Source organism: Scomber japonicus, chromosome 20, assembly GCF_027409825.1.
Source record: "Scomber japonicus isolate fScoJap1 chromosome 20, fScoJap1.pri, whole genome shotgun sequence".
NCBI lineage: Eukaryota > Metazoa > Chordata > Actinopteri > Scombriformes > Scombridae > Scomber > Scomber japonicus.
In genome coordinates, this window is record NC_070597.1 from 8,496,075 (window position 1) to 8,640,253 (window position 144,179).

The window sequence follows — 144,179 nt, forward strand, 5'->3', positions numbered from 1 at the left end:
AAGAGTGTTTACTTTATAAATAGTATTAATACCACAGTGTAAACATCCTGCTTTCAAAATCTTAAATAAAATACAACAGTACTGTGAGCAAAATATAAGTGATATATTTTTATATAATTTTATATATTGGATCATTGTTATAAAAACATGAATTTAAAAACTAAAAATATTTATGAACTTTTTTTAAACACAAAGAAAAAGAACAAAAATACGAACAAGCAGACTACCAGGTCACAAAATGCATTTTAATCCAATGTAATAATTTATGTAAAAATCTTCTTAATTTTAATTACCTTATAAACTTACAGGGTAGTTCCATCTATAACAAATCATATTTTATAAGATGGTGATATATTTTTCTTTAAAAATCTAAACATGCTAACTAATTAAAGTTGTGAAATTAATTTAGTGAAGTAAAAAGTATATTTCCTAATACTGCAATGTAGTGAAATAGAAGTTTAAAGTCAAAGTTGTGCTTATGTACAACATTTTCGATAATTCACAGAGTCTCTTTACAGCTCTGGTTTTCAAGCTTCTAAAAAGTATTCATATCAAAGTCATTTTTATGTTTAACTTATCACAAGTTCACAAACAGGGCTCTAAGGGGTCACACACAGCCACACTTTACTTCATTTTAAGAGAACATAGGCCAAGAAAGGCGGGAACACTGATGTCGACCATTGATTAGTCTGATAACGCTGTTGTCCTCAGTGGCGTCTGAGTGTGGACTCTAAGTCTGGGTGTGCCCTGTGCACTGTGCCCATTTTGAAGAGAGCTTCATGTTTGTGCAGTGACACATATTTCCTTTAAAGAAAAAAACAAAACAAAACAAAAAAGGGAAAAAAGCAGCATTTAGTGTGTAATTACACACCCAGACATGGGCACTTTTAGAAAATGTGCAAGCAGTCTAGAAGGCATGTAAAATCGTAATTCGGCTTTCATCTTCACCGTTTATCCAAATTGCAGCACTATGGCTACACTGACGCAGCCTTTTTGGAATCTTGGATGCAGAGTTGGGTTTTAAGTTTAAAGGAGTACAAATACAAAATGTTTATTGTCCTTTGAATATAATCTTGCATTTTACTTTGCATATTGAATAAATGCCATGGGAAAGCAAATGTGTGCCAAGGAGATGCCAAATAAAGAATGGCTGAATTATTTGTGTCTGATTGTTTGTTTCATAGAAATGTATAAACCATACCTGGAGTGGTGCATTAGCTCTCTCAAATGCACCATCAACAGTGAGAATATAGTCGTGAGGAAACAGTTTCCATCGCTTAGCTGGCCAAGTAGTTAGACTGTGTGTCTCAGCCATGCACATAATCTCCAGACAGGTTTATGAACTGAGGTTTGGGGAGCTGTCAGTTAGGAGGAGGCATCTTTACTGCCAATATTATGGCTTTACATTTCTCGACCGGAAATGTGTGGCAATAAAATCCTACATTTTTTTATTTATTTTCAAGATAATATTCATATTTAGCTTTGGACAACTATTCTATTAATATAAGCATATGCATTTAAATATGTTGCTAAAACTTCATGCAGGATATTGAAATATTGTCAGGTAAGTACAACACTCCACAGGGAAAATGTATTTAGAAACAGATGCAGCTAGTTAAGAAAAAGAAAAAAAGAAAAATTTACACATGGAAATTGTATATATATAATTTATGAGTACTTCCATCCCTGAACTGTGATCAGCGTCACAAATTTCTACACAAGCTGTGTAGCACCTTGGCTCCAGAAGTTCATATCCTAAAACTCACATATTGAATAAAGTTAAAGTAGCGTTGCCCACTAAAGAGCTCAATTAGATATGTTAGTCAAGGAAACTAAAATTATACAATACATACCATCCAGAGAGCAATTATTATACATCCAATCAGATATTTTAATACATATACATTAAAGAATATATAGAAAAAGTGAAATCTTGCACTCAATCTGCACTATGTTTAAGAACATCGTGCAGATTTCAAACACTGTATGTGCACATATGTGTGAAGTGTGTGAGCAGTGACTCAATGTTTTACTGAAACGGGGTGGGTTTTTTTCACTGCGAGAGGAAATGTACTCGTTCTATATACACAGCTGTTGGCCATTCATCGAGGTTGAGTTCTTCTGCCTCATTGGCAGGCCGCGCACTCAACAGGAAGGGTTTCTATTGAGCACGGAAACTCAAATAAATTGTGCTCTTAATCAGATTAATGCTCATCTGAAGTGGGTTGTTTCTCTAAATAGACTCAAAATGTCAACATACAACCAATTTGAATAAAGCAAACAGGCAATTACTTTCTATTCATCAATGCTTTATCTTCAGATTTATGTTTGCTGATGTTTGCTACAGGCAGAGGAGGAGATTGAATGTAATTAATACACCACACATGTAAACCGATAAACATTTAATTAAAAATCTGTTAAGTTGTGTGATGTTTGCATGTTGGAATATTTTTAAACGCAAAAGCAATTAAACAATTATTGTGCAATGCTAAAGCTTGTGCTGTTGTATGTGAAATGAGTCTCACACCATCTTGTATGTGGTGCGTTACATTTTGTGTCGCATTCCTTCCTCCGAGAGGCAGCAGGATGCAGCTGATTATGAGAGAAGCTGGAGGGGAGGGGTAGGGAGGCACTGTTAGTGTTCGAAGGTTGTGTGGCTGTATGTCCATCTCTGTAGGCTAGTAATCGGGTTTAAAGACAAGCTGGTGTGGGCACAAAAAAGGTTAATGGCACATATGGCTGGCTCTGTTGTATTGTAAACAGGAGGACAATCATCTAAAGTCATCTCCAAATGCACTCGGCACCTTGAATATAATGCCATGGTGACTTTGAGTCAACAACTTTTAAACACCCCCACATGGGAAATTTTGACCAGGTGTCTGACATTATGGATTGTTTTAAAATGAGATAAATATTCACAGATTAACACCACTGAGAATTTGGTTTCAGATCTAAGGCATTTATTTGTAGCATAAAACATTCATTAAATAACTAACAATCAAAGTTGACAATGCTATCATGTTTAGCAGGTGAGCTATTTACCATTTTAGTTGAGTGTGTTAGCATGCTAACATGTGACAGCACAAAACACAACAGCTGGGACTGATGGGAATGTCATTGCTTTTGTGAGTATTTTATCATAGACCAAATTATTAGACAATCAGAAACCAAATATGTAAGAGTTATTACTATTCAGAAGGGGACATGACTGAATTTCATGGCAATCTTTACAGTATTTGTCACTCAAAACCACAAATGTGAACTTGGTGGCACTAGAGGAAAATTCAAAGAATCATCAAAGTCATCATCTGGGGACGATGAATATCAGCACCACATTTCATGTCAATGCATCCAATAGTTGTTGAGATATTTCAAACTAGACCAAAGTGGCGGACCCACCAACTGACAGACTGACATTGTGTTTTTGAGTTATGCATGGCTCAACACAGATAATCAGCTTCATAGTGACTGCGTGGTTTGATCAGATTTATTTGACAGTGGCCTGGCAACATAAGCAAACAGCCCCACAGCTGTCACTAGAGTCAGATCCAAATATTGTTAATGTCTGACTAGTGCACAGCAGTATGTCACATTGACTTTTTTAAAACTGAGCCCTGCCCTGTTCAAACCAGTGAGAAAAACACACCCAAAGTAGTAACCCAAATATTTAATGTAAAAATAACGTATATCTGGTAGAAGGTTGCATTTTCACATAGGATTCTATTATTCAGCGTAGGAAGCTGATTGGGAAAATTGTGTTTTAAAGGCATTTTAACACTTTCAATTCAACATTTTCGTACTGTAGGCATCAATAAATGTCTTTCTGTCTTGTTTGCAGTGTGTCCTTGGTGCCTATAGCTGGGCTGCAGGAAGAGATGATAGTATCATTACACAGAGGGACAAAAAGTCCAGGAACAAATGCACATCACTGACCTTTTGACCTCAGTGTATGCCTGGGACAAGGCCAAAACGTGGAGATGGTGGAGGGTGATATGGGATTGATATTGGCGTCCAAATGACCAGCGCAGATGATGCGTCACATGTGAGCCCATTAGAGCGGCATTGGACAGCAGCGTGCTGTGTTCATTAAAAAGCAATATGTGGAAGTCTGATCTGCCATTTCCTGCAGATAAGTATCTGCTCATACATCCAAAGAAGACAGCCAGGATGTGGGTTGTTTTACCCACCACAGGGCAGCATAATCACAAAGCATAGATCCTCCAACTGTGAGCTTGAATTCTCCATGTTGCTAACTGAGCCTGAAATTGTGTGGGATTGAGGGTAAGGGCCTGCAATCTGGCCAGGATATCTTCACGCTGTTTTCTGTCGTAAATGTGATGATGGAGCCCAAGCAGAATTGATTAGAGCAATCATTTGTTGAATCAGGTGTTTTTCTGCCTGGCTGCAATAACGCTATGACGTTTCTGTGGTGCTTGTGTTCCACTGAATAGCCTTTGCCTGATGTAGTACAGCATATCCAGCGTAGCAACACTTTATTTTGGCAAATGACCACGTTTCATGTCAAATAACTGACAAAATACAGTATCACAGACCATATGGAAATTATATTAACTATAGCACTGAATATGTGATGTTGTGGTTTTGAGGCACGTTGCACAACCACAACTGGGACTTAAATCACTTCTCTGATGATATCATAGCAATCAGACCCATTTAAAGCAACTTCTGTGAGTGTGACGTTGCACGGTTAGCAAACATCACACACCGGCAATATCATGTTATGCCTACTCTCGCTGCCTCTCACCTGTTTTCTTTGAAAGTGATATCAGTCCGGGGCATGACACCTCAAACCTCCCACATAGAGTTGCAAGTCAGCCCCGGCTTCTACACTGATGGACATGTGAGAGTAAGAGCATCGTCCAAGATAAACAAGACCCTCAGTTTGTGTGATTATTGTGCATAGTTAGAATAATTCTTAGTGAAAGCAAAGCTGAGGGTGACAGGGGTAGCTGCTGTCAGAGTTGGGAAACCTGATGGTGTGCAGTATGATGTATGAAAAGTGTCTGTTTTTGGAGATCCTAGCCCACCCTCCTTCCCCATAATGAACTCCCTAAGGGGTATATGAGCAGAGATGCAAAGATAGACAAGTCTGTGGTGCTGGATATGGCGGATATTGCTGTACCTCTGGAGAGGGATCCATTGCAAATGACAAATGGATGGTTGAAGTGACTGGAAAGAGATTGATCTATTTAAATTTTACCCCAAAGACATTCCTTCTTTCCTGGACCATGTATGAGATGCGCTATAACATTAACTCAACGATTTTATGGCACATTAGAGACATTTTTTTTGTTCTCAGGTGCAGCCAGAGTAGAAACCACACACTCCGAAAACACCTGAGTTTAGTTCCTTCTGTCAAAGAGGTCATGAGAACTGGGTTGACTGGCAGAATGAGCGTGTCTATGAGTATGTTTGGGGTGACGTCTGAAGGGGTCGTGTTACATCTGATGTTGCCACCAGACGTCCTGAGGGGCAAGGAACTAATACATGAAGCAGTTTGTCAGCAGTGCTAATAACTGCAAGCAACAAAGCAATTCCCTGGGTCTAAAAAGTATTAAAAAGTTTCATGATTACAGATGTAATGTGATTCAAACAATAACACTAAGGCAACCGTTGGATCACTATGTCACTTTAAATCTGAGGTAAATATGTCTAAGTATGTCATATAACCACAAATTCCCATTTTAAACTACATTACTGAGCAGGTCTCATGAAAAGGAAATTATGTTCTGAGGTGATTTTTCTTTGTCAATTGGACAATAAACTCACCATCTCTCACTGCCAATAAGGCTGCCTCTTTCATCTCTCATGCGTAGGTGAGGAGCTAACCTCTCGCCATTCACTTGCAAAATTTACGTCAGAGAAGATCTCGCCTGGTCAAATGGAAAATATGTAATGAAGACTATTTGTTAATGTCAGCGTCTGGCCTGGTGGTGCCTCTTGAAATATTCTAAGCCCTTGGTCATTTACGAACTTCTTCTCACTTTTTCAGACACCTCAGAAGTCTAATTAAATTCCTGCCTTGGATGACTCGTTAATGAGAGTCGAAGCATGAATGTTAGCTGCGGCACATAATCAAAAGGCAGTGAAAATGGTGGTGTTTGTTGTGACTGCCACCGAGTGTATCTTTTTCTAACCTCTTTGCCGTCACTTCTTCAAAAATTATTGTTTTAGATTTTAAAATATAGCAATCGTTGGCTGTCAGAGCACTATTAAAGTATTGCGGCTTAAAGAAGCTTCTAACATACCAGACCTTTAGTTATGCTGGGTATGAAAACTCTATAATTGTTCACTTTAAAGCAGGGGTAATTTCATATTGCATCAGGACTACTGATTCACCTAAAAACAGGTTTGAGGTAAAGGTTGGATACAATATTTTCAGTGCGCGGTGCCAATTAGCTACCTTAGACTCTACTTGCAAGTTTGAACAAGAGACTCAGGAAGCCACTTAACTTGACGCAGCATTGTCATTTACATTCCTGGTTTTCAACATTCACAAGAAATTATACATCTGCATACCTACACATAGAGTGGCAGCACCCCAAAGGATCTTCACATAGAGTTGCTAAAGGTAGGATATTTGATCCACTGTTATTACTGTCCAAATCTGGGAACGCACAAAACCCACCATGATGTTCAATGTGACCTGTGAAAAACACATAATTGAAATAAGAGTTAGTAAGTGCTACAATGTCGCTAGGAGTTTTTGATCTTTGTCATTATGGTACTCTAGAGATTCAGTATTTCCGAATTAAAGTTTGTGCTGCCCACTCAGTATGCAATGTAGTATCCGGCCCCGTCCACAACTTACTATACTACTCTGCCCATAGACTTTTCAATGGGATGATGTCACAAACTTTTTTGCTTCAGTACTGTACCTGGCCACTGAGAAAAATGGGCAGCAAGGCTATGTGGCGGCAGCATATCCAGTTCTCTTTAGACCTTTTCTGCCTGAATATTGAAATCCAAACTTAAATAGCCTTGCTGACATCATTAGGATCGCCTTTAAAATCTGAAACCTTTTGAAGAGAGGCATAATCTTGTAGCAGGTTTTGAAATACAACAAACATTTAAGGGTAAGGTCAGTGGTCAGTTGCTGCCATATTCATGCAATATAGGTTACTTGTACATACATGTAGCTGTAGCATTTTACTGTTATTCCCCCTGTAATTGTATGCTAGTATATAAACAGATAATTAATGGCAACATAGAAAACAAAGTAGTAACAATATAACATATGTGCTAAAAGGACAAGTTACTCAAAACTACTACAAATTAAAATGTCCTTATATATGCTTACAAATACATAGTCGTGTGTTATAAAGCATTTAATAAATGTTTAAATACTATGTATAAAGATTAAATAGGGAACTTAAAATAAAGTGTTACCCAGTCAAAATTGTAATTCCACTCTTTCGTTGAACCTCTTCTTTCCACTTTTGGGCTGGGCCGGCACAGCCTTCAACTGCGGAACTGATGAGTCTTAAATGTCTATCTTTACCACAAAAGTCTCTTAAAGTTAATCACTGAAGAGTAAGTAAAGCCATCAAAGCAATAAATGTTGCCTAACTGTTAGAACTGTGACTACCACGGGCCTCGCTTAAGTCAGGTGGACTCTTCACCGGGTGAAACTGCTAAAGCTATTAAGGGATGAGAGTCCCTATGCTGCAGAACATTAACTGAGATCCATCAGCACCAGTGAGGATGCAGACAAATAGTATATACACAGACGGAGGCATATACACAGCCACATATGCTGGGAAACTGACACACATAGACATATTTATACACAGTTATACACAAGGAGACACCCACATACACTGATGGCAGGGCCCTGACAGATGTGACTGCTCTGACAATCGAAACAGAGCCACATCTGGCCTAACAGTTATATATATGTAGATATATCCCAGGAGTGGTCCCCGGTAATACCCTAACTGTATTACTCTTTCCACCCACACAAACTAAAGACACAGCACCAATGTGTTGTATGTGTGTAAATGTGTTAGTTGGTACCATGCTTTTCTCAATTTTCCTCCAGTTCTCGACCTGGTCAAAGTGTTACATTCCTCACTGCGAAGCTCAGGGTCTGACCTAAAAGAAGAGATCCTTTCTCACTCTTATTAGCTGCCAAAAGAGAAGGGAAATGAGAATAAAATATGGTGTCGTAACACAACCTTTCATATCACTTTTTACTGCTTGTAGGATGACAGAGAGTGATAAAATGAAAGTCTGGCCAAGGTTGCGTCAACTCTCCTTCATATGTAATGAGGATGAGGAATGCAGATGGATGAAAGAAATCTCTCATTGCTTCACTAATTATTGAGATGATTTAGGCCCTCGTAGCACCTAGAAAGAAGGAGTGAAACAGATATCAAGGATGCATTACGGTAGATATTTCTCTTTTGAAATAAACTTTTTCAGCTTTTATTAGCCTTAATACATCTCTCTTTTTAATTGATATCCTAGAACTGTGAGGAATGAAAAGCTATTATGTTGCATAGAGAATGAAAAAGGCTATCATTTAATGGGAAAGAAATCCAAGGTTGCTGAGCTTCCTGCTGCTGAAACGGCGCTGAACATCGCCTCTGCTCCCCCTCCGCAATGTCAGCGCAACCTCATTTCGATGTACAGATAGGAAAGATAGGGCCAACACCTCTACTGCCACAATTTGACACAACTAATTTAGAACTGGTCTTTTATGGAAGCCTGGAATACATTACCTTGCCAGAACATAATAATAATGGAGAAGCATCAATCAAATAGGCCCTATGCATACATTGTGTAATAAAGCTTATCTCTGGGTGACACAGTCTGTCTGACTCAGCCTGCCAGCATGAGCGAAACTATATGCGAGCTCTGCCATCAGGCACTGGTTAACACTGCATAAATATGCAGTTTAAGAGTCAATGACATTTTAATAAGGTAAAGCTGACAGCTTACGGCTCGCACACAAACACCCAGTTGTTTCCAGCGTCCCAGAATCAAAAAATAGACAAGCTAGTAGCCCATGTCTACACAGAGTCATGCTGTGAGAAAGAATGTTTTTTCTTTGAATATTTATACCCCCCTCAGCTGTCATCACACACCCCCCTCCAAATTGTCAGACATCGATGTGTCCCCTCCACTCCCTACCGCCCCCACCTCAAATGTTTCTATAATTTTTTCCAGGCGTTAACTGGATTCCACTGCATGTGAACTGTTTTGGCTCTCATCTCCACTTTCCATATTATTTAGATGGGGCCTTTTTGTTGATGTATGGTTTGGAGCTTGTTTTGCTGACTGTTCTAGGCAGCACCTCTCAAAGTCCTCATTGTGTTCAGTCAGAGGCAATGTGATGTCATGCCTCCCAAACACCTGGGAAATCCTAGAGTTTATGTCAGAGTGTGTTTGGATTAAGCTTTTCTTGGGCGTCTTGCATGCCCGGTGCATTTGGGACAGCTTAGTGTTTGTTAGCCATGATTAATGTCGGCGATGGGTGGGCATACGAATTTTAGAGGGACACGGTTGTCCGATTCATCAGCTGTGTACATTAATAACACTGAAGGTTACACCAATGCAATTTTTGAATATTCATAAACTGACAAAAAATGACATTAGTCTGAAAATGCCTGTGAAATCTCCATAGTCAGAATTGTTTGACTCCTCTGTGAAATATCCAACTAATTACTGAACTATTTATGTTTTTAGATCCAGATAGTGTTATCCAAAGTCTAGGACTTTGTTATTTCATGCCATGGCATCCACTCCACCTTGTCAATCACAAGTAATGTCTGCTGTCATTGCATCACAGTTGAAGACAGCCACCCGTTTCACGACAGAGGTCAGCAGACAGGACTATGACGGCTCCAGATGGGCTGGAAAAACATCAGCTTCACAAACACACACACACACATTTTTCCATTCTTTAAGCATCACTGATTAGGTCCCTTCACTCTTTAGGGCCTTTTGTATCAACTGGGATCTCAATGCAGTTGGCGGTATCCCTCCCTTAGTCCTCTAGTCTTTGGAAAGAATGCCCTTGAATGTCATGTCATGATCCAACGACTGTAACACACATGCTGTAGCCTTTATTCTTTATTTGGATCTCCATTAGATCCTATTGTAGAGGTCACTAATAACATTTTTGGTAGCCTGTAGTCTCTGTTTACCCACTGGCACCTAATGCATCACATTTAGCAAAGCCGATCACCCTTTGACACCGAGCCAACAGAGGAATGTGGAGATGGATACAGGCAGAGTGAGGGCTAATGGGGATGATCCTGTGAATGTGGACTGTCGCTCATTGTCACTGTGGTTCGGGCATTCTTGGCATTAGAAAGATCAGTGTGAGGACATGGCTCATTGGACTCCAAACGTTTGTAGCCCTCCTTCCTCCCTTTGTAATGATTGAACTCAGACTCATGTCATCATGATAGATCTCAGCCAGTTCTTGATGCACAAGGAGGTGACAATACGCAATGCTAAATCGGAAACAAATAAGACAGTGGCGCACAGAATAACAATGCAAACAAGCCCATTTATCTGGATATAGTCCATTTAGTGCAGCTTCTGAGGCTACAAATCAACAAGGAAACAACGTGAGACAACCAGAACTAAAATATTGTTATGGGGAGATTTTGAAATTGTCTAGACAAATCATTAGTTCATCAACAGCCATTCTGCTGTGTTTGCAACTGTGTTCTCTGTCCTTCCGATTTTAATTGCAGGGTTGCCGGTATCCCATTAGGTGACAGCCAGTCCGGTGATAAGCTGCAGTCAGACAGGATGAATCCCTGTCTAGTCTGCAGGCCTTAGACACCACGCCTAGTCCTGAGCCTGGGATACACACACAGACACATGACCAGACACACACACAAGTAAATATAAACCTTTACACATGGGCATATGTGTACAGTGCATACATGTACTAACTATCCTCAGCTGTCACAGTCTTCACAGCTGATTTACCATCTTGCCTTTGAAAATGTAGGCAGCCATATACTTACTGAGCTGGGCTAAGGAAGGGTAAGGGGTTTATTTTAGGACGGTCATGTATCATCTCTGATTGTAAAAATAATCTTAAACTGTGCTGGTGATGAACTATAACATCGAATTACTTCCTGCCATATTCCACTCTAAGGATGCTGCTATTGAAGACAGTGAAGCACATATTATTTTGACATATGAAGCCATTCTGACCATATTTTGCCGTTTGATTATTCACCACTTAATACTTTTAGTTTTGATTCTAATTCATTTTGACAAGTCAAATATCAACACAGGCAGCAAATTACAATATTCTGCCACACATTCAGTAATTTGGGGATTATTGCTTAGCTCTGTAAAATGTTGAAAGCTGGCCATATTTGAGTTGGGGTTTTTTTTGTTTGTTTTGTTTTTATTGGGAGGAGGTAAATTAGCATTTTTTACCACACTAATGTTGTGGCTAAGTGGATTGTCCCAATGTGGGTCTGTCAGTCAGTTGGTCGACCACTTCAGTCCAGACCAAAATATCTCAACAACTAAAGGATGATTTTCCAAGAACATTTTGTACAGACATTCACCACCACCCCTAAGGATTTTGGTAATGCTTTAACTTTTCATTTGGTGCCACCAGCAGGTCATCCAGTAATCTCAATATCTATTTAAAGCATTGCCACTAAATTTTTGACAGACATTCATGGTTCCAAGATGAGGTATCCGAATGACTTTGATGGTCCTCTGACCTTCCCCTCTAGTGCCACTATAAGGTTCATGTTTGAGGTTTAGAGTGATTTCCATGACATTTGTTACAAACATGTGTCTCTTGGGATGAATTGTAATACATTTCATAAACCCTGCACTCTATTGCCATTGTCAGGTTAAATTATACATTTTTACTAAATACATGCAAACTCATTTGTATTTGGTCTTTAGTGCTAATTAGTAAAAATTTGTACGAACATCTAACAAAGATGATATAGTATAAATTTTAGCTGCTACACATCAGCGTGTTAGCATTACTATTGTGAGTATCTTAGCATTCATTTAAGTCTAAGTTCTGCTGTGCCTATGTACAGCCTCAGAGAGCCACCAGGGTGACTGTAGACTCTTTGCTTTGTTAAGTGGTGGTACAAAAGATTTGATATGTGGAGTGTGGAACAAGGTAATTCATGATTTGAATTTAAATAACTACTTGGTAAAGGGTAGGGAAACATTGTGGTTTTAGTTATTATTGCTTTGTTAAGGAGCCTTAATCGTCATGGTTATAATAATAATGACTGAGATACAGTTAATGGTTAATGGTTAATGGAAAACTAACAGCACGTTTTGTTGTTCCATTCATCCACCCCAGCCTCCTCCTCCTGCTGACCTTTTGGCTCTATAACAAAGTTACACTATGTTTTCCTCTCTTCCTAACAGACAAGAGTCATAATTCCTATTGTCAATAGAACTTGAAATTAAACCTGTGTTGTTTTGAGGCAGCTTTAATGTCTACTGTACTCAAAGTCTGTAAGGTCAAGAAAAACTGAGTTAATTTGCTGTGCAAACTGTAATTTTGTTGTTGTGAGTTTGGGGAACAATATTACTGCTTGCTCATTTAAGTTTGGCTAACCTGGAGGTTTGTTTAAAACCTCTGATCTCTTAACTGCTCGTGTTTCTTGACCCAGTCTGATTTCTTTTTAGCAATGACGCCATGTTCCCAAATCTCAGCAATTAACTTGATGAAAAGAATGTTATTATTACCCCAAAAGATGGCTAAAACTATGAAAATAAGACCCAGAATGTAATAGACTGCAATCACCCTTTAACTAACATGACCAACATTTTCTTACACAGTGTATTTGCTTAAAATGAATATAATAAATCATAGAATAGTGTCACAACAAGTTATTATGATGATGTAAAAAACAAGCTGTTAACATTTAGATGATTTAATAGTTATATAGAGTTAGAGGGGCCCCTCTTACACCATGTTTCCTCAAAAATGGTAGAAGAAGCAAGGTGGGGGAGGGTCTTTTTTTAAAGCAAAGGACATGTTTTAGTGCACTTTAGTGTGTTGTGATTGAGAAACACTGTGTACACTATAGATATATTTTCTTTTTAGCTTAGGTTTACATTGTGCCCTCGCCATGCAATAGTTTATATTACACTTAAATCAGTCTTTATTACTTGCATGAGTGTGCAGTGGCGCAGACAGATGGAACATCTCCAAATGCTGCAATATGGCAACTTCTATAGATGTCAGCTCTCCCTAAACAAACCTGAAGGCTTTCCACTGGGGCTGCCTTGTGTCATGCACAGCTCTAACTCATCAATGTCAAGCTGAAATGCTTCTTTTCTCCCCTCGTCTCTTCTCCTCTCCTCTCCTCATAATTACAGGTCACATATTAGGACATTACTTTGATCCAGACACATATTCCATGCCAGACCAGCGTATTGAGCCAACTAATCCCTGACATGCTAAATGAGTACCTGCTTTGCTAACCTTTGATCTGTGGGGGTTAGGACATGCACTGGTCCAATTACATTCAAGCTTTTATGAGAGGGCAACAACGTGCGCTTTCAAAACCGTCGGGATTTAAGCTTTTTTTTATTACAATGTGAGGCTTGTTTCTCAGACAGCACCCTAAAGTATTAAGGATTAGACATAAGGGGGGAAAATTGAGTTGGCCAGTTTTTATTAATGTACAGCCACATTTTGGCTTGTTACATGGTTTAATTCTAACCCCTGGCCCCTGAGGACTCTAAAAACTCACCACAGCCACTGCTAGAATTTCAGTCACGCTGTTTGAGGTTAATGACGTCTTGGCATAAAGAACAGTTTTGACTGTGAAATTAAGTTGTTCGAAACAGCCTGCATAATGGCATTATGCATTGTTTTGTAGTCTAACTGCAATTATCCGTGGGTCAGCTCAAAAATCATTTTGAGGTTTGAGGTTCAGCATTTTTTTGAGATGTGAGCCATTTTGCATCTCAAAGAATATTATTAGCAAAATACACATAGAACCTAGAATATGAAATGTTATCTATACCACATATGCTAATATTTGTATGATTGGATTGTTTCAGCATCCTCTACCATGCACACCTCCATGTCTTTGTGTTTTTCTGCAGAAGCAAGCAGCAACAGTTTTAGACCTCTGGTTAGGACCCCCATGGGACCACTGTGCTGTAATTGACAAAAAACTGATGAAACCTTCATTCCCTGACAGCCCGGTGTTTAGGCCTATGTTGGGTAAAGAGGGTGGGTGTATGTACAGCAATGCGTATGGTAAACTGCTCACAAGGGCCTTAGTAAGACTCGGAAGAACTGATTCTAATAAGAAACCTCTCCATCCCTCTGTTCGCCATTCCAAGGCACCCCTACTTAACTGGTCACATTGGCAGAGATTTTAAAAAAGCTGAGAAGATCCAAAGGACCAATTTCATTTCAAAACTCAATCCGCCAGTGCATGGGATTTGCATAGCTAATTAGCGGCTGTCTTACTCTTTTTTTCCTCCTCCTCTTCCTCCTCCTCAGAGCTTGGCTTTGTACTGACAGCAAAGGGAGGCTGAGCCCCCTCGCAAAGACCTCTGAACCGAGCTTATCTGACTAAATGAAACACCATGTTTCTAATGTAAACCATTTTGTTGCACATCACCAAGCCTCAGTGTCAGCTCAGGCTTCCTCTGGAGGTTTGTTCGTTATAAGTGTGGAGACATTAGCACTTAGGCTGGCCTACTTTTACAGCAAAGGGAGGTTGTTGTCCTTTTTGGCTTTATTTGGTGTGTGTACTGCTATTCTCCTATGGTCCAAGGATTAGTGGTGTACAGTAGATTCAGCTATTTTACTTTCCATCTAGCTGCAAAGGGTGATTAGAGACATCATAGATGGGTGTAACATTGACTTGCAGTTGTATTTAATACAGCAGAGTCTTTCTAAACCCTCAGAGAGAAATGTTTGCTCTTTGTCAAACTTGTAGTGCTCATTTTGCTTTGCTTTCTCTCGACATTTCTTATTTTCCTGTCTTTGTTTTTCTGTCTTAATCACTCATGCTGCCTCCTGCCTCACCTCCTCATATCTTAGTTAGCCTGTATACATTGGAGAAGGGTATTAAAACACGCAGAGTCACTAGAGGCAGGTTAAATCAGTGTGCGCGATGAAATGCATTGTTCTTTCTCAGTGACTGAGGAATAACGAGGGAGGGGTGAGACGCGACAGAGAAATGGAGACGGACAATAGAAAGTGGGGAGGGTGGAGAGAAAACCACAGTAATATGCAAGCGTGTGTAATACTGTGAAGTCAAATGAATATCACTCCATATAAGGCTTTTTTTTCCTGCAAAGCTTTACACCTAATTACCCCTAAGTGCTCTTCGGATTGGATGTGAGGCAAGGGTCTCATAATCATAATAGAAATAATTCAGTCTGGTGCATATGTAAATGATCAGAGGGAAGAATGATATTTTGGACAGAGTAGAAATGGATAATGAGGGATCAGGAGTTCAGTGGGGGCATTAGAAAATAAGAATGTCTGAAATGCTTATGCAGCAACTACCTTTCCAGATGAACGATGGCTTCTCTATTGATTTTCAATATTGTGTTCTTGTCTAATGATATTTTAATGATTGTAGGATTAGCCAAAGACAAATATTTACCTTAATCTATTTCTCCATGTTAACAGAAATCAGGAGAATTGCAGGGCCTCTGTGAGTGTCTCCATCATGGCAATCACCCATAATGAATGTAAGTAATAGCAGCATTGAGGCACTCCTCTTTAATTCTTTTAAGCACAAGTTTCTTGTCTCTGTGTTCACTTTCTTCCATTCATTTTCACTGTCAACCTCTTCAATTCCTGGACTCCCCTCTGAATCTCTTGTGTTGCTGAGAGACTTTACACTGTGTGTTTTCTTAATCATGTGCAAATTAGCCCCTCGTCGCCGATAAAATCCTCAAATCCCTTCGGCTTCCACCGCCTCGTCCAGCGGGGAATGGGGCTCGAGCAAGCCCCACTGGAAAACTCATCGTCATTTATTTTCACTACGCGAGAGGAAAATATGAACTGTTTGTGTTTGTGGATGTGTTAAAGGCCCACAAAATTTGGGTTGTAAACCCTCTTCTCTTGGTTGTTAATTCCAAGTTCAACACTGGTTCTTGTAGCTGCTCCTCCTCAGTGGCTGCGCGTCTGTTTTGTTACATGTGTCGGCCTATGTATCCTGCAGCTGAGTTTGTACAGTGGCTGCCACGCTATTGTCTGTGTGGGCCTCTACTTTCTCTCACTCGCACATCAGAACCGTTGGCTGTTTCATGGTAAGGCAGATCAGTTGACATAAATCACAGGCGGTTTTAATCAGCGAGAAACAGTGCAGACCAGGCCTATAAATGATGGGCCAAACTTAGTTCAACTTCCTCCTTTCCTCTCCCTTCTTCTCCATCTGTCTCCATTCTTTTCCCTGCTCGCTTTCTTTTAACAAGCGCTTTATCTTCCCCGCTTTCCCACTATCACTTTGCCTCCTCCTCCCTCACTCTCTATCTCTCCGTGTCCTTGACTGCTGAGCTCCTCCTGTAAACAAGCCGGAGGAATCACATTTTGGCATTCCTGAAACAACTCTGGATTTGATTTTACAACCCAATTAAAGTCGAGTAGTAAATCAGCAGGGCCGAGGAACACTTCTTTATTCTTTTTTTCCCCCCCTTTTTCTCAGTGGGCAACTCTGACAAAATTTAGGACTCCCTTGAGCCACACACAAATATGTGAACAGGTCCACTTTAAAAGAAATGAGGCTGAGAGCAGGAGACGTTGATGAGCCTGTTTACTGAGCAGAGACGCCACTGTGGGTGTCCTATCTATGTGTGGAATGCCGACATACACAAAAACACTCACTCACAAAGTCAGTCATGTTCATATCATCATTCATTCACACTGTACCTACTCTCCCTCTCTCTCTCTTTACACACATCTCTCTCCCCCCACACACAAAAACTGGCAGACCTGAATAGATATATGGTAAATCTGTCACTAAAAGGAAGGCATTTGATTCATCAGAAAAAAGAATCAATAGAGGAATATTCTCCACTCTACCAGTGTCCCATTAATCTACTGGTAGATTAAAATGTCACACAGAGTAGCCGACGGGAGCTGCAGCAGGGCTGTTTTTCATGCAGTTCTATGGCCCAGACAGTAATTGTGTGCGCTAATCAATCAAGTGATGTTCGCAATTGTCATTTTTTATTATAAAGACAACAGGTTATGACAGCCTGTCAAATTTGCAGGAGAAATGTGTGTTAATGACTTATCAATAACTGGCTGCCGTCACTGTGATGTGCAGTGATTTCAGTGAGGGATTAGTTGGATGAAAGAAGGACTCCATGAATTACAATTCCTAGAATAAGAAGAGTCAATTTTCCTTTTTAAAACTAAAGTCGTCCTCCATACAAAAATGTGCTCCTGTCAGTTGGATGTTTGAGCTTTATTGTTCAGAGTGATGTATGTGTGGAGTGTGACAGTGGAAGGCTGTTGCAGGAAAGTTTCACCGTGCACACCTTAAATCTGAGTTAAAGTACCTGGTATGATTTGTGGCATCGCAACCAGTTTGAAAGCCAGTCGTAGTCCAGTATGCAATTTATGGAAGTGTGATGTGGAAACTTGAAGCCTCCAGTGCACATACACTAAGAACTGACTTCACATTAAAAAGGGAAACATCTTGTTAAGCTTTAACATAAATGTTTGCATATTCATAGTTGGGGTTTTTCAATCAGGGAGTAGGAGTAGATGATTTTAAGGATTTTAATGCTTTTTTTGTTGTTGTAGAAAACCCATATCACAAATTAGTATTCCAAGCATTATTTTTATACATCTTTAAACATGTCCAGAGGGGAAATTTAAATACTAAAATGTATTCAAAAGTACAACAGATGCATCGACGGAGCTGGAAATCAGACTCTTTCCACTTCTTCTGACTCATTGTTTAACATCTGGCAAAGTGTGATATTTGCTTAACGCATTTGTAAACTGTTTGCTGTGAGGTCTGATTGGAAAGCTTAGCAGACAGGGAAAACCATCAGGGGAATTCTCATTGTGGTTTTAGAAGAGCTGAATAAACTAATGTGATTCTGTTCATTACATCAGTAGCTCTCTGCCTAAAGAAAGAAAAGAGTCAGACACACACACACAATCAAAGCCATATTAATATGCTCATACTCTAACACACATACACAAACAGTAATTTTTTGGCGCTTGATACCGCTAAGTGATAAATGTAGCGAGCACCTTACAAAGACTGGATGTCAAAGTGAATTTGGCCAACAGCGGACAAGTCAAACCAATGAAGTTCCATATTACTGCTCCTGCCTCACAATGGCACCATTATACTGTGTTGAGATGTCGGTCATCCACGGAGCTGCATTACATGAAGGCTCCCTGCTCCTTTATTAACTCTGTGGAACTCCTGCTGCAAAAGTTGGAGGTGTTACATAGAGAGGTATGAGACTAATCAGACTCCAACTTAACTCCTGTTGCCAAACAACTGCTACAGCGCTTTGACAAATATAGGACGCAGCCTTTGTGCTGTATCTATGCTATGTTTGGGTCGAGCAGCAGAAGGAAAAATTACAAATGGCAATTAACCAAATAGAATGAGCACATATGGTCTGCCATGCATCGTGGTTTTCCTGCTGAGAATTATCCCAAATACTAAATGATGTGTCTCAATGCATAGTGTAGGTGTTGCGTGTTAAGAAAGTAATCAGATGCCAAGGTCAGCTTTACATGGTCATTACTGTATGTCACATGCTTCTGCCGGAGCCTGACAGTCCTTCTCAGGCCACACTTCAGATAAGACAGAGAGAGAGAGTGGCGATTAACCACTGTCAAAAGGCAAGAGGCACCAGAGTCTCTCATGATTACACAGGTATCTAAACAATGTGCTTCTTTGTCTCCAGTGAAAGAGATTGATATGAATTTGAAGTCAAAATAAGGTCACTTTTTTTGGCACGAGTTAAATGATGGATGTCCGTCAAAGGGGAACGATTCTAAAAGTGTCAGAAGCCAAATCTACAGGGCTGAATACTTATGATAACCCAGTCAAAGGATATTTTGTAGACTTAGCAAATCCAGTGCTGTCAAACACTCTATTTATCATGTGTTTGATGTGTTTTTTCAGCTGTGGCCTCCAGAATATTCCCACAAAGTAAACTTTAGGTGGAGAGGAATCCCACCTGTGAGAGTGAAAGTGTGACTATTAACAATGAATGGTTGACTTTTTAAAGTTTTACACCATGTGATTAACTCATTGCAGCTGCATAGAGACGTGAGCACCAACACTGATCTTTCAATAAGAGATGACCAGAAACTCCAGATTTCTAAAGGTTGTACCATGATTGCATGTTATAGAAACAACCATTACTGTTATGAATATTAAATTGAGCTACTTTTTTTTATCAGAAAATGTCCTTTTCCTGCTGCCTTTGACAAATCTACTGGAAGACATTTGTCAGATCTGACATTTCTGGAAGTGGATAAAATGAGCAGATAATTAAGGTGTTAGCAAAACCAAAGCAGCGTATTAATTTAAATGCAGTGCTAGTGACATGATTCACAAGTACAAATCAAACATGTACCAGAACTTGTCATTGATATATAAGCACATATAAATTATTTCAAGTGTCGTAAATAGTTCATCCGCCCATATTGCTCCAGGGTTCAGGCCGCTTTCTACAGTCAAACATTTTGAATTTATTATACCATTATACTTATAAGCAATGCTAAGTGGCAGTTAATCTCTGCACTAAGAACTCAAGGTCTGACTGTATAACCTCAATGTAAAATCAGCACTTTTGTATGGCTCACAGTGCTGGCAAGTGCACTGTATATATGACATAATAAAAGATGGATGTGTCAGGAAAATCTGACACATCTTCTGGCCTGAGAAGGTCTGAAATGAACAGATATGCAAGATGACTTGTGCAACAGTGTGGTGCTATAGATCAAACGCCGCCAAATTTAATGGCTAGGGCATGTCTTCAGAATGGCTCAGGACTGAATCCCTAAGGTTGTGCTAAGATTGGCTCCACTGGCCCAAAACAACTTGGCAACGAGCTGTGACAGCTGAGTTAAAGAAGATGAACCTAACATGGCCTGAGGCACAGCATGCAGCGCACGGCAGGTCCAGATGCATACAAATCGTTGAAACCTTCTGTCGAGGAGAAGAGGGTTAAGTCAATCATCTTAAAACTTGGACTTTCTATCGCAAATTTATGAGTGAAATTAATTATTAGCTTTCATTTGTTAATTAATGCTAAATTTATATTGATCACTTTTTTTTCAAAACAGTTGATTGAGCAGAACATGTGACAGTTACACTGGAACAACTTGCACGAATTGATGATATAACATACTGGGTGCATGATTTATTTAAATAGTGTGGGGCATTACAATAAAGTGTATGTTTGTGTGTTTGTGTGTGAATATATGAATATAATCAAAATAGAATATTGAAGCATATTGATAAGCATTTTCATTTGACATTTTTATCAGTTATAACTATTTAAAAATGTATTGAAAGCTATTATTTGCATTAAACACAAGTATTCTGTATTACATTTAAATGATTGGTATGTTGTATGTACCATACTGCCACAAAACAATACTTAAACACTTAACAACAGGAACTAATGGAGTCTTTTACAATAAAAAATCATAATAGCCTTGCTGAAACACAAAAAACAAAGGCTGTCTTTTCAATCTTTGACCGAGCATTAGTGACAGCAGGCACATACATTTCTTGCGAACTGAGGTAAAGAAAATGTATAAAATGAGTTTCTGTGAATGGCTTCATTAATATAATTATCTACTTACAAAGCTGTTGGATGGAAAGAGGCCAAACAACCCTAGAATCCAGAGGAAAAACGATGACTTAGTGGTTTTAATTTAGTAACAAACCTCAAAACCTGAATGATACGTGAAAGAGGGAATGAATAGTAATAAATAAGTCAAAGAGCGCTCTCATTATGAAAACATATGGCGACTATACAACATTCTCCTAGCATCCCTCCTAATGCCCTCTCCAGCTGTACCTGCCCAGTGGTGGTGGGACCTCCATGCAGTAAGTAATGTAATGGAGGTGGTGACTCATCAATGGGTGGCCCCTCACTCTGCCGTCATTATTATGGGTAGTAACTCTGTGGTTTTGAGCTACTTCCATTGGCATTGTGGAGTGAACTCTGATGAGAGCAGCTTTTAGCGATGTGGTCGTGGGTCCACAGAGGCTGTAAAAAAAAAAAGAAGAACTTACTGTATGGGGTCTGTGAGGGGCTTGATGTGGTGAAGGAGGGGACGTAAAGAGGCTTCCCAGGGCTCATCACACACATGCTGCTCTTACTACATGTTCTTTTAAAACCACTCACAGATGCACACTTTCTCCTATACGCTCCCTCCCCGTCGTTTATTATGTGTGTGTGTGTGTGTGCAGAGCGAGACAGAGAAAAGTGCTAAAAAGTCTGTTTTAAGAAGAGATTTAAAAGGAGATACCTATCTGGCTAACCTAATTGCCTTTGGGCCATATGCTTATGCTCAATGGTTCTCAGAAATGGAATTTAGTGTTTAAGTGTGTTTTGTAAAAAGGAAATAAAGAGGTCCCACAGGCAATGGGTCTGAGTGTGAAAAGAGCAAACTGAATGATGGATGCCAACTGTGATGAAGGTCGTTTCAGTAGCAGAACGTCAATGAAGTAGTTTTGAAATTGACCATGCTATTAGGTAGTTAGTGCAAATGGGATGTTAGCTCTACACAACTTTTTAAAAAAAGCCTAAACCCTGTTTAACAGTGTTTAAATCCTTCTCTTTCTCTGCACTAATCCATGCTTAGTTTGTGCCTGTGGAGGTTTAGGAGAACAAGTTCTTTGTTAGTACAACATGGGATTAACGTAACTGTGAAGCTGTTAAACCCTTGGGATTACAAAGTTTACTTATGCCTTAAATCGTAGTGATAAACAACACTGGACAGTGATTTTCTAAAACATTGAGTGGAGCCTATCCACAGATCCATTGTTCAATACATTCTAATGAACACATTCCAAAGAGTATAAAGTATTTGTCTTTTTTATGTTTTTCTTGAAATATGTTTTATTGTTTTGGACATGGCTGTTTTTTTTTTCCAAAGATGAAGCTGTTTTTGATCTTCACCATTTTATTCTCAAGAGCTCTGTCCCTGTGATATCAGTTGTTTTTGGCCGTCATGGAGGAGAACAATCAGGGATTTTTTCAAAAAATACAGAAAGCACAAAATACTGTAATTGTCTGTGTTCTCCGCTGGGAATTCTCTTTGTTCTTCAACAGCATAGTCTCTCCAACATTCGCAACAAAAATGGAAGGAATGTGAAGGAATAGTAAAAAAAAAAGAAAAAAATACAGGCCAAAATAAAAATGTGCTGCAAAATGTCAACTTGAATACTACTTACTGCAGTGGAATATGTGAAACCACAGCCTAAATATTGTGCTAAAGCATCTGCTGGCAATGCTGCATTGGCATCCGATCAGGAGTACCAGAAAAAACGGTGTTATCAAAACAGTGGTCCCATGGGATTATGCCCAGTCATTACTAATCCTCAACAGACAGGAGGGGGGGGGGGGGGGGGGGGAGAGATTTGAGTGTTGTACTGCAACATGCAAACGTGAAAAAATAATTACTTTCTTTATCATCATGTCTGAATGCTTCAAGGTTTAATGGTTTCCTTCCAACCTGTGGTTAACATTGCTATTCTGTTAGTTATTTATCAAATGTGCTTTCTGTGTAAGTGATGGGGGCCAAAATCCACAGTGTTCACACAGTCGTTTGGTGCAAAGATGCATTTAAAAGTTTATATGCCTTATATGCTACAGTTAAGAAGCTTATCTGAGGTTTCAGCAGTCAGAGTTAGTCATATCAGATATCTGCCACATTTAGTCTTTTTAGTATAAAATTCCCTCTTGTGTTTCCTTGGACAGTTTTTCCCTTTTGAGCTACGGTTGAAGTATAGTAACAAAAGAGGGACTTTGGAGCTAAAAAGACTGTAACGTTGCAAGATATCTACTTGATATGACTAATTTAGACGGCTGACACTTCATATTAGCTTCAGCTAAATTTTTACAGACAATACATTTTTGCACAGAGTGAGAACTGTGGATTTTGGCCCCCATCACTTACATTAAAAGTGCATCATGATGGGATCTTCTAATGGTAAGTAACAGAAGGAATGACTGTGGTAAGAAAAAAACAACTTCAATGTTTATTTGGGGATCTGAATGTTATTTTAAGAAAGCCTTGAAAAAAAATTGTGAACCCATTATTTGAGTCATCTCACACATGCAAACCTTTAGGAAAGTAGTATAATAGCACTCCTTCTCAATACAGGCATACACTCACAGAAGAAATGGGCAACAAGCCAACTTCCGTGGGCGTGATGTCCCTCGACCCCAAAACCCTCACTTAACATCTCACCCAAGTAATCACACCCTCAACACATCCCCAACAAAGACAAAGAACAACCGACTTGCCCTTTCTCCGCCATTTTGCTTGTATCTGTCTGTCATCTGCCTCTGCCAACCTCTCCTTCTCATGTCTGCTCTTGAAAAAAGAACAAAATGATGATTAATGTCTTTACTCTAATTAATATACAGCTGTAGATTGTAAAGAACAGACTTGTTTCTCCGTAGGGAAATGGAGGGAAGGTAGTATGTAGATATTTGTGTGTGTGTGTGTGTGTGTGTGTGTGTGTGTGTGGATGCGGAAGGTTTTTTGTTTTTTTTTGTGGGTGAAGCTGTGTGAGGCAGACAGGTGGTGCTGATGGGGATACGTGATTCACTTTGCTCCGTATTTGCATACATATGACAACCATCTGTGCTAATAGGCCTCTGCGATGTCTCTATTAGGCTCCATGCCACACTGTTTTGCCTGAGGACTGCGGCGTTGTACCAACATTGTGCTCATGTCCGTCGGCTTTATGCAACACACCAGCTGATGCCATCTAGTGAATGGAGACAGGCAGCGATGTGCCGATTTGGTGGAATACAAGTGCAGCAGGAAGCCATATGGACTCCACACATGAACTGTATTCTTAGAATTTGTTTAGAACAGCTTGTAGCACCGGATAAGTGTCGCAATGGAAAGAACGACAAACAAAAAGTTTCGAAAGTCAACCATTCTCTGGCTTCTCTCATCATTAAATAACCTCCATAATGATTCACACAGAAACTGTTCCTTGATATTCATGCAGACATATACAGTAGTCAACATACTGCAGAGAGCTTTTTCAAGCATTTTATATATCACTGTGTGTGCTGTGACAGCTGTTGAGTGACAAACAGCATTGCCTTGCATCGGTGCTTCACAAATACTTTAATTTACCAGGGACAAGAAAGAAAAAAAAAGAAATCCACAGTGAAAGTGAAAATAAACTGAGTGCAGTGAAGGATGCTCCACACAACCCCATGCAATAACGCATTACTCTCAGGAAATTGACGTGGAATTGTCCGCGGTGGTGTTTTAGCAACTCCAAGGTGCTCGAGTGCATGACAATTCAGTTAAATGTGTCAGAATAGTTTTGCTATTTCAAGGCTTTCCAAGTGCTGTATTATTCTGCCTCTGTCACATTGTCTGTGAACATGATGGAGATGGTGACTGGAGAATACACACAATAAGTCCATTGGACATAAGGCAGTACAGTGTTTTCAGTGATGATTAGTTTGATTTTCTCATTGTGTTGTGCATTCACTGTATTTGTCTATTATTATCTTGTTTATCAAGGTCATTTACATGAAATCTTGTGTTTTGAGTTTTGAGGTCTGAAAACGTACCATTATGGGTACATTTTAAGACATTGATGGTCCCTGGTTTGTTTGCATCCCATGCTCTACTATAGCAGCACATAGATGCCCATATATGCTCACAAGGGCACCGGTTACATGATACTCAATCCTGAAGTATGTAGTGCTGCACATAAGCCATGAAACAGACAGAAGTAGATGGTGAACAGGTGAGACAAGTGGCAGAGATGAATAAACTTATTTTTTTATGACATTTTACTTTGGCTGGAAACATTTCATAGGTTACTAACGAGGCTTGAGCAACATATGGTGTAGCTATTTGCATATAAGACCATTACAGTGCATAATAGCTATTACCCAAAGCTAAATACAGTTTCAGATCATTTATAATATAAAACTGGGTTCGGCCTAAAAATGCATAACTTATAACCATATAATATATTCATAATTAATTATAAAAATATTTCTCTTTTATGCTTGTTGTAATTCTGTAATTCTGACTAATCCAAAACCACCAACCACCCAAAACATTTTAGACAGATGTTGATATTTTAATATGATGTTGATGTTCAGTAGCTTTAGCAAATTTATTTATTTTTCTCAATGAATGGTTCGTTTTCATCTGTTTATATTAACAAAAAAAAAGAAAAGTTGATTACTGTGTAAGTGGCTTCTGAGAAAACATTATATTCCCAAATCCAGAACAACAGTTGATGTAGAACATTTCTATGTATCCTTTAAAAAAACTCCAAAAGTGCAGCTGCAAATGGAAAACTTTGTGAAGCATGCTGGATGTTTTTTTTAACTATCACTCATTTAATTGAATCTATTCATGAGACTCTCCCTGCTGTATGTTATGATTCTAAAACTACAACAAGTGTGTGCAGAATTATGTCTCATTTATCCTTTAGTCTGCTTATTTCAATAAAACTGTTTGAACAATGACAACAGAAATCAAGTCATTTACCACAAAGATGTGCCACATTAATCACCATGAGGAGGACTATGACCTCTCAGCGTCAGTCTGCCAGTGATTGATAGTTATGTGCCAAGAAACCAGCAACATGCAGAGAAGAAGAAGACTGCTTGCAAGCTCTCCTGCACAATACAGGTTTAACAATATTCAGAAACCTGGCTTTGCAGATGTTTGATGAGGAAAGGAAACACATTTAAACCACCAGGATATACACAGTGCATATTTGTAAGAAACACTTCATGTAAAAATAACTGTTTACAAGAACACTCAGCGGGGTGCTTGTACATAAAGAAATTGCACTAAAAGCAACATAAATGTATATCACCACAAGGAATATGGTCTTAATAAAAGCCACCAAGGTGAGAAGTGAATGGTGCTTCTCTCCTCTGACTCAGTACTTAGACCAGAGGAACAATGGGCCAAGTGATCCGCTTACAGTGAAACCTCGTCTGAAAGACAGTGAACATATTAGGCACTGAACAAGATTGGTTGAGAGAGGAAAACAGCAGACAGAGAGGGCGAAAACGAGAGACAGAGTACCCCATAAGGGAAGACTGCCAACATCAGCACTCTATTTTATTGTAGGATCCAAGCTATTTTTCTTAAGACTTTCCTCCAGCTTGTATAGAGGAAACAACTCAGAACTGTATGTCTTGGAGATACATAAAAGTCACTGAACTTGTTGAGTTGCTGTGGCGCCTGCATAGTTCCAGGCGCTGCACTTTGAACAACTGTGTCTGTTCCATAAATTTACTAATAAGAGAAGAGAAAACAGAAGGGGATAATGAAATCACGCTTGTTTTCTGCCATGACTCTTCAATCTTACTGCCAAGTGGAGAGAACTGATACCAGAAGATTCATAAATCTGTGATATGAGTGTTCCTTCCAATACAGTACATATTATGTCTCTTAACATGTTACATAGATTCTATTCCTTTGAGAGAACAATTTCCAAAGACTTTACTGTCAAACTTTTGTTCTTTGAGGGCTGAACTTAATCAAAATGTCATCTTTTTTGCACCCTAAAGGATATGGCTTCTACATGTTTCTTATTTTTAACAAATCTGATGTGTAGAGCCAAACCAACAATGGATTGATCCCACTTACAAGTATTCTGTGTGTATCTAAAGCCTGATATATCCTATTCCTCTGTGCTGTAGACCTCAATTGTTGTCCAAAAACTATTTAAACCACGTCAATGAGCCACAGTGTAACATGTTCCTTCACCACAAAGATTACGGTCATAGTAGTTCGTTTATAAATTGCTTCAACAGTGATCACGTTTTTAGTCTCCAGAGAGTAGTTCCCTGTATGGTAGACACCACAGTCACATTTGCAGCCGTAATTTGTAGCATATAATTTATGTATCCTGCCCATACACAGTGGTGTCTGCCATACATAGGACTACTCTCTAGAGACTGAAAACATGATCACAATTACAATTCTTTGAAGCCATTTCTAACCAAATAGCATGACCATAACCTTTGTGGCAATGGAACATGTTAAACTTGATAAAAACATAGAAAATTGTAAGCCATATCTTTTAATCACTTCTTTTAGTACTTGCCTCTCAGTCCAACCCAAAATCTTTATGTCCTCTTCAAATTTTTGGCTAGCCTCATGAAGACAAATGCTGTGGACCATTTTATGATACTTTGCCAGCCTACTGCAGTTCAGAGAGAAGTTTTGGGTCACAAAAATGGGAAAAGTTTGATCACATTGCTTCAGTTTGATTTGTATTTTACAAGAGTTTTGGTTTCTTTCATCTGGAGCCTGATTGTGCATTCATGGTGTCATCAGCAGATAGGACTCATTGTGATCAAGTGTCTGCAGTAGCCACGAATACTGATCGAAACACAAAAACACTCTTATTATTATTCAAACTTGACAATTTCTCCTCCCCGGCCTTCTTTCTCCTCGTTTCATTTTATCTTCTCTCCTCCTCCACTTCAACCAATTAGCACTTCCTCTAGTTGATTACTAAAAGCCTGCGTAGGTGTGATGAGTACAAACACAAAGGAATGATCCTCTAATGTAATTTTCCTCCTCGTGGTTCCTCCTTCTCATTCTCACCTCCCTTCCTATTTTCTCTCATTCCTTGCTGCTCTGTTTTGACTCTTTAATTTTACCTTCCTCCCTCTTGTCCTCCTCCTCTCGACAGTGCTGACAGCTTATGAAGGTGTGATTAGTTCAAATCCATTGAACCTGTTTTCTCAGTATCTCTTCTGCACCTTTTCTCTTCTTTTCCTCACATTCTCTCCTCACTCCTTTTTCCTTCTGCCCCTCTTCCTCCTCCTGTTGAAAAGTGGCAGCTTGCAGAGGTGGGATGAGCTCTGTCCGCAGCTGTTCCATTGGCCCCCTCCATCAGCGGTTTGGTCCAGACAGCAGACTCCCAAGGCGGTAATGACCACTGAACAGATGATGATAATAACAGCCAGACTAAAGACATCTCATAGCTCATCCTCTTCTCAATTTCACTTTCCTCCCCTCTTCCTTATTTCCTTTGCCCTTCATTCTCCCTCCATCCTAATTCCTAACATGTTCATGGCTATAAAACAGAAAGGACAAACACCACTTGGCCTGGCAGGTCTCCCTCTTGCAAAAAGAAGCAGCTCAGTGGTTGAACAAGCTTACACAAGGATGCATATGAAAACTGAAAAAAAAGACATAATATTATTAACTCCACTGGCCAAACTCCACTCTGCTGAAAAGAGATTTAATTGGAGGTCTCCCCACCTACAACCACAAACACCCCCGGGTGTCACGGTGGCCTGTTGCGTAATGTTTTCTTGACATTGTGCCTGGCTGAAAATCAATTAGCAAATGCTGCAATCGAAGAGTGCAGGAAGACTTTTGGACGCCATCCAAGGGACTTAATTTGTTCCCTAACTAACAAGAATTATACTGCGCTTGTGGTCCAGGGTGTTGGGGTTTTTCTTCTTTTTTTTCCAGGTTTCAGGGTATACCAAAAATGTTTTCCTGACACTCCAACCCCAATGATCTAATCAGTACTCCTCTTCAGCATCTACCACATCTCACTTGACACATTCAATCCCCCAAATGACTCATACTGTATGTCTTCTATCATCTCTCCTGTCCAATCCGCTCCTCCTTTTTGTTATTCTTTGCCAAGGAGAACAGATGCAGAACTGAGAAGGACACTGGAGGAAAAAGGCAGCTAAAAAGAATATTATGTATCTGTCATTTACTGTAGAGTGAAGGACAGACAAGAAATAAATCATATCACTCAACAGATTAATATGGGTACATCTAGATGAGAACAACAGACAAGGACATGAACATTCCCTTTGATTTCATCGTGGTGGTTCTGTTGGGAAAAGCTCACGTTTCCTTGTTTTAATGGAAATATGACAAATGAGTTTGTGTTGTATGCAAATTAGGGATTAAATAAGCAAAGCGGAGCAGTGTGTAATGCTTTGCAATACAGAGCATCATAACACTTAGAAGAGAGAAAGACAAACAGACTCTCGCACACACACTCACAGATCCACACGCAGTCTCTGATGAGCTGTATGACCCCGCTGCCATGGGGGATGCTTATCTTGGATGTGTCACTTTTATGAGCGAAGGGATGCAGCCATTAATAAAGGCAAGTGCCAGTGTCTCATTAGACCCGGAGTCCGGCTGCCAGCGCAGCAGCGAGGGCAGCCATGCACAAGAACTAACAGGGTCATCAAACTGCAAGAGGAGTCAGCCCTTACACACCAGGCTAACACCCGCAATAACGTCTGCACTCAGGCAGAGACGCAGCTGCTTAGCTTTCGCAGCTGTTCCTAAATGCAATCTCCTCGGCGACAACATTTGTATCTGATGACAGTTTGAATGAATAAACACGAAACTTCAAGTGCAGCACTACTGAGTTTCGGTTTCAACATATTTTTCTCCCTGAAGACATTTTGTATTAGTTAGAACCAGAAAAAGAGAGAAGAGTTTGTTCCTCTCCTACATTTGTGAGGACGGTGTGCATTTCAATAGAGAGAGGAGAGAAAAAGATGAGCCCACAGATGTCTTGTGATACTGTGGGAGACTGTTTTGGTTAGTTTGTGGGTAAAAGATACAAAGATGTCTTTTGAAGGGTCCGATTCATTCAATGTCTCCAGACATGTCTCTGTACCAGAGATTAGAAATACAGCAGGTCTTGTACTGGCATTAATTCTGTTTTGTTGCAACTTGTGTCACATGTTAGTAGTTTTGCTAAGATCTAGGAAGTCTAATGGGTCTAAGAGTTGTCAGACGATCAGAGAAGTTGTAAAGAATTCAGTCTATTGTCCGAACCACTATATTTTGAAACTGAGTGCACCCAAACAGTAAGTAATGATCCCTCATCGCACATAAATATTGTGTGTGTGTGTGTGTGTGTGTGTGTGTGTGTGTACAATTTCAATAAGAACAGCAGGTTGAAGTTGAACCAAGTGTGAACTCTAATAAATTGTAATAATTTTATAGTTTGCCCAGTCTGACTTATTTTTAGCAATTTTGCCACATTCTCAGCAACAGGAGACAAAGTTTTCCAAAGTTCAAAAACATCTTATTTTTTTCTAATTAACACACAGAAGAAGAAAAAAGTCAAACCAACATGCTGTGAGCTAATTCTTGGCAAGCTATGTCCGGGGTGCAGTGACCTTCTTGAGCCTCTGCTGGTTGTTTGGCAACCTCTTGGTGACGACAAGAGTTCTACTTGTTGTTATTACATTCTTGAATTGGTACAGCTTAAACAAACAAGAATCCACATGCATATTTTTTAACTTTCCTGAATACTATGCTCAAAACACAGACATTGAAAAAGTCAAACTATTCCTTTAGTAATTATGGTGTACATGATCAATCATTTCCCTTTAACATAGTGTCAATTTAAATTCATTTTAAGTTTCTTTCTGCTGCCTTGAAGTCATTATTATGAAAGTATAGTACTAATGTGTTGTATTCTGTGTGAGAGTCTATAGAGCTGTAGGTCTGTGTGACAGTGAAAGAGAGTCTGGTGCATGTGGAAAGCCCCTGCTTGCCTAATGTTTGGATTAATTAGGGAATCTCATCCCCTGACGTCCTCTAGGAGGACACACTTTATCACTCCAGCCTGCGTCTGTTTACCAAAGGAGACTAAGCAATCCAAGCTGACAAAATGTCCTCTCCTTTTCTCCTTCCTTAGCTTTTCACTAGAGTAATTGAGCAATTAAGCGTGATTGATTGATTGGGGAAAGTGAGAAGAGGGAAATCTGCCCAGGGACATTGAAAGAATCTATACAGTAGCTTTAAATTAACGAGAGAAATGGCAGGAGCAACTGAGGCAGCCAGACATCTGACTGCAGAGAGGCTGGGGAGGCTTCGAAGACAGATAAGGAAAATAAGACAGTGTGTTTAACACTGTTTGAATGTGTGCTTGTGTGTATGTGAACTTGTGCATATAATTGCACATGAGAGAGTAGATGGATGTGTGGGCTGGAAAAGAGAAAGCTATGAGGAAGAGGAGGAGGAGGAGGAGGAGGAGGAGGGGTGGACGTTGAATCGAAAGTGTAATTAGTCTCTGAGTTATAGCACAGTGGTGTCCAGACCTCATCATGTTTTCCCAGGAATATTGCAAACTCAGTGTGCATTTCAGGAAGGTATACATGCTGTTAAATTCATGTGACAGGAGACTGTTTCCTTTCTGACTCCAGCGGACTTTTTGAGGTCATTACTGATGAATCGCTAAGAAAGATTTACAGTACCATTACTTTTTTTTTTCTTCACGTTTTCATTTTTTTCATATGTGTAACTGAATCATGGGCATACATGTCAGATAACACAGTGTTTCATCACCGTAAACACAGAAGAGAAATAGAAAAGTACCACATCCATTTACTTTAAGGGTCTCCTCTTTCATATAATTCTCATTGTTTCCCGTCATTGCTATTGTCCTGTTAGGTAAAAGGTCAAACAGCAATAAACCATCTCATTGACCTCATGAGAGGCACTGTGGCTCCTTGCGGTGTAGACTAATGTTCGCTATTTTATTGTTGCCCCAAAGAGGGTCTTCCAACTAAATGGTAAATGGGCTTTTAAATCCATACACGATTATCTTTAGGGATCTGTCTGAGCCTTTCCTGCACATATGGCTCCTTCCTTTTCTTTTCCAGCCAATTATTGATATATGAGGGTATTAAATATGACACCTGTGTCACTGACAAATCCCCCACACTAGGGTTCAAACATCGCTTAACCGGCACTAGTTTATCCGCCGCTGGTGGCAGCTGCGTGACAGAGATTACCTCCAGGTCCTAAGCCCACCCAAGCAGAACAATATCTATACATTAGCTCCATCTCCATGACTGCAGCTACACACACACACACTCATGCACACATGAGGAAAAGTGCTAACACTATCACTTTATCTTTAAATGCTTCTTTTTAAAATTGAACCTGGAGAACTGTTTTTTCGTTTTTTTGTCTTTTGCAACATTTCACTCAACTTTTCATTCTTCACAGGACAGCAGTGGATAGGAATAGAGGAGGGGAGGTCATTTTACAGGAATGTGTCATGTGCATTCATGGAAGCACACACAAGCACAATTACATAAACCAATTAGATCACACACCTTGGAAGAGCAAGGTTTAAAATGACTTTATCTCCCCTCTATTTTTGAGGAGTGTACTTAAAGAATTAAATCCTATATATATATATATAGCAAGATTCAATAAGCCAGTAGAAATTGCAGGTGGGAATACTGATACTGCTGACAAAGTTGTTTTTTAATGATCACACTTTGAACATGCAGCAACACTTCCGTTTCTCTCAAAGTGGTGATAAAAGTATAATAAAAGCAATGGGCAGTTGGTATAAAGCATGTGTCAACAGCTTCTGTGAAACTGAATTAAACATGAGCAAAGTGTCTGAGTTATTCATGAGCTGGATGGAATAACTGAGAGTTTAAGACTCACTGGCATGAGGATGTGCTGAGTGTTGATGCATGCGATGGCTCCAGAGCATAATCGATATCTGACACAGTCAGCCTAAAACCAGCCGTGCGAGTCCTGATTATGTGGAGGGAAATCATGCGATATCTCAAATACTATTTTTTTTGTTTTTTTTTCCTGTGTGAGGATTTATTTTCATGCATGGTGGATGATTCTACTTGTTACTGTGGGTGTTGTGGCACTATAATAAAAAAGCCACAGAGCTTGTTTTTTGGCCACTTGAGGTTTCCAGAAAAAGCTGAAAACAGAACATTGACATTATTAACTTATAAAATGTTTAGTTTTTATAGTGAGCCACTTACCAAACATTTGCTTTTTTAAACATTCAGAGAAATATTTTAATTCATTTTTGAGTCTTACTTCTGGCCACTAGATGAATGATCCAACGTTCACTCTCCAGAGGGAAATATCTGGCTCTTTAGCAGCTAAATGATCCACTATGTTCACCAACTAGTTGCTAACTCTGTCTATCTGCCATTTGGTACTGTGCAGCTTCTTTGCTGAAAACAGCTGGCTGTTGTAAGTAAAAACCGGTTGAAGCAAAACACAGAACTTAATAATTATCTGTTCACATTACACACAGTTATTTATCCATTGATAATACAGCATATTAATTGATAGAATAGTCATAGATCTGAAAATAACAGACATTTTAAAGGCTGTGGGACATATCTGCAAATAAAAATAAAAAAAAACATTGCCACTAATTTTTGACTTCCTCTAAAGATATTGGGAAATGACCCCAACTAAACTGGTTATGTGCAGACACCAGCAGGAACGATGTACTGTAAATGAGAGGGGACATCTAATTGGCACAGACTACAAAAGGCCATTCTGCTCTCATCCGTATTATGCTCTAAAGAAGATTTCCTCCCTAAAGGCAATAACACTTTGTGCAAGGTACTAGCGTGGGAGGGAGGTTATCTGATGACCAACTCCTCAACACACTCTCATTCCTGACTTAAACATAACTGTCTCCTAAAACCCCTATTTCCTTCTTTTAAACCCCTTAAGTCCACCATTTGAATGCGATCCAAACCACTGGCAGAGACTCCTCCAACACCTAATGATGGGAGTGTATCCGGAACTGGCTGGAATTCCTGCTGCAGTCAAAGAGTGCATTGCCCAATTAAAAAAAGACTGAGGTGTTCCAAATGTACCCATTCATGGAGAAGTTTGCCCTCAGTTGAACCTTGTCTGTCCATTTCATCCATCCATTGCTGGTTAGTCTGTACAAAATGTCAAAAAAAAAAAAAAATGGACGTTGCGATCCTGTTACATATGATTATGTAAGGCTGTTTTGTTTCACTGTCTTTCTGTCAGATACCACATGTAATCTCTTCCTGCTTTGTTGTCAAGGTTAAGAGAGGTGACATTTTTTTCCCCTCTTAAGCTTGACAAACTGCCAGTAAACAGTTTATGAAAAACCTCATGGGAGAATCCAGCAACAGGAACCACTTGTCAGGAAATGTTGCAAAAACTTACAAACTCGGACTTGGACTCTTTGTACAGTCTATACACAATATTATCGCAAGACTTTCAAGTTTATGCAATCTGTTATTTTGACAAGTAACAAGAAAAGATGTTAATCATAACCAAATATTGCAGTGATAGTAAAAAGATAATAGTAGCATCACTTTGAGTTTCCAAACAAAACCTTTGGGGAAAAATAAATCAATGTGTTCTCATACATCTGCAGCTGAACTTCATAAAAGTGATGCTCTGGGTGTAATTAGAAACACTTGTCACGAGAGGGAAGAAAACCCATTCAAATTCAAACTGACTGTCATTCATCACATTTAACAGCAGAGGTCAAAACACATCCTAACAAAATATGAGTGATTGTCTGAAGTTTTTTCTCTGTCATGCCAACACATAATGAAAATAATAAGAATGAAATGATCAATAGGTCGATTGTACCTGCACTCCAGAATGACTCATAGACCCATAGGAGATGTTTCTAATAAGCTGCCTCCATTGCCAGTAATCATAAAAAATAATATGTTTTATGCTGTGAAAACACTGTTGTTAAGGTCTTTTTAGGTTTAGGAACAAAAACCATTTGGTTATGGTTAGGAAAAGATCATGGTTTAGGTTCAAATTATCACTTCAAACGTGGTGTGGGCTAAAGCTACTTCCTTAAAGTTATGGGACCTTCGTAGCCATGGCAATGGTGAACACCACGACAATTGAAGTGGTTTTTTTGAACTGTACTGACTGGCATGACACTTGCACTTGGAAACCAGAAGCGAACAGTGTACTCCTGCAGCTAAGGGTGAATGTAAACACAGGAAGAAGCTCCTGAAGGAGGTTCACTGGCCAAACACAACATATTGCAGTAGTACGGGTCTAACCTTACTTCATTCTCTGGCTAGCTGTTAGCAACTGTTCAATTCCCACATCCCACTATGCAAAGCTCACATGGCTATGGGGGCCTTTTAGCTCAAACTTGCAGAGTAAACCTATGAGTCGGACCGAGATCAGTCCGCCTTCTGAAGGGTGTTACTGCGGTTGTTTTGGTCTGCACCTGAATGTGATTACTGTTTTCATACTTGCCCAAATGAATGGCACCAAGGGGGAACATGAACCAGAGTTCAATTTAACCAGATTAAAAAGTGCAGGTGTGAAATAGTCAGCTTATACAGACGTCATCTGAACTGCGTCACTTCCACAGGTCATAATAGAGGAAGTGATAATTATAGGTTGTTTTTGCCAAATACATTTTTTTTACTTATTGCGTTTCTTTTGTGAGGACAGGGTGGTCATTCCCAGAGGGGCTACAAGCCAGTAAAGATCCTGAGGACAACATTTCCCAATTGACATATTATTGGTGTGTCCCCGGAGAGAGTACATACACACTGTACCTTCACATTAATGATCTGGAAATGGCCAAATCTAATTTATTTAGTTAAACAGCCATGGCAGATTCTGAATTTTATCAGCAAATTAAATTGTGCAGAGGGAAATCTAGGTTTTAGATTAGGATTAAGTGACCAAACCCAGGTGCTACCGGCCAAAGAGGAAATTTAATTTGTCTTATTTAAATGGAACAGTGGAAATTTACAATTATTTTCAATTTATTAGGATGTTACACTGCTTCGGAAAAGAATTAGTTGTCACAGTGTGTTCTGTACATGTCCACATTTTAGACATTAATTCTCTCTGAATAGAAACAGTCATCTTTTTTTGTGGAATTATTCTTTCTCAAATCTAAATGATACAGAATGAGAAACTGAACAATATTATATGAAAAAAATGGAAGGCAAAAGAAGAATCCATCATAAATCACAGCCCCAATTTTGGTTATTAAAAATGGATTCAGCCAACCAGGTATGCACAGGTGTTCTCAACCAATATAAATCTTCAAAGGTGGGGTTTGTGCTAAAGTAACAAAAACCTCAAACTATCAAAAGCGTCTCTATTGTGCTAACAAGTATCCAGCTGGATACAATGTGCCACTGAGGGAATAAACACACACACACACACACGCACACATACACGCACGCATACACACACACACACACACACACACACACATATTGGAAAGATGGATCCCACAAAACCTGGCTACCACATCTAGCACACAGCTGTTTTTCATTCAGGGGTCAAAACATGTTTTCCATTTTAGTTTAAATCAAATTAGTCCGACAGTATTTATAGGCCCTTCAAAGTATGCACGCACCTGAATCCGGACAACAGACATTTTTAACTACAACGCATACAGCTGCACTCACACAGATTTCTCACATGGAGTGTGCACAGGCTCCTCACTGAAGGTACATATGTATTTCAGTGTTGTTTACAGTCTCCTTCCTGTAACTTGTTGACATATTTTTTTTCTTTGGAGAACTTCCCACCCTAGCTTGGATTCTTGCCTCCTAACCTCAAAACAGCACAAATGTCTGAGACAAACAGAGCTAGTGTGTTGTTTATGTGGGATTTTCTCATGATTAAACTTATACTTGCCACACAGGCGTCCGTCACAACAGTTCTCAAGTCCCATAAAGTATCCTGGGATTCCTGAGTACGGAATGTCCATCTATTTCCCTTGTCTTCCTTCTGCTCGAGTAACTGTCCTGTGAGCGCCAGATAATGACTATTCCACCTGGCACAAATGTTGTATAAAAGAAAGAAAATAAAGTTAAGAAAGAAAAAAATCTGTACATTTCGTTATGCCGAGGCTGATTTAACACATAGACATATTAAGCGATTTCATATGGATTTCATCTTGAATTTTGTCATCTAAGCCTGGCTATTTTCTGACTGATACCGTAACCCATACATGCTACACATCGACTGTTTACGTCCCTTCACAGAAAGACCTGTTTAATATTCTTAAGTACCCAAGTAAACATTTGGCATAAGGAAGCACTTGATTCAAGAAGGACGATTTAAGTCAGACACCGGATGGGAAAGGGGACATGAAAGAGGCCCTTCATGAATCCAACTGGCCCCTGGGTCAAGTTTCAAACAACCAAGCCCGTCATCCTTCACACTCACACACACACACACTCTTCTAGTCTATGTGCACACATTACGCCTCAGATGCACAAACATGCACATTCATGAAAAACACACACCGCTGAAAACCATGTGTAAAATGCCTGTAATGTGGAGACATGTACCCAATAACGACAGGCAATTGGCAGTTTATTGTAAAACTCAGGAATTCAGACTCATGAAAGCTTTAAGGCTCTGTAAATGAGGTGAAATTAACCCGGAGGTCTTTTGAAAGACAAAGACCTTCAGGGAGATGGACCACTGAACAGCTTCTGTATTACCATCTTACATATAATAGCAGATAAAGGGTTACATATGGTAGTAGATGTGGGGATGTGGAAACTCTCTTCTCTTTTTGCTCTAATTAAGTCAAAACATTTCAAAAAGCTTCTGTTGGTGTGTGCATACTGTAAGATTAATCTTTTTTTTTTGACAGTGTGTCTCTTCTTAGTACCCAAGGGGTTGTTCACTAAAATCCTCTACCATTTTAAAAATGCCTATTTGCATTCAACTAAACTCTTCCAGACTGAACATTTTGCAGTCCTAAATTTGTTTAATTCAGAGGGGATAAAGAGGCAGTCAGTAGGTAAAAAATCACTCAGAGTGTGGAATGATGTTTTGCTGCCCCTTACGATTGCTGGAGGAAGAAAACACTCACTACAACTGCAGTGGGTGTTCTCCTTCTTCAGACCTCTATGTACATTAATGAACCCCCATCCTGGCAAGAAAGAAACAAAAGGTGCTGCACTCCTTTACCTTTAATCTTACTTGGACAAGAAGTGCTTGAAATGTATGCTGTGGTAGAAATGTTTTCAACCTCCACGTGTCAGTTTTACAAGAGAGGAGCCCTTAAGGAGGAGGGATAAGTGGTTGGTTTAGCAAATACATATCTGATTAAATTTGCCACTTCTGATAACAAGCAGCATGTAGCCGCCTTCCTTTGCTTGGACAGTCTCCAATGCAGTGGAAACAAGGCTATGCCACAAACATTCTTATACTGAAATTCTTACCAACAGTCAGTGCTGTTTTTTTATAACTTTGACCACAATCTCTTTCCTTAACTTAACCAAACCTTAAAAGAGTACTTTTGACTCCAGTAATATTGTCCGATTGACAACTGACAGGAGAAAAAGGATCAAAATTGATGCAGCAGAACCAGAGATGTCTCATTTTTATTCTGTGCATTCTGAAGCCCTCACCAACCCAAAGTGCATGTAAAGCTGGCTGATGTCTTATGGGTATTGCTGGTATTAGCTGTATGGGATAGTTGAACAGACATGGCTCAATGAGAGTAAATGGAATCACTGATGCTGGTAAACCAGAGAAGATAAGCATATTCTAAAAATACTGTATATCTCAAGCTTATGTGAGCTGGTTTACTTGAAGTGGGAGTGGGAGCCGTTGAGCTTAAAGCTGCAAAGAGTTGGACATACAAAAACCCATCACTGGGTATTTAAGTAAAATCAACACATAGTCAAATTTTGTAACTGACTGATTCCATCAATTTGTTGCTGATTGTCATATTTTTCAATTCATCAGTATTACATCATGATTTCATTCTTATGAAATGGACTGTGATTACCCCCTAGGGGCTGTTGTAAATGCATCTAGTGTAAACGGTACTCTGCAGTCTTGACCGTGCTGCTGCTCCGCCATTTATTACAGCAGGAAGAGAAAAAATTAGGGGGGGGGGGAGCACAGCATGAAAGCTGATTTCAACCACCTGTATTCCAGACACCATGTAAGTTCTCTTTCAGAGGTGCATAGTGCATGGATAATTCCTGCAATGCAAATGTTTTTAGTTGAAAAGAAATTATTGATCATAGATCAGAGAAATGTGGCACCATGCAGGAAATACAGAGGAGTGGTGAGGAGGCTAGGGCAGGTTTAAATGAGAAAAGTGAAATGAATTATGCAATTCTCTCACACATCCACCTTTTCCTCATTATGTGGAGCCATCTGAGTGGTAATTAAATTCATGCACTGATAGGATTCCCTCGTTTTCTGCCACCGTGCTTTTCTTGTGCACTTTGTCATCCTGGCACTTTCCAAAAAGGGAGGGGAGTCAGTGTCAGAGGGCTCCTATGAGGATGAAGGCAGTTGTGGAGGAAGCATTATATCTTTACTTTCTTTTCTCTTTACTTTAATTTTTTTTAACTAATACAGTCCCTGCTTCAAATTGTATTCCAATGAAATTAACTGTTGGAGTTGTTTGCTTGTAATTTGATTATAAATCGTTATAATTTAAATTTCTAATATTCAATCTCATGTCACTGTTACTATGTATGGGTAGGTGTGTTGTGGTTGGGGGTTGGGTAAATGATGTAGTGGAGAGCAGACCACCAGTACAGGCGGCCCAGACTGTCACGGTAATGTGTGGAACAGCTTTGTCCCCACAGATAAGAGCGGCATCCAGGAATGTTCCATATTTTTTCCGCCTTACAAGACCCTTTAGACCACAGCTGCCAAGACTCTGTCATATAACCAACCATGCACACGGACCTGCAGTCAGTAAGGTCCTCCTCTGGCCTTGAGACTACCGCACGTTGTGTAAAACTAACTGATTTCCACTAAGAATAGAAGTATATTCTCAGAGAATAAAGGAAAAGTTCACTGTCATTACAGAATGTGTGTAACACAGAGATATCAAAGGTTAAATGTAGTGTAGGTTCAAGCCAATTTATATGGTTAAGATTCTAATAAAGTCACTCTATATACTGTAGATCTTTGAAGAGAAAGGGCAAAAAGATTCTAACAAAGACATGACTCAAGTGTACAACTGACTGACTGAAAATTGTCTTACAAAGAACATTTCAGGAAATCTACTGTAAATATGAACAACACTGAATGACAATGTTTAAAATATGAAAACTATGTTCTGAAATTACATTTAGTCTTACTTTCTTTAACAAGTATGTCTACAAATCAATTATTTTGTCATTAGAGGAAACCTACATGCAACTGCAGTTACAATGAATGTAATGCCATAGGGCAGAGTTAGTTTATGGTTTATGATGAGGTCAATTGGAAATTATTTCCCACTTGAATCAATAAATGTCAGACAAACTGGGGGCATCTCAGTAGAAATGGCATTTTATGGTATTGCCTGTTTTTGTATAAACTGATTCACAATGTCTGCACATTTTCAGCAGCAAGCATGTATTTATCTTTTCGGTGTATACTTTAAATGTATGAGAAAAGACATCATTCATGCCTACAATTTAAACCGTTTCCTTAAAAAAACCTTTTAAAAAAAAAGCTTCAATTGACCTTGGATGTACATGTTGCTCCCACTGATTCATAGATTGTGATTCCAGCTTCACAGACCAAGCTGCAAATCTGCATTTGATGGTAAAAAAATTGCCTCTCACCCCAACATTATTTCAGCAGGGAGGAAGAGACAGTCCATTTTGCAAATTGACTCCTTCAGGAGACTGCGGTCTTGCAATATCCTCGCCTCCCCCATGTACTCCTCTGTTGGGAGATACACACAAAGCAGGAAACCGATCCTGTGAAGACGGCCATGGATTTATGATGCGGGGGCAAGTGCGACTGAACAAGGCCTATTCCCATCTGGGCTGGGAGCCACCGCCGTACTTGGAGATTTATGACGAGGATGACACAGCTGATTACTCTCGGTTACTGAAGAGAATTGGACATGGACCGGCTTCAGCTCTGTTTAGTGTGTGTGTTTGTATTTCTGCTAAGATAGGGCAAATGGAAGCACAGTAACCCTACTTTGTTTGTGGTTGTGTCCTCGTCAGGCTTGATCTTCTCCAAACCCCAATGATATCCATCGCCCAAGTTTCCCATGGATATGCATAGGCAGCCTGACTTGTTGTGGTAATGAAAGAATGAATAAATAAATAAATAAGAAACACATCCAGACTGATGGGAAAAACACATTGAGTGTTGCATATGCCGTGTCTGGATGTGAAGAAATGTGGAGACTTCGCTGTGACCCCATAAACCGCATGTGCTGTGGACTTTTCCTTATTCCTCTTTACAAATTTGTGGGCTCGACGTTACAATGTGGCCAAATCCTGGACTTTGAGAGTTCAGCCAAACCAAATAACAGCTATACAATGCCTGAGAAGTTGTTATGACCCCTCTGACCCTGTCTGGAGCATGCTTCAAGATTATGGTCGAGGACACGCCAAACCAGCAGACCACGGAGTGTCACCTTGTCCGATGCCACATGAAATGGCTCTCCGCCCACTTGCGAGAAGCTGCCACCAAACCCAGATAATAAAGTTAAATGAAAGAAATGCTCTCCTTCTCACCCGCTCAATAAATCACAGTGAGGTCAAGTTCAAGTGAAAACAGCAAATAAGAGACAGAGTGAAGCCAGATGGCAATTCGTTTTCCTTGAACTAACATTTAACGGATGATATGAGATTCAACATACATGCAAAATCAGCATCTGGTTAAGACAACATGCTCGTCTGAGCATCTTGAACATTTGTATAAAAAAAACTAAAAAAAAAAACCCCATCATGTTCCTCAGTTTTACCATAAACTGGGGTGACATAATTATATAATGTTTGTTTGTTTAATGTTAGGGATAAGTAATCTATATATGTCAAAAAAGACAAAGGACAGGCACATATATTGCTTGACATCAACTTGGAATAAGTGTGGTTTTCTCACAAACCACTTGCCCCTCCCAAAGCCTACTTTGAGGCCTTTGGGAAGCATAGAGTCCATTCCATGGGTCTCATTCCTCTTAGCTGTTTGGATGAGACTTTGGGTGAAAGGGGTTGCTCTTTGTGATTGATGAGCCATGGCCAATTAGAGGCTTAGCCTTGGAGGCCCACAAAGACACCCGTGATCTCAGACATAAACATTGGCGACCATAGGGCCTGAGAATACCTGTTGTCCATGGATAGAGGGTAGGCTTCAGACCAGCAGCTGTGGAGGACAACAGCTCCCCTCTGGAGGTTTGGGATGCTTCACTGACTCAAAATACCTTTAAAAAGATGTCGGCAAACATTTAAAAAGGGAACAAGAGTCCACGGGTGATGTCAGTAGTCCAGTATGATGCCATCCCAGTTGGGGGTAGGGTGGTGGATTCATCTGACACCCTGTGGTTGATGAGCAACAAGGCGCCAGCCAAGGGTTGTTAGACAAACTATGACAACAAGATGTTGCCCTTGAAAATCAATTATAAACAGGAGAGTGTCTCTGCATCTGTTTCTGCTTGGAGTTATGCAGCACTGTCTGCCTCTTTCTGTTTTTTTAGAAGGTCTGACTCCACTGCCATTCAGATGGTCATCCCTGTGGGATTAGTGATGGCACTAAAGCCTCTGGGACAGTGCTTGTAAATCAGTGCAGATGAACTGGGGCAATGACAGGTCTGGGAGGCCTCCGTTGTTGGACTTGGCCATTTATTGGGGCTTTCTTGGAGGGGGGTATCTCATTATAGGTGCTTAGTGCTTTCCCCAGTGTGAGACGTGTAAAACTAGAATAAAAAATGATTTGTCCATTTAGTGAGGGCCATATGTGGGCAGCAGACTGTTTGCATGGAGTAACAGTGCCTTTCTTATTAATGTCAATTAATGACCCTTCAGTGCTTTGCTTACATAACCTGTGGCCCATGTTACATTCAATTGATTCAACATGTCACCTTTTCACCACAAAGCACCAAGGAGCCAAGTTAAAAATAGAAAAGTGGGTGAATTCCTGGAACCTTGAAATTGCTAAAGAGACTTAATTTCCCCTTTGCCACACTGACTTCACAGTAAACCAGACAGCCAGAGATCCTAACACTGTCTTGGCCCATCCATCTCTCCCTGACATCTTCTTTTCACTTTAGAACAAATGGGCTTTGCTCTCTTTTAATGTAAATTATACTATTTTGAAAAGATAAAGATAGAGATAAAGGCTTTTAAGCAATCATTCATTATTTTGTAATGCAAAAGAGCCCAGAGCCAGATCCAGTGTGTCGACTGTATTAACACTGTCTTCACTCCTTTTTTAAGGATTCGTCATATATGATACAATGTTATTCAGTAAATGTTACTTCTTAAAATTTCAAGCTAATTTCCAGAGCTATTCCCAGCTTGGATATATTAAAAACTACCATTATTTTCCTGTAAATAATATTTTTACTCTAATCCACAAACATTTCAAACTCATTCTCCAATCAGAAACTACTTTGTTGATGCATTATTGCAATATGCGTACTGTATACTCCCTACTGTTCTGTATCTGACGTCAGCCTGCTCACGGTGATAAACTATGTCCTCACCCGGACACAATATAAGCTCTGCCTCCTTTTGTGTCTTTGTCTCTCTCTGGAGAGGATGTTTACAGCCACTTATTTTTTTTCAAGATGCAGTGAAAGCAGCGTGATAAAAGGGCCTCATACTGAGACCACCACCAGAGGCAGAATAAATGTTGAAGGCCCTATGAAAGACCCCTCTGGGTTGAACAGACCTCACAAACTCCTCCTATTGTTATAGAGCCATTCCACTCCATTTTGTCCATCTGTTCTTCAGGTCTTGTCTTTTGGTTCACCTTATGGTCAGAAAGCATTAAAGTCACTTTTGGTTTTGTCTTTACTCAATGGAGTGAATCATGCAAAAAGGGGCTTCCTGACTATAGGAAAACAACTCACAAAATTCTAGGGGAAAAGGTGTCAGTATGTCTTGCATATTTTACCACAAATCCTCAATAACAAATTGTGTTTCTCATCTTTAAATTAAATATATACTCGTAATACATGCTTGGAAAAAACAGCAAATTATATTGTCAAAATTCATTAGCTCAAGCTGCCAGGGTAATGGTCAGGCAGAGGGATAAGGAGCGCTTTTCCTTAAAATTCATTCCCCTGAGCCAGTCCAACTCGCATTCATTGGCAGGGAATAAACTATTCCTTGATGCAATAAACAAATATTATTCCATTCCAGTCCAGATGAGGAAGGGCGGCAGCATACTCATGAATGAGCCCGTTTGTTAATTTGAGGCCCTGACATTCTTTTAAGGATGTCAGTCATCTGTGGTGGTAGCCTACAGATTGCTATACAAAAGATTATGGTTTGAAGCGGTGCCATACACAGCCATAAACTTGGCAGGTCTGATCCAACCCTCAGTAACTGTATTCCTGCAGCCCAGGAGAAGCACTATGAAACAAACAAGGAGCACTGAAATTGTATAATAGTCCTTCAGAAATAAATAAGATAGTGTAAAACCAAGCAATAAAACTCCTTTTCAGCACTCGCATGAAAACCAAACCTAAAGAGGTTGACCGGGTCAGTGCAGAATGAAATCTTGTAGAACAGCACATAATGGTTATCTGCTGCAGTAAAGGTGCTCTTGTACTGGGTCTAGGATGGCCTTGTGTGTATTGTTGGCATTCATCAGCCGCTGCATCTTGATGGTGCATGAAGATTACACCATGTAATCTTAGCAGGGAAGGAGGGGCTGGCGGTAGAGTGGAATGAACGAGATGAATCAGGAGAATGGGACGCTCGTCTTGTATTGCAGCGGGATTTGAGTTCATAGAAAGCACCTGTGATTGTAAAGGTTATTTGCATTGTGGCCATGCATAAAACAAATCACATGCATCATATGACTTTGTACATACTATTACTGAATAATAAATTGTGCTTGTGCAGTAAACAATGATTGGATTCAGTTGAAATGTAATTAGCAACCACCACAAAGAATGTGTTTTGTTTCTTTATATTGATGTGTGATCACACCAATCATCCTCTGGGTGCAGTAATATGTTATTGTTTGAGGAAATTAAAAACACAGTAATATTATTTTATTATATTTGTTTTGAATAGAGCAACAGTGAAAAGTAAAAGCAGTGGAGAGCATATTAATCAAAAGGTTTCCATCTTGTTGGCCATGGCAGCCAGGGCCAACAAGATGATCATACACATAAATAATAGGCCAAATGTCGGGGCTAGTCAGAGGACATACAAGGGCAGGAGGCAAAAGGCCAGACATTGAATTAGATGGCAATTCAAAGTAAATGAATCCCATCTTCAACTTAGATTTATTGGTCAGTGACAGTGGTTTTCTGGTATCCGGGTGTCTGAACACATAAAACTCCAACTGGTGTTTGTTACAGATTTTATTTCTCTGTCCCTGTGTTACAATCTCTTTATCTGTAATGTGTAGGCCTGCTACCTTTTGTAAGGTTTACTGAGATGTCTGTGATTCTACACTTTAAATAAAGTTACTTAATTAAACATCTTGACATTTAATTCAGCTGACCTAAATTAATTGAATTCCTTTTCAATACATTTTTAATTAACTTACCAATGAAAAACCAACTGAAAATATTTAGTAATTAAATGCTAAGAAGTATCAAATTATTTTAGTACCAAACAGACACAGTTGTTTTGAATGGGGGCAAAAATCAGGATTTCTCTTGTGTTTTATAGTGGAGGTACCTTACCAGAAGTATGGACTTGTATAACATCAAATCTTACCTCAGTAAAAAAAAAAAAAAAAAAAAAAAAGTCATATATTTAATTAGTGCACCCTACTGTTAATCTAGTCTAGTATAAGAAAGTAGGTGAGTTACATCAGGATCTGGATGGTTTACCACCTCTGCTTAACAATTTCCTATAACACCAGGAATAAAAGCACAGGAATAAAAGATAATGTAGTGCAATAAGGTAACAAGTGTATTAAAAGAAAATTAGATGCACCATAGTCCTTCTTCACAGACCAAATCACAAAGCAAGGTTTTATTCTTATTCATACAAATATAGTAATCTATAAATGTAATTTAATTTTTAAAAATAGTATGAAAGTACCAAGGAAGTATTAACTAATAATAATAATCAATTACTCATATATAATACATCATCATCATCATTATTGTTGTTATTTCTAAACAGTTTGTGAATTATTATTATTATTTTATAAATATTCCCATACTGAATAGTTATTTTGTTATGTTAGGCTATTTCATGATAATATCATAATACAATTCTTATCCTAAATTTACTTTATACATAGAAGTAGATTAGAGGTATTATTATATTAAATAAGTATGCTATAGCATTATGATAATAGCCTAATACTAATAATTATGCTTATTCTATTCAAGTAACAGTATTATTCTATCGTTGGTTGGCATAAAGCTTTGCTACTTGTGAGTGTGCCTGCAATACACACACACACACACACACACACACACACACACACACACACACACACACACACACACACACACACACACACACACACGCTGTCTGACGTTTTGTGCCCCGGAAGTATTTCTCCCTACCTCATGAGGTCAAAATGGCGGCTCGCTGAAGGTGTAAGGGTCGAGACGGAGCCGGCTTTATGAGTCAAGAACATGTATAAAACGCCATGTAGCAGACTGTCAGGTAAAACCAGCGATAATGTGTTCATGTCGTTTAACCTGTCGTTACATTTCGGTGTTATTTTGTAATGTGCGCCCTCTGAAAACAGCCTTTGAAGCGGAGGCGGAAGCTAGTCTGCTAGCCGGCATGCTATCATGCTAACATGCTATAGTGGGATATTTGGTAACAGCAGTGACCTTAGAAAGAAGTCATCCACATCTGCAGATTCCAAAAATAGCTGATTATTGGCTGGTTTTCATATCGCACCTGTTAAGCTGTTTTCTGTGTGACTGTGTTTTATAAATCAGTATGAAAAGCTGTCTTAAATGTATTGTTTATATAGGTTTTTATAACGGAATTGGCAGGTTATGTGACAGCTCTTGGTAACTCGTATTATGTTTTTCCACGTAACCTAATGCGAGACTCCACTTAATCAACACTGGCCTACAGTTTGCAACAGACCTGCAGTCATAACATTCAGATTTTATTAAAGCTGATTGTAGTTTTAGGTTCAATGTTTTTGTCATTTTCAAGGCTGTAGTTTGTTGTGCAGATGAGCTGTAATCCGCAATGCAGCAGCGTTTCTATTTTTGGGTCTACCTACATGGATATAAACGTAGTGGACCAAGTATGAGATATCTATTTGTATAATACACTTTAATGCAGGGTAGCACTGCATCCCTTTCATGGCAGTGTACATAACATTTAAGAAGCTGGAACCAGCGTATTGAAAAAATAAGACTTGCTTATCTTCAATTAGTTTTCTGTCAATTAATGAGTTGATGAAAAGGTGCAGCTGAAATCATTACTGATAACACATGAGGCACAAACTGGAGCTCAGGCACAGAAGTCATCCATATTACCATATTTTTTAGGAGGCCTCGCACCATTTGGAAATAAGATAGGATATCATTTAATTAGGATGTCTTAACCAATCTCTCCATAGTCCATGCAGTATTGAATCTGTTTGGGTTTTCAGTGTTGCTCAAGTTTGCTTTTATGACAGATGGAATAAAACCAAGCCAGTTGTAAATATTTTAAGGTCTAAACATTTTGTCTTGTGTTTCTTGTAGGTTTGGTTGGTGTCACCGTGAAACAGAAGTTGGCACAAAATATTCCCCGATGTAACCAAACTGCTCGCAGCCTTATTCAGCTGCACAGAAGAGATCCATCAAACTGGCTGACGTACCAGCACCTCAACTTCCTGAAACGTCAGGTAGCTTTCACTGGGCCCAATTCTCACTGTTTTCATTTCACCCACTTATGCAGTTTGATTTTTTTGCAGTTCATTTTTCCATTAGGTTTTATTGTCGTAACAGTACATGATCCCATTAACCACCTTGTCTACCTTTTTTTCTCTCAGTATGTTGCAAAGAGCAACAGTGAGCTTCACCAACGAGCCATCCCCAAACAGGCTCCAGTGCTCACAATTGTGGACGAGAGAGACGACAGCGTTGAAAGGCAGGTCCAGAGAGTACCAACTATCGATCCTGTGCATGCTGATCCACAGCCAGAGGATGTCACCAGTAAGGCTCAGCCTGAAATATCCACCTTGAAGGCCGCCACAGAAGATGCAGCGTTAACAAAAACGTCCATGTCCAGTACGGTTGGGACTGTAGACGAGACTCCACATGTCCACGTGGAGACGGAGAAGGCGAGGGAGGCACGTTTGGACAGACAGTGGAAGCAACTGAAGCTTAATGTGGCCGACCTTCCTGATATTTACGCCAGACTTGCCAAAATCAAACTCACAGGTAGAATACAAGATACACCTTTTATCATGTCATATGATACATGCAAATAATTAAGAGAAAGGCCTATGTGGTGCAGAATCATGTACACCTCTGAAACTATGTCAGAACTTGGTGAAGAAGAAAGATAAATGAAGCAAAAGCAGACATAAATTCCTCACCACAGCTACAAAGCACCTGCTTATTTCCATAAACAGATTAGAGCTGTGCAAGCAGTAAGATTACATCATAGTACAGATCATAATATTAGAGAAAGCAGTCAATAATGTAATTTATTCATTAAGTCTGTGAGTTCATGCGTGTTGCTGTGCATCAGTGTGCTCCTTGTCACACAAGAAAAGACCTGCAGCGTAATCCACTGCTGTTGATGGGTATGCTTAGTGTGTTTCAAACAACCTGTGTTTTTCAGAATAAATCTCTAAATATGCTATTCTGGTGGAGTTTTGGAGCTGTGGTAAGTGTGTAGCCTGATGCATTAAGAGTGTTTAGCTATTTTTGAGGACAAACTATTAGTGTTTGGAACATACTGAACATATGGATTAACAGCGTTCGGTTTTAAACACATTTTTAAAAGGCAGTTTTATGCCTTTATTGGATAGCGACAGTTGGGATATGACAGGAAACAAAGGGAGAGTGAAGGTGAATGACTTGTAACAAAGGTGTGCTGCTCAAATTGATTTGCTGACGTTGTGTTTATGTGGCCTGTGTTTTAACTTAGTTGACTATTGGGACACACTGTGTTCTTTACCTGTTGATTTAAGCACTAATGCATAAAGAAAGGCTTCTTAAATTCCTGTTTTGATTTGTTCTATTATTTTTGTCTGCTGTTTTCAGCACTGGTGGTTACGACTGCAGCAGCTGGCTATGCAATGGCTCCAGTGCCCTTTGACCCTGTCACCTTCTTCGTGGCTTGTCTGGGAACGGGCCTTGCCTCGTGTACTGCCAACTCAATCAACCAGGTCAGCTATCTTCATGCTATGCATGTCTATTTCAATATGTATGAGTGTGTTTTGTATTTGGCTCTGTACATTGTCATACTACATAATGAGTAAAACATGATGAAGAATGGTGAAAGCCATTCATCAGGAAAAAAAGATTTTTCTGGGGGGGGGGGTGATTGGGGAGATTAGATATTGTTTGTTTACACGTGGATAGCAGCGTATATTTTAATAATAATGACAGCAACGATACTACATGAGCATTGGGAACTATGTTAAGTTAGAGAAGCTGTCAAGCATCCATCTATGAGCATACTGCATGCTACCTGCATGCTGCGGCTAAGTGGAGTGCTGCCAAAAAGTTCCTGGTAGAACTCAAGCGTTACAGTTATTTCGCATGTCGGAGTAAGTGGATTATCAAACTGTGCTGACAGTAATTGTTTGGGTTAGGGTCATACCAAACCGAGGAAAGTCTGATGGAATGAACCACTAGTACTCAAATATTTTTCATGGTAGTAGTTCTTTAATGGCCCAAACTCACTGAAAGCATGTAAAGCTTGTGTTTTTAAAGTACGCCCCTACTCTGACCTTGTATTCATTTCGGAGCATCAAATGAGGACCCGATGACGCTGTTATTTCTATAGGTGAAAAAGAGAGAGCATGTGGTGGAGCAAGCAGAGGGAGCAGCAGTAAAGTGAATGAGAGAAATAAAACGTTATTTTCTGATTGTTTCATGGCGGTTACCTTCTAAAGCACAAATAAATAACCATCAAACACTCAACAGATGAGTTGCTGTGGAAACAGATGCTCTTAGTTTTATTCTCTGTGCATTTTCTCATTTTTCATTCAATCATTGTTTCCAACCCATGCAGCAGTAAATACAATGATGCCTGCAGTGCACCACAGGAGCATCAAATGACCCGAGTCAATTATCACTTTCAGTTTGTTTGGGCCTTAAAAATTAATTTCAGCTGAAGGCAACTTGATATGTCAGTCTGTGTGTGTTAAAATTGTAACTGTAGAATTTGACCATGACTGTTTGAAGATGTCAACAAAAACCGAACATTATAAACTTCAAAAAGATAGAAGTTGCTGCAGGATAAGATTAAACAGGTGTATCTAATAAACTGTTAATATGGTGTAAAATGAATAATTAACCACTGCTGATGCACTCAAACTACAAAGATCCCATAAACCAAAAAACACATGCAGTGGGTAATTGTTTCAAGTACTGCAGAAAACAGTACAGATGTTTTTGGTCTTTAGTCGGTTTATTTTTTTAAATACGAATTTCCGTTTGGAAAGAAAATGAAGAGTCATCTCACAGCTGGAAAGATATCTATTGATCTTATAATGCATAATACATTTTTATTGACATGTTACACAAACAGGAACTTGTTTGTTGACATCCACAGAGGTCTCCCACTCAATGTTGCCTGTGTTCTAAAAAACGCTGAAAGAGGCAGCACATGCCTTTTTTTACCCACTTTACATTCCTCTTTTGTTAAACATCACCAAAATGCATCGAGCTGACTGTAATGCTATTATTATTCCCCTGCTGAAAGCTTTCTTGTAGCTATAAACAAAGAGGAGCTGGTGTGCTTAGACACTTAGGATGCCTAGAATAAGTAGAGCCTCCCTCTGTTTCCTAGTGTTGACGTTTTTACGTTGGAATGTGCTCCGTGACTCAAGAATATTAGTATAATGGGTGACCTCTCCCTCAGCCCTCGATTAAACTCTGCGTAGTAGTGTCTCTGGCCTGTAATTTGGCAAGGGCCTTGATTACACCGCAGGTTTCTGCCCTGAGGGCTGACCTCCACCCCCCTCCTCCCACCCAAGCCTGCCATCAACCACCACGTTCCACAGGTTGTCTTCATTGTTTTACAACAATAATGAAGTTAGTCATCTTTGACCTGAGCCTGCATCCTGTACTATAGGTACAGTCCGACCCCCCCCCCCCCCCCCCCCCCCCCGTGCCTCATCTCAGGTGGTTACGTCTGTGGATATAAATGTGCAAATATTTACAGAGTTATGTTTTTGTGGTCGTCCTGAATCGTGTCAATCAATCCAGCACTCAGTGTAAGATCGTGTTGTCTCTTCAGTGGTTTGAAACAGAACCGCGCTCCAACTCCTCTGTGTACCTCTACCTCACACTGAGCAGGTGTGTAAATATCCTTCAGGTATTTGAAAAATGTCTCCCTCTCCTCGTACCGAAGAGAATAGCCTCAGAGTCAAGCTGCAAGACGTTCACAGCGTTGAGTGATGTAAGAGGCGGCTGCCACTGTTTGTACCCTGGGTGTCCCTTTATCTGCGGGCCCACCCTCACATCAGTACTGTCAGTCTTCATTTTCTCCACTAACTCAGCTTGAGGTCAGGATATGACATGGTTTCATATTTCATTTAAACAATGTTATTTGCCTCGCAGTCCCCTCTCTTTCGACCTCCTACAGTCAGGTCTAGTTTCAAACCTACAGTGAAGGGGAAGCGTGGGTGAAGATGAAGCTCACAGCAGATGAAGCCTAAAATGTAGTTGCAAATTAGATAAGTGTGTTTAAACTTGCAGGGAACATTAGATGTCTTCCGCTACCCTGACATATATATGTATGTGTGTGTGTGTGTGTGCGCGGGTATATATCTATATGTATAGTTAAGTGTCCGGTACGCCTTTCACTGGTATGTGGTTTCAAAATGTGCTCTTTTTTTGTGGTTAATTAAATTTTGGCTCCATGACCATTGCAGCGTTGCTCCTGTGAGAATTGGCATCTTGTGTGTTATCTTCACTGTAACTGGGTCACTGGCTCCAAAGCTTTAACCCTCCAGCTTTTGTTCCCACAAAAGATTTCTAGAAATCTTACCAAATCCTAAGTTGGGTTATAAATGAAGCATAAAAATGTATAAAATGAATAAATCAGTTTTTTTGCAGTCATAGAATTTGCTGATTTTGCATGTTTTGAACCAGAGTAGACCAGCCATAAATCATTAGTGTGAAACGGTTGATATGTTGAATGTTTGGATGGAGTCTCCAGATAGAAATAAAGTGATTACATGACAAAATGAGGGATGTCTTAAAAAGAGTTAATTTTGCATTATAAATGTGGATAAGAAGTATTTGAATTGATGGTATTGTTGAAATGCTTCACATAGTTTCTGCAAGTAAATATACAGTGAAGTGTAAAAAGATCCTCGTGGAAATATGACTGTAACGTTTCTCTCTCTGTTTTCACAAATGGCCTTGTGCTTCTCAGCCTGAGATTCATCAGTGCTCACTGCGTTCAAGGCCAAGTCACTTGCTTTTTTGTGGCTATAGTTGCTAGTATGTGAGCCTGAGCCTTAACCCAAATGAGATTCATTCTGCTCCCATATCCCTTGTTTCTCCGTCTTACTCTGCAGGTATAATGTGCATGCCTTGTCAACATAGTCTTAATCAGCAAAAGTTTAGTTTCAGATAAATTAGCCACCTGTCCTGAAGGGAAAATGACTTTGAAGTAGGATATGAGATACAGTCCTTCTTTTATTTAAAATGTTTCTAAAAGGATAAACATCATTAGAAGAGTAAACTTAGATGCCTTGCCTCTCTAAACTTGTCTGGTATGATAAGTATGTGCCCTTCTACATGCGATGTAACAGGAGTTGTCAGTGTTGCTTTGTTTGGAGAAGAATGTCATTTTCTTCAGTGTAATTATACACACAGAAGCACAAGAGATGTCATGTGTAACACATAATTGCCTGTTGCACTTCCACTGTGGCGGCACACTCTGCACCTCTTTGCAAAGGACTAGTATACTCAAGATTGCCCTTCAGCTCTTTGTCAAACATGCAGCCTCACAACTGCGATTGATCTTTACAGTTGGGGCGTCCATTTGATTTTCATAATCTTTAAAAAAAAAAAAAAAAAAAGGCAAAGTGAATTGAGAAGAAAAAAGATCCGTCCCTCAGATGTGTTGCCAGGGTTTTTCTGTTTTACTCCCTTTCATCTTGAAAAAAATGGTGCCTCACTATTAGTGTTTTTAGTTGTGATCAAAGCGAGACATCTTTCATATGAAAAATCAAACAAAAGATTGACAAACAAATCAAAGCCCAGACACGAGATCACTTCTTATGGATTCTTCTGCTCCACCCTAATCCCTTAATTCTCTGCATCTGAAGAAGCATAGGAGTGTGCAAGTATGTGACCACACAACTGTTAAATTACCTTGAGGAAAGGAGGAAAAATGCCTTGAGGGAGAGAGGAAAATGCTTTGCTTCTTGGAAGTGGCAGCCAGACCGTCAGTGGAGCTGTCAGAAACCAAGGCTGCTCTTTGTCCCATCGGGAAGTGCCTGCAGGGCAAACAGAAATGTTGTGGTTTCTTTTTAAAATCTTACTCTATTTAGGCAACTAGCGGAAGGGTGTAAGCACCCGGAGTCACGTAACAATGGCATGTCACGGTCTGCAGTTTGTCACCACAGTCAAAAGGCTTAATGTTGTCATGTCTGTCTTAGTCAGAGAGGACAGTTGCTCCTGCAGCAGAAGGATGTCATTATTTTAGTTTCCAGGTGATGTAGTTATCATAGGTTGGCAATTAACAACTGCTGAGCATGTTATGTTTTGCTCACATCTTTTGTGTTGCTCAGACTGCCTTTAAAGCCTGCGTCAATGGGTTTAAGTGAAAAGGAATAACCCTGCTCTGACAGAAATACCTCAGCCTGCTCAAAGTCTCACCAAAAGTCTCACTGCACAGCTCTCAGATTCTGAAGGAGAGAATCCTGGTTAACGTTGGTAAGAAAAGTACTGGTTGGTCTGGCGTCCAGGACCCCCGGGGCCCCACACCAGGCACGGACCTCTGCAGGTGTTCCAGCTGTCATCACCTTCCAGTCTGGCCACTACATCAGCTAATTGGATAATTGGGTCAGACGAGAGTTTCAGGCTGGAGCCTCAAAGACCCCGGGGATGTCTGAGGTCCCCAGCAGTGTAAACAAGCTCTGATATGGCCTTTTACTGTCAAATAAGTGTGGCTCGACTATTTTGACAGCGGCTATAGTGTAAGTCACACCATGTCAGCTCGCCTGTTTGTTTTGATGAAAATTCAAGCCGGCTTGTTTTGTGGCTGCCTAGTGTCATTCCTGTTTTCGTGACAGTGAGTTTTCTTTTGTGTCTGTGTCTCTCCTGCGGTGAGCTGTCTCAGGCTGGCACGCATAAGCGAGCCCCCACAAGCCCCCCCAGCCCATCCACTCCTACCACTCCAAGCTACCGCCCTTCTGTCCTGTCCTGTGCAGGCATGCATTATTTACCCTCTTGCATGCCTTCTTCTGCGTGCATCTTGGTTAGCTCCTTAGAGCGTATGAGCACCTGAGTGAGCATGGCAATGGCTTAAGGTAGAGTTCTGTCTTATCAGCAATTTATATTAACATGTTTCATTTAGTTTAAACAAAAAAAAAAAACCTTTTAAAAGACGCAATATCCATGTTTATTAAGATACACCTCATTTGATAAGGATCATTAAAATCTGTGTAATGAACCTTTCTTTTTTTTTTTTTATACAGTGATTCAAATTATTCCTAAAGCGATGTTGAACTGTAGATGAACTGACTGATTCAAAATGACAGCACATTATTTTACTCTCCACACACAATGCATTAACATCATAATATGTAGCCAGTATTTTTCTTGAAGGCTCATGCTTTCATCTTTAAAAGCCTTGTCAAGATCCTCAGAATCTAATAACACCTCAGTACACCAAATATTTCAAGCACATGCGGATACAATGCAGGCCTGTTCTCATAGTTGAGATCCTTATCTCTGACTGCCATCTTTTTATTGTTTGCAGTGACAGTCTTCTCTATCTGTCCAAACATTTTGAAGGTCAACTCGCTGCCACCTGAAATGCGATCCGAACTGGAGCCTGGAAATTCCCTCACATTACAATATTGAATCCTCGTGAGAGGCCTGTCACCTATAATGCATGAATGTGCAAGAGTCTTTGTGAGTCTTTGTGACTGTACAGTAGCTCTAGGGCTGGGCGATATGGCCTTTTACTAATATCCCGATATTTTTGAGCCATGTCACGATACACGATATATATCTCGATATTTTGCCTTAGCCTTGAATTAACACTTTCATGCATACAATCATACCAGTGTGATGATTCTACATTAAAACATTGTTCATACTACATTAATATATGCTGATTTTAAACATTCATGCCAAAAGCGTAAATAACAACTAAACAAATTCATCAAAACTGTATTTATTAAAGAGTTATTAAGCAGTGGCACAAACATGTCATTTCAAAACAAATAAAGTGTCTTTTATGCATGATGTAACTAATATGACATATCAAAATAACACTAAATTAAAGTGCACATTTTGTGCATAATGCCACTAGGATATAAAGGTAGAGCTGTCTCTGCTAGGTAGATTATATCAAGTGTGTCGATGATCTTTCTGAATCCGGGCTTTTAACCACACTCACTGGGGCCATGTCTTTCTCTGTGTGGTGTGTTACTGCGGACGTTATCTCCTTCTGTTTTTGACTGTTTTAGTCGTATTGCTGTTCTGGAAAAAGAAGACGCTAGACTCAATTGCGTCAGTGCTGGTTGCTTCGGCACTTTCTTCAATATGTCACTGGCCGGAGATGTGCTCTGCAGAGTTTCAAGCACACATGGTGATATAACTTTGTTGTAGCTTTTGTGGTGACGCTTTTATGACATACTTTACATATTACGGTTTGTTGTTCAACGTCCTCCCTCTTGTACCCAAACCACCGCCAGATGATGGATCCTGAATTGTTTTTTTGGGAATTAAATCTCCCTCCTCCACCTGCTGCTCCCGCTACCTGAGATCGCTGCTACTGCTGCTACATGCTGCCGGGCATATGACGTTGCACGCACAGAATGTGATGTACGTACCTAGGTGCGCTTGTTTTATCTCTCTGTGCGGAGAGATGAGAGAGTGAGAGAAACCTGTAGTTCAACGGGCCGCGACTAAAAACAAACTGCGTGTAAATTGAATGTATACTCGAATATTCACGATATAGTCATTTTCTACATCCCACAGAGAACAAGCCGCGATACATCGAGTATACTCGATATATCGCCCAGCCCTAAGTAGCTCAGTGGATTTTAAGTAAAATATTTGAAATCAAGTGTAAACGCTCGACTGTCAGATTTTGTTTGAGGCCGTTTACATCCACAAACAGTCACATGACATCATGACTAGTGTTTTTTTTATACATATAGTGCTTAATTTAGGGGACAGAAAGTAATCAGACATGCCGCCATAAATTTACCTTGTTTTGAGTTGCTATGTTTTAAATTATGTGATTATAGCTAACTTCAAATGAATCTGATAGCATAATTTTAACTGAAAAGAAATGAGACAAAAGGCAATAATAGGATCACATTAAGTCACCAATAATAGTTTTAATAAAGTCTTCTTTCCTTTACTCCATTTTTAAAGATGCAATTTGAATGCATCGGGAGTACTTCACAGGTAATGTACCAAGACATAAAGTGAGCATGGCGGGAAGATGTACAAGGTCACATTGATTTTGCTCTATTTCTATATTGTAAAAAAAACATCTCTACATGACTGATCCATTCACTAAAGGACACCATTATGGTTGTGTTATATACAACAATCAACCATTTCTTTTATAACACAGTGTTATACATTAAATAGACTTCATTCAGGTCTAGGGCTGTGACTATAGTGATGCTTGCCCATTTGACTCCACACATATTTCTTATTACTCTTGTAGACAGCTTGAAAGTGTAGCCATCCATTAGCAGCACTGTAGGAGGTAGTAGTCTACCTTAGGCAAGTCTGGCAGCCGGGCCCCTACAGTCAAGGTTGCCACTACAATTTTCCAGAATAGGGGGCTCCTCTCGTTGTAGTTCGGGGAACCTCACATGGTACCTCTTGAGAGGATCATTAGTTGTAATAAGACCTCGTAGCTGCTAAAACACCACCAAGCGTTGCGCTCTTCAAAGATGATGAAACTCTTCCAGTGTAGATTTGTGTCTGTTTCCTGCTGAGAAGAAGCGACAGAAGATACAGCTTCAAACAGGCGCTATAGGATATCTTCAGTATGATGACATTGCTATCATCTCTGTGCAATTTATTGTCATTCCTTTTGAAAACTACCCCACCTTCTCATACCACGGTCCATATGATGAATTGCAGTGGATGCCTTTTATAATAACCCTTATGTTTAGGACTCACTGTACTTCTTGTGTGGAAAGCTTCAGAGATAGATGGAGATGTAACAGTGTCAGTGCTTGTCGTATTAGTTCACTTGACTATATACTGTAGTTGTTGTTGTCAAAGTGTTTTAGGCATTTTTGTGAGGTGCACCTTTAAAGGTTGAACACATCAAAAGCTTAACCAAATGGCCAATGTAACTCAACTGTGATCCCTTCCCTTCGTGCAGATGCTGTTTTCCGGCAGCTTAGTTAAAACAAAAAGAGCAAGCTGATCTTTGACACTGATAGTTCAGAGTTTTTGTTTTGATCGTCTCCAGCAAGCTGTTAATTCGGCCCGAGAGAAGAGACTGAAATTCCCTTTTAATTGCCTTGCGAGATGTCACGAAGAGGACTCGATGGGTATCTCATTCACTTCTGGATTAAAATGAATATTTAACCAGACAGCCCTGTTTAATAGTTAATTTCTTTAAAGCCTTTTGTCTTTGTCAACCGCGGGGTGCCAATCCATTTCAAACTGTACAAATGGAGCTCTTTGCAGCCTCAGATGTGAGACAGATGCTTTCCTCTGATAAAGTCATGAAGGGTAAATCCAGCTAATATATATGCCCCTAAGATAAATGCCCGAGGGGAAGCAAGAGCAAATACTGTTGCCAGGCAAACATGTCAGGCTTAGATACAATGATGTTGATTATATTCTGCTGTCCAATAATGTCTTTATTTATTTATTTATTTATTTATTTATGTCTGTATCCGTGTGTGTTTCATTAAAATCACAATTCTTTTATAAGACTTTGGCATCAGTGAGGCAGTTGAAGTGAGAACTGATCATCTTAATGTGTTCGGTGTGGCCAAGAAAGTGTCTGTGCTATTTACACAAACGCAGTGCATTGAGATGCTGTGCCAAAGCTGCACTGATAAAGTCCTGCTTGTGATATTGGTGTTAAATTCAGTGTAAAGTTCAAGAAGCAGCTGTAGTGCAGTGATGTAGCTATTGACCATACCCGTATACAATCATAGGAGAGGGTTTAAAACATTTAATTGTGAAGACCAAACTGACTGAAGTCAACGGACAGAGCTACAGGCCATTCATTTCATTAGTGTTGGCAGTCAACAGCAGCAGTCTAATGAATTACTTGTAGAGTGTTAATTTAACTTATGCTGATTACTCAGCTTGAACACAATCCAGGGTCCAGCTCCTCGTCATCAAAATTATTTAAAAGAGTGTTTGGTTGCAGTTTTCACCTCTTCGTCCCTCTAATGGAGAAGGCAGACTCTGAGGTGTTCTGACAGCCAATCAGCAGCTCTGCCTTGTGTGCAGCTCTCAGTAATTTTGCAATGATCGCCATAACTGACTCCAGCGTGCCGTTTGTTTTATGATCATTGCACACCGGTCCGATATATCCGGACTTGATGAGGAAAAACTGTTGTGTAAATGAAAATAAGTCTCAGTGAAGAGACATAATGCTGCTTGGTCTTTTCTAAATGGCTGCTCTGCTGGCCGTAAACACACCGTGAGTCAGTCAGTGTTTTTTGACGAGATGCACATGGTTGTTCATGCTTGTCGTGGCATCTCAATCACCTCTTCCTTTTCCATGGACGAATTAGGCAACACTAGTATACTGAAGAGAACAAACGATCTCAGAAAACAAATTCAGTGATCCAGCATTCATTTTTGTTTCTGTGCTGCAGAGCTTATGTTTAACTAACTAGATGAATATACTAGAAGTGATGCAATTAATCTTTTAGTCGATGGACAGTAGTCAAGAATACTAGTAGTAACCAATTAATAGTTAGTCATATTTCCAGAAAACAGAAATCCAAACATCCATTAGTTTCAGTTTCTCACTGTTTTATATGATCGTAAATTGAATACCTTCAGGTTTTATACAGCTTGTCAGACAAAGGATCTTCAGAGGAATTCAAAGATGTCACCTTAAGTCTTTGTAAAATGTGGCCAACAATTTCTTTTTTTGCCTTTTTATAGAGCAGTTGATTTAATAGAGAAAATAACTGGCTGACTAATCGATGATGTAAATAATAGTGTTCATCTTTTACAAATGATACTTACAATTATATAGCACGTATTGTATCAATATTCTGAACTTGGCTTTGTTTATTTAGCACTTTACACACAACACAGACGATACGTAATATATATATTCATACTCAATGTACTTTATGTGAATGGGCTCTTTACCTCTTCTCAAAGAACAGGGTGTCTTTACTTCAAAGGAAGAGGAAAATGAGGTTTCTCATTAGTGTTGTCCGCAACATGTCATCATCTTTTGTCGAGATCACACTCAGAGACACACCTCTATACTCGCATGCATACAGTCTCTCTGAGCTTCCATTGCCACTGCTTGTTCGGGCAAACACACCTCACCACAATAGAGTTGCCTCCGCCTGTGAGGAGATGAACATGAATGACTGATGGGCAGGTGGTGCCCCCTCCTTTCCACCTCCATAATCAGCCTTTAGCTTTTGACAAAACACTGTGATTATGGGCTTCAGTGACCAACATGACAAGATGCAGACACCACTGAGACTTGACTCAGAGGGGGAAACTACCCACCTCGACACTGTCTGGCACCACTGAACCTTTCTACACCTCACACTGAATTTGGCAATGGGTGACCTCATGCAAGCTGAGTAAATGTTGTTATACCGACCAGCACACTTCATCTGATGTGTTTGTTTTCTCTCTTGGTTATTACTGTTTGCAGTAGTCTTCTCAGCAGCTTAAAAATAGAGTTTGAATATTTAGGTTCAACAGGTTATGAGCATTTTTCACTCAGAAATATTCACAGGAGAAATGTCTCAATTACACACTAGTTTTAGTGCTCTTTGTCTCAACTTCAATTTCCTTTTGGCTTTTTGTTATTAACATCCACTGTGGAGGTATTAGTGAATAGAAGCAGTCAGTGTAGAACCCCCCCCCTCCCCACCCCCCCACCACACTTTCCCTGTATGTCTAACAGAGAAACTATTCCTCTGGCACTTTTGTCACTGGAGCAGATTGCGGTCAGTGATAACGGGTAGCCGAAGATGCACTCGTTTTTTTGTTTTTTTTTAGAAGGGATCATTTGCACTGGTGAACTTTAGCAGATTGGGGCCAGAGGTTTGCATGCCTACCCACCAGATGTAAAATCACTGAGTGTTGCCAAGCATGAATCTGAATGTTTTTTGTTTAGTCGAACAGCTCAAAATGAGCCTTTTTGACAAGTAAGAGTATTATGATTTAATGTCTTTTGCAATGCTAACGTTAGCCAGATGAATGTACACAGTGTTTTGATTTGTGGTTCTATTTTGCTTTAAAATCAATGCCAGAAAAGTGGATAACAAATTTCATGAAATGACCTGTTGTTTTCTCTTGCACTGAAACTTAATAGTTATGCTGTTTTTTTTTGTTTTTTTTTTCCTCACTGAGTTGACTTCGTTGTAATACATCACAAACTTAAAGCAGAAAGATCAGATAAACAGAAAAACCACCTCAAACGTGTCAAGTTTATTTATGGATGTTTCCGCTTTTACAGTAGCTAAACAATGAACAAAAACTATGTTCCTTTCAAAGCTGATGAGAATACTGATGTAAAAATATGTTGGTTTAGAGCATCACGTTCATATATCTGTGTACAGTTTTTTCTTTTTTCCATGAATCTCAAGTTTGCCCTCTCTATTTGAAGGTAACTTAGCCTAAGGCAAGTAGGAACACTCTTTGTAATACTGAGATCCGTGGATAATTAACAAAAGCAGCTCTGTTTATGGCGTGCCCGTGAGCCAACACTGCATGCTAATTTGATTCAGCTTTTGGGGGCGAGGGCATCATTGCTGGAAAACAAAATAGTTACCAACATGTACCGAGGCTTTTTCTCCAAGCCTAGGGTTCATCTCACACTCTCAAAATCTTAAGTCAAGTTTATTTATTTCGGTAAATAGACCAGCAGCAGTTATTTTGGATGTTTTAAAGATGCTTACAAGCCCTGATTGGGGGTTCTTTTCAAATGGCACACAGAGGGTTAAATTCATTAGTCTATCCATCTTGCCACTTGGTGAAAGATGCATGTGTTATCTTAAAGCTTGCTAGTGGCAGTATTAATTAAGCCTGAATTAGTATTCATGTGGTCAGATGGTCATTGGCAAATTATTACAACTCCATACAGCCTTCTGTTGGGTAATTAACACATTTTACAAACTGACAATTGGTTTGGAGGTAAAATCTAAATCTGAAAAGTTACTTACAAGTGTTAGATAAATGTAGTTGAGTAAAATGGGTTTCGTGGCTTCAACTTCAATGATTAATATAAGTTTTCTCCATCATTATGATTTGTAAGCCCCTCCAGCATTAAAATAAAGAGATGTTCTGGATTTGCATGCAGCACATTGCACCTCATCTACTGAAGAAAGATCATCAGAGATCCCTTTGCCACACTATTGTATTGTTCTCTTTATGGGCTGAGCATTATGAAGACATCACATTATTGCCTGGCACCCTAGATTTACACCTGCTGTCATTTCTTACTACTCTGTAGTTTGAGCAATTACTTCCGTGCTTTCAGCTTCTGCTCGTATTATTTGAAATTTGAAAAGGGCTCTCGCCTGGTCTCCAATGACTATTATTCAGAGTATATTTCCTGAATCCTAAATGCTACCCAGGTCCTCATTCATTATATGATCACACAGCACCCTGAACATTTGAAGAAGCTACAGGTGATATTTAGCATACAAAAAAGGTTGTGCTTTGTATGAACCACACTTTTTTTTTTTTTTTTTTTTTGCTCACAGTCGTCACATTTAAAAGCAGAAAGAAGCAGACTTTATTGTCATGGTGACTGTAACCATGCTAAGATCGTTCAGTGTCAGAGGTAGGCGAGGAATCTTAAATATTTCACATTTTGGAACGCTTTTCCAAGATATGGTCTAACTTAGCAATTTCTACACCATATAAATCTATGTCTCGTGCCATTAAATTCAATAGGATACAAGTTAATGAGAAAGTTCTCTTCTCTCAAAATGTTCTCTTAATATTTAGCACAAATCTGCAGCTGCTGTTTTAAGGTGAACCACAGCAAATCTAGAATAAACTTAGCTACACTGTATCTCCTCCTGTTAATTGTGTTAGGTCCCCTTAAATGCATATGCATGAAGAAGAGGAGCACGTTTCACTGTTCAGACATGTTAAATTGCCGTCAGATTAACATAAAGGAGTTTCAGTAAGTCTGACTCTTTGTGTCTGTGCCTCAGTATAGCATTAATTGTACTCTGTATGCTGCGTTTTGGTCCACCTGCTTTCCTCTCTCACCTGAGGAAGCTCACCTGCTGGGCCGGGTGTGGTCTCCTGTCTGTCTCTGCTTCAGAGACGCTGCACATTGTTAAAAGGATCTTCAGTTATATGATGACACGGCAGCGGGTTAGACTCTGTCATGTAGCAACCGCTGATTACCGCTCACAAGTCAGACCAAAGTGTGTCTGTGGGTGTGTGCAACATGAACATACAGTTATTCTGATGCTTTGTTCTACTATATGAGGCAATTCTTTTTACTCTCTAGCTAACCCTACTTTGGGATCACAAAGGGATTGTAAAACCACACTTTTTCTTTCTTTTGTTTATGTCTACGACAAACTTGACATAACTCTGACATTACACTGCACATATTAACAGTTTTCTCTCATTTCCAAGCCTCCATTGCAAGCCAGCTTTTAAAAACATGGCAGCATTGTCAGCCCACAACAATAAAGGATGTAAGTGTGGCTGCTTTGACTTAACTATGCTTTGAAGGGGCTTCAGTCGTTAAGCCTGTGTTGTTTTTATAAGTTCCCCAAACTCATGGCTGAAGGTAATCTGCATTTTATTTCCCCTGCCCATGGACAGTTTGGGGCTTGTGATAAAGGAGACCTTGTATAATCATTCATGATCCACTTCAGCCGGGAATCATGCTGCACTCATCGTCAGTGGCATTATCAGACCTCCTACACGCCTCCAACACAACGGCCATGAACACAAAAAAAAGGCCTTGAAAGCTAACACAGGCGTTTTACTCCGACCACCATTAATGTCATCGTACAGTCATTCATTTAAATAGAAGGAAGTAACCACTGCTGTGCTGCCATTCATTTTACACCCACACAACTGTAATCAGTTTTAGATGATACACATCAGGACCATAAGAGGTTATACTTGTGTGTGTGTGTGTGTGTGTGTGTGTGTGTTACTCTGAGCGTCTTTGTCTACCTTACCCATATCCTGGGGATTAAACATTTCCGCTGTCTGTGCTCTGGTAGTGCTGCTATTTGGGGGGTATCATATGCCTTTGCTCTTTCTCCTGTCTGTAGACCTTTTATCTGTATCCTTCTCTTATAATAATTGCTTATGAAGAGACACGGTGAGGAGGGGAAGAGTGGCTCCAATTTCAGCAGCCCACAATTTTAATGGCACTTTACCACTCTGAAATAGTGTTCTTTATTTAAGAGGTGCACCCTTTATACAGTTTACTATGAAATAGAGGGAGAAATGTATCTTTTAAGCTTTAAGAAGTCGGATAAAACAACTTCTCTGTAGAAGCAAATGCTAAGATTATGGTCAACTTCCGTTTTCTTTAACTTTCAGACTACATAGCTACATAGCTTTCTACATTCTTTCTTATATGAATTTGATGAAACCAATTAAATAAACATCTGAACTGACATTTTCGGTTATTTATCTGAGAGATTTCACCATTTAGCTTGTCAATAATCAAGGTTTAATCAGTGTTATTCTTTGGTTTGTGACCATTGCTGCGATATCTCTCTGAGGAACTGTGCCAGCACTTACTCTTCCCATTCAGACGTGTGGGAAGCTGTGACACGCCACATCCTGACAGGAAGAATTTCTGTTACATTCATGGGAGAGACAGTTGACAGCTCAATTCTCGAACCCGTCAAGAAGCTAACTGGTTGCCTTTCCACTTGAGGGGATAGCGAGAGCACAGGGATACGGAGAATATGGCAGAGAACAGGATGGGTCTCGGGGGCAGAGCTCTGGCTGTGGGGGAGGACAGACTCTGACAGGAACTTTGTTACCGTGCTCACACAGTCTCCTCCCATTTGCTCCAGCTACTGAGATTGAAACTCACAGATCAATTATTTACTGCTGTTGTTGCTTTTTTGCCACTGTTGACTGTCTGCTCGCTTACTTTCAGAGCATCAGCAAATGTTCCACCTCTGTAACATAGTTTTAAACTTTTACCCATTCTGTTTCCTGTCAGTCAAAAACATTACACTGAAAAGACCGGGGTTAGCACACCAGGAGATGTCTTGAACTGGGTTTATAGGCTGAAAACCGCAGCTTTATAATCAGAGATCTAACACTCTGAGGGCTTTTTTTTATTTAACACCAGCCTCATGTAATGGTTGAGGGGCACTCCCTCCTACCGCTCGAAGCCAGTTGAGAGCAGACCATTGATATTAACCATGTGCTGTCATCGTCTTTTTCGTATTCGAATCCAAAAAGTGGTGGTTATGAAGCTTTGTAGGATATGATTTACTATGTACGCAGTTTCACTCCACTGCACAAACTGAAAAGACAGAGCCTGCAAATCTACATTAAAAGTCTATTTTGCACACATATTAGGTTATTAGTAGAAGTTTATGATCTTTTATATTATTCTCCTGCCTTTCCCCCTGAAGCAAACCGTTCTGCATTTGACCAACTTCTGCTACGTGCTTGTTATCAGGAGTCTAGTTTGCAGAACATGCTGGCGAGGGAGAAAAGGTAGGAGAACAAAGATGCTGATTAAACAATGTCACTTCATGTTCAGTTTGTTGGATTTTACAAGGTATGTCCAGAGAAACTACTTTACGCTGGAGAAAAGGCTGGCAGTGTTAGACCTGTGACGCATATCTCAGCATGCCAGAGTACTAAACTACAAAGCCAGAGGAAAAATAAGACAGCTACAGGACTTGGAAAAATTAACCATTTTTTTGTGATTTAGTTAGTTCACCTGTAGAAGCAAAGGAGAGGTTTCTTCAACTTCACTTATTTCCGAGGTGCACAGAGAAGGGGAAATAGTCAAAGCTACAGCAATGCTTGGAGTGTAGAACAACTTTATTATTAGACCAATGCATTTTGGCTTGGGCCTTCATCAGGGTCATCATAAAATACATAACAAGCAGTATTCAGATAGCATAGTTACTACCCTATTTAAATACTGCTTGTAATGTGCTATAACTGTTGCTGGAGCTTTGACTTAGTTTTTAGCTCACCTGCAATATGTAAAAACTAACACACCATGTGGAATCAGCTGTGTTATCTGTTTGTTCATCTATTTATCTTTACTAAAAGTCTTGTTGGGTCGTCTCAGGTTGTGAGTAACCGCAACGAAATGACTGAATTTCCTGTTAAAGCCGGCGGACGTAAACAAAACGCAGTGAAAATCACAGCAGCTTTTTGTTAAGTTGACTCATTTCATTAAAAGGTAGTCGGGCCTTCATCCCAAATTTTTAAACGTAATATCCTTATAAGGTAATGTTAACACCGGCTGCACGCTGAACCAGAGCTCACTATGTGTCGTTGTCTTCGTCTTCGTCCCTCATCATTTTTGATTTGAAAGGCTCGTTGAATGAGCCCGTCTAGATGAAGGAGTGGATTTTTGGTACGGGTCACGGCCGCAAATACAAATCTGCCAGAGGTGCTGACGGGTGCTGTCACATTTGAGAGAACAGTGAGGGCCTTCATACACTTTCACTCCTTATCAGTTGTAATTCCTAAAGAGCTGCCTTTCTACGGGATCTCTACAATGAGCCATATCAGGGCAGTATTAAAGCTGACACACACACACACACACACACACACACACACACACATTCGCATTCACACCCATTCCAGTCTCCTTGTGGTCAGACACAGCTGCGGACGAAAAATCTAAACACTCTGATTCTCTCAAACATACACACGGTCATGCACATGCCGCCTTTTCAACTGCACCCAAACTGTTGAGAGGTTTTGCATGTCATGTCAGTCTCACCCGCACAGTTATTTGCAAATGCCTACTGATGGCGGAAAGGACTGTTTATTTCTTTTTAAACAAATGACCACACACACACACACACATACACACACACAGACGCGCACACACACTGCCTCGCTCTATGTATTCAGATTTCACTTGATATGTTTTCCCACAGTATGTAAGACTGAATAGAACAAAGTCAAGTGTGTGCCCAGTTAATGGTAATCAGGGAACTGGAGTGAAATACCCTCATTAGTAAGAACGTTAACTTATCAGGCTGAGACGAGAGATATGGCCAGCCAGCACTCCAAGAAAGGAATTTGTCTTGTTTGCACAGTTGATATGTTTACAGTGGAGTGAAAATGAATGTCTGCCAGCACGGCCCTATGTCTGGATCTATGACAAATAATACCAAAACCACTTTCTGCAAATAAAGACTAATATTCCAAACTCGAGCCAACTCACCAAAAGATTACATTTATAAGTAGCACGTTTATTAATCAAAATCTGGCGTCGTAAGTGGTACGTGCTATTTCTGTGGTATTAAACAAACATGACCTGTGATTAAATATCTTTTCATTTTTAAGCTCGCTGTCATCTCCATTGCAATCCACCCAAGAGTTTGGCTTGTAATCCGAGTCCTCCCTCACACTAGGAGGCACTGCAGCATGGTCACAGTGCAGCTTTAAATGATGAAAATAGTGATAGGATGGGACATATAAGACATGCATGATGAAGTATGGCGTCACTTTTAAACACTAGGTACATATTCCCTCAGGCCTCCTGCTGTAACGACTTCAGACTCTCCTTTACAGAACAAACACTCATTTGTCTTTTGTGGCTCACTTAAAAAACTTTTCTTAAGTTGTTTGTGGATGTAAAACGGCTTCTGTCAAAGCTTCCTTTTGATCATGATGAGTTAGGGAAAAAAAGCAGCATCTAAGAATAATCATCTATACTTTTAGCTTTTTTTTCAGTTTTTCTCCATTTCACTCTTCATCCTCTTTTTTTTTGTTCAACCATTCCATCCTTCTCTTCATCGCCCAAGCAGTCAAAGTACAGCATGCCTCTGTCCCCCGCAGTAAGCTTTCCCAGATCCTGCCCATATCTTCACAGGCAAACGGACTGATTATCGGCAGGGCAGAGGTAATGCGGGTCTGCTCGGCATTAATTGGCTGATTAACATGAGGACAGTTTAGCACTTCACTGTCCCACACTCAGGCCATTAATCAAAGAGGGTCCATGCCAGCTGAACTGCTGCCAGAAGCTCTGCACAGCTACCACTATAAAGAGAGGGAGAAGGGTTGTGGGTTCAGCCCAGCACACATCACTGAAAAGGAGATGTGATCCACTCTTTGGCCAGACAGAGTACTGCAGTCTTCCAACAGTGGTGCTTAGAAAGACCCAAAGGAGACTTGAGGGTGCAGCAGCAGCAGGATTATTCAATTTTTTTTTAAGTTCTGGGATTTAGAATACACATATATAAAGAGGTTGTTACCACATGGTTAATTATGTGTGTTGTGAAGGTTTGAAGTCAACATGTCTGAGGATATTTAGTGCATGTATGTGTTACTGTGCGGACCTGTAAACATGGACTCATTTTTTTGGTTTTTAAGTGATTTTCTAGTTACTTCTTTTTTTTTTTTTTTTTTTTAATCTTGTGCATTAAACAGTAAAAACAATTAGAGCTTTTCATGTCTAATCACACCAGCCGATTCCCTATCATTTCGTCACATCAAAGGATCGCAGAGGGCGAGGACCCCGAAGAACATCTGCCGGCTGTCCATAAGCAGCATTCCAGACACAGACACATGTCCGGTTTTTTATCTTTCACCTCAACCGCAGATAGTGTGAAATAAATATTACTGTTTTAAAGTGACGGGAGATGTCCACCACACTTTTTTTTTTTTCCAACAACTTCATTTTTTTTCCTTGAACCACAGCCCAGTTTCTACTTGGGTGTTGTGAATTCAAATCAAAATGTCTATCATGGAGCATTTTGAATACTTTGATTGTAGATACTGCCTGATGTTAAAAGGATCATTCATTATCTGTACGCTGGGTAGCTGCTTGAGGTTTTAAACAAACTCTGGTAACTGTCTCTATTTCTTTATCCACATTTTATTATCTTACTTTTTTTTTGTAGACATAAAAGGGAAGCATAGGATACACACATCAGTGTTAAGACGGTGAGTAATACCGAGGCTCACAGTGCATTTCATGTGATGTGAAAATGAAAGCCTTACTCTGGCAAAGATGTGCGCCATGATATGGATATGGCTATATTGTGCAGTCCACTGTGCCGTTCATTCATCTTGTAAACCACCACCCACAGTCTCTAATTACAATGCACACTGTCTGCCCAATGTCCGTGGTCAGCCTCCCTTCTCTCTCTAAACTTTTATCGTGTTTCCTCCTTTTTTAAGATCATCTTCCTATTTTCTAATTCCTTCTCTAGCTCTCTTTCTCAGTTCTGCCTCTTATGTTTCTGACTTATTCCCCTTTTCTTTTTTTAGCACCTCCGCTCACACTCACAGACACACACAAGTTCGTGCTAATTTTAATAAGTAGTTTGGAAGTGTTAAACAGGTTCTTGCTGTGGTAAGAACCTGCTCACATGGCTACAAGACAAAACATCAATGGCATTTCTGTGACAGAACAGAGGTCCCATTACCACCACAGAAACACCTTGAAATAACCTTGATCTGCCGTACCGCATTTTTTTTGTGTTTTGTGTAACGAGTCAGGTCGCATGCTTTGCTCTGTTTTGTTCGACGACTTTTCTTTCATTAGACTTCAAAAACAAAAGTGTACGTCTGCCAGAACCATTGAATCGACTTCTGAGGAAAGCTTAATCTATGTAAATCTTTGACGGCTTGTTTGTCAAGTGGCTGATCAGAGACGGTTCACAGTTGGTGTTGAAGAGGGCTTTGAGAGCTCTCACGCTCTTAAGTAGACTTGGCTCGCATGCATTCGGAGCAACACCCTGCCCTGTAGATGTTTGAGTATGCCATTCAACTCCAATGTGCAAACAGGTGACATTCTGACAAGTGATGACTTTGGTCTTTTGTTGTTGGGTTTAGCCCGCGCACCTGGGCTTCCTTCGACAGAGCGAGAGAGACACGCTGTTTAGGCCAGCTGATGTTCCCGTGAGCCAAAGCTATACAGCTGCTCGGCCTTGTGTGTGTGTTCTTGCGTGCGTGTGTTTAGGCACACTCTTGCCTCTCGAGTAAACACAGTAAATGCACAGCGTGTTGTTACCCTATCACACCTCTCCGCCCTTCGCTACACTTCCGATCAGAGGTGTGTTTGTCATGTACAGTCGGTAAAGACAAACCCTTTCCCCTTGAGAAGCACAATTAAAGTATAAGAATGTCAATTTCTCTGTCTAGTTTATTGTCTTTAAATAAGAGGTTATACTTCCAACTTCACATCTACTGAATCTAATGTAACGTTTTATTCACTTTGTCAGAATTACATAGCCCTTTAAACTCCTTTTTTAGTGTTTAATTTAGACTCATCAAACCAACACATTTTGTGGTTTAGAATCACCATAAATTATAACGTAATACAATGCCAAGTCGTCGTCCTCAGCTTCGGCACAAGAATAGGAAGTGCCTCCCCGCAGCCTGTTATCAATTGAGGCCTGGTGGTTGGCCGTGGATCACGTTCAGTCTTTGATAGCTCGGAGGTTGTGGCAGCTGTACCCCCCCCCCCCCTCCCCCCCCCTTCTCCTTCACTTCTCACATCAGTCGCGCCTGTTTTCCGTCATAATCTGGCAGATAATTGTCTTTACAGTTATGAGTTTTATGTGTGTGTGTGTGTGTGTGTGTTTGTGTGCATAATTGAAACCAGCAGCCAGACTCTCCGTGATTTCCGGTTTAGTCTCCCAGCCACCTCTTGATGGATGTCCCCAGCCGATCCATAGAGTCTGATATTGAGCGAAGCAATTTTTAAAATTCATACAACTATCTGGTATTTAAAGCCTGATGCCTGCAGAGCTCATGAAATAAATAGTGGCTACTGTTTCAGAGGCATTGTACACATGCGTCACAATAAAAGCCTAATATGAATATTGTATATGGTTCACGCAACCTCAACTGACACTCTTTATTTACAGATACCATACTAAATACTGTAGGATGCTAAAGAAAGTAAAGGAAAGCTATGATGCACATTCTTTTTCATTTGATTATTCTATTGGAGGCAAATACTGACTGTTTATTAAGACAAAGGTGCTTGCTATTAAGCACCTTTGGGACATTATCCTATGAAATTGAATTGCAGAAATGTTTAATCATCTCCAATTTTTATTTATTTTCTTATGTGTTGCAGTGGAAAGATTAGAAATAATACTTTTATTTGCCTTTTAATTAATAACAGAAACATGTTAATTCACAATAATTAAATTATGAATAGTATTATTGTCTCTTTAATGTAGAGTATGTTGGAGGTAGGTCTAAATTTTACCAACAGCTTCATAGTGTTTTCTAATAGTGGGATCATTAATATACACTACACTGGTCTGAAGTACCCTACTGGAGACTGAGCTTGTTGCTATAGATACCATTAAATGGGTGAAAATATTGTCTAAATACCCGTGACACTCCCATCACATTTAAACATTACTACTTTTGAGACCTACCTGTAGCAGCACACGTGCACGCACACAAAATACAAATGGCCCAATTATTTTATTGCCTCCACTGTAACACATGGCAATGTTGGGCGGAAATAATGACATGGGCTGAGGGGGCCACTGATGCGAACCAGATGAGGCAGTCCAACTTAAAAGGCAGAGAGGGAGGAACGAGAGCAGAACTGGACAAACTGTGAAACGACAACACAGCACGCAGTGGGGTGGACTGAGTGACTTTGACATTCGCATCATATCATCCGTATACACACAGGAGAGGTTCATCCAAACACTGTCAGCGCTGTAGATCTCCTGGTTTCATGTACTTTTCTCACTCTGCAATATTCCTCTTTGCTTCTGTTATTGTCTGTACTGGTGTCTCATACGCCTGTGGGGGCACAGTGCACAGAGCGCTTTTGTCCTCTGTGTCCTGGTCGTCTTCTTTTTTTTTTTTTTACATGTGCAATGATGTTATTGGAAACTAAGTGGATCCTTTTTTATGTGAGCAGTGTTGCAATGAGCTTGGCCCCAAGCCTGCCTGAGGCCTGGTTCAGCACTGCTCAGCTTTGGCCACAAAGTGTATTTCTCTCTCATGTGGCCCCTGACCCCCTGACGCATTTCCTGACCCAGGAAATAGAATTAACACCTCAGCCTGGACCTTTAGGTCCCACAGCCGCATACGCAGCTGTGCGTTAGCTTAGCCCGATCTAGTCAAACCCAGCTAGCTGCTAGTGCTCCATGACAACTGAGGCCAAGATGGAAAAGGAAAGCAGGAGATTTTCATTTGAGCATATGTGAAGAGCTTATTATTTTTAATTTCTTTGGGTGTGTGAAGAGTTTTTGGTGCCATTGCAATTTCAGCAATAACAAAACAAGAACATATATTTACCCACTTTTCTAAATGTTGGCATGACCGTCAAAAGCTGTTTCTAATATTATTCATGGTAGATTTCACTTCAGAATAGTAGAATATGGATTTCTTGAAAGCTTTATGTTTCCTCAAATGAGCACAAGTTAACTTTTCACTATTTCACAACTACACTTTGACTAAAGGGTTTCTAACCAGAAAACTCATTAATGGCTCATTCACTGTAAACTATAATACCAAGTCAGACAGCCCAACGGCCCAGATGGAAATTCAGGGCTGGCATGTCAGCAGAGTCGTTTTGTTGAGTGTGGCTGACCTCCTGCTCCGAGAGGTTTGGTGTGCCTCCCAAATGCCAAACCTCGTCCAAGACGACCAAATCGTTATCAAACATGTTTGATCTTTTCATAGGTGGTTTGCATTTGGAGCTCGACTTAAGTTACAGTGCATTAGATCTTAATGGTCCAGTCTACTTCCTAATGTTCTTCAAAATAAAAAAGTATGTGAAATATAATGTCCTCCACCAGGGTTTTTTAATAACATGGTGGCTTTCCGATGTCATGAGTGTAGTAAATCTGGGGACTGGGGTTTAAGAAGAGAAAAGTGGATTATCTGTTTATTAGATATTTTATGTGAACTATATATCAGAATGGATGTATCTTGATATTCAGCACTCAAAGTGCTTTATCTGTTTTCTTCATTAGTCAAAGGCTCTTGTGCAGGCAAGCAAATACACACATTTATGTGCACTTGATCACACATACACACACACACACATACACACACAGATTAGCCAGTTCCTGCGTTTAAGCACCCCATGTGTTTGCATTTTAGTCACACATTGCCAATCTCATGGGAGCACTTTGAAGCAATACTCCTCCAGAGCAGATCATAAAACAGGAGTATAAGTAGTTTTTCACATAGTTGTATCCCAGAACACCCCACCACCACCACCACCACCACCACCTCCCACCCTATAGCTCACTGCCTCCACCTTCCACCTCTAGTCCATTTACTCTGGAAGTACAGGGTGAGCATTTGGTGCAGAGATTTGCTGCGACCATGCAATAAGCCTGCTCCCCTCACATTGTTTCTGTCCAGATCTTGCATAGAAAGACTCACAGAGGCAGCCGCGGTAGAAGGGTCCCATCTCTCCTCCTGTCATTTAGTGCTGCTCTAGTCATTATGAATGTAACAAAGTGGTCTGTGCTTATTTGGGCTACTGGGCTGCATTTATATTCATGTGAAGACAAAACCAACGTCTGAGACCATACAGGCAGGAGAAATACACACTCACTCACACTTTGCTTGTTTGAATCTGCAGAATTATTACTGTCTTCTAGCTGGAGGCCAGTTTAAACTTTCACATTGCTCAATACAGAAAACTGAATTTTTTGACTCCATCTTCACCTGAGTTGCAGTAAGGGAGGGAAAAATAAGACCTAAACTACAGCCATAGAGTTAAATACTAAATATAATTAAATTTTTGAGCAGTCTACAATATGCGGAGATCCTACATGATAAAGTGTGTGTGTGTGTGTGTGTGTGTGTGTTTGTGTGCATTGATGGTGACAGTGTTTCCTCCCTTGTTTTTGTCTGTTTGTGTTCCCAGCATTAACCCACTTGTTCTTCTGCCTCCACAGTACTTTGAGGTGCCTTTTGACTCCAACATGAACCGCACAAAGAACCGTCCACTGGTCCTTGGACAGATCAGGTACAGTGTTTTTGTTTTTCTTATTTAACTGCATCTGCCTTTTTCTTCTCTTCATGATCCTCTGCATGAACTACCTGGCAGTGCACCACCCCCCCACCCCCCTTCTTCACTCTTTATTTACTTTAAAAAGACAATGAAGAATGACTACAGGAGGAGGGAGATGCAACAGCTCAGCGTGAGTCAGGGTATAATTCGGTGCAGAAGCTGCCCAGCACGCTGCATGACAGCTACCGAGCCACACAAGCTGAATTATGTACAATTGATACTACACAAATAACAAAGTCTGCTGTTTTCTCGCTCGCTGACCTTATCAAGAATTTTTTTTTTTCCCAGCAACATAACATGATCCGTGATGTAATAAAAGCCTATGTGTATTTGTGGGTAGCATTATTATGAAGAGTACACCTTAAATAAAACAAAAGCCCTGAGCACACATCCTGTATTCATTTACAACCTTCTGTCTCACTATCAGTTATTATGAGCTGCTGTTGTATGTAGACGAGCAGCAGCCAGAGATCATAGCTGCAAATAACAGAAATGCATGCCAGCAGTAACAATCCTCTGCTTTACACCTGTCAGCTGTAATGTGAGCTTGTTAGCAGGAAAGGAGGGAGGAGCGGGAGGATGGAGGTGAGGGTGTAGTTTACCTGGTCGCCCCCCTACTTTGCTAATTCCACTGTTAAGATGTCAGATAACCTCTTTATTGTGGCTCACTGAACTGCGTGCATAGCCACGCTTCTACAAATCTGACTCAGTGACTGGATATGCTCGTCTCTACCTGCTCCTTTGGGAGACACACAGATATTCACTGATGCATTCAGGAAAGAAGAAAAAAACACACAAAAAAAAACAACACACAAATCCACCACTTGTCCTCTTCATTGTCAGAGCCAGGAAACTGTCTGCTTCGCATTTCAGTCTTACAGGAAAGGCTCTTATCTCTCCTTTCGTTTTTATTCAAGGAGAACAAAAGCAAACAACTTGTTGGCATAAGAGGAGGAAACACCTTAGACTATCAATTAAATCCACATACAGCTAATAAGTAATAAGACAAAGCTAGATACCTCTTTGTCCGACTAACATATGCTAGGAACATAGACACTTTATGACTTTATAACAGCTTGAATTGTACCACCTACACGATTCTGAAACTTCACAGCTATCTCATCCCAGGCTCAGGAATTCCGCATTGACACACTGTTTAAAAGTGGACTCTTGTGCTGTTGAGCTGGTGATTGAAGATGTCCTGTCAGTGTCTAAACATTGCCTCTTCTCTCTGGCTTTTAGCCTGTTCCTGACATAAGGAGGCGTGTCTGCCTGTCCATAAGACACACAGAAACACTATATCTCTCGCTCTTTGTACTCCCCCCTCTCCCTCTTTTCTCTCTCTCACACTTACAACCCTGCGCAGAGACAGACAGCAGATGGGAGGCTGGACTGTCCTGTCAAACAAGCCATCAGAGGGCCACATTTTACACATTCTCCATGTTGTCCTCACAGCGAGGCCTCGAAGAAGCCGAACGATGCTCATCAGCTGCGTCTGTCCTTTTGTGTGAGACTCTGTGTGTCCCATATGCTGGCGACACCGGAAAGAGTTTGTCATCTTACACGCATCATCTTTACCACCTTTTTATTCTTCCTGTGTGAAATGTGCATGACCGCCCCCCCCCCCCCCCCCCCCCCCATCCTTTGTAGTGGTTTTGCAGAGTTTGAGCCGTCCATATGTGATGATGCTGAATAACTCTCAGCCTGGAACAAAAAGAGAAGGAACAAAGAAGAGCAGTTTCATCAACAGGGGAAACTTTTTTTTTTTTTTTTTTTTTTGGCTGAAGATAGTTATGATTAGCAACACAGTGTGTGGTATGAAGGGATTCTTATCATCTGCCATCTGATCTGCTCCATTCTTGCAAAGATTGTTCAAGCTTCTTCTGTAGCTTTCAACTGCATCTCCCACATGGTATTCATTAGGGCTGCAACCAACAATCATTTTCATTATCAATTAATCTGTCAGGAAATGGTGAGAAATGTTGATCACTGTTTCCCAAAGTCAACTTTTTAAATCCAGACCATTAAAATATCAGCAGGAGATTTTGTTGTTTTTTTTTTTGTTTTTTTTTTAAGGCCAACAATGAGTAAGAATTTTGTAATCCTGTGTATTGATCTCTTGGCGGGGAGCTGAACTTCACTCACCCTCAGCTCTGTCTGCAGTTTCTTCCATCCCAGCCATAATTTTTTATTTTTCCTCAGTTTGTTTTCCTTGTTTTTTTGTTTTCTCTTCCAGCATGTGTTCCTCTGTGGCTGTCATATATGTTTGTGGAAATAGTTGCAATGTGTGGGATGTCTAGTCTTTGTGGTTTACAGTAATCTTTTAGTAGGCTTTTCCCAATTTCACACCAAATTTGGAAGCCTATGATTTTGAGACACATTTGTAAACTGTTTATTTCTCTGACCACTTGAATGCTTCCCAGGTAACTTAAGTTTAAAGTAGATTCTTCCTGTTTCTTAAACACAATGACTAAACCTCCTCATGTTTAGCATTTGGATCCCTGGCCTTCATTGTGGTTTAACCAGATTGCCACATCCTGGGCTTTCTGTATTGACCTTACCTACCTGACGTTATGACTGCGGCCGAGTCAGACTGTAAGCAAAGGACAGTAAAGCCGCCTCAGGCCATGTGACGCACTCGCTCCCTCCTCTGACCCCCCGCTGAGCAGCCCACAGCCAGACTGTCAACAGCCCATAGCCAGCCTGCACAGCCCCACCTCAGCCCACATAAAACAGACATAACACCACTAATCACATTAATGCACCAATCTCCCCGCTCGGCCACACCACCAAAATAAAAGCCCTGTTTGCTTTTTGAAGAAAAGGGCCTGCGTTTGGTCAAGATTTTAATCTACCCTCTCTTTAATTTATGGAGCATTTACTGGTGAATTTGAACCAGACCTTGCCGGCACTGCTTTCAATAAAAGACGAGTGGAGGAGGAGGAGGAGGAGGAAGTCTTCATCCGGCTAAAAGCCTGAGCCACAGTGGTTTTCTTCAGCTAGTTTTGATCTCTGGCGTGTGCACATGCTCTTCATCTTGCCGGGCTACTTTTATCCCTGACAAACTCTTATCAGATGAGCTTCCTCTAAGCCTCCCGTTTTGAGTCTCAGCCATGCTCTGCTGACTGTCAGTGTGTGGCCCCCATGGGTGCGTGCGCGTGCGCGTGTGTGTATGTGTGTGTTGAGCTATCATTGTCTTATCTGATGTCTCTAGAAGCTCACAAAACATTATCATCTCATAGGTTCCCATGATGGTGATGAGCTTTTGTCTGCTGTGTACTGTTACTCGCTTTTTATCCAAAAAACATCTGAAACATTCCTTTTGTATATTCTTTTTCTTTTTCTTACTGATTTACCTGATTTTCACATTTGTTTGTTTTTTCTTTTCTTTCTTTTTCAGTCCCCTTCATGCCGTGTCCTTTGCTCTGGCCTGTGGAGTTCCTGGAGTGGCGCTGCTCACACTGGCCGCAAACCCCTTGACGGGCTTCCTGGGCGCCCTCAACATCTTTCTCTACACGAGTTGCTACACACCGCTCAAGAGACTCAGCATCACCAACACCTGGGTGGGAGCAGTGGTGGGTGCCATACCTCCCGTCATGGGCTGGACAGCTGCCACAGGCTGTCTGGATCCAGGTAAGACTCATCAGCTGAGATATGGACTGATTAGAAGACTGTAGTTTATGTACACGTGCTGGAACATTAGTTGAGAATAGGGCTCTGACAGTATGGATTTAAAAGCAATATATACCCTGCAGTTTGGCGTTTTAAACACCAGCCTTTGTTCATATGCAGAAACAGGCCAATGCCTCAGGTCTTACGTAATAACCAGTCCTTAGCAACCGGAGAGCAGTAAGTCTGGCTAGCTGGATAGCATAATCAGGAATACTGTGGTGCAAACATGTCTCGGTGAAGATGAGGGCAAAGCAGTTGGTCATTTCTCTCCGCGAGGTCAGAAGCAGTTTTGGGTAGTGTAGTTTATGTCAGTGGAGTGGACATTGACAGCGAAGATTGACGAGAGAGCTGGTCAACTGGAGTTAGCCTTTAGCTTAGCTTGGATGACAACTGACTTGCTGTGCTTCCATGTCCTCCGTTTTTAGGTTAGATAACATTATGTGAGCTGGTTTGTGGTTCATCAGGACCTCTCTGACCAGCCCTGATCTCATACTACATAACAAGTGCTCAGAGTGTACATTAATGCTGCAAATATTTAGTGGGCTTTTTTCAGCATGATATATAATACATGTTAGCTTTTCAGCTGTAAATCAAAGCAGCTCTATTCCATTCAATTTCCATTTAAGAGCACCACTGATTCCATGGCAACTCATGCTATTCATCAAAGCTTTAACCAACAATCTAGCCCATACTGTGGCTCAGCCTTTGAGAGGAAGTTGCCCTTTGAATGAACTGTTGGTTATCAAATTATGAACCCTAATGAATACAGTAAATAAAACTACACAGTCAGCCTTCTCTAAATGTCCCCTCAAAGCAGTTGTGCACTGGTTTCCAGAATGAGTCCCAAACCACTGTTTTCATGCTGGATTTTACGTGTTTACTAAAAAGCAGGACAAAAGAAACCTGTTGCTCTGTGTTACATGTGTGCTGACTCATTGATTAGTATTTGAAGTTCACATAACACCCTACATGTTGGTTTGTTGCCCTCACACAGGATGTGAAACACAAGCCACTGTCACTATAAGCTAAGTGCTAGTAAAAGTGTCTTTGCTTCCTGTTAGTACACCAACTTCTGGTTTGACTCATTTCAACTCATAAATGTGACACTAAACAGGACAGTGCTCCTGAGAACAGCAGTCCCTCTGCAGAAAGATATCTTTAAAGATTATCAGTGTCAGTTTGTGTTAGTTAAGGTTGAGATAATGATAATAATACATATAATTGTTTATATTGGAGGAAAACATTCACAATTTTAACTGTTCTACAAGTTGACATTGCCATGGTGATCTTTGCTGCAAGGACTGGCCATAGTCATGACTGAAAGCACTGTTTATTCTCTACCATTCACTCACTGAGGGATAATTATGAGATTGTATATGAAGACATCAGGAGCAGATGCAACACTGCTGCATTGTAGAGTATTTTATTGTGGAAAATTTGTTGAAATAGCAGCTTCTGTTTTAAAATGGATCAAACATTTTTCTAAACTTTTTTTTTTCTTTTTTTTCTCTTTTTAAATGTGTAGAGTAGTAGGAGTAGAGAATGTTTGTATTGCATGATTCAAGAATATGCATTTGGTCAAAAAGAAAAAAATCACAACATAAAAATCTATTTATTTCAGTATGTGGTCTAATATGTGGCATGTTGATTGTTAGAGACTCGCAGTCTGTATCATTAATCCTCTCCTTCCTCATTCTTTTATCTCTCCCTCCGTCTCACCCCCTAGGTGCTTTATTGCTGGGTGGTTTCCTGTACAGCTGGCAGTTCCCTCACTTCAACGCCCTGAGCTGGAACTTGAGGGAAGACTACTCCCGTGGCGGCTACCGCATGATGTCCGTCACCCACCCCGGCATGTGCAAGCGCGTGGCCTTGCGTCACAGCCTGGGTCTGATCGGCCTCTCGACCCTAGCACCCGTGTTGGACGTCACCACCTGGACCTTCCCCATCATCTCCTTACCCATCAACCTGTACATCAGCTACCTGGCCTTCCGCTTCTACCGCAAAGGAGATCGTAACAGCGCCCGCAAGCTGTTCTTCTGCAGCCTCTGGCACCTGCCCATGCTACTGCTGCTGGCGCTCACTTGTAAGAAACCTCGCAAAGATCAGAAGGACACAGCTCTGACTCCGGCGTCTGCACCCCTCACAATGCCAAGCTAACTAGATTTTATATTCCCCACTAACCACTGATCCACTGAGATCCTTACTTGAGCTGAGATACTCCTCCAGTGTCTCGGTCTGTTTGGACGGTTCCGTGTTATGGGCACATGATTTTACCAGTGTTTCATTTTACCCAGTGATGCTCGCTGAAGATCAGGTAATGAGCTGGACATAATTTGGATCAAAGTAGCTGATTTACAGAAAACACACTGAATTATTACATCTGGTTGTAAACGTTTCAATGTGTGTGTACTGTATATATTCTGTATTTATTTATATAGAGGCCCACTAGTTTTTCTCCATGTTGTACATGACTGATGTTAAATGACCTTGTACAGTGTAAATTGCTCCTGTGGATTCAGTTTATTGCATTGTACAAAAATACATAAGAGAAAAAAGACAAATGATGGACAGGAAGTCATGTAATCAAGAAACTAATCTTTTGATTTTCAGTCAGTGCATAAAAATAGGACAAATATAAACTGATTTTGAAGCAGCTACGACATTTCATATCTATTGATTGTTGTTCTGACTTATACTTGATCCCTGTTACTTGACAGTTATTAAGCCTCATTGTGTTTTGCTATTCAGCAAACTAACTGATGAGTCATTCATTTGCATAATGCTTTATTTCAACACGGTTAGCCTGCACCAAAACAGAGGGAATAGTAAACCCTTGTAAGACACACAAGGGTAATGTTGTCTGACAATAAACATGTCATGATTGTAGTCATGTCTTTTGTGTCATCTTTCACTCGTTCAATGTTTGCACTCAAAACTCAATTTTGAATTTATTAATTGCACTGTACACCTGATTTAGAGGTCTCAATGCTATGCCTCGTTAAGTACTGGTGCTGACTCAGCATGCAAATCATATACGGATTTCAGTTTCAATTATAGCCTTAGTGGATCTCCTGGCTTTAAGCACAAATCACCATCCCTCCAATAAGCTTTGTTTAACAGGCCACCTCTGCACCTGTCAGTCAACATGTGCTCCCCTTCCGCCCCTTTACCCCTATAGTTTTGGGATTTGGTTACATTTCCATCACCACGCTCGGAGGAAACTAGCGCCAACCTTCCCCTCGCTGCCATCCTCCCCTCAATAAAAGGCTAGCTATGGGATTTAGCCAAGGCCGGGAGACCTGAAACGACTTGACATCCTCGTAAAGCGTCTGACCGGATACAGAGTTTCATATCAGAGGGGTGAAAGGGGAGTGATCGAGCCAGCTGTTACAGTTGGGAAAAACACACACACACACACACACACATTCAACCTGTGTGAAGATTGAATGTCGTTGCCAACCTCCAGAGCTCAGTGTGACGGCCTGTCATGGTTTAATACCTCCGCTCCGACAGAGGTGCAGCAGTGATGGTGGTGGTGGTGGTTGTCTTGTCTTGTCCCATCAGCCAAGAAAGCAGCTCTGTTCTCTTTCCTAAATCTCTGGAGTTAGGTGTCATTTCTACTTTCTACAAGCATGTGAATGATATTAAATATGCACATACAGCATTAGACTTACAGCTGAAGCACAACCTACTGAGGCTTAATTTCTTCCGTAGATTACACAGGAAGGATGACTGAGCTGCAGAAAGGTAAATTCATCCTTTTGGAATTACCATTTTTTCATCCTTATCTATCAAAGTTGGTTTTGGGCAAGTTCACTCTTTGATTTAGATGTAACATGGTGATTTTGTTTTTTAAAAGCCACAAATATATTTTACTGTTACTTCACTTGGATGAGCTTGGCTGTGTAGAATCATGTATGTGCAGTTTGACACTAGAAAGCTTCTCTCTGCTCCATCATCTTCACTTTACACACAGGCAGGATTTTGGGAGGATTGTATGACATCACACCTACTGATAAACGGCTTTCATTTACATCTTGTGTCTAATACTTCTACTTTGGAAATTAAAAATATTTGCAGTTGTTGATTTATCAGTGATGGAGAAAGATATATGGAATTTTAAGAATTTGAAATCATGTAATTAAACTTTTATTTCTGAAAAAAAAACAATGACACAAATTATTATTATTATATAGTATATATGGCAACACTTAAAAGGGTACAAATACACTTTAAATAATGCATGAGTCATGATTTAATGCATGAATTAATTGGATTTAAGTACTTTGTTTTTGACTATAATTTGGTTTCACTAACATTTAACTGATGTTTTTTCTTCTTCTGTAGTTAAGCTAATAGGCTAATTGTGACTATCTTGCTAATTTACTCCTCTATATATACATTTTATTTTCTAAAAAAGCAACATAGTCTGTTTTTTTTTAATTATTGTCTCATCTTGAACTATAAAAAACTATTTCAGTCCTTATACTACAGTGGATTCCTGTTGTTCACCATTATCAATGATCAAGTCACTATGAATTTATATGATTAGTTTACAATTCATAGTCAGTTAATGATAATGTTAATTCACTCTTATTACATTCAATGACCATTTTCATATCCACACTTAAAGTATAATACAACCTGATCATGACCCGGACCACCGGATGTAGATCTTTGCATCTGAAAGTAAAAGAGTAGCTGAATTAAGGCTGATTTAATATATGGGTTAATTTTTGAGTTGCACCTTTATTTAAAATGTTTGCCAGTATTTTCTATGTCTCTGAACATATCTGCAGGAGATCTTTTTAGTATTTTTAGTGACTTTGTAACTTGGTAAATCCTTCAGGAAGACCACAAGATCCTTGTTGAGTACCATCTATCAACTTAAATTATTAACACCTTACATAAAATAGCAGTTGACTCCTAAATCATTAGACATTTATCACACTTTGGTCTAAAATGATGGAAAACTTCAGAAAGTTCAAGTATTATTATTTCACAAGCCAACAATATTTTATGAGTACTTCTCCCTCTCCTATTTCACTCTTTTTCATGCATTAAAAAAAAAAAGAAAAGAAACACCAAGCTTCTTTTTCCCATTGCAGATATCAGTCATTAAATCATTCATGTTATTTGCCTGTTCAGTGTGAGCCGGAGCTTTTTAGAGCCAGAATCAACAAACTGAAGAGCGAAATATGCATCTGTAAACAGGAGAGAGTCCCCAAACAGCAATCTGCAGTCAACCTTAGTGCAGCAGCTTTAATATCCACACATACTCTCACTCTCACATCAAGAGAGAAAAGAGAGAGAAAGGGGGAGAAATACTGTACAACAGCTCCGATTCCAGGACCAGGACTGGATATACACTGCTGATGAAATCTCAGGATGACGGAGACGGAGACGGATGACCTCTGGCCCTTTCTTCAAAAGGTTGGTTGTTGCAAAATAGAATCCAAAAAGAGCTGTAGTAATCCTAAAGCAATATTTAGACTGAAACTATACAACCAGTACAGTAAAACTACCCCCTATACGTTCCTGTGGGAGGATTAGAGAAAATAATACTTTAACATCATAGAGGAGGGGGGGGAATACCATCCAGTACGCATGAAAACCATGAGCACAAGCAACAAGTCTTTTTATTTTTTTTTATCTCACACAAATATATATCTTTTTTTTTATAAAATGCGCAGTTTTTCTATGAGATTTTAAAAAATATTAAGGCGTGGCTTTGAAAACTAGAAAAGTCTGTTCATGCATATAATTAAAATACATTTGAGTGGATGCTGCGTTCATTTGAATTCATTCGTTTAAAAAAAAGAGGAGAAAAAAAAAAGACAAATGTTGCTGTGGTTGGCTCTGTTTCATATATGTGAGTCCCCGCGGTTTGCTTTGAGTCAGTCTCACATGAAATATATTCCGACTCCAAGTTTTTCTTTTTATCATCTCTCTCTCTCTCTCTCTCTCTCTCTCTCTCTCTCTCTCTCTCTCTCTCTCTCTCTCTCTCTCTCTCTCTCTCTCTTCAATTAGAGATTAAGTACATATTCTCTATTCCGAGGGTTTCCTGAACTCTTCAAGTGCCCTCGGATATGTGTATGTATATATAAAATGAATCATGTATAATAATAATAATTAGAAATCATTATTAGCTTATTTAACAGCCTGCGTTTGGATGACGTATATCCAAAAATATATTAAAGTGATTTTGGATATATATTTTTTATATACAGGCTTGACATTTCATCATCATTACACTCTTGCTGTTACATGGCCTATATTTCTAAGTGAACACCCGCAGGAAGAATCAATTAATAAATAGAGGCTATTAATTAATTAGCATTTTCTACTAATTGATAAGGCTTCTCAGGTCAGAGGAAGACACGAAGAAGCAGCGATTGTGCGTAATTAAAGGAGTTTAACCTGTTGAATTAGTGATTTCAACTCTACACAAGCACATCTTTTATTTTATTTAAGGCGTGTATATTGACAGGCTGTTAATACAAAGTATAACTTTATGCGTAAAACCAAGATGGAGAAGTAAAGATAGTCATATATAAAGAAAAGTGCAATTAAGACAACACCATGGAGAAAAAGAAATAAATACATTGAAATAGTTCTTCCTTATAGTTCTTTTCATAAATGTTAATTATATAAGTATAGGCCTGATGGAAATGAACAATTATGCTATTATAGTTTTAATTATTATCAACTTTAATTTTTCAGTTTAACAATTCTGGTTAAATTGATTTTCAGGTGAATAAATAGTTAAAATGTTGTCAGTTTGTAATTAGGGATTTGTTTTAGTGTCTTTTCTGTTTTAATTTATAATGATAAGAGTTTAAGCTGACAGTGTGTGTCCTCTTCACGTTGCTTCTCAGTCAGTAAAGTTTTATTTAAATCACACAATAGGCCTACTTATGTTTTTTTTTTAATGTAGGCCTGTTTGTTATTTATTTTGCCGTTTTTTTCCTTATCTCCAAAACTCCCAATGAAACCAATTTCAAAGTTTATTTTTGACTAATAAAAAAGTTGGCACGCGCACGCTGAAATGTTATGTAATGTAATATAATGTAAAGTCAATGTGCAGGAATAAACACGTAAAGCCGTCTGAACGCATTTGAACAGTATGTCTGTGCCGGAACATGAGAAACAAGAGTTAACTGGCCTCTGTGCCCATTTCGAAAGTTTTCCAAACTCTCAGCAGAGTCCGCACACATGCTTCATCTCCATACTGAGGATCCCACGACCAGGACCGCCCACGCTTCCCTCTGATTGGTCTGCTTGTATCAACAAACGGCTGCATATTTAACTTCTGTACAACTATTGGCTGAAGCCCTTGTCACTCTCCCTCCGGTCTCTCTATAAGGTCTGGTGCTCAACCAGCAGCCTTAACAAACCTGAGATGAGCCCGAAGCTGCGCAGCGGTGCGTCTGTCGCTGCTCCACTATTCCCCACATTTCAGCCATAACTATGATTAACAAGTTCTCAATGCCTTCTCATTCCTGGATATATAATTCTCCTCGATTAGATTTAGATTAGTGCTTTATTTTTATTTGTAAGATTTATTTATTTGTAGTTTTTAGGTGAGCATGTGCGTAATTTTGCGAGGATTGCAGAGGTGCCACCGGGAGTGAGTTAGGCAATATGCGCCGCTGGGATATGATTTTCAATCGAGAGGCTTATGGAATATAGCCTGGTTTGTCACAGCCTGTATGCCTTCTGGTCTAGCCCCGTGAAGAAGAAACTAATACTGCTCAGCATCATGTTTTTAATCTGGGTATACATGCTGTACTCCTGCGTGGGCTACTGCTCCACCATGCCAAGTTTGGTGGTGGACAGTTACCGGGGCAAGGAGACTGGTTCTGCGGTGGGCAAGAGGACAGAGAGCAGCAGGACGGACCTGGTGTCCAGACTGTTGGCCAAACCGCAACCATGGGAGGATATAGAGACCGACTATGAGGAGCCGTCCATCAGGACTGCCGTGTCCAGAGACCTGCTCAATAACGAGCTGGAGACAGACAGAGCCGATGACTGGGACGAGATGGGGGGCGAGCAGAAGAGAGCCCCGGAGCCCAGCGCCATGTCCAGCTTCTCCAACGGCTCCGGGAGCAAAAAGCTGCCACAGGCGATCATCATCGGGGTGAAGAAAGGAGGGACCCGGGCTCTGCTGGAGTTTCTCCGGGTTCATCCGGACATCAGAGCCGTAGGAGCGGAGCCGCACTTCTTCGACCGCAACTATGAGAACGGACTGGAGTGGTACAGGTAAAAAAAAAAAAATTTATTTGGCGCTTGCCTGCATGATCAGAAAAGAAAACATAACTGCTTAAAACATTTTAGATCATTTTAATTCACTATAAAACAGATTTATAGGGGAGTTGGCATTGCAGTGCTGCAACACAGCCAAGCTGTTAGGCTATTGATCCGTCCGCAATTATTAGCTACAGCAGCGAAACAATTGATCAAATATACATGTTTTAATATTTTACTTCTGTGTCGAATTCGATCAATTTATAAGTCTTGACTTTACACAGTTACATACTATAATTAATTATCTCTTAATTGGTTTAACAAGGGTCTAAATTGGAGCTCATAAAAGTACTCAAATGTATGTCTTTTTTCAACAAGTTTGGAGTTTAATAGAAAATGCAAACATTTAAAGCTAAATAAAAAAAACAGGCAACACTTTGGTTGTGTGGTTGTGGCGCAGTGTTGTGCCAATTTACGCATTAAATTACACGCTTCAACGTATTGTGCTCTATCAATGTATGTAGTTAATTTAGAGAAGTGATAACAGACTTGGTTTTTCCTACATGATATATTTATTTTATTTTTTTTAAGTACTGACTTGTGTCACATTATGAAGCTGCACGGTTGGACATTACGATCAGCCTGGCCTGCTTTCTGCGATGTGCAGTGATCTCTATTGGACGCCGCGCAACACTGCAGCCTGGCGACGATGTGTCCTCAGGCTTGTTCTTCAAATTAAAAAAACGTGAATATCTTTGGTTTGAATAGTTTGTTACGACTATGAACACTTCTTTATAAATTCAATCTGATTTATTTGCAGTAGAAGGGTTAACATTAAAGCCTGGCTGTGCTCATTTCAGCTCTCTCTCTAAACCTCTGTTACATGTGAGTGATCGCTTGTGTGGCTGAATCCAACCGAGCAAACATGTTTTACACTTCACTCCAGTGCATTGTGATTCAAGGCTTAACATAGATGGCACAATTGTATAAATGTGACTTATCTCACATCAAATCAAGAAAGTGAATTTTTTAAAACTTGTTTGACGATTTTGGAGAATTGAAAAAAAGAGACTAAAGCTCTTCTGTGGTGTTGAATATTAAGCCTAACAGTGTTAATAGAGCTGAATGGGTGTTGACCATTCTTATGTCAATGGCCTCCACAGGCCTGCGTTGCAAGGAAAAGGGGATCTGCAAGACAAAGTGAGGGTCCTTAATTAGAACAAAACTCGCAACAAAACCGTTTAACGTCTTAAGAGGGAAACAAACTAACATTATCCTCCTCATTTACATCACAAAGTGTTAATATAACGAGCTGAGGGACTGTCGAGTAATGAGTAAATCTCAACACCACAGATTTATACAAATCCTCCTTTATTTAAATATAGTTTTTAGTGACGATTTAATCTGAATAATATCACTGCTGCTCGTTTCTGTCTTTATTTCTGCTCACTTAGAAGAAGAATTAGATTATGGATAATACATAGCTGATGGCAATTTATTGATTAGGTATTTGGTTTCCATTTAAAAATCGCTAATTATTGATATATATATGAAACTCTAATTTGACTAAAAAATGTATTTGTTTCCGCCCGAATTAACGGATTCACTCCAAGCTCTTATTCTACACGTTAAATATGCAGGACCCCTTAAATAGGGCCCCAGTAATGTATGAAAAAAAGGGGACAAATGGGGAACCCAAGGGTTGGCAGCATTCAAAATAAAAACTCTGCTCCTTGATTTGTACAAACTTCCATGTGCTTGCTTTGATAGGAACACAGATTGACTGCAGGTCTTTTGGCTTTGAGTTTGTAGCTGGCTGTTATCTAACCAGACTTCCACCTATTTCTTGTGTTTTCGGAAAGGGGATCGTGGAAGAAAACTTCTGTCTGCTACTTTTTAAACCATGAAATCTAATAGTTTGTAAGCCATGTAAATAATTCATGACTAGTATAGAGCTAAAAAATATAGCTTATCCATTTCTTTGCTGTGCATTCCAAGAAATAACCTCATATAGAAAGCACAGTCTCTTTTAATGTGATATATGGCATTGTATGGTGTAATAGTAGGCTATATCGTTACAGTGGTGGTTATGCTATTCAACAATCCTTTCACTTGTTTGCTTCTTCTCAGAGACATAAACTGTGTGCACTCAGATTGGGTTGTAGACAAACATTTATGGAAGAACTGCAGCGAAAAAATGTATGTCTCACTGAGACAGCTGGTGCAGGCAGGGTGTGTAGTAGAGGAAAAAAAAAACTTTTAGGGTTCTTTCACTCGAGTGAGGATGGACAGAGGAAGGAAATCATTCTTCATTCGTTGCTGATCCTCCTAACTGTCCCATTACGAGTAGATACTGGAGATGACTTTGGAGAAAACTTTGGAATGTTGTAGAAAGAGGCAGAATTGCAAGTCAGTGAAATATACTCTGTGGGAATAAGGTCTGATTTCGGTGAGGGTCATTTATGGAGGCGGTTATAGACAGTTATGTGTGTGTGCGGGAGTTGTGTAACTCACCTCTTCTTGTTTGTTCATTTTGCACAATCGCCCTGCCATACACTATAGCTTGCACCATCTTTGCCTCCCCCAATGGACGTGCATTTAGAGCTGGAATTCCAGCAAGTAAATGCAGCCATAGAGGGAGCAGAAAAGACTTGGGAAGGCAACGGAAAGAAGTTTCAAAATGAATAGAGGTGGTGATAACAAGTCTTTATTGTGTATTTCTGGTGTACTTTGACAGTTTTTATTTGTGCTGAACACAAACTCATGATTCATGCTTTTGACCGAGGGGTCCTTGTATCAGGAGGTGCACATTTTCACAGTGAGGTCATGCATGAACTGGTCCCGAGGAACAGAAGCACACACACACACACATAGAAAGAGCGAGTATAAGCGCTCAACAGGCCAGTGTGACTGAATGCTGAATGTGAGCAAGGACATTGGTTCATTATTTTTTTCATTTTCTATTCGCACCTGTTTAGTGACGTGGTGAAAGTGCCACTAATGTTATCTGATAACGATAAGTAAAAAATGTGCTTATCTTCAACACATACATTAAAGGCAAATACAATGAGTTAATTCCTAAAAGACCATGCAGGGTGTCTAATAGAGCTCAGGGTCAGCAGCAACGACCTCAGTCATGTTGTATATTTGTTGATCTGCTACTGTGTCATTTGAGGCATTAAAAGTTATGTTTTATGCACTTTTCAAAACAGGAGGTACAAAGTGATATAAAGGAGGAAGAGATACAGAAAAGAGAATACATTAAAACAAGGAAACAAAGTGTCAAAATCTTAAAATATAATGTTATAAAACCATGAAATGGCCATTTCTTTCCTTCATGAAACTTTGTAAGAGTAGTAGTAAATAGTAGGTCAAGGGGCAACAGCAGCAAAAGCACAGTCATCTTTAGCTTTAGCTTAATATGCAAGACTATTGATTTTATTATCCATTGAATTATTTATCTACAGTTTGAAATGGCCAACCTTATTTCCTCTCCACACTGCTCCAGTTTTCTGGTTATTTTATTTACTCCTAACTCTTGTTGACTGCGGCCCTCATCTAGTCCTGTCAGTCTGCGGTACATGTCGTTCTCTTCATATTCTATTTAGCCCTATTGGCTATGAAAGGGCTTTGATATATAATTACTGTACTGTGGTTTTGCTGTCGTGTCGCGGGCTCTGGTCTCAGCTCGCTGTCAAGGCCCGGCAGTGTTGACGCTGTTGCTCCTCCCTCAGAGTGGCTTTAGCATTAAACAAGAGAGTTGGAGAGAGTCTAGTTATACAACTCAAGGCCGTATGGGTGGTTTGAGTATTATGTTATGCTATTGTGGTCAAAGAAGATTATTACTCTACTGGAATGTTTTAGAAATCATCATTAATGTTTGCTTCTAGTTGTGAAGTTATTTAACTGTCATGTACCAATAATGCAATAAACGACTTGGAGCCCACACACTTAACTATATAATCTTCCATCCTTGTGTGATGTGGTGTATGATCTAAGCTTATAGGCTCCAGTCACTGAATAGGATGTCTCTCTGCTTAACCTTTGTGTCCTGTCTGTGATTAAACACTGTGGAGGTAAACAGACACACAAAGCAGAGCCTGTAAAAGCTACTCATAGTACCATACAACAAAAAAGACAAGTGGATCATTGTTGAAAAGAAGAAAGAAAAAAAAAATGACGTTCCGCTATCAGACTCAGGATGCCTACGGAAGTCTGCGCTGTTTGAAAGCTGTTATCTAAAAGCCAGTCCACCCCCACTGGTAGTTCTTGAGCTGGAGTCAGACTGCTGCCCCTGGCCATGTCAGGGACAGTTCTGGATGGGTGCACGTCCTTTTATCTGTTCACCACAGGGGTGCTCCTATTTCCATGTAGGTGACCCGTCCACTTTCTGCTGCCGATGACCTCGCCCTCCTTCCTTCCTCTCAATGGCCAAAAAAAAGAGGCCACCTGGTTCTATAGAGGGTCAGTGAAAAGCATCAGACTCTTCATTGTTACAAACACAGGATATTATGTTGAAAGGTATAGAAAAGTGTTACGAGTCCTGAGATGTATCTGCTGCGTGGTTGTGACAGGCTCAGCTGTGAAGCCGCAAATCATTTTCATCTCCGTTCACAAAAGAATGAGACACACAGACAGCGTACACAAATGTCACCATGGTCCAGCTCCTCTGGGATAACCAGTATTGATTGGTCAGGGCTGATTGGAGGTAATGTGGAGAGATGGGTTAAGAGCTTTTGACTGGGGTCAGACCCACGTCTGCTAGCTGACAGGGTCTGTGTGTTGACCATCTGCAGAGCTACAGAAAGCGGCTGGAACCTACAAGCCCCACTGGGCATTTTATAGCTGTTTCTGTTCGAAAACAATAGTATGACTGCGCAGTTATGGAAATGAGGACAATTCTTTAGTTTTGTTTGAAAACTTTACATTTGTCACAATCAAAGAGCAGTAAATCTTTGAGTGGCTGTAACAGTTCTAGAGAGGACATTGTTGAATTCAGATGATTAGATACTTTGGCGCTCCGACTGTTTCCTGATTCCTGGAACTCCATGTCTCCTCTGGGACAAAGCAACCGGCCAGCCGACCGTACAGCTGACAGCAGGTTCACATCCTCCGTTCCAATCCTCAGCCGCGGCAGCCAACAGCCTATAAAAACAAGCAGTTTCAAACTATGCCTCTGTGTTGGCTAAACTTCCACCTTGAGTTCCCAAATGAATGGATTAATGGTACCCAGTTTTCCCTCAGTACCTCCCAGTTCCTCCCCCAAACATCATCCTCAAATCCCTCCCTAATGAACCACTCTTTCTCCATTCTCCAGCTGTGCACTTGCACTGCTGGTGTGTAAGAATAGTGTCACATGTCATGCTTGGTTTGTCCAATTCGGGGCGGGGCTCACTGCAGGCCTCGCTGACCACGAGTGGCCCTCTCCCAGAGAAGCCTTTGGTCAGCGTGGAAAGACGGAGGCCCTCTCTCCCTGCTGCCTAAGCTGGCATGGGCCAACCGAGAAGAGAGAGTGACTGAGGGGTGGAGAAACAGAGAAAAGGCGGCTTTCATCCCCAAATTACGAGCGGTTAATTGTGAAAGGGGAGACCTGTGGAGAGGGGAGTGGCAGTGCTGCACTGTGGTGGCCTGCCACCCCCCCCCCCCTCCTCACCTCCAGTGAACACAACCCACACTAGCGAGGACAATATGGCCGCCACAGACAGGAACCTCCTGCTGGAGTTGAGAATAAAAGCCATGGAGCCTGACAGGAACTTTCTGTCAAACACTCCTGAATTCACACACTTCTCCTTGGGTCGATGCAAATAGGAAAGCACCCACACACACACACACACACACACACACACACACACACACACACAAATACATGTGGTTTAAAAAGTGTGGACTATTATTTGTGCTCATTCACTCCTGCAGAATAATCATGCGACTGCTGCTCTGTCTCCTCTGTTAAGGGTGAAGTAAACACAATTCGAGATCCACAACAATAAAAATCACTCATAAAGAAGTTTAATGAAGTAATTCTGGGGAAAGAAAGGAAGCGTAGGATGGAGAAAGCGGTGTACAAACCCTCCCTCTGTGCTACGTGTGAATTAGGCTCTTTTTAACAAGGTGATAATTTGGATGTTGTTACACATGTCAGAACAGAACCAGACATCCTCCCTCCAGAGTTAATGGTCATTCATTGCTGCTAAATAAACACTCTTAAGCATATTAAAAAAGGTTCCCCTGCAGGTTGGGGGGAAACAAACACTCTAATGTAGCTTTGTTAATCGTTTGCTGTTACTCTTGTTAAAGATAGGTTAGCTGGGGAGCTCCTTTCTGCTTTCCAAAGAAAAGAAAACAAATCTGTAGTGGTGGAGGAGAAGATGGAGGAAGAGGAGAAAAGTGATGACAGTAAACCTGTAAAGCTTCACTTGTTCCAGGTATTAACTCCCAGAGGTAGCCATTAGGGTGCTGGAGAGTGTGACTGCCTCTGGGAGAGAGAGGACACATACACACCACACACACACACACACACACACACACACAGAGCGAGAGAGAAAGGGAGAGAGGGGGTGGGGGGGGATTGAGGTCTCCTGAGGTTTCCATTAGCCTGGCAGTAAAAGAGCAGAGCTCATTAGAAGCCTTGAGTTGTCTCTCTGCACCGCGGCTGCTCGGCACTAGTCACTCTCTCCATTTAGATGAACTCCCAGAGCTGTTGGGCTCTCTCATAAGAGCCGTAAGAACTTCAGCTCAACTCCGAGACAACCTGGCCAAACTCGACTCAATTCCAATTATTATCCACCGTGTGTAGTTTTTTCTCCACCTTGTTCGACTCATAGGAATCACCAGGCAGTCTTGGAAACTCCACTCTGTGTCTTTGGATGCAGCAAAGCTTATTTGTGGGCCTTGGAACTAGTGGCTTTTTGTTATCATTATTTTTTTTATCATTATTGTCATGATTTGTCAACATATAAATACATACTGTATCCTATTAGAGTACTTTCTAATTTGAAATGAAAGAAAGAAGGATAAAAAGTGATGGATATCTAGTGAAAAGGAAACAAGACTATTTAGCTGCTGATGAAAACTACTACAAAAATATTCTGACAAAGGGCAAAATTGTTGTTGTTGTTGGTTGTCTTTACTCCCTTCACACAATAGCTACCTCTCTGGCACAGAGTTACAATAGATCTTGTTTCACTTTGAATCAATAGGCTTACTGATAGAAATATAGCACAGGAGTGAAAACATTTGTCAACGACCTATTATCTGCAGCTATTCGGCATTCCCTGAATAAAAGAATGAAACCTTGAACTTGGAGCTCCGGTGTCTGTATTTGGCAGTAGTTTTTTACATCAGAAATGGTTGACACGGTGCCTATTATTAATTATATTGTCTTCGGGGTGCTTGGAGATATTGTAGGAGACAACATCTAGGCTCGAATCCAAAGAAAACTGTTGGATCGCCTCAGGACTGCTGCTGCCACTCTTTCCATCTCTGAAAGGATCAGGTTAATTGTCACAACTGGTGCTATCGTTACTCTATTTAGCTAATTATATGTTCGCTCGGGAGGCAGGCTGTCTTCAGGAATTTGTAAACCATTAACCTGCAGAACAGCTGCAGTGTGTGTGAGTAATGGAAGCAAAATAACAGCTCAAACACACAGGAAGATGGTTTTCTGCTCACTGAGTGACATATAGTAGAAAGGAAATCCCCCTCTTTCTCTCTCTCGTACTTTGTAGTTCACCTGTCTTCAAAAAGGTGTGCAGCCAGTTACGGATGAAAGCTAATTCAAACAGGATGCAAAGTAGCTCGCTCGCTCCCTCTCTGTCTTTCTGTGTGCATGTGTGTGACTGCGTGTGTGCGTCTGGGGAGTGGGGGGTGGTGGCATGTATGTTCTTCTCGAGTCTGTTTCATCTTTTATTCATCTTTGCTGTAGCTAGATCAAGGAGTCATGTGCCTCTTGGTGCATGTCAAGTGTCAGGAAATCAGTCAGAATGGCTGATTCTGCCTGCACACCAACACAACAGTACCCAGAAATGCTCACACACACACACACATACACACTCACACTTTATACACAGTCTTCACCTGCAGCCTTTCATTGTTTGCCGTGTTGTTTTTTATCCTTTCATGGTTCATCGGTTTATTTCGCCCTGAGATGTCAGCCTGTCGCAGCCTGATGCTGATGGAGTGGTGGAATGTGTGGCTAGTTCTGGGCTAACACCTTCAGCAAACCACCAAAGTAAACACACTGATTAGTGAGGATTACTAGCCCTAAACAAATTCTGGGTAATATCGCCAAGTGGGCCGATTTCAAAGAGTGATGTGATTGTGTCCGCTGGCATGTTTGCGAGTGGCGTGAGGCGCACACAATGAGTGGCCCGATCGTTGCGGCAGTGTCAGGTGACTCATCTTGTAGGGCATGTCAAACAAAGTGGTCAGATGTTACCAAAATGATGGGATCTTTTTTGCCTGTTGTAAAGCCAGAAAAATGAGGCTTTTCGTGCAACATCCTTTAAAAGCTGGAATAAAGAAAGGACATCTTTCTAGGCGTGATGTTGCTCATTCTTGAGAGGAAGGGAGGAGGTATTTCTTCTTTCTACCCTCTACCATCCCTTTCACCAACTCCTCTGTTTTATTTATACCACATGGTGGGCTCCCTCGCTTCACTGCAGGGTTATTAACACTCAGTAATTCCAGACAGCCGTCGATGGCCACAGGCCGATGTGGTTTTGAGCCTTAGAACCCTTATGGCTCCACACATTCCTGTGTTGTTTTTCAAAGGTGCCAAATTGCAACAAATATACTTAAAACAGATTTTCTGAGTAAGAAAAATTATAGTTATGTATTAAATTTAATAATTTATGCTTGTCACGCCTGTGCGATGCTACCCATCGCAAGGCAACCACGATGGTTTAAGAGTAAAATGTCTCAACCTCACTTTAAGTATTTTCAGGACACAACAGAGGGGGGTATCTTAGGATGTGGCTGGGTGTAATATGCTGTTGGGGTGTCTGACATGTAGTCCATGGCATTATATGTGGTGGTTTGTTCTCTATTTATTTACTCTACTTTACTTGTGTCTGATGTTGCCTCCAAAACCAGGCTGGGTATGAGCCCAAAACCAGTCTGGATGGATGGTCTGTAACCACAAGGCCTAACTCCCCTTCTCTCCCTCTTCCCTGTCTTTCCTCCCTCTGTCATTCACTCTCCCTCTCCTACACACTCTCTCACACACACTCGAGTTGTAGGAGACGCTACGATAAAAAATGCTCCACTCATGTGGCGCATGACTCCCCGGTTCCAGTGAAAAATGATGGATGGATGAGTTGTGTCTGTCGTCTTAACTGTTTTGTTTATATGGAGGGTCAGTAGATTCCCAGGCCGCTCTGACATAGTGCAATGCCTTGATGAAGTTAAGGATCTGGGAGCTGCATTCATCAACCCGATGAGCTCTGCAGTAAAGAGTCTGGATGTCAGAATGTCGCTGAGCAAAAAACAAGACGTAAACTCCTACCAGTTCGTTGAACTTGGTATATGTTGCTCTGGGAACTCTTAAACTTGTAGCCTCTTCTTATAGCCTGACCTAAGACCCTGTTGTGAGCTTATTGGTCATTTCCCACAGCCTCCCTTGTCTCCTGTTGATGAAGATCTTGTTAGTGGAAATGAATTACTGTCAAACTAACGCCTATATGGGAGGAGTCTGATCTCCCACAGTCTGCAATAGTTCCATTTATACTGACAGGTGACTTTGACAACAGATTTCGCAGTATTCTGGAGGAGGAATTGAGCTTTTAAAGAGCACTCCTCCCTCTTTTTTTCTCATGCAGTGCCCCGCCATCCAGGTCTGGGTGTGTGATACTAGGCTAGCCTGCATTATTAATCCTTTGTGCAGACAGATCATTCGGAGGGGGCTTCCACTCAACCACCTTCCTTAGTTTCCAGTGACACCATTATTCAGTGAAGCCTGTTAATTTGAAACCACAGGCTTGGGAGGAACACTGACAGTTGACTCTGATCAGTTTGATGAAGCTGTAGCATCACTTAGAGTTCATTATGTTGCAAGTGTTGGGTGTTAACTTACATGCCGGTGTGAAAGATACAGATACAACAGTAGGGTCAAAGATATGCATGCATGTATACACCGTATACACCAAAACACATAACCAGTGACATACAATACAGATATACACTGACCCTCCTACCCCCCGTTTAGTATACACTCCTGCAATATCTCAATTTTAAGCAGGGATCTCTGGGTCTTCTCAGCCAGGAAATGAACTGTCAAAAAGCTCTAAGTGGCCACATACTAACACCTGGACTCCACTCCAAGTGCTTGAAAGAGAGACCAGATGAAACTTCTGTAACTGCAGCCGTAGCTCTTCTCCCTCCCTGCATTGGAGTGGCCCAGGCAGACTTCACCATAAACCATCTTCTTTATTCTTTGTAATTTACAGCCAAAGTCATGCTCTGTGGTTAAATATAATGTCAGACTCCAGGCACATTGGAGTATATTTCAAAACGTCTGGCTTCTGTATGTGCTTAAATGCTACTTTAAAAATATTCAGTGAGCCCGCCTCCCTCAGTACTAGCCGTAGTTTGTGTGTGTGTATGATGTGTGGTCTGTTATAGGCTACTTTTGGGGACAAATTTCAGACTTAGGACCAGTTAATTGCGGACAGCTTGTCCAATTGGGGGAAAAAAAGCTGTGTTAGGGTAAAGGTTAGGTTTAGGCAAGTAGTGGTTATGGTTAGGCTGAGGGTAAGTCTCCAGAAAATGAATGTAATATCCCCAAAAGTGACCATGGTCTGATGCGTTTGTGTATGTTTGTGTGTGTGTATGTGTTACATAAACATGTTGCTCTCTTCAGTCAGTTCCATTTCATAGCATGTAGGCTTCCTCTACTGTGACCTGAGAGCTTTACAGGAACAGTGTTTTTATTCATGAATGACTCATCCATACTGATGAATTCATGCAATAAACCTTCCACATCTGTATGTATCATCTCTGTAGAGGTTCTAAGACAGCAAAAAAGTATCAGATTGCAAACCGATGCATTTTGCTTGAATTAACTTCCCAAGCTTGAAAATATCAAATGTACAACATGTTTGACCTCGAACAAATGAGTGGTGCTCAAGATGCTTATCGTCAAATAAGAAATAAAGATGTTTCTTTGTGAGTCCTGAAAAATGCTTGTACGTCCAACACATTGGTTCATGTGAAGGGCTTGGGTAAGAGGCCCTTAGAGAAGAAAGGGGGTCTTTCAGTGCTTTCCCTCATTTCCTCCCTCTCCTTCTTCCCACTTGTGAAGTGTCACTTTGCTATCGGACCTCAAGGACTGATTGCCAGGGGTCGAGGGAACCTTGGGGATCAATGGAGAGGAGAATGTGGCGAAGAGTGGAGAGACCGAAGTGGTGGCAAAAACCTTAATCTAAATGAAACTCAGGCATGTTGGGTATATTGAGTGGTTGATTTGTTTGATGTTCTCTTATTGCTTATTATACAGGTTAATCGCAGACTTAAGATACTGAACCTCAAATTGCTCCTTAAGTGTGTGTGTGTTTGTGTGTGTGTGTGTATTTATGTGTGTGTGACTGAGCATTAGAGCATTAGAACTCCTGATGAGCAGGTTCAGACCTTGCATTGCAGCCTCTACAATCAGTGTATGAATGTGTGCTAATGGATGAATGCTGGCATGTTTTGTAAAGTGCTTTGAGTGTTCGAAAGGCTAAAAAGGCACTATATGAATGTAGCCCATTTATCCTCTACCATGTTACCTCCCACGAGGAGATAACACTCACTCCAGGGTCTTCAAGCCATAGAAACCAGACAGCTTCCGCTTTAAATGCCCATAAGAGTAAAGTTACACCCTCCCTTTGCCGGTTGACACAAAATGCACTCTGATTTGCCTATATTCAAATAAACAAACCCTAATTTGAGATGCAAATCCTTTCAACTTCCAGACATATGAGACAATTGAGAGAGCTCTGTATCAAATAGAAAATCGACGGACACACGCCAAATAGCTTTTGCCTATTGTCTATGTGCAAACTAGTCATTTTGTCAGGGATTCTGTGACACAGACAGCTCAGTGGCAGCCTGTTATCATCAAATCAAACATGACAGGAGGGAGGCAGAAGCATCAGACAGAAATAACCCTTTTCCTGCCTGCCGTTTATCTCTGGTGGGATGAGGGCTCTTTAAAACACAGGCCAAAGGGCCACTCTGCCGGCCTCTGTTTGATGCTGTCATGTGACAAGGGCTTCTGCTTTGTGTCTTATTGCTGTTTTTGGCATGTCTTTCAACTTGGAAATATTCTCAATGGACAAAGGTGCAGGGACAAATGGAGGACGAAAGATACATATGTGAAAGTACGAGTAAGGAAGGAAGTAGTTTTGATTTGTGATATTTGAGGTCAAGTTAGGGATTTATAGTTTTTACTGGCCTGTTTCCCACATTAGACAGTAGAAGTCTGTGGACTCCTCTGTATCTAAAATGGGACAGGGTGATGTTTGCAGGGCAATTTCGGCACACGTTCCACTCAAGCACCCCCTAAAAGGCTTCTCTCACTCGAGGCTGAGAAGGCCGGAGAAGTGCTCCACTCAATCTATATCCTTTACATAGCCTTTATAAAGCCCCGATAAGCACCCGCCAACCCTCCTTCTCTTGCTGCCACCCCCTCTCCACCCTGCCCCCATCCCCGCCCCTCTGCCCTGACCACTGCCCTGCTCACCCCAACGCTCAGGGACAATGGCTCACTTTCAAAGAAAAGCAAGAAAAAAGAGGAGCCCAGTGTCACAGAATTGCCTGTTTGCTGACGGAATCTTTAAAAGCAGCACCTCATAAATCAAAAAAGAGCATAATAGGCATTGTTTCTCCAAGAGCTACTTGTCCCACTAAAATTCCCCTCCTCTCCTCTCTTTTCTCTCTTCCTGCCTTGTTTTTACCTCTTTTGGCAAAGGGAGTGGGCAAAGTCAGAGGTGGGGATTTTTTATTAGGGGGCCTCTTCTTGCGGATTTGGCGCTTTTTTAGGGGTTTCCTCACCACTTTCCTTTCTTCGTCGCTGTCCAGCCATCTCCTTGTTTTATGCTCCTGCAACCCCCAACACTTGATTTTTTTTAAAGGATTCCCTGAGCTTGGATCAGCATAATCTATCACTATGCACATTGTAACTCAGGCCTCCTCCCTATCTCTATGCCGCATTGTCATGTTGAAATCGGATTAGATGGGAAGCCATTTGCCTCTTCTGTGTTGGCTCTGGACTCTTTTTGTATGTTAGCACAAGGAATGACAAAAAACCTTGCAGGCACTATCACTATTGTGCATCGGAAGAATGACGAATGACGTGCAGTTTAAGTCGAGCATGTTTTGTTTTATATTCCACTTTTCATTGAAGATATTCAAGAGTGCTGTATAAACAGTTGTAAGTTGCAGCAGATAATTTTGAACGTGCATGTGCTCGAAATGTGTTGTTTGCATTTGTATCTCCAGAAATGGTTTGCTGGCACAAAGATCTGTCATGCTCTTGCATAAAACCACATGCTGTATCTGTTTTGATTTCAATAGGCTATTAATGAGCTTTTGGAGCTGCCTTGCTTTTCCCCATATCTAAGCCATTCACCCCTCTGATGTGTCAGCAATCAAGCTGATATTATCATAATTAGATCACTGGCATGGCATTAGGATTACACAAATCTGCCAACACCATTTCCATAATGCATTTTATTGGTTACCTGAAGTTACCCTGGATTTTTTCTCTCCTCTCTCACCATTCCCTTTTTTTTTCTTGGGTTCTTGCATTAATGGAGAGCCGGTGTTACATGAATTAGCCATGAGCTAGATGGACATGAACTACATTCCAGCTTTTAGAGAATATTTCTGAAGAATAGCTGAGGCTCTGGGGAAGAATCGAGCATTACAGACCTCTGTGAGTACAGGAAACGTGTCTAACATTGTAGTTTCAACGTCTTTTACCTTTCTCGCTGTGTAAATTCTCTGTGTAGGATTACACAGTGATTGAATGGGGTCCACTACAATAGTAGTGTCTACACAATAGTGTATCAGTACCCTAGCCTTAACAACAAAGGCAAGGCTCAGAGTAACAACAGACTAACTGGAGTCTTATCTGTGAGAGTGTGTTCACCCTGATAGACCAATGCCCTCGGTTATCTCTCCCTTACATTGTTTCTTCCTCTTTTGAGTGCTTTAAACTGCATATTTTCTGTTTTGGTTGTCAGTGTGTTCCATGATTTTTTTTTCCTGCTAGAGTGACTGTATGTGCTTTTCTTTTTTTCTTTTTAAGTGAACTGATACTGTAACAAAACAGAATTAACTGTTGTAGTTTCCAGTCCATAATCCAAAACACCGCCCATCCACCCAATACCAGAAACACATTTAATCCCATGTATATCACAGGCTAGTTTTCTTACTAGTGCAGGGGCCAAAGACAGAAAGGTGATCCAAGTCCCAATGTCAGTCAAACCGCTCTTATCGCCTTCACCATAATCTAGAGTCTGCGGTCGGCCACCAATTCTGAAACCTAATGCTGAGAGAGAGGAACATGTTCACGTTTTCTTCAAAACTAGTTGTTCTCAAGTACCTCTTGATTATATGTCTGCATGTAACATATCTGTGTAAAGCCCATCAGCTAGCCCTTACCCAAAACCAAACCCACTCTTGTCAAAAACAGATTCCCTTTCTGAAACAAGCCTCATCATCTTTCAGCACCGTAGCATTTTTTTAAGTAGCATTTTTTATGTTTTGTGGGCCGGAAGGGGGGGTGGGGCACTGTGGCACAACTATGCCTGAGTCAGCAAGGCAGAGTGTGTTTTTTTGGCCCTGATATTATGAAGAGGAAGGGTGGATTTTGATTAAACTTGACCACTTTGGAGTATTACATCCAGCTGTGAGGTATGGAGAAAGATGAGCTCAAGAAAGACACATCAGATAATGAAATTTGCACATGCTGTGAGATAATTTATTAAAAATACATTATAAGGATGATTACAAATTATTCACTTTGAAAATTATTAACAGAGCAGGTTAGATGCAGTTAGAAAGGGGAGGATTGAGGTGTCTGAGCAGAGGCGGAAAATCCCAAATCCCTAATATGGTTAGATTCAGGGTTAGTCTTCTTTAGAAATTCCTGTAAATGCTTCCCTGTGCTTGATTGTGCAGTCAATAAGGGTTTTCTGCTTTCTGTCAGAAGTGAGATATCTTATGAGTGAGTGAGCATGTTGATATTGGAGAGCTGCCTGCACTAATAGGTTTTTGAGCCCTATAATAAGGCTAAGCAGGCTCAGTGAGTCATTGATTACAGAACACAGTACACTCCATCAACTTGATTGCATTATGCAAGGTCTTGCTCCACCTTCTCCTAACCTCCTTTTTGTGTCCTCTCTCATTTTTTTCAGGGAGTTAATGCCCAAAACCCTAGAGGGACAGATCACCATGGAGAAAACCCCCAGCTACTTTGTAACCAGGGAGGCTCCAGCCCGGATCTCCGCCATGTCCCGGGACACCAAGCTGATCGTCGTAGTGAGGGACCCCGTCACCAGGGCTATCTCAGACTACACACAGACACTGTCTAAGAAGCCTGACATTCCCTCTTTCGAGAGCCTCACCTTCAAAAACAGGACTACGGGGCTCATCGACACCTCATGGAGCGCCATCCAGATCGGCATCTACGCCAAGCACCTGGACAACTGGCTGCAGTACTTCCCCATGGGCCAGATCCTGTTTGTGAGCGGCGAGCGGCTAATCAGTGACCCGGCCGGAGAGCTGGGCCGCGTGCAGGACTTCCTGGGACTCAAGAGGATCATCACAGACAAACACTTTTACTTCAACCAGACCAAGGGTTTCCCATGCCTCAAGAAGGCAGAAGGCAGCAGCAAGCCCCACTGCCTGGGTAAAACCAAAGGGCGGACCCACCCGAACATTAACCCTGAGGTGGTGCAGAGGCTACGGGACTTCTACAGACCCTTCAACATGAAGTTCTACCAGATGACGGGACATAACTTTGGTTGGGATTGATGTGAAAATCATGGGAGACATTTTTTTAAATTTTTTTTTTCATTTGTTGAAGTTATTTTTTTCTCTGTAATTCAATGGCAAGATGTGGAGATATTGCTATATATATGTAAAATGTACAGAAATCTATTTTATAATAATTTATTTTTATTTCTAAGCAATTAATTCACTAAGCTGCCTAACCATAACTGTACATAACATCTGGCCCACATGTTGTTTTTAACATTCCTCATTTTAATTTTGAATTCTCTCGCTCCTCCCTTGTGGTCCTGTAAACTCAGTGGATTTATAGCATAGGTGCTTCAAAATGGCAATGACTGATGAAGAAATGAAGGTGGAAAATCCTAGTAAAAAGCACCATATTACGGGTACAGAGTGCTCACAGAGAAGTGGAGAACATCTATTCATGTGCATCCTCATTCATACATGCATCATAACTTCATTCTTTCAAACCCTGTCATTCTGAGAGTCATTCTTCTATAAGGTGTTTCACTAAAATACAGACCCTCCAGTTACATTTGGAAATGCAGTTTTCCTACACTGGCATTGGCCTAAGCAGCAGACCTCATGTCCCTTTCCACTCAATAACAGTTAGATCAATAGACCTAATTGATCCTCATTGTGTCACTCATGCTTAAAGTATACAGCTGCCCTTTCATTCTTGGTGCTCCTGCTGCCTGCTCTAATGAATGACCCATCTATCAAATGTTAAATCCTATCCTGGAACGCACAAGGGCCCGTGTTAACATTATGCTAATCGGGTAAAGGTAACTGGCAGATCGATGGAGCCTCCACTCTCTTACTCCCCATTAGAAGCAGTGTTGGCTCAGAGCCAGGCTCTTGCCCTATCCACTCAGTTCAAAGGTCACACAAAGTCTCAATCAAATTTCCTTGAGAGGCATTTGATTTGTTGAGGAGAGCAGAGCTGGAGCACCACGGGTCAGGGGGAGTGTACAGACTACCTTGTTTTCACAGTAAGCTGGAAAATCTTTGCGTGAGGTAGCAGAGCCATATCTGTCAGAAATGGAGCATGAAGATAGAAAAGATGACAGACAAACAACAACTAGGCCTCGCCTCAATGAAATAGCGCTTCTTCAAAAAGAAGTCCGCCAGGCCCCGTCTTAAATCCCAGACAAAAAAGATCAAAGGAAGAGGAAAGGTTTTTGTGAAGCACTCTCAGCACAGCAAGAAATGCCTCAGGCAGGGTTTCAGTGTCTAACCTCTCTCGTGTCATCAGAAAAACCTCATGTGCCATCGTCCATGGCCTATATACTTTATGCCTTATTCACCCTCGCCATCCTCACACGTCTCATCTTTCCTTGACAGATTTCAACTCTCTTCTCGTTGCCAAAAAAAACTTGGGTTGATATCATGTTTTAGTTTAAGTTGCTATCTCTGCATCCCCCCTCCCATCCCCCCACATTGCTTCTTTGTTTTTGCCTTTCTACTTCAATTCTTGATATGCAAGAGGCATAAAATGCGCAGTTATCATTCTTTGATGTGCAGCGCCATCTCTTTGCAGTGGGTGGCACGCTATTATAAAGGCACAGGGACGCTGCCATGCTATGCTAAGATGCTAAGTTATGCTGTGCTACGCTATGCATGCTCAATGTGGTAGCCATTATGAAAATGCAGGGATAATGGGAAGGGAATATTAACGTCTAAAGGAGGGCTTCATGTGTTTAAGACTGAATGTACACAACCTTTCCTAACACAAGTCCCTCAAATCAATTTTAAAGGTCAGATTGTCACATATTGTCAGTTCAATTTGATTGTTTTTTCCTTTTGAAGTAAAAAAAATGAAATGTTGTGCCTCTTTAACTATCCAATCCAACACAGTTAGCCTGCTCCTGTCATTAAAACAGATGATGACCAGAAATCACCTGTTTTTCTCTTATTGTCCAGCAGAAGCCAGCTATCTGGTTTAGCCTCAAACCAATGGTCGGTAGCAAGGGAGATGGAGGCTTGTTACACTGTATTTTCGTTGTGCTATCCTTTACTTTTAATGTGTCTGTGCGAGTTGTGAGAATTTATGCGGAGAAAGCCTTCATCCCCCTCTTCCCTCCTTAGTGCAATGTTTGATTATTAAAAAAAAAGCATTTATGATGGTCTCTCTTACCAAGCTGTCACATTCTGGAAAGAAACTTTATCTCCTGGCATTTTCCCTGTAAGCAATGGAGTACTGCATTTGAAATCTGGTCAGGTTCATGTAACTGAGGGAATATCTGAAAAAAATAATTAAAAAAATAAAACTTGCACTCATGGGTTTACTCCATGTTGCTGCATTGGTTATGGTTGAGTTTTATTCAACCTGTTTTGAGATCTAAAAATGTTAGAAATGTTTGTCTTACCCACATATAATATGTATTTAGTCTAGCAGATCTGTATGTACAAAAATGAAAAAGACATGTAAATCAAGTATTTTGTGGTATGTACATCAAAGGAATTAATTTTACACAATGCAAGAGAAAAATGGAACAGATGTTTCTAGATGATTAAATACTGAACATTCATAATATTTCTTTGTATGAAGAAATAAATAAATAAGTATATATTTTACCAAAACCCCCTATGTGTCTGATGTTTTTGTGCTTGAGTTTTATCATTCAAATGGAAATGTACACATTCTAATTGAAGTGTTTTTAATTTATTTTATGAATAATATCTTTAAAGGGTATGACAGAGGCTTCTCTGAGATGCAATGAATGCATCTACTTCCTTTCACTAAAGTAAAATCTACAGTAACATTTTTCCATTTTCCCATTTGATCATACTATTATGTCATTTACCAGGAACATGAAACTACTTCGGGTTGTTCAATATAATAATAATAACTTTATTTATAGAGCATCTTTAAAAACAAAGTTTACAAAGTGCTTTGACAGACAAAGCAAAAGCAGTACAATAAATGTGATATGATGAAAAGCAATCAAAAACACTCTACTACCTGGACATGTAGATAGTTTTGTATTTCTTTTGGTTCTGAAATATGCAGTTCCAGTCAAAAGTTTGGACACACCTTCCAATTCGCTTAAATGAAAAAGTGTGTTCACCTGTTTTTTGACAGGTAGGCCTACGTGGGATTTATTTATTTATTCATCTTATGACTGAATAACCAACAATCAGTGTGACAAAAAACATTTTATATTATTTATGTATAGTTTAACACTCAAAATGCTAATATGCTTGGTTGACTATTGTGTAGGTGTGGTTTGATAACATTACAGTGTTATAAAATGCTACCAAATCATATTTGATAAATCAAAGTTCGTAACATCATCTTTTTCCAATTGAATCCCTGCCCACTTCAAACCATTGAGAACGCCATGGAAAAGCAAAAAATAGAAATTCTAATGTTAAATAACCAAAACTTTTCAGGAAACACCTTGTGCTCATGTAGGCTCCCACTACTCAGACAAAGGGGCTGATAAAATAAGTTTAAGGACCCTAAAAAATCAACAGCATTTTATCTTTATGGAAACAGTGTCCATTCAAGGACGATTTCTTTGGTTGAAAACAAGACAAAAAAGCTACTGTTGAATGTTTTGCCTGAATATAATATAGGCTAGACTAGGCCTTATATAATATATCTTTAGCATTTGGGTGAACTGACCCTTTAAGGTTAGACAGTTCAGGCAAAGGACTGCTTGAACGTATACCGGAACTTTTTTTTTTTTTTTTTTTTTTTTTTATAGTAAAGCAGGTTTTAAAGCTTTAAATGCTCCACCTGCTGTTTGAGTCCCTGTTTGCTGGTTACTGCTAATGTAGCATATTATATGTAAGCTAGGCTGGAAAAAGCTTAATTATGTCGTTTGGGGTCTACTTTATGGAGCAAATAATGTTTTCTGCGTGATGTTGTTGCTTCATTCTGCAGTCATATGAGCTGCAGGCCGCACAGGTGCGTTTGAAGCCTTAAGTCTGAGGGTTTTTTTTTTTTTTTGGGGACTACAACTCTCTTCCAAAAGGTTTTACTCATCTAAGGAGCCAAATACCACTGCTTCACTTCTCCACTGAGGCTACTGAGTGCTTCTGCTAACGTCAAGCATATGGTGAGTTGATGCTTTCACTCTGCTGTGTTGGTGTTTGTGTGTTAGCATTAAGTTGGTAGCTGACTGCTAATGCTTATATTCTCCTGCTTATGCTAGGCTATATGAGTTGGCATTTGCTGCTAAATTTCAGAGCTTATTTTTATGGTTGCATTATGAAGGTTTTTTTTAAAGTATTGGCAAAATATATATGGTACTTTTTGTTTGCCCATAAAGAGTCTTATGGGTTAAATTGGTTCTGCTGCATGTTTGTCCCCATGTTGTTGCTATGGGTCTTTGCTCTTGGAAACTGCAAAACTGCATGCTAGGCTAATATTACATTATGGTGTTAGGAATGTTCACATTACTGTTATCTTGCTCTCAGGCCATTTAAACATTGATATCTGAAGTGAAACTCATTGTCCCACATGACACACTATACACACACACATACACAAACTATACACTCACTAAGCACTTTATTAGGAACACCTGTGCAATGTAATGTAAACCAATACCTCCTCCATAAATTATATTATACACATAAAGTAGAATGATCATCTTTCTGACATTGTCAACAATGACTGAAAATGTATAAGCTTTGTAAAAGTAGAATTTATGGCAGGGCTGTTGTATAGGATTGTGTTAGACTGCACAGGTGTTCCTGATAAAGTGCTCGGTGACTGTATTGAGCTACACAGTAGAGAAACATTTGGACTTATATGCAGTTGTTTTTTGTGTATTATTTTCTTTTTTTCAGAAACAAGTCACTTGATTATCCAGTAGTCAAGTTACTGGATACATTTACTTCTTTAGGCCTCAAAAAATATTCAAATAAAACAGAAAAAACTCATCACTCTTTGGTTGACATGGTGTTAACCCTTAGATATATGAGTGATAAGACACTGCTTTGATTTTGGGAGTCACAAGCTGAATACTGTTGGTTGGGAACCAGTAGTACATTCCCCTCATGGTGTCTAATGCAGTTTACATGGAAAGGTTACTCTAAGTATCACCCTCATTCTCTGCTGTGCTGTGCTTGATGTATGATAGCTGAGGCAGACAAGGATCTCAGCTCTGTGGATTCACTGCATTCACATAATGCTACTAGGTTATGTTTGTGAATTATATGAAACAACATTTACACTTCTCATTAAGTGTGCAAGTGCTAAAACAAGATTTGTAGATAACCTCCCATTCAACACATGTGGTGTGATTCAGTGAGTGGTGTAGGCAGACAGTGTGTGAGGTGTAAAGCTGGCTTTCACTGCAGTGGTTAAGCGAAAAAATGTCCTGGCTATTTTTTTGTTTTTCTGTTTCCTGCTTTGCCTGGCACTGTGGTTATGGAAGTGGGGGGTCTGTGTGGTTCAGGTGACCCATAACTGTGTGGGAGGTTTGGTTGCTGGTAGTGGTGGGTCTGCCCGCTTATCGGAAATGCCCCCTCCTGTTACCCACACCCTCACTCCCTGTTAAAGCGGCCAATGTTTCCTTGTGGCTTCATAATGAGATACACCTCACCTGCTTATTTTCAGGGCTCTGAAACACCTCCTGTGTATTAACAGAGTGCCCATTCACAATATCAGAGGTGATATATTTACAAACCTGCCCATGGACAGGAATGTTGACATCTGTAGCAAGTTGCAGGAGGACTTTTCTTGGTCCTGAGGATTTGTTGGCAATTCATATGCATGTGGGTACTTTAATATGCATCTAGGTTATGGTTTAGAAAAAGATGCAGTGCAGAAGATTTATATTTATCTATACAACATATTTATACTTAAGAGTAGATATGCACAGCAATAGTTGTATCATACAGCTTTACAATATTAAGAAAAATTATTCATTTTTTGTTCTGTTTGCTGCAGTTATGGTATGATTTTAGAATTGTTCACATCATTTCTCATTTTGGTGGTTTAAAACTAGGGGTAGGTACAAGTAACAGATTAATCAAATATTCATATGGCAGGTATCTGATCAATTATTTTGTTCACTTTTTATATCAACTGTGTGCCATATTGGCCCGAATATAAAGAGTATTTTTCTCTGGAAGTAAAAAGTTATAATAAGTAAGGGTTGTTTTATATGTGAGGAGCAGAGAGTTGAGTGTTATTCAAACAATGGGTAGCAAATCATCTCAAGAAGACCAAAATTAGCTTGTATTACGGGTGATGAGCAGCTCAAAAACCAGTTTGAAGAACTGAAACCTTGACTGATTGACAAGCAAATGTGGGATTTGCATTATGCTTCAGTGGATGGATTTCATGTTTTTTTATTTTCACATTTTACAATCAGGTTGATCTGAATATTTGGGCCAACGCATTCTTTATATTACATGATCTGTGACAAACATGGGAATCAACACCCATATTCACAACTGCTCATTAATCAATAAACTTAATTAAAGAATAAACCTGCAACTAAACCAGTTAAGTTAGAAAGGATTCAGGTCAAGTTTTTTACCAATGAAATAAGAAATTACTTTGCAATGTGGGAATCGAATAAAAAAGAAAATATTGTCATTGTAACATTTTCTGCAATCTGAAACGGTACAGCAATTTTTGAGATATTTTACGTTATTTTCACTCTGCAAAGTTAAGTGTAGGGTACTTGGACTGATCTAGATTTCTAAAGTTATAATTAGCTCTGAATCATTGTTTCCTCTTTGTGCTCTCAGGGGTATAGATGCTCTATATCTGACTGACACATCCTGCTAGTTGTTTGTGCGCTCCTGTAAAGTTGTGTACAGTAAACAAAACCAACAAAAGAACCTCGCTGCAACACGAAACTCAAAATTATTCAAATGAGTTAAAATAGTATACTGTATATTCAAGTCCAAATTCACTTTATATGGGTGAACGCGGATGAAATACATTTTTTTTTGATGCAATTAAATACAATTAAACCTCCCATCCAATTGATATTGGCTGGGCTCACCGAATAGTCCTATTCATACTTTCTAACCCCCAAGGAAGACACTGGCTTTAATGAGTGGAACATAGCAGAACATGTGTGCCGTGATAGTGGCAAAGAAGAAGTTGGATTAAAAAAACACCCTTCTTCTTGTCAGTTGCAGTCATCATCCTAAGGGGAAGAAAAACATTACTGCCATACATGTACATGCAAAGTACAGTAAAACAGGGTACCAGTAACATTTCCAGTGGCTAAAAACATGCAGTGGGTGAGATTAACATTTTATGTATGCCAACATGCCAATTGTATTTCCATGTGGAGGAGAGACTCCAGCCTTCCAAAATAGACAATGAGGTCCAAACAAGGACACGGATGTGGCAGAGATGCCGCCGGTCGGAAATATCAGTTAATACAGCTGGGAGGGTGGGGGTGGGGGTGGGGGCTGCTAGTGATACTGCTTCTCCACAGAGCCATTTCACCTCAGTGGAAAATGTATCACACAAAGCAAACAGCAGCCCATGTAACAGCACAAGGCAATACAGTGCAAACACAGCGATCAGTATCTATTGAAACAAAGCAACGTGCGGTGTTCCAAGCCCAGCCCATTTCCCGGTCCCAAAACAGGTACTGACTCGCTTCTCATCAGAAATCATCAAGTCTGGAACTAAATAATTGCTCAGCTGGAGTACTGAAAGACACACCGGAGAGGAAGACAAACAGGATGTGGTGTGAATGATGGGAGAAGGAAAAAAAGACCCGGCTTGGCAGGTTGAAGTGGAGCTTGTTCTCTTGGCGAGCACCCAGCTTGTCCCCTGAATCCAAGCCACCTGTATTAACTCATGACTAACCTGATTAACCTGTTCATGGATCCAACAGATGCAGATACAGGAATGATAGATTTCCGGGCCGGCTGCCAAGTGAGCCATCTTGGAGGAAATGGTTTATGTAATTAACAGAGAAGCTCAACAGAATGACAGGGGATAGTTGTAGCATTTGCAGATGATGTCTTATTGTCATCAAGGGTGCCTCCTGGGCTGTTATGTACAGACGACTGCTGCTTTGGGCTTTGGGATGGGAACAGACACCTGGCAGCACTAGACATGCAAACCCCCTGTTGACTCTTCCAATTCACCCCCCCCACCCCCCCACTCCCCTCCCCTGATCCAAAACCCCTCCTCCCCCCACCCATCCGATCCCTTGATACCACCTCCAGAACAGGTTGCTCTGTGGTGTGTTTGATCATATTAGCTTCAAGCTGCTGCAGAACAATTGCACAATATCCAAACAGACTTGTCACAATGGCTGGAAACATAGCAGAAGGGCTGCAGGGGGGGCATCAATAATTTAGCCGTCTACCCCACTCCCCTTTTTAGAGCTCAACATGGAGCCGCTCTTTAAAAAAGGAAATGGTGGCTTGGTGGATGGCTTCACACGCAACTGTGCACTTTGGCCTTTGCTGCACCCCTTGTTTAGTCTGCGGCGTGTGCACTCTGTCAATTCCAAATCACAAAAACATATTTTCTCACTTAGCCTACCTCTAGTGGTATATGGCCACGCAGGTATTTTTGGGTTTTTTTTTCCCCCCTGAGGCTTTGGAATACTGCCTCTGGTTTTCAATCATTGACCAGGGACTGGTGTAGGCTGCATTATATTCAGTCTAATCTAGGCCTGCAACTAATGAATAATTTTCGTTATCAATCATTCCACCTGTTGATTAAACTACAAAATGTCAGAAAATGCTGAAAAATGTCTATCACGTTTTTTCCGATTCTCTAAACCCAAAGATGTAACACGGAATATCTTATCAGTCTAAAACCCAAAGACGTTCAGTTTACTATCACTAAAGAAACAGAAATTTGATTATCTAAATACTTGTAAATGCATATTCTGTTAATTGACTATTCCATTAATTGACTTATCGTTGCAGCTCCAGTCTAGTCAGGTCAGGTAGGGTCTCAGGTCTGTGTGTCAATAAGTGGATCTCTCAGTTCTGATCACCTGGTACGTCATAATCATCACACGACAGGACTAAGAATGAACTGTGAAGAGCGGGGGGGGGGGATGGTGTGTATTGCTACTGTTTTCAGTCACAGATGTTCATTAATTAGTGGCACATGATGCTGCTGCCAATGTTGGTGTTCTCTCTTCATTAGTCTGTTCTGGTCAACTGCATTTTTAGATTGGGTCTAATTATCCTCAGGTCACTTCCAGGTTTGCTCTCATTCTCATTAACAAATGATGCACTTCAGGTTCAGGTGGGTTTTCCACAGTTCCTACTGAATTGGGTTGAAGATCTGTAGTTGTGGTTACTCTGGTTAATCAACAGACTGTATTGTGAACAGATTTCATTGTGACTCCACTCTTTCTTTTTGAAAGAAATAGTCCCTATTGAAACTGTGTGCCTTGGATTGTACAGTGTAACAGGAACATTGTGTCTGTGTACACCTTTTTGTATTGGGGTGCAGGAAGAAATTTGAGAGGTGAATGTCTCCAAACAGGTGGAAAATGAAACATAAGTAATCGGTATGAGATCATTGGAGCAGAGTGAGAATTTGTGTTTCTTTTTTTCATAATTTAGGAGAACAAACTCCTCTTTTAAATGTATTCTGAATGTACACCTGGTGTTGCTGTGCTGTGTGCTACTGTACCTCCCTAGTGTTACTACTTTTTTTTTAGCTTTCTGGATATAAATGGCTGGCAATTATGCACAAAGAAGCAGACTGAATCAACATTACTAGATTGGGTCAGGGACATTGGCACAAGAATAAATGTCATTCAGTGAAAAATAGAAATAGCAAGTAGCAATAAATTTAGACATGCATATATATATACGTGTATCAAAGGAATTAGGAGAGAAAGGAAGATAAAGAAGAGTCTGTACACATCTAAAAAGGCAGGATTGTCTCAGTGGAATTCCCCACAGTCTGCCAAACAGCAGTAAAGATCAAAAAGTGACCTACTGCTTCACTGTAAGATATATTTATGTCTGTTTTTACAAGCATTAATGCATTTTTACTGCATACTGCTTTTCAATCTAAACTTAGATCCATATTTAGGTGTTTCAAGCTAGACTGAATGATCCCTTTCAAAACTGTAAATGTTAAATCAATTGATTTCAGGTGGCTGTAAGGGCCAATACGAGCCAAATATAGCCTATACATTTGGGGCCTCATTGGATCATGCTTCCCTCCGCTCCCCCCACGCGGCCCCCCTCCTGCTCCTCCACTGTTTCCTCTGTCTGACAGATGTCAGACATGCTGCGACAAGCTCAGCCCCAGAGATGTTACGGCAAGAGGAAACATGGGGATCAAGAGGGAGTCTATCTTATCACCGCAGGTATAAAAGGAGATTAGCCGACGCACCTGAGAAGAAGCCTGTGCTGGTTTACATGGGGGTAATGACCGGTTAAACAAAGGTAACGTTGGAGTGAGGCCCTATACAGCTATCCTATCGGGTTTGTTTTCCCCAGATCAGTCAAATATACCTCCGTCGCCTTTATCCAAGCCAAGATCAGGTTTTAGCTTGTCCTCTCTCATGCCCCCTTCTCCAGCCCCGGCCCTTTCATATAGATATGTGGTGGAATTGGATATCTGCTAACAGGAAACTCCGGTATCATGTAATAGGACATAAACTTTATCAAAAATATTACATACATTGATTGACGACTGAGGTATTGAGATTGATTTGTATTTACGAGCTTGGAAGCCCATGAGAACAACCTGACAACCTGTTTACGTGGTACATCAGGGCTCATTTTCTCTCAGTCTGTCATATCCTCCCGTTTACGAATGCAGATTCTTGTTTGCCTGATGCCTGCTCCATCTCATGACAGGATATCTGACAGGAATAACGTGTGCTACACAAGTATAAACCCTCCCCTCTGGTCACACGAAGCCCCCACAGGCTCCATAGATCCGTCTCTATTACCAGCAGACGCAAGAAGCAGCAAGCTGGCTCACACACCTGTCTGTCTCATGATGGCTAAGGGGGGGGGTTGTCGTTTTTTAAAATGAGGAAAGGTTGTGCAGAAGACATGTGGGCTCCACTGATTAAAGAGAATATGGAAAGGAATAAAATAACTATGTCTTAGACAGATGTGTTGACTGGTGTTGATACACCTGCAAGAGCTGCCTCAGTGCAAGTGATCAGCGCTGCTTCTGATTTTTTATGGTGTCTGTGTTTTCCATTTGGGTTTCAGTGATTTTTATAGTTCCTTGTTTATGTTTAGCTTCAGTGTGTAGTCCGTTCCAACTCTTGCTCAAGAAGAAATCATTGCTGTTTTGGGGTAGGATTTATTTGCCTTTTAAAGTATTTTATAGCTTCTAGCTTGTTTGCGTTAGCTCGTCTACGATCCAAGTACATACTGTAAGTATTCCTGTTGTACTACAGCAGGTTTACTTAAATGCAAGCCTTAGTAGTCCACATAATACATTTTCAAACTTCATCAAAGGTCCAGTAAGGTTGAAAACATGATGTTTCAGTACAAAAAGTCCAGACTTAAGAACATGCAGAGCATTTCTGTATTCATGGGTGACGTGACACCTTCATTGTATAATCAAATCCTTAAATTTGAGCATAAAAATGTGTAATGTCCATGTGGAGACATTGGTATAAGTTTTTTTATCAGTGAGTTCCTCTTTATTCATTGTTGAAAAAGTTTGATTTTACAGTTATTCTGCTTGATTCTTCATATCACAACTTCAGCTGGTTCAGTTTAGTGGTTCTTATCTCTGTGTTTTTGTGATAGTTTTGTTCAAAACAGGAATGTTTGGTGCGGTAGTGGCGTTGGGCGTTCCAGTCTTTATTATGGCCACTTTCACTGCAAATCAAGCACAATGGTCTTGTACTTCCCTTGGGCAAAATGAACGTGTATGAACATGCATTTAGTATCGGTTAGTTTTGAATAAGCCAATCATAGTTTATCAACTGGAGCTCCTGCATTCCACAACAACCTTGCACACTGTGGCAGGTCATGGTTGTGGTTAAATTTTGTTTAAATCTGGTCTGGATTTAATTGTTATTCGGCCCAGATCCTGGAGACTGTCTGAGTATGTGCTACGGTAACAGAAATTCATGATTTAATTTTTGCAACACACTAATGGAAACATAACTTGTGAAAATACGTAGAAAAGCATGAACAGAAAGGAAAATGGCTGACTGACCAATAAAAAATACGGGTAAACATTGTCCATGATCTACAGTACATATTTGTATCTTTGTGTGTATTTGTTTGCATGAACACATCACTTGTAAGTGCCAGTTTCAATGTGCTCATATACTCTTGATCCTTGATGATGGACTATGTGAGAGGGTGTGAGTGAGCAGGAGACAGTGCCGTGTGTATGTGTATTTTGATTACTGCACCCACCCCATGCTGAGACACTTAAATGTGGTCAGACACGGCGACTGATGGCCATCAATAATGCACATGGCGGGAGGATCCGGCAACCCGCGTTATCATCAGGGACAATCGGTCTGTCCCTGCTGGAAGCCCCCATCTCCACAGACGGATAGCTTCAATTTCAATCTGATGAGGAGGAAAAAATGGAAAAAAAAAACGATGCCAGACTAGCCTGGCCCTGGTCTATGAGTGAGTATCATTGTCTTATCTAATGTGCGATTATTGACATTAGACCCCTGCATGAGACAGCCTGGGTGTTTGCGCCGGAGAAATGGGGTCTTTATAATAGTTAAATCATTCACTAACAGATGAGGCAGTATCTCACTGGTAGTCAGCAGGGGTTCTAGCCCAGCTGTTGGCTTGATAATGTGTGGAAGAGAACGAGGCTGTGTGTGTGTGAGAAAAGGAGGCAAGGAGCCAGAGTTAAGGGATTGGGATGTCAATTTGTGATGGTGATCAGAGCAAAAAATAAATAAAATATCTACAAAGATACTGTATTTCAACACATCATTTCAGCTTCAGTGGTGTTTATATCTAATAGTTATCTTTCTGTCATCAGGAATTTTGAGTTTATCTAATGTCAAAGAATATTTTGAAAGGAGATAAGCTAGACTTGTTTGGCTGATTTATTTTTTAGGAAAGATTTTATTTTTTTCCCTTGACAAAGCTGACTGTGGCTGCATGTTGTGCGTGTGTGTGTGTGTGTGTGTGTGTGTGCGCATCAAAGAAAAGAGGGGGAAAAAAAGAAGGAAAATGTGGGTATGTCGACGTGTGTGAGTGTGTATGCGTGGGCACATGTGCATGTGTGCACAGCAGCGTTTCCACATGTGGCTGCACTGGCATCACCGTAAACCGCTGCCTCTGCCTGAGGGAGAACAGAGCTACATTTCATCTTTGTTTAGGTGATGTCACATTCAGACTTCAATGGTAACGCTTCCAGTGCTGCGAAGTCAATAGCTACCACTCTTTAGTCTGGAAACCATTGGCCCGCCACTTCCTCCTCCTGGTCCATGACCGACAGCCCACTCACAGCCTTAATCAGGCCCTGATGAGAGCGGGGCCGGCTTACCGCCCAGCGTTCCTGCAAGGCTATGGGGATGTTTGAGGTGGTTTTCTGGTGATGGAGGTGGTGGAAACTCCTTAGCCTGTACCATGCCTTCACAGTCATGGCATGGAAACAGAGCCCATTTGAGGTTTTTCTCTGGAGACGCATGGACGCAGCAGACGTAGTGACAGTGTGGACGCGTGTGTGGCAAAACGGTCAATGCGAGAAGAATAAGACGTATCATAGACTGAGGCAATTTTTCTGCATACATTTCCCCTCTCCTAATGACTATTACATCAATTGGCTGCATCACTGCGTCGTTTGAACGTCACTTACAGTTTTAAGGTCAGTACATTAGTGTAATAAATTTATTCATAGCCTTCTCCAAGCCCTGGGGGCTGGTGGGCACCTTCTTTAATAAGGCGCTGACATCTGTCTGCTGAGATTGCTCACTGGGCATCATCTCCCAGAAAATGGGGGCCAGAGATCCTGAGTGTGTTTGTGTGTGTATGTGTAAGTGTGTGTTTTTCATTGTTTCCAAAAACGGCGCACACACACACACACACACACACACATACAAACACACTAATCTCTGGCTGCATGCCATCAACGCACCGTGAACACGGGAATGAAATGAACACATTAGCTGAAGTCATTGAGCAGCCTCCCACCCATACCTGTATTTAGCATCTTGTCCACCGTGTGATTGCTGATTCTGCTCATGGTATTGAATACTGATGTGGGTTTTTTTGCTACAGCAGACACATGTAACTCGCCATCAACAAGTCATATGACACATGCTATCACTTCATTATATGGTAGATGTTATTTCCTTTTTTTTCCTCTTCCATCCTCCATCTTTCCACTGCTCCCCCTCCACCATTAGAATTGCATAGACACTGGAGGCAGTGTTTCTGAGCAGACGCCAGTAGGCTATATGTGAAGTGCATAGATAAAAGGCCATTCTCTCTTCCCCTGTATCATTAGTTGCTGTTCTGATCAAATGGTGAGAGTCATGGATAGTTCACCAGACTAAATTTATCCACTCCAATTTTGAGGTCTAGTTCAAACGTTCATTTTTTCTGTCTTCAGGGCAATGGCTTCTACACACTTGTTCAAAGGCAGAAAAAATCAAATGGGGATTATGCATTTGATTATCATGCTTTTGATAGTATCTGCATCACAGAGAATCAGATCATGTCATTGTGCATGTGTGAGTGTGACAGCTGAGGAAATGCAGAAATAGACATGGGGGGAAATGTAGTGTAACTTCATGGGTAAAAGAAGCAGAGACACTGATGTGCAGTTGTTATTATAGCATAGAATGTAAGATACCTGGTGTTTGTGACCTGTTTCTAAAGGATGTACACCAATCTACCACTGCTTGAAGCTAAAGCAATACAACCTACATCCACGAGATATTAGCTCTAGAACAATCCCTGGCTCCAATTGACTCCCATTCGAAAGATGTCAACTTCTCTCTAGAAATAGTAAATCAATCTTTTTTTCATTTTATTTTTCAATGAATCATTATGGTCTCAATCGTTATATTCAGGCCCTCTAATAAGTGTGCTGGTTGTCATTTTGGAAATGATTCCTCCGTTAGCAAGATTTGAAGACTTGTATTAAGCCTTGATGTCTGCTGTGCTGGCATTTATCGACAGTTCACTGAGCATAATTTCAGTAAAGTAGCTGATGTAAGTTGTTGGTGTTAGTTGTTGGTGTTAGTGTGCACCATTTATTGTTCACAGTAAGCTAGCATTCACTTCAGCCCGAGGTAGCGGGGTGTTTCCACAGTGTGAAAGGCAACACCCTGCACTGCTTATGTTATGGCTCCAAACGGTAAAGATGGTGCCGATCAAAAGCAGCAACTCTGGCCTGCAAACCAATGGGTGACATCACACCTCTCTACAACCGCATTTGTTTGATTACTTCTCTTCCCAGAATTGATTGTGTGCAGACTTGACTTGAGTGGCATCTTCCTCACTCTCTTGTTCAACTTCAGCTTTTAAGTGCTGGTAGCCTTTCCACTTTATTCAACCATGACAAGCCATGTGAAATATGCATTTATCAGCTGGCATTGTTTAAGAGACCCAATTTGAGCAAACCAGCACTGTGCTGCCCTGTGAAGAAAGACATTTTATTTCTTGTAATGAAAATAATAATTGCCTAATGGATTTACAATATGAAGTCCCAATAATCCGCTTTATACCTTTTGTTGGAAAAGATTTGAGCAGCTTTGCCACCAAATCTTTCAATGCTTTCCTAGTGCACAGTAGTTGGAAGTGATGTTACTAAAATAGTAAGGAGAGGAGCATTCAGCACTTTTCCCTATAGAAAGCTGGTCACATGGTATAAAAGTACCAGTGCCAGTCACGTTTTTAGCAGCCCGCTAAAATTTTAATGTGCTGTTTTAAGATCACAGAAATAGCATGAAAGTCATACAGGATGAAATCATGTAAATAAAGAATAAAAACAGCAATATAGTAGTATATGTATGTAGCAGCAGACTTGGAAAGGACAGCAAGGAGAGCATACTACTAACCGCATACTGCAGAAGTCCATGTTCTTTTTAATAAGTGCCAATAAAAGCAAACGGCCAGACTGCTGATATAACAGCTTCTGTTCAATTGTCCTCCAGCAGGGCTAAAGAGGTGAAGGGGAGACGGAGGAGGGGGGGGGGGGGAGAAAGTATGAGTGATCTTTTTGTTTTTATGGGTGTCATAGGGTGGAATTGTAACCTGCATAAAATGTGTCCCTGGCAAAAAAGAAAATCACCAATAAGATATGTCGTCATGTATATTTTATAGCTGCCAGAGAGTGCATAGAGTTTACAAGGGTGCAAAAGGTGAAAAGATGCGGTATAGGTGCCACTCACTCCAGAGTGAAGTATGAGAAGTGTTTAAGCCAAGAGAAAAAATGTAGCGCAAAAAAGAGGAATAGGAAATTGGAGAAGAAAGTCTGCAAAACCTTTTCCCTCCTCACTACCATATTCTGTCCATTAGTGTGAGTGGTGCTTTTCCACACTGTGGTTGTCTCTCTCTTCAGGATGACTTATCCCACGTGAAGCATGCGTGAGTGGGGGGAAGGCAGTCGATGGAAAAGAAAATGGAGCTGATGGAGGCAGAGGTGGGTGGTAATTAGAAACATTACTGTCATCACAGGGTTATCTGTCCATCTTTCCTGCTGGTCTGTTTTTTGATACTGGCGAGTTTCACGGAGAGAAATTATTCCAGCAGCCAATTAAAGGGCTTTTTCTCTCCTCCTGATAAGAGGGCTATTAATACTGTGGCAATGGTTGGCACTTAACCAGCGATGAATGCCTGTCGATGTGCAATGAAAGTTTATCAACTCCTCCCCGGGCTGCAGTTCTTTCTTCCCAGAAAGAGAGAATTAACTGATACCATGAGGGGCTAAGCTCCAGGCGTCTTATCAACTGATTACTCACTAAAACCATCAAGTGCATTTTTAATGGAAAAAGTGAAGAGTTGTTTTTACTGTAAAATGTAAAAACAGCTCTGGGCGAACAATGTATGAGCTCTGTCATAAATTATAACAACCCTGTTGTGGAGTTATAATCTCATCTCTCGTAGAGATAGCTGGTTTCAGGCACTTTGTGTTTGACGATGTACTTGGTGAAGGATTTTCTTTCCCTCGAGGAAAAGGACAGGGTACTTCAGCAAGCATCCTCTTCTATGTCTATATCTATGTTTAGGTCAGAGGAAAGATGTCAGTGTGTGCATAAACTCTATAAGCACTGGATTTATGCCAAATGCTTAAAGCACAATAGAGCATATAGCTCATGTTGTATTTGACAGATATTCCTATAATGTCTTGCTAAGCTACCCAAAATTCAGCTTATTTGATTGCAGAGGCCTTTATTAAGGCTTCACACTTATGTAACTCCAATTATTTGTTCAAATTCAACAGCAAGTTTGGTGCTTAGTACAGTTTGATGGGCTTAACACACATCATGTATGCAGACTGAAGACAAGGAGATACACACCTAAGGTCTTACAGTGCAGAACCGCTACTCCAGGCATGTTACGGCTGCGTTTCAGTGTCGCTCACCGGCTAAAATGTGACACTGGCACTCAGTTAGGATGTTGATTTCCACTGGGAACATCCACACTGAAATATACACTCAAGGTCCTGTAAGTCACTTTGTACTCATGGGGTCCACGCCTCTCTTCAGCTGCGACAGAGATGAACAAATGAGTCCAGATGTAACACAGTAAATAACCCCGATAAGATGGAGCAAAGTGGAACGTCAGCATGTGCTTTCTCTCTTTCTCTCTCCTCCTGTCTGGCACTCTCGTTATGCTTCTGTATGTGTGTGTGTGTTTGTGTGTGTGTGTGTGTGTCAGTGAGTTATGTTTCTGTGTGCATGCCCATATATGTTTATGCTCATACAAGTGTGCATGTGAGTGAGAGAATGAGGCTAGGCTTGCAAACTTGCCTCGGCAAGAGAGTGCCCCTTAAAAGAGAGGAGAGGAAGGCGAAAGATGGAGCTCGACTGTACATTTACGGATGAAATTTTCATGACGCTAAATCTAGACAGACTTTTAGTGTCAGTCAGGATTACAGAAGCAGCCTGAGCATTCATGAATTATTAAACCGGGAGAGAGATCCCTGGGTGCTTGGACCAGGAGCAGATGAGAGAAGAGAGATCGGAGAAGGCGAGAGGAGGAATCAAGCTGGAAGTAAATAAATAAATAGATCAATACGGGCAAAAGAAAATAAAATCGACACGGTCGGCTTTAAAACTGGATCGCACCCTCCTAGGGGGTAACTAAAGGGCAAAGTGTTGGGTGTAAACTCTGGCTTCTGGAAGATGTCAGTGCGTGTCTGTGTCTATTCAGCTTTCAGCTATATAAGCTCACTATGACAAGATGAGGAACTTGGGAGTGCTTGTGCCTGTAAATTGGGGGGAGGGGGTCGGCAGAGAGATGTGTCTAATACTAAAACTTGCACTATAGAGAAGATCACAGCGCGGTGCCATCCAGCTATCTGAACACCAGCTCTACAGTATATTTGAACTTCTAGTTGGAGTTGTGGAGGCGTTAAATGCCTACAGTATATGTCAGAATGTATGTTACCAATCCTCCGGTGCTACAGTATGTATGTAATTTCAGAAAGAATGCATGTAGCCTGAATATTTGAATGATTAATCGTTTTATTTATGAAATGCCAGAAAAAATGCCTGTTACAATGGTTTGGAGCCTGAAGTGGGTGTCTTCTAATGTCTCGTTTTGTTGAATCAACAATTCAAATCAGTTTATCATCATGTATGACACACAAAAGATTCAAATACTCACTGCAGCTACCAACTGTTTTGCATTTTTTCCCCAAAGATGAATAGAAAAATGATTTCATTAAATAGTGGAAGATTATTTTTCTGTGGATTGACTAATTTATTAATTGTACATGACTTACAATTACATTACTAGCAATATATGTATGCATATTCCACATTCTGTGCACGTTGTTCACATATGTCACCATACTTTATGTGTACCTCAAATATTAAAAGATATATACGTTAGGCAGCAGATAGTCATGCCTGGCTGACACCTGAATATCTTCCTTGAGATTAATGTAAATTGAACTGAACACAAAGACACTTGAGGAGGTTACTATACAGTTGTTAATGTAGAGATTACAACAGAAACATCATTATATAAATGCAGGTAAATGCAGACAAGCTCCATTAGTTTCTCTTTATAACTTTCTGCTGCCGAATATCTCCTCCGAATCACCACCATCACTCTTCATGCGCTTAATTGCATTTTGCAGGCATTTGTTAATTTTATGCACCAGCAGCACTCCAAAGGATGCGTTCCTTTGGAGAAGCGGTGAGCCGTCACGTGTAGGAGAACATAGTTTGAAGCAAATACGTTCAGATGTTTATAGATCATTTTAAACGGGCCTTAAAGATTGTTGCCGACACTGAATACTGGAAACAAAAGAAAAACACTTTATTAAAGCATTTATTTTTCATCTTGTACAGAATGCTTGAGTCAGCTGCTTTGCGTCATGCCTGACATGAAGGCTTTTCATCATTTTTTTTATAGTGTGTTTCTATTGTTTGCGCAGTAATGAAGAACACAATGTGCCAGTAAGTCAGAAAGCTCAAAAATGGATCACATGACAGTTAGACTTTGAAATAAGTTGGCAATAAAATCAGGATTTATTTCTGTCCATAAGCATTCTTCAACTTAAAACAAGAGCGCACACAATGAGATGATGAATTGATAGAAAACAATCCTAGTATACCTTTCTAAAAACGAATCAGTTGTTTTACCAAATTATTAAATAAGAACTTGAAGCTTTTCTGGGTTATATATTATTTTAAAATCTTTTTATCCAGTTTAAAGAACCAACTTCAACTCTGGGTAAATGGGATTTTTTTTTTTAACAATATGTCTCCGCTTGATTCATGACCCGCACTTTCTAAAATGCACAACTGACTTCATCAAATGCATGCCCCTCGTTTGGAAAAGCCAAAGAGGAATAACAAGCACAAAAAAAAAAAAAAAAAGTTTTCACATTTTACTGCCTCTGTGTTTTGCTGTGGCCTGAGTTCACAAGCTCTGTAAACAGGAGGGTAAATTAAGACATCACTGATACCATGAACAGCTAAACAAATATTGTGGACAGCCGTACTGCTCCCCTACTGTCCTCTGCAATGCCACACAGCCAAAATCAGGTGAGCTGACACCCCCATATCTCTCTCACTGCTGGAATGTCAAAGGGTGCACTGTTGACCCAGACGGAGCTGCCACTCAGTGTGTGTATGTATATATGTGTGTGTGTGTGTGTGTGTGTGTGGTATAAGGGGGGGTGGGGGGGTTTGTGGGGGTTTGGCCGGGTTTACCCCCATACTCCCCAGGTCCCGTCTGCCGTTCCCTTGGTGGCAGAGAGGGACGCCAGCAGAGAAGGGGACAGGTGCGGGGGGGCTGCCTTCTGGTTTTGTGTATCCACTGTCCCACTGTATCTCATTCTTTCTCCCCCGCCCCCCCTCCCCCCATTCAAAGACATTCTTGCCCTTCTGCCCACATTATTTACCCCAACTCCTCTTCAACAGGAATGATCTTTTTTTGTCTCACTCCCTCCTTCTCTCCAACGTGCTGCAGGGACTCTCCTGGGAAAATATGCAAGCTGTCTGTTTTTGTGGAAGCGTGTTGGCGTGTGCGTCCTGACAAACAAGAGTAAATGCTTAGAGCAAACATTTCAAGTTGTGGGCTCAATAGAAATGAACTTTGCCCTCTACTATTCTCTAGAGAGCAAATAGAAAAAGAAAAACAAACCACGTTTATTATATACATGCTTTTTTTTTTTTTTTTTTTTAAGTCAGCAATTAATTTTAATCTTTATCAGTTATTCATGTAATCTAGAAAATCTCTGAAAATTTTGAGGAAAAAAATAGAAGAAGAATGTTCAATTTTCAATCTGACTTAATTTCGATTCTTCAAGCCTGAAATGTGTAACTTTGATTGTCATTCATGCCAAGATGAAGGTCACAAGAGGTGTTTCAATTCAAAGCCTACAATAGCATTCTCAGATAGTAGGAAACTGACACAGAATAGTAAAAGTGTCGTCCTTGTGTGCAGGCCTAGCAGGGGATAATCCTGCAGATAAATTCAGACGCCAAACAACAGAGCGCCGGTGCAGCGGGTGACAACGACACAAGCCCAAGATGCACGGGGGCACATATGTGTCTATCTCTTGCCATCTGCTATGCCGATCATTAGAAAGGGTGTCACACTGAGTTGGGACCCTCTGTAGATGCATTTGCCCCTTTTTTCGTATGACTCTCCCACTCAGTTATTTCTTTGTTGTCCTCTGACACTTAATTTGAGGGCAAATATGAGATTGGATTTGTGGGGGGAGTTTTATTGTTTTTACTCAGCAAAGGAATCCCCATAAGATGCTTGAGATCGTGTTACAAGACCAAGGGCTCTACTCCCTCGTGGGTTGGCATGAAAGGTCAGATGATGCCCATCCTCGGTTGTGCAGTTATACACACGCAGCACGCTTGCATATTTATTTGCATTTACACTGTGTTTTTTAAGCGTACTTTTGTCTCTTGGGTCATTTGCATCACCATAGCACAGTCAAGGCCCCCTGTTGTCACATCTAACAATATGCTTAACTCTTTCCCTTCCTCTCTGTGTTGAGCTAACCACCTTCTCACAGAGATCACCAGGACCTACATGTCCATCTCACATGTTTAACACTCATGATGTGCATCATCACAAAAAATTATGATCACACATATTGTATAATTTACACAGTGTAAATTAGAGATTTGGATTTATTGCCTTTGATGTATTACTGATCAGTATTAACCGGTACCCTGGTGATCAACAGGCTTGTGTGTGTGTGTGTGTGTGTGTGTGTGTGTGTGTGTTCAGATAACAGAGATTCAATCTGTGACCTCAGGGATGCGAGCCCTCTCTTCTTCCTTGTGGGGCTTCTGTTCTTCATGCCCCTGCAGACCCCAGCCCGGATCCCCAACAGCTTGGAAGATAAACATCTAATCAATATACAACTGCATTTGCATTACAAGACAAATCCTATGGCACAGAGTACAAGAGATATTGAAACCAAACACTACATTGATTTGTTCATGGAGCGTTTAGATGTGCTTTCCAGTGATAAAAAAACATACCTGAGGTAAAATATATAAATATCTTCAAAAAGTTGTGTTTTATCAGTGAGTTTGGAGGAGATCAATGAGAGGATGTAGCAAAGGATAAGAGAGGCAAGCAAAATAGAAGATGAGAAGAGAAGGTCAAGGTGAGAAAACTGCTCACTGACCGCCTTAAATACACAAGCCAGCTGTTTACGAGCAGTTGACCAAGTACTGACCAAGCAACAGGATCTGCTCAATAAATCACTATCTTCTGCCCCTGAGGAGAGACTTGGCTTTTGACACCCTGACCACAGAGCTCTGATAAGATGTAGAGATGGGAAGCTGATGGAGGAGGACCCGGCTGTACCAACCTCTTCATAGTTATTTACTTAAAATCATCATAATCTGTCTTTTTTGGGTATTCAGTAAAGAATTGAGACATTCTTTAGTGTTTATTTTCAAATTGGAAACATTGTAATAAAAGAATGGTGTCCTGAGATTTACTTCTCGCAAGAGCAAGAACACTGTCTCCTATTAGCAGAAAACAACAGTTGTGGATGGATTACTAAACACAAAATACAGCTGAGGCTTATGGGATTGTAATTAGTTTTGTTTTGTAGATATTTTGTCATAAACCAAAGTATTGGACAGCAATTTTGATGTGATGATTGCGGAACAGTCTGAAGTTGTGAGTCACCAGAGTGATTAAAATTAATCTGAATCTGTGTACCAAATTTCATGGAAATCCATTCTATTGTTGTTGAGACATTTCACTGAAAACCACAAATATTTATTGGCAATCCACCAAATAGTTGTGGAGATATTTCAGTCTGGACCAAAGTGGAGGACTGACATTGCCATTCCTAGAGCCACGAAAACAACAAAAAACACAAGTTAGCATTTTTCAGAGAAAATACAAAAAAAAAAATAAGACAAACATTTTCTGTTTTATTATTTATATAATCAGAAATTGAGCATTTATTTGTTTTTTTTTTTAAACTGTTGATTCATTTAAAGACAATACGCTTGGTCTGTGGAAAATTGCATTATTTTTCACTATCACGTTTTAAGGATTCCATGATTAATTGTTCATTGCAGCCCAACAGTATTGTTTAAATATTTGGTCTCAGCTTGTCATGCCATGTGTGGTCTGTGAGGTCGATGGGTCGGTCCGGTCCTTAGAGAGCTGCCTGAGTGGCGTTGGTCAGACCTTTAGCCAATAGGAGGTCAAGTGAGAGCACATAGTCCACGCTCCATGTGTCAGTGGTTCAATCTATCATGTCAAACCTGAGATGCTTCTTGAGCCTTGATGGATATACGGATGTTGTACAGGCCCAACATGAGGGATCGCGAGCCCCCTCATAACATAAGGTACAGAGCAGAAGTGGTGTAAAAAACAGTGAAAAGTTTTGTATAAACCAGTTATATAAAAATATTTAAATTTGCAAGCGTAAAGTTACCGTTAGGAATTTTCATTGTAAACAAACTGTTTTGTTTGTTTCTCATCAAAACACAGTCTGTTTATCCTTAAGGCCTTGACAAACATGTTTAATACATTTCCTACATCATGAAAGATTTGCAACGTCTTTGTTTTGAATGTTTTGAAATATGCAGTGTTTCCATCTGCTTGCGGTTCCCTTCTTCGCTCCATCATTGCTACCTTTACCACAATCAAATGTCAATATGCAGGATTCAATATCACATAACTCCACTTATGTAATGTGTATCTATGGCCCTATTGTTGGCAAGCATGTGCATCCTTTTGCTGATGGAACATGTGATATAATAAGGCAGGAATCAGCACATCACAACTACACTGCCCCTAGTGGAGAAAACTCTAATTGTGTTCCTGAGCAGTATTTGAAATCTATTTTTGAGCAACTTAGTTAGCCAATTCCCATTTTTAAAGTATACTTCAGATTAAAGGCTTGTCAAACCTATCAGATTGATCTTGCAATGTTGCAGATTTGAAACACGCTACTTTGCATGAGGCAAAATATGTACCAGTTTCCCTGCAGATTCAAAGCTTAGTGTCTTTTTATAGAACATGTTCTTTCCCCACTCAAACCTTTACACAACTTATCTAGCATATCCTCAGTGACTTTAATAAGATACTTTTTTTTTTCCCTTGCCGAGAAACAGAATGGGGGCAGGAGGAAGAGCCGGTGTTTATTTTTTGAAGTGTCCCATGATGTAGGTGCCAGAACACATGACAAGGTGTGAGAGAAAGATGGAGGGAGAGAGTGAGGATGAGGAGAGAAATGGGAGAGAAGTAAACTACAAGCTGGTAGACAGTCCCAGGGCTTCTCCATCACTACAGCCTTGTATGGAGTTAGCTCGGGGAACCGTGCTGCACCCTGTGGAGCTGCCCCGACGACAGGCACTTGGATAGGTGTTATCACTCCTTAAACATAGAGAGAGGAGGCATTAGTGGCTCAGGGGGAGGAGTGGTGACAGTTCTCTCCAGGACAGGAGACAGGAGCAGATATGAGGTGATAGGAGCTCTTCCTTTAGGACTTTCTCAGGTGGGGGTGTAGGGGGATAAGAGGTAGGGGAATTACAAGGAAATTACATATCTCTAGAAAAGTGTTGGAGAAAGTTCTCTTGGGTAAAAGCATGCAAGACATCATTCAGAGTGGTAGGACAATGTGAGATATGTATATTCAGAGAGAGGTGGGAATAGTGAGGGGAACGTGGGAACAGTGAGGGGAATGTGGGAACTTGTTATCACGAGGAAGAGGAGGAATGACAGTTAGAGGAGGAATAAGGAGAAGAAAGACTGGAAGAAGAAACTGAAAGCAGAGGAAAAGAGAAAGATGAAGAAAAAAAAGTCAAATGGCTGAAGAATAGAGGGGTAAAAGACAGGAAGAAGATGAAAGAAGGGATGGCAGGCGAAAAAATGATGAAAGACAGGGAGAAGGAAAATGCATGAAAGGGGGGAAAAGAAAGAGGAAAGATAGGGAGAAGAAAGAAGGATAAAAGAAAGGAAAAAGAAGGTGAAGAACAAGACAAAAATAGGGAGTGGGATGACGTGCAGAAGGAAGGAGAGCGAGAAAGAAGGAAGAACAAGAGATGAGAAAGAGGGAAAAGGATGAAAGACAGGAAGAAGAAGATGAATATGGAAGAAGGATAAAGATGAGAAGGAAGGACAGAAATAGGATGATAAACGAGAAGATGATGGACGAGAAACTGGAAGAAGACGGAAGATGAGAGACGGGAAGGATGAGAAGGAAGACGGATGACTAACTGAAAGAAGTTGAAAGAAAGACAGAGTGAAGGAGAAGAAGTAAGGAAGAAAGAAGAACCCTTCTTTTAGTCTATGTTGCATGGTGTGTTTGGGTGCTAATGCCTTTTGTAGGAAATGAGGACACTTAAGGTGACACATTCAGGCTAATTGCAGCTGCATGTCCACCAGAATCTTTGGGACAGGCCAGTGCTGGGGTCAGGCCAGCATCAATCACAGAGGGGTGGCCACACAAATCTGCTCTCCCTCTCTGGAGACCATCACAATGGAGACCACAATAGGCGGTGGTCAGCCTCCGCTGTCCCGGAGGAGGGGGAGGATGGGGTCAGCGTGTCCTGAATGGACAGTGGCCAGCAGTGACCCACTCTTTATTGGTATGCAGAATAATGGACAGTGGTTAGTAATATGGGGTGGGGTGGGGGGTGGGAGGGGGTTGTGGGAACGGATTTAGTAGTTGACATGATCATAATCACAACAATTTGCTTCACAATGAAAGTAGATCAAAAAATGTGATGAGGGGAAATTCTTTTTTGACATTTGTTTATAAAAAGCTGAAAACACTTTTAACACCATTATCTGCCCCCCCCCCCCCTCTTTCTTTTCTTGTAACATACCAGTCACTTCACACCTTTTACCACTGGGCACATTCTAAAAGTATCTTTAAAACACAGATGCAACACATATGGAGAATGTTCTCTTATGGAGGCACACTGACTCCCCAAATCCAATAAACAATCAATGAATCAACACAGGACACAACATTAGAGCTCAGAAATGCATGTGAACGCAGCAAATGACCCATCATTTCCTGAGCCATCTTCTCTTGTTGTTCCTTTCCTCATCTGCCCCACATAGGCCAGGAACTGTGTTTTTTAAATTCGTATCTTTAAACTCACTGAACCTCTCCTTCAGGGGTTGAGTAAACATTTTAAAGCACTGTACTGTACATTATGAATCATTTATGAAATGATAGCCTCTACGCCGTGTAGACTTATGCACATTCGGTGCAGGACTTTCCTCAGCTATATCAGTTTGATCAAACACCTGGTGTGCAGCATTTTTTATCATAGCTTTGTTGGTGGGAACTGTAAACATACAGCAATAACTGCAAACACTGTGATTTTGAGTGCTTTGTGAGTGTATACAATCACCCAAATGGTTAAACCTTTCCATCTCACAGGCGTATGTATGTGCAGCCTCATTTACTGTCAGCTTCACTACACACTCTCTCCTGCTCCGCGTCTGTCATCGCTGATGGGAAAACCAACCGATCTGCAAGTCATGCTATAATTCCTGTCGTTTCACCTTTCCAGTCTTCTAGCTCTCATAATGGATAAAACACCTGATAAAATCCCCCCCACCCTCCTCCATCCTTGCTCTCTGGGGGCTCAGACGTTTTGGTCACAGTCCGATTTTTCACTGTACCCCCTTTGTATTCTTTGCATTCTTTAAGTCAGTGTTTCCTGTTCTGTCCAATCAAATTTTACTTCCTCTGACATCTATACAGTACTCTACTCTAATAAAAAAACATTTCCCTATGGCCTTATTTTATGTCTTGTTTTGTTGATTTTATATAGAGTAGCCTAACTATTAAAGTCAATCTTTTTTCTCTATTCTTTTACACCTTCACAATGAAATCGTGTGTGAATTCCAAGCAGCAACAACCACAGCTCGAGGCTGAAGCCAATGCAGAAGTATCTTAAATCCCTGGCTCTCATTCACTCCCATTCAAAAGGCATCAACTTCTCTCTACTGAGTCTTTTTACTAAGACTTAAAGGTCCAGTTTCTCAGGCAGAGATTTAAGACTAGTCCTCGACTAAAGACAAGATTCAGTGAAAATATCCATTGAGAAACAAGCCTTGTCTTGGAGTAGACTTTAATCCCTGTCCGGGAAATCAGCTGATTTATAGTAGCTTTGATGTTCACTTTATAGGCGTTGATTGACAGTTTGCTCATTCGTACTGAGTGAGCAAACTATTTCAGTAAATTTAATGTTACTTGATTACGATATCTGCCCTGGCAGTGCACTTAAGCTAAAGTAGCTTAAGTGTTCAATGCTCCGTGTTAGCAGTAAGTTAGAGTTCACTTGGGTCCAAGGTAAGAGTGAGTATGAAAGGCAACACCCCTCGCTCCTCACTTTTTTTTTTTGTAGCTCTTGATTCCAAATAGAAACCATAGGCATCAACTCTGGCATTCAAACTGGCTTCAGTGCTTCAATACCTTGATACATCTGTCCTTATATATAGTTGATGGTGATTTCCAGATTAAGTTAGCAATGCAAATAAGATTCTCAGATAGATTTCTTTGTATTCTTACCACTTTTGTTTCCCTTGCAGAGTTTGGGGGTATTTTTACTTTCTCAAACAGGCAAGATGAAACTCAAATCTTTCCATTGTACTGTAAACACCTGCTAATGTGTGGTTAGCTGCATTATTATTGCACTACCCTCTGTGTTCTTTTGTTGCAGTTATCAGTTGTTTCATCTCCAGCAGCTGAATCCGCTCTATTTTTATCTGTATCCAATTCTTTTTCTGCTGTCCAATTTCCCCGTGGGCGTCATTACAGTTTGATGTGATCTACTGAAATCTAATCTAATCTAATCTGTTACTCCAAGATGAAGGTAGAAACAGGAAACATTAACAGAAATGACTGTCTGCAGACAATGTCACTCGAAAGTGTTTGTAGTGCAGCTAAAATCAAACCGCTAAACTAGTGTGAGGGTGGTTTTTATGTGGCACAGTTTGCTGTATTTGATCACAAAGACTTACACAAAGAGTTGTTTTATTGCAATGGAAATTTGCTACACTGTTACTATTTTCCACATATAAACTGGGTTCGCCCTATAACAGACATTGAACTCATCTGGTCATCTCTGCCTGCCCTAGCTAATTATTTCTAACCAATAAAAGCAAAAAATATGAGAAGAGTTTTTGAACTTGATTGTGGTTTTGATTTTCCAGCTCATTTCACAGCTTAGAGCTAATAGAGTAAGCAGTTCATCTTGAAGAGGAATACGTCTTCTAATTTATTAGTATGTTGACAGACAGGCCTTCCACTAAAATCTTTTCCTTACCGAAGATCTGATTGCTTCGTGGCTTTCAAGTTGATTCCAAATCCATTCATGTGCTCATTGTGTTACAAACATTCATATGCTGCTTTTTGAAGATTTATCATTCAAGATCAGTGTCTGGAGAAATGGTGTTTTAGTAATGAGGTCAACACTCTGACCCTTGACTTGTTTCCCTCTGTGGATAGTATTAAAGATGCCAATGTTTAATCCTATTTTACAATCCCAGCCTTTCCCATCCTTAGAAAAGAATGGCACGACGTTCCCATAACCCGCCCAAAGACCGGTCAAACCACACAGCTGCAAAGTGCATCTGCATGAGGAAACTGTTGCATACTTGCCTTGGTTAAATTCACATATTTAAGTGTAATTTGTATTATATATGGTGGAATACATCAGTGATTCAGCAATACTACTGACAACTTATAAAAGTTCAAAGGAAGTTCAGCTTGAAATTAAAGTTCATATTAAGTGCTGTTTTTCTTCTCAAATCAGTATTCTATGAAAGTTGCTGTGGCAGCACTATTTGAGGGGGGGGGGGGAAGCAAGCAATACAGCAAGAAATAAATTGTCATCTGAAATTCATGTATATACTAGTAACTTTGATGTATCTTAGCTTATCTGCATTCAGACCCGTCAATGCAAATTGTTAGTTTCTCAGTAAATTTCCATGCTGAGTTTTAATACTTTTAGAAGTTGCAGAGGAAGTGAGGCTTACTGAAATATTTATATAGAGCATACTGTTTCTTCTGCATGAGCCAACCCTTCAAGATGAGATACGGTTAATTTAAGCAGAAAATACATAGTCTATTAATATGTGTATACTATGAATATTTAAATGCCTTTCTCAGTTGTGTCTGACACAGGGGACAGGTGATGTAAGCCTAACAGGAACCATGGAATAAGAGACACTGTTGGTCTATCTGTGTAACCGGGTTTCTTATTTGAAATGTTCTAACACTTTTGGAGGCGCTCTCTCCGTGCTTCCTATAAGCCCAAACCTGTATGCCGTCTCACTGGCAGAAAAGCATTCGATTCAGTTAATGTAAAACATACCAGCAGAGTGAGCCTAGAGCTCTCCTAAATGAGATTAGAGAACCTCACATATGGCTCCTAATCCTCCTGATTTAAGTTCCAGTTAAAGCATTTCCCATTAACATGTTTCCAGTTCCTGTCAGATAAAGCCTTATTATATGTCATGTTTACTGGAGGCAAGGCTGGTTTCATTAATAAGTGTGGTGTTGATTCTTAAAAGCTTTTTGGCTCACATGTATTGTGTGCAGCAAAGGAAGTCCCTTTTTAAATTATACAAAAATAAACTATTGCTATTGCTAAGTTGCTGCCAAAGTGCTGTTTTATATGGCTGCACAGATTATATGAAATCATAGTAATGAGAAAGATTTGCAGTTGTTAAAGAATAAATAGTTTGAGATAGGTTGTCATGTATTCTTCTGTTACATACAGATCAAATCTATGCATTTAAAATATAATATGCAGATATACAAAATATATCAAAAGTTTATTTAAACCTGTAAATAAGCAGAAGTAATGTACAGTAGAGGTCTCTTATTTTTTTTTTACTCAAACCAGAGTATTTACACTTTATTTTGTGATTGTGCACACTTCATAACATACTTTGAATGACGATGCAAAATTACAGAGTAACATGGGCACACATTAGAAATGGCTGACTATGTCGACCCTCTAACTAGCACCAGTCAGATTTTAGAACCAACATTTGCCATTTGGATCCAAAGATTGACGCGTCCCTGGATAATAATCATGTAGATGCAACCAGGGTAAAAATAAATCAAACTTACATTTCTTCCTTTTTGAAATTGTAATTCTGACCAAATAAAATCCAAACAAACACCACAGACACATTATATATACTGATCTTCTAGCAAAAGTCATTGTAATTTTACCATGACTTATGGTAATCAGATTGATGATTGCAACACACTTGTGAAAGGTCCCAATTTCTTGCTGTGATCCATTCTGAATGGGCCAGATGTTTTACAGGTGTGTATCAATCTTTGATTTTCACTGATTCAATGTGGGGTTCATGTGTGTGTGTGTGTGTTGTGCTGTGCTCCAGTCACCACCACTGTCACCGAAATGTTGTTTCAGTGATGAGACGCTTCGAAAATCCAACATATGTAACGCATTACAGCCAGGAAGGAACGACGCACACAACCACACAAACAAACACATTAATCAGAGCAGGTGGCTTCCACACTGAACCGGACTTTTTTTAATTGAATCCATGTCTAGCCACCGGCAACGTTCGGCTCATCCCAGCTGACCTGTGACACCGTCCTCCACAGTCGGCAGTATCTGGGAAACTTTAACTTGTGCTCACTCTGTATTCTTCCCCATAAAAAGATAATAAAGTATAAACAAGCAACCATGAAGTCATTTCTGGCTCACGTGTACGTTATCACACATTAGTGAAGGGAAATCAGATATTTTTTACAGCTTTTCTCCCATATCCAGTGTCCTTATATAGAATTATTATTGTTTTGTTTTTTCCGATTTTTAACTTTTGTTGATCCCTGTTGGCGACGGGGTTGGCCATTAAAAAGTTACCCTGAGACACAAACAGAGGGAGAGGCGTCCAAACTAACGTAGCTAGTGTGGTAAAGCGGAGCGCGTGCAGAGCGTTTGGTCAGACACTTCCTGGCAAACAGCTGCCCTGATGAGTACTGCTGAGGCCCAGGCGCTGACACTGATCACATCCTGGCCACCGGCAAACACTTCCTGTCACAAGAGAGTGCTGAGAGGTTGAATACCATCTGGCCAGGCCTGCAGGCACTCATGGGCTTACCGGACCCAATTATACAGAACACAGTATACTTGTTTGTTTCCGCTTACTATTTCCCAGAGCACAAGGTGACCTCTTCATAATTCAAGTTTGATTTGTCCAAACCACAAACCCATTTTGCATCATAAATTGCATCCTTCTTACTCAGTCATATTTCAATGAACAGTGTGCACATAATCAGCAGAGATGACTCATTCCTCTCAGTGATAGCTGTATCTCAGATGTCCATTAGGAATAAATGTCTAGAAATCTGCTAAGAAATCATAAAAAAAGACTAATCATCAAATGTTCCCTTAGTATGAAATATAATCCACTGCTTATTGTCTGTACATTCATGCAATACAAACAGAAACTGATAGAAGCTTTTTTTTTTTTTTTTTAACCATGCTCAGAATATTATATCGACAAACAAAAAAGCAGCAAATCCTAATGTTTAAGAAGATAAATGACTTAAATGATTTTCTGTCAAAAGATTTAGAGACAAATTGAGCAATTGTTTCACTGCTAATGCTAATGCTAACACACCAGGTTGAAATGCCAGCCTGCCAACATGGAAATAAGCCCATTGTTCACATGGACAAGCAGAGGGCCAAATGCTAATCTTTTTCTCTCACGCTGTTGTAATATGTGAACTAACTAGGTGTACACAGCAAACCGCAGCCTCGTTTTATGGTAAATATGAATCAGTTCCTCTCACATATCCTGTTCTGCTGTTGGATCGGTCGTCATGGATATTCCTATCTGTTTAGTTAGATTATTTCTGCAGAAGACATAGAGTTTGATTTATGAAAATGAACACAAATCCAATATAATCTGAATTTACTTTTGCGTTTTGTGACTTACGTAAAGTGGCAACATGGACCTTTTTGATCTCCTTAATCCTCTCAGACTGTCCTTTTATGAACCCCTCAAAGTCTTTACTCTTTCCAGCCCCCTGAACCTTAAATCCAGGCATTAAGATAAACACTGGTGGAAATTCATCTTCCTTGCGCAGGCCCTTTGACCCACTGATTGGCATAACTATCCTCTTTTCCTGTAAGGCTCTACCTTTTCTGCACATTTCCCCCCCTGTTTCTTATCCTGCACAGTCACTCATTCTCTTATCTGTCAACCTGGGTGATCAAGTAAATTCTCAGTCCTTCCATCTTATTCCCCTCTTTTCTTCCCTCTCCGTGTCATTTCAGACTTAATCTGTGGTACAGTCGTCATCTCCTTTTCTTGGTGATTACAGCGGTCTCTGTCTCCAGTCTGGCTGCCACCCCCCCTTCCCAGTCGACCCTTGTTTTCTATACCCCTCCAGCCCCAGACTCTTACCTCAGCTCCCCTGGCTGGGCTGATTAGCCCCCTGCTGAAGGGAGCAGGAGTGTGGGTTTATGAGGGCAGTTTATGGGGGGGCCATCCAGCCTTATCATCACACAGAAGCCGTACTGTGGAAAGCTGAGGGCTGTTTCTGGACCAGTAGGTTCATGGAGATTACTGACCAGCGCTCTGACTGGCAGGCAACAGATTGCATGGGCCTTAGAGAGTCTTCGTTGATGGGTGCAGATGGGTTTTTGGCTGATCTGGTGCATTGCGTGCAAGCTGACTGCATTGTAATATCAAGCTCTTGTATTTTCTTTTCCTATCTTCACTGCACAGTTGAAATTGTGATCTGTCATTAGTCAAAGATGTTTTTTTGTCCGACATGCCATATGTTGGAGAATATACAAGCAACCCCAATTCAATCTTAGTCATCTGAGACTGAGATAAAAGTGAAAAAGAATCAGGTTTATGAAGGAAAACACTTTTATGTCAAACTTGATTTGTTGATAATCGTGCTTGCGCTTATCGTATTTGTACCCCAAAGAATGAGAATGTGCCTCGTTTAAAGAGCAGAGAGAGACTTCATATTGATCTGTGTTTCTTGAGGAGACAGTCAAATCAGTCAGGTGAAACACAGCCACAGGGTATTAAACAAGGTCCACAATATACCTGTAATCTATCAGTGTGGATGGATCTATGAACAGCAGGACATCCAGATTAAAGTAGAGTAATCGCTGCCAAAAATAGAAGTAGATTTGGATATTTAATTCTAAAACTGGATTGACTCAACAGATTAAATATATATATATGCCCATGCCCTGCATTTGTTCAGTGTGCTTTGGATTTCTGCCTAGACAGAGGAATGGTAGCATTCTTCTGAAGTACAGTACAAGGTTGGTTTAATCTGAATTAGAGGATGGAGCTAATCCATGTAGGGGTTTATGGATCAATATCAGGCAATTTGTTGTGAAAGGGCACAATACAGCCAACCATTCAGAATCTTTGTGATGGTATTTAAAATGTATTGAATTTGAGACAAATGCACAGTAAGACAGTGACAACAGCATGGAGTCTTTATTTCAAAGTGATTCGGCAGTATTTGAACGTGGGTGAGGTGTGTGTTTGTCTGTGTTTGTGAGCCTGGGGATTTTACCTTTTTTTTTTTTTTGAGGAGGTTGTCACGCATGGAGTCTGGAAGCAAACACACACGGGGGATCATCCCACTTTTTGCCTGAGGAAATCATGATCGGAAGTAAAAAGGGCGGCTCTGGGAATGTGGAGAATCCCAGACTTGTTTTTAGCAGGCAGGAGGAGGGCATCCTGAGGCCTTCTACAGGTGGCACCATAAAGCAACACACCTGGCAAGATGGATAATGGTAGAAATAACACACTGTAGATGAGGCGGGTTATAATAAAAACATGGATATAAAAAAGTGGAAATCAACACTCATGTCTATATTTAGCTCTGCATATTGTATGACTGCACATTCCTACTAGTTAATCAGAAAATCCGCTGCATGAGTGACTCCCTGCAGACACATTAAAAGCTTCATACTGTGACCATTAATCAAATTAACATGGTTGGAATCTGATTTGATCAAATGCATTCAACCTATTCTCGGGGAGCAATTACCTGTACATGTAATATAATGTAATTTCATCAGATTTTCAAAACATTCTCTCTTTTTTTTTCTCCTTTTTTTTTTCTGTCCCTTTTTCCGAACGAGCTAGATGAAAGCTGGCATGTCACGGAAGGCTCGACACAAGATGAATGTTTCAGTTTCAAAACATCTGCTTCATTTTCATCAGCCATTGAATCACATCGATCATACATCACAAGCATGTTATTGGCTCATCCTGGGGGAAATTCCCACCTTTTTCAAGGGAAATTGCATAGTTCTTTCAGGTGAATAGGGAAATCATTCATGCGTGCATTTATTCCACTCCACTCCTCCTCCTCCTCCTCCTCCTCCTCCTCCTCCTCCTCCTCGCCTCACCTGATGGTCTTATTAGTCGTTTTTTTTTTTTAGACTTCTGACGTGAAGCTAACTTTATGGAAATGACTTGTAGAAAAAATTGAATTGTCATTTTTTGTTTTAGAAATATTTCCCAGATGGTATAATACTTCAGAGGACACAATACTGCATTCATGTAATAAAACATCCAGTGTAGATCCATCAATCAGACGTCTCTGGTTTACATCAGGGTTTATGGATTATTTAGTGGGTTCCCTGCATCTAATTTAGATCTAGTTTAAAATGTGATCAATGAATGCACTCTGATAATGGCAATTCAGCAGGTCCATCAAACTCCAAGCTGAGAACAACTGAAACACTTCCCCAAGGCAGCTGTGTCTGCATAGTAGCCGTCAACTCATCCTCAACACACTGTCTGATCCTTTAATGCTCACAGTCTCTAGTTTTGTTCTCCCTAAATGCGCTTGTTGTCTCAACATCACTTTGAGATGACAGAACATTAAAAGATAGGCTTAAAGTTTTTTGTTTTGTTTTCATAAAAAGTATCTCTCTGCTGTGGTTTTGAAAGTGAGCGTGAAGAGCAGACAAAGTATTTTCTTTTCTTTCTTTTTTTTGTCACAGTGGGACTCGGGGTCTATCCATCACCCTTGTCAGTGGCCAAGCTGCACCCTCACAAGAGACACCACAGACACATCTGCAGAAAATACGCCATGAAATTGTGTGGCTCCTGCACCACCGGGGCCATCTGACCAACACCCACACCCCCCCCGCCCCCCACCCCCTTGTAGCCTTGCCTCATGCGGTCCACTGGGGCTCTATGTCAGAGGGACAGCTATACCCGGTAGGCTGTTCCTGTCATCCATTCGCTTGTTTTGTAATGTCTGTGCCAGCTAAGAAAGAAAGACAGAAAGAAAGAAAGAAAACCAAAATAAAACACGTTTAGATATAAGATGACTGGCTCAAAGTAAAGGTGCCATTTCAATGAGCTGAACTGGTCTTTTTGAGCCTAAATTAGCATGTTCAGACAAAGAGAATTTTACATGAATACAAAATCTATATATACTGTAATTTAAGCTTCCTTAACACTCGACTTTAGTGAGGACTGTTAGTTTTTTCCAACCTTGAACAGAAAACATTTTTCTTATTGCCTGCACACATTCCTTTGTGATCTGGGTTTCTGTGTAGTTGTGTTCGTTTCCAGGAAGAAGTCACTCACCCTATTGTGTTGTTGGGCTTATTTGATTCTTATGGTTGGAGATGCAACGATACGGATACTGATATTGGTCTCATATTAACACAAATAGCTGGATCAGGTATTGATGACATTGGACCGATCTGGTATTTTTTTTTTTTTAATTGTAAATTTATATATATGTATTTATTTGTTACATTCTGTTTTACGAAGTTAGGAAAGTCCAACCTGATTTTGCACTTACACTTTAAAGAATGATCCCAGTCTCTTTCACACAGTGAGGCACATAGCTTCATTCATTTTCCAGTGGTATCGGATAGGTACCAGGCGGGGAGTTCCGTTCCTCTGAAATGAGGCCAACGCGGAAGTAACTTAGAGCTGCATTCTATCGAAAGGCCACCAGGGGGCGACCGTTTTGTGTTCAAAAGGACTTACGTCTTTATTCAAGTCAATGGAGAATTCACCAACTTCTCACTTGATTTCTAACCTCAGTAAACGTTTCTTTTATACAGTCTATGATCGGTACTCGGTATTGGCTGATATCTAACGCACAGGTATCGGTATCAGGAACGAAAACAGTTGAATTGGTACACCCCTACTTATGGCATGACAAGTGGTGGTTTGGTCTCATTTGTGACTTCCTTGAACAACATTATGTGGCGCTTTTGTAGCAATTTTACAATCACGTTTGCGAAAAAATGTGACTGCAACTTGGAAAAAATTACATATTTTTTTAGCCTTTCCACTGTGTCAGACCTCATTAGTCCTATGGATGCCCTAATCTGTCTTTCAACCCCCCCCCCCCCGCCGGGAGCCGACTGCTCATCTTGGCTTTGGTGCAGTGCTACTGCAAATAATTGATGTCCTAATAGAGTGGAGTAATTGAATAATGGTCTCAGGTAATGAATTTAGCACATTTGGTCTGAGACACCCCTCTCAGACAGACAGTTATTATCTGCTCAAAGATCCTGAGGCCAGAGATGCCAATTACACGCCACGCAACTCTCAAAACCAAATGAAAAAAAAAAGAAAGGAAAAGAAACAACTGCCAGCCACTTTTACCGCCTGTCTCAGAGGACGGGCACCATGCCTGTCTGCATGTGTGTGTGACAGAAAGAGAGAGAGAGAGAGAGAGCAAGAAAGAGAGATTGAAATGAAACAATCCTCCCCTTATGTCAAATCAGATTGGAACATTCTTGCCATTTCACACTGCCTAGCCTATATTATTTGGGAGGCTTAGGAAAGGCAATCTAGTATTGCTGCAGGCACTGTGGAGAGTAAAAACGCTGTGATGCGAGCTCAACCCTCACCAATTCAATGACTGAATTCCCCCTTGCCTCTGTATGTGAATGTTATGAGAATACTTGCCCTTATACTTAACAAGGTTAGGCATTTTTATTATTCCTTCTTAAATAGTCTGTGTTTTAGCTGGAACAGGAGAGATCTCAGGGGTGCCCAGCTCCCCTGCTCAGGTGTCTCTCCTCTGGGGGCTTTGGCTTCCCCCACCGCTGGTTCTCTCCATCCTGCCTCAAAGAGAGGTATTTGCGGTTTAGTAACAGGATCGAGATGCCGAAGCCAACCAAAACAATAGGGAAAACCCTAATCCAAATTCACTGTCTGAGCAGATAATTCAAATTCTCATTTCTTTCAAAGTGTTATTTGGTATTTTTTCCTATCAGAGTGGACTTCTGTGTCACAGAACTATGCAGTGGGATTTTCAGAGGGAAGGAATTGGTATGCTATTCTTTGATCATATCAGAGGAAAGTGAGTATGTCTGCGGAGAAATGTGAGAATTATTAATTAACTTAAATTGATTTCCCCCTCTTCTTTGTAAGGCAGTGAGAAAAATGACAAGAAAACATAGATCTTTATTAAACTCAGGTTTTGCAAAAGTAAGCAAACAGAGGAATGATGAATATATGTGGTATGGACGCCTGCTGGAGTGGATTTTTCAAAGAAAACAGATCCTCATAGTGCATGGAGCTTAGTGCGTTAGCTCACTTCACGTCTGTTTCAAAAAATTCAGACTTGTCATTCTGGGTGCTCAGAGATTTTAGAAGGAGAGGGATACATTAATAAAATCTAGTGCTCACATAATTAGTTAATTGCCAGAAAACAACCTTGGAGGAAAAGATGATCAATTAATTGTTGGTTTCATAGCTTTTTTTTTATCAGTGTAAATTGAATATTGTTGTATTTTCTTACTTTTTTTACTGTTACTCAGACAAAATATGCAATTTTAAGACACTGCTTTGGTCTCTGAGACTTAATGGCCACTCAGTAACAGTATCTCATCAGAATAATGGATAATAAAGTAACTGTAAATTGTGGCCCCAATCTAATCTGCAGTCCAGGAGGTTTAAATGCAATGTAACATGCTTTTTGTGATTTTCTGTCATTTATTTACCCTTATAATGTCAGATATTAATGTTAGACATGATTTAAAGTTCCAAAACATGAGGTGAATGAAAGAAAGCCCAGGCATCAGTTCTCTGAAAGCTCTGTTGGCAAAGCTTGCCTACATTCCCAGTCAAACTGATGTCAGATTATTCATCCACACCCACAAACAGCCGTCCAGCCCATAGTCTTTGTTGCTATAGTTGTTCCATGGGTTGTTCACATCGTTCATTTGCATAGGTATTTCCAATTAGATTCAGATTTGAACATGTATTTGAGAAGTTGACATTTCTAGTAAAGAATGATAAAAAGAAGTGAAATTCTACTACTAATGTGTACGTAGCCTAATCTAACATTGCAGGTTTATTAAGAGCGGACCCTTAAAGAGACAGGAGCTAACATGGCCTGTTTCAGAGACTAAACTGAGGGGCTGCATAAAGAGCCAGTATAAGATCAACAATTAGTTTTTTGAACTGTGAATCCTGCAAAGATATTCCAATGAAGCGTCAGATAAATATTAACATTGAAATGTGCATGTGTGCCTTTTTTAATGCAAAAAAGCCAACAGATACACATAAAAAAAACTGAGAGTGAAACGCATATTGTCTGTCTTTTTTTTTTTTTTAATTGGCCTCACATTTAAAATGCAGACAAGCTGTTTTTCATGTCACGACTGCATGAATAAAACCTCAGCAACACTCAGACTTCCCTTTTTATAGATCACTATCAGCTTGACACCCATTCTTTAATTCAAAACACCTCTGACCCAGCACAAACACACACAAACACCCTCCTCCTTTCCCCTTTATGAGTCTGCGCCTTTGAACTCAGAGCCCCACAGATTCGTCACAGCTGAGGGGTGTTTTCTCTCTCCCCCCCCGTCCACAGTGCAGCTGAAGTAACTGCAGTCCACTTGTTGCCACGATCCCTGTCTGCACCTGTCAATCAAACTCCCTGAGGTATCACAGGGTGCACCCCACACCCACCCACCCACCCACCCACCCTCCTAAAAGCACCGCCCACCCCCACCACCACCACCACCCTCTACATCATTCTGACGCCCCTTTCCCCACCTCCACTGTGGGACCTCACACCTCCTCGCTGACTGACTGAAGAAATGCATAGGCAGGTGCAGAAAGGCAGCCATCTTTAACAAGCCAAGGAGGACCCATAAGGCTTTCTGAACGCTCCTTTGGTCGGTTCTGGGTGATTCATAAACGTAAAAAAAAATGCGCACTAAAAGCATGGGAAAGAAAATGAATCGCTTGATTGTTATATGATTAAATCCTCTCTGTGCAAAATGCCCAGATCCTCCCCTTGGCCCCTGTCCCTGTACAATAATGCTGTTGTTTTTCCAATGGTTACCGTGCATTGGTGCTGTTCTGTGGGCAAGTCGTAAAAATGTCATGGACTGCCAGTGAAAAAATCTTAAGTTCCCTTTTTAGTTTTTTTCTTCTTCAAAACCATAAAAATGTCTTTTTTACCTTTTTTTGTTGTTTGGAAGATTAAATAGTCATTGGTCAGTTGCATGTAAGGAAGCCTGGCAGTGCTCATGATATACAAATAACAGATTGAATGCTCACAGAGATGCACGGACAAGCAGCCACAACACCCATTTGTTTGAAGTGAACTCCAATAAAAGTACACTACACCCACGATATTTTAAGTAGCTCCTGTAAACTTGGCAGCGAGTGTAATACAGTCAAGGTTGGAAGTTTATACTGGAAATACTGGAAGTGAGTATTTTTATTACTTTCATGTATTATTCCCAGTTTAGATATGCATACTTTCCAACTTGTATATTTGTTTTAGTTGAAGTAAATCAAACCAGATCAATTTGATATGTATTTTATATACTTCATGTACAGCGAGTGCAGAAAGGGTTTTGCATGATACACATGGCGGACCTTAAAATATGCAAACCAGGAGGCCCGCTTCATAGTTTCTCAGGTTTATGTGGTTTGTGTTCAGCCGCAGAGTGGAAACGTGATCGGCAGCAAAGTAAACAAAGGTTGAAACGGCAGCAGATTGCTTTCTGCCTGGCTTAATTTTATGTTTAGTGACACATGGCAAGTATAGCGCTGCATATGCATGAAGGGAGTTATGTCAGATTATTTGTGGTGTGCTTACATGTGCAAGTTCATAAGCTTTATGTGTAGCAGGACGAGGTAAGAGAAAAACTGTGTGTGTGTGTGTGTGACTGTGAGACTGTACTTTTCTTTGGTGATTGAAATGCATGACTGATTTTCTTCCTACCACTGGTTAGCAAATGAAAAGCCACGCCTTGATTATTTGAGAAAAGACAGCTCTCTGCAGTAAGGGCTGTTTGACATTGTTACAAAAGGAAGAATGCAGTAATAAACAATGATTGCCAAAAATAAGAACACGAATAGAAACAGAAAATTAATGAACCTATATATAATAAGTTACAGTAATGCATAGAGCTGAAATGAATATTGATTAATTGCCAGCTTTTTTTTTTTTTTAGTAATCTCTTAATGTTTCAATGATGTTTTCAAGCCAAAACTCAGACATTAAAAATTGTGATGGCCATTAATATAAAATGTAAATCACTAGCCCTTTAGTTTACCACTCTGACTTTGACTCATAATCCAAATATACATTGAAACTTCTTCAGTTAACTCACAAATCCAAAAAAAAGGGGCAGAGATGTGATCTGGTTTCGATGCTTAATAACCATAACCATTCAGGTCTACCATTCCCACTCACACTGTAAATATCCAGCCTGTCCTGTTTATGATGAGATGCCTTGTTAATGTGTAATTATGCGGTCATAAACCCATTGCTTCTAACCCTCTCATTTTACTAACTGCACACACACACACACACTAATTAAGCCTAAATACACACATATTTTTGTTATATTCCACTAACGCTGAGCAGACATATAATAAAACCCTCAGTTATGTAATAATATACACATATAACAAACTTTTTTACAGTCAATTTGGTCTCTTACAGCTATTTTTCCCCCTTTTTTCCGCCTTTTTAATAGACCAAAAAATTGCTTGATTAATCCAGAAAATAATCAGCAGTAAAAATGATCCTTGCTTGTACCCAATGTAACAAATCAGAGCGGGAATATGCGTGTAGAATTAACATATACACTATTCATGCGTATGTAAGCACTTTGACACACACTGACTGTACATTTGATTTGCAGGCCAGATCATTAGACAGCTGTTTCCTCCGTGAGGCGATGGCAGGCGATGGCAGATATTTTCACTCAGCAGGACACACGTGCTCACTCTTTACAGCATAATTAAGAATTTTGACGTAATGTTGGTATGTTTCCAGACAGTTGTAGGGGAAATATATTAGCTTGTCACAATTAACAATGTTTGCATACTTCATTGCATACACTATTTTACTGCCTGCATACTTAAAACCACTTGAAACACAACAGCCTTCTTACTATGTAATTTAGAGTCTTATGTGCATACTGTAATAGTATGAATCTAGAATGTATTAGAGATTAGTTTCAACTCAAATTTAAAATATTGTTGGGAAAAAAAAACCCAGTGGATTGTGGGTAGAGAAGATGGATTTAGCTGGTAGAGCAGCCCAGAATCATTCTCTGGGTTTGCTTGATTTTTGTAGTAAATCATTCTCTCATATAAAAAGCTCTCTGTCTCTATCTCTTTCAGGAAACCAGAAATTATTCATTTCATATTTTATGAATCTTTTCCTCTATACCTTTTGGTGATCCGCTGAGTCCGCACCACTGCAAAAAACATCTTTTGCCCTAAAGACTAACAATTGGTTACGATCACTAATGAACCTCTTTCATTCCTAATCACAAATAGTCACTCTAGGGGGCCAATCAGTGTTACCACATGTGTAAACATTCACGATACTGTAAAATGTAATATTCAGCATATTATCTGATTAAGGGGATAGGCTTTCGGGGGAAAATTTCCACTGAATTAAAGAAAATCAAGAATGAGCCCACAAGCGAAAAGTGTAGTGCAGGAGAAGTTTCAGTAGCTGTAGAAGTGAGGCTTGCTGACTGTGCACTGATGGTGAAAATGCAACATCTTCTTTCACTATTGAAGAATAAAGAGCTCATCTCCTTTTTAAAAAATAAAGATATATATTTAATATTTATTATTTAAGAATTGCAGGACAGCTGTCATGTATAGTAAATGATCCACAGACTTGCACAGGATGTCTTATAGCTATAGTGCAGAAAAGATGATTAGGTGAAGCATGGGTCAAAAAGGTGGTATGTCTATGTACTGTAGCCATGGCAATAATGATGTAGTATGCATTTGTCAAGATTATCAGAATCAATTGTAGTAACATTACAGTGGAGATGATGAATTAAATTTTGCTTAAGGTGCTCAAAGAATTGGAAAACTGGAACTTTTACCATCAGTGTGTTTTTCCCAAAAGTAGCGTCCCACTTTTATTTGGAACTACAGTCTGCTGAAAAAATTGTTTCCATGAAGATTGTCATTGGAGAACACCACATGTGAAATTGTATTCTCAGCTTTTTGTATGGAGATGACGGTAGATTTCTCAGAAAATAAATCCACAG

At 40.4% G+C, this 144,179-nt stretch overlaps 2 protein-coding genes across 2 annotated transcripts; both read left to right on the forward strand.

The window, feature by feature from the left end:
* The first annotated feature begins 46,480 nt into the window (after positions 1-46,480).
* LOC128381267 (protoheme IX farnesyltransferase, mitochondrial) lies at positions 46,481-80,191 on the forward strand. Its single transcript, XM_053341225.1, has 7 exons — positions 46,481-46,569; positions 47,619-47,761; positions 47,909-48,299; positions 49,131-49,255; positions 73,544-73,614; positions 77,060-77,292; positions 79,058-80,191. The coding sequence occupies exons 1-7, from the start codon at positions 46,539-46,541 to the stop codon at positions 79,486-79,488; spliced, it is 1,425 nt and encodes a 474-aa protein (XP_053197200.1). The 5' UTR covers positions 46,481-46,538; the 3' UTR covers positions 79,489-80,191.
* A 4,547-nt stretch (positions 80,192-84,738) lies between these two features.
* On the forward strand, positions 84,739-104,160 carry hs3st3b1b (heparan sulfate (glucosamine) 3-O-sulfotransferase 3B1b). Its single transcript, XM_053340867.1, has 2 exons — positions 84,739-85,593; positions 100,980-104,160. The coding sequence occupies exons 1-2, from the start codon at positions 85,013-85,015 to the stop codon at positions 101,596-101,598; spliced, it is 1,200 nt and encodes a 399-aa protein (XP_053196842.1). The 5' UTR covers positions 84,739-85,012; the 3' UTR covers positions 101,599-104,160.
* Positions 104,161-144,179: the final 40,019 nt, after the last annotated feature.

What these genes read in the sequence shown, in the direction of transcription:
- LOC128381267 (XM_053341225.1), top strand. Translation starts at nt 46,539, where the DNA reads ATGTATAAAACGCCATGTAGCAGACTGTCAG. An exon ending in GCCATGTAGCAGACTGTCAG is followed by an intron (nt 46,570 to 47,618) that starts GTAAAACCAGCG and finishes TGTTTCTTGTAG; the next exon opens with GTTTGGTTGGTGTCACCGTG. An exon ending in TCAACTTCCTGAAACGTCAG is followed by an intron (nt 47,762 to 47,908) that starts GTAGCTTTCACT and finishes TTTTTCTCTCAG; the next exon opens with TATGTTGCAAAGAGCAACAG.
- hs3st3b1b (XM_053340867.1), top strand. Translation starts at nt 85,013, where the DNA reads ATGGAATATAGCCTGGTTTGTCACAGCCTGTATGCCTTCTGGTCTAGC. An exon ending in AACGGACTGGAGTGGTACAG is followed by an intron (nt 85,594 to 100,979) that starts GTAAAAAAAAAA and finishes CATTTTTTTCAG; the next exon opens with GGAGTTAATGCCCAAAACCC.